The 144,179-nt window shown below is 36.1% G+C and overlaps 8 protein-coding genes, 2 long non-coding RNA genes and 4 pseudogenes across 17 annotated transcripts; 7 read left to right on the top strand and 7 right to left on the bottom strand.

The window, feature by feature from the left end:
• Positions 1 to 9,720: 9,720 nt before the first annotated feature.
• LOC124840544 (uncharacterized) lies at positions 9,721 to 15,756 on the bottom strand. Its single transcript, XM_088099292.1, has 5 exons — positions 15,165 to 15,756; positions 13,771 to 13,920; positions 12,876 to 12,962; positions 11,920 to 12,060; positions 9,721 to 9,848 (listed from the first exon to the last, which is right to left on the bottom strand). Exons 1-5 carry the CDS (start codon positions 15,754 to 15,756, stop codon positions 9,721 to 9,723), a joined length of 1,098 nt encoding a protein of 365 aa, XP_087955418.1.
• A 23,436-nt stretch (positions 15,757 to 39,192) lies between these two features.
• LOC124840545 (uncharacterized) lies at positions 39,193 to 39,908 on the top strand (annotated as a pseudogene).
• A 2,195-nt stretch (positions 39,909 to 42,103) lies between these two features.
• Positions 42,104 to 56,280, bottom strand: LOC148192801 (double-stranded RNA-binding protein 1-like). Its single transcript, XM_088099291.1, has 7 exons — positions 56,070 to 56,280; positions 55,354 to 55,455; positions 44,035 to 44,261; positions 43,287 to 43,423; positions 42,694 to 42,878; positions 42,271 to 42,490; positions 42,104 to 42,209 (listed from the first exon to the last, which is right to left on the bottom strand). The coding sequence occupies exons 1-7, from the start codon at positions 56,278 to 56,280 to the stop codon at positions 42,104 to 42,106; spliced, it is 1,188 nt and encodes a 395-aa protein (XP_087955417.1).
• Positions 56,281 to 59,721: 3,441 nt separating this feature from the next.
• Positions 59,722 to 62,881, top strand: LOC148192800 (uncharacterized). 3 transcript variants are annotated; one of them, XR_015782015.1, is made up of 4 exons: positions 59,722 to 60,261; positions 61,063 to 61,624; positions 62,230 to 62,406; positions 62,490 to 62,881. It is a non-coding gene; the product is annotated as an uncharacterized LOC148192800 (long non-coding RNA). The 3 variants fall into 3 exon arrangements; XR_015782014.1 differs by having other exon boundaries at positions 59,729 to 61,463; positions 61,550 to 61,624; XR_015782013.1 differs by having other exon boundaries at positions 59,735 to 61,624.
• Positions 62,882 to 64,761: 1,880 nt separating this feature from the next.
• On the bottom strand, positions 64,762 to 68,550 carry LOC148192799 (uncharacterized). The gene is made up of 3 exons (XM_088099290.1): positions 68,325 to 68,550; positions 67,400 to 68,221; positions 64,762 to 66,052 (listed from the first exon to the last, which is right to left on the bottom strand). Exons 1-3 carry the CDS (start codon positions 68,548 to 68,550, stop codon positions 64,983 to 64,985), a joined length of 2,118 nt encoding a protein of 705 aa, XP_087955416.1. The 3' UTR covers positions 64,762 to 64,982.
• A 298-nt stretch (positions 68,551 to 68,848) lies between these two features.
• LOC148192798 (uncharacterized) lies at positions 68,849 to 69,750 on the bottom strand (annotated as a pseudogene).
• A 7,353-nt stretch (positions 69,751 to 77,103) lies between these two features.
• Positions 77,104 to 77,975, top strand: LOC148192797 (uncharacterized; annotated as a pseudogene).
• Positions 77,976 to 79,208: 1,233 nt separating this feature from the next.
• Positions 79,209 to 79,515, top strand: LOC148192796 (uncharacterized). The gene is made up of 2 exons (XR_015781825.1): positions 79,209 to 79,323; positions 79,397 to 79,515. It is a non-coding gene; the product is annotated as an uncharacterized LOC148192796 (long non-coding RNA).
• Positions 79,516 to 84,198: 4,683 nt separating this feature from the next.
• On the top strand, positions 84,199 to 87,401 carry LOC148192795 (uncharacterized; annotated as a pseudogene).
• A 1,287-nt stretch (positions 87,402 to 88,688) lies between these two features.
• Positions 88,689 to 89,264, top strand: LOC148192794 (uncharacterized). The gene is made up of 2 exons (XM_088099289.1): positions 88,689 to 88,836; positions 88,900 to 89,264. The coding sequence occupies exons 1-2, from the start codon at positions 88,689 to 88,691 to the stop codon at positions 89,262 to 89,264; spliced, it is 513 nt and encodes a 170-aa protein (XP_087955415.1).
• Positions 89,265 to 103,552: 14,288 nt separating this feature from the next.
• Positions 103,553 to 108,575, bottom strand: LOC148192793 (uncharacterized). Its single transcript, XM_088099288.1, has 6 exons — positions 108,424 to 108,575; positions 107,669 to 107,735; positions 105,267 to 105,399; positions 104,985 to 105,158; positions 104,274 to 104,848; positions 103,553 to 104,163 (listed from the first exon to the last, which is right to left on the bottom strand). Exons 1-6 carry the CDS (start codon positions 108,573 to 108,575, stop codon positions 103,558 to 103,560), a joined length of 1,707 nt encoding a protein of 568 aa, XP_087955414.1. The 3' UTR covers positions 103,553 to 103,557.
• A 2,586-nt stretch (positions 108,576 to 111,161) lies between these two features.
• On the top strand, positions 111,162 to 116,585 carry LOC148192792 (uncharacterized). The gene is made up of 6 exons (XM_088099287.1): positions 111,162 to 111,184; positions 112,259 to 112,654; positions 112,760 to 113,804; positions 114,381 to 114,754; positions 114,941 to 115,910; positions 116,265 to 116,585. The coding sequence occupies exons 1-6, from the start codon at positions 111,162 to 111,164 to the stop codon at positions 116,583 to 116,585; spliced, it is 3,129 nt and encodes a 1,042-aa protein (XP_087955413.1).
• A 5,546-nt stretch (positions 116,586 to 122,131) lies between these two features.
• Positions 122,132 to 132,796, bottom strand: LOC148192791 (uncharacterized). The gene is made up of 5 exons (XM_088099286.1): positions 132,448 to 132,796; positions 126,657 to 127,256; positions 126,098 to 126,247; positions 125,252 to 125,335; positions 122,132 to 122,220 (listed from the first exon to the last, which is right to left on the bottom strand). Exons 1-5 carry the CDS (start codon positions 132,794 to 132,796, stop codon positions 122,132 to 122,134), a joined length of 1,272 nt encoding a protein of 423 aa, XP_087955412.1.
• A 2,051-nt stretch (positions 132,797 to 134,847) lies between these two features.
• Positions 134,848 to 137,507, bottom strand: LOC148192790 (uncharacterized). Of its 6 annotated transcripts, none has more exons than XR_015782342.1 (5): positions 137,093 to 137,507; positions 136,188 to 136,351; positions 135,765 to 136,106; positions 135,555 to 135,668; positions 134,848 to 135,161 (listed from the first exon to the last, which is right to left on the bottom strand). XR_015782342.1 is itself a non-coding variant. In XM_088099636.1 (5 exons), the coding sequence occupies exons 1-4, from the start codon at positions 137,121 to 137,123 to the stop codon at positions 135,586 to 135,588; spliced, it is 438 nt and encodes a 145-aa protein (XP_087955762.1). In that variant the 5' UTR covers positions 137,124 to 137,506; the 3' UTR covers positions 134,848 to 134,940; positions 135,555 to 135,585. The 6 variants fall into 6 exon arrangements, 2 of the variants coding, with proteins under 2 accessions (XP_087955762.1, XP_087955761.1); XR_015782341.1 differs by having other exon boundaries at positions 135,765 to 135,907; positions 137,093 to 137,498; XM_088099636.1 differs by having other exon boundaries at positions 134,848 to 134,940; positions 135,765 to 135,924; positions 137,093 to 137,506.
• Positions 137,508 to 144,179: the final 6,672 nt, after the last annotated feature.

Genomic DNA, 144,179 nt, shown 5'->3' with positions numbered 1-144,179 from the left:
ACTAATCCAACAATACTCAACCCTTTTCTCTACACTCACATCACTTCCCCCTTCTCGCCAAACTGACCACACCATCAACCTCCTTCCCAATACGCCACCTATTTCCGTTCGCCCATACCGTTACCCACACTTCCAAAAGGAAGAAATCGAATCTCAGGTTCAGAAAATGTTGGCATCAGGGTTCATTACACCCAGTACTAATCCCTTTTCATCACCGGTCCTTCTCGTTAAAAAAAAGGATGGCACCTGGCGTTTCTGTGTTGATTACCGGGCTCTCAATGCTGTCACCGTCAAGGACAAATTTCCCATTCCCACAATCGACGAATTACTGGACGAACTGGGACATGCGTCTTGGTTTTCCAAGTTGGATCTCTTCTCTGGGTTTCATCAAATTTTGATGCTTCCATCCGATGCAGCAAAAACAGCATTTAGAACTCACAATGGTCATTTCGAATTCAAGGTCATGCCCTTCGGTTTGTGTAATGCTCCTTCCACCTTCCAAGCTACCATGAACGACCTTTTTCGACCACATCTTCGACGCTTCATCATCGTCTTCTTCGATGATATACTCGTCTACAGCTCCACACTGGATGATCATGTTGCTCATCTCGAGACAGCCTTCAAACTTTTATTGGATCATTGTTTTCGCCTCAAGGGTTCTAAATGTTCAATCGGTCAACAGTCCATCCAATACTTGGGCCATGTGGTGTCCTCTACAGGGGTTTGTCCAGACCCTTCTAAAATAAAGGCAGTTATCGATTGGCCCATCCCATTGAATTTGAAGTCTATCCGTGGATTTCTTGGCCTTACGGGGTTTTATCGACGTTTTGTCAAAGGATATGCCTCTATTGCCTCTGCTCTCACGGATTTGTTGAAAAAGGATAATTTTATATGGTCAGAAGCTGCTACCGAGGCCTTTAACAACCTAAAGCAAGCTCTCACTAATGCTCTGGTGTTGGCTTTGCCTCGTTTCGACTTAGCCTTCGCTATACAAACAGATGCCTCTGGAACTGGAATGGGTGCAGTCCTCTCACAGCAAGGCCACCCTATTGCTTTTTTTAGCAAACAATTATGTCCTAAATTGAGGAATTCTTCTACTTACATCAGGGAATTGTGTGCCATCACCTCCGCAGTACAAAAATGGCGTCAATATTTGTTGGGTCGTCATTTCATCATTTATACTGATCAACAATCCATCAGGGACTTGCTCTCCCAAGCGGTCCTCACTCCAGATCAACAATCATATTTGGCAAAGTTGCTTGGATATGATTTTGAAATTCACTATAAACCGGGCAAAACTAATACCGTTGCTGATGCACTCTCTAGAGTACCTCCAACTCCCTCTACTCATGCCCTTTCCCTGTTTATTATTTCCATCACACAACTGGATTTTTTACAAGATCTCAAGTCTTCTCTTAGTGCAGATAAAGATTTCTTAGATTTCAAAGGAAAGCTTCTGGCATCACCACTATCCTTCCCTGGGTATTCCTTGCACGATGAATTTATACTCTTCAAAGGGAAACTATGGTTGCCTCAATCTTGTAGTATGATTCCCTTGTTGTTACATGAATTTCATTCTACTCCTTTAGCAGGCCATCCAGGGATCACTCGCACACTATCCAAACTTCAAGCAAATTTTCACTGGGAACACATGAGGAAGGATGTGCAGACTTTTGTGAGCCAATGTATCACATGCCAGCAGACTAAGATACCCACACAACGTCCACCAGGGTTGCTACAACCAATTCCTCCACCTTCTCGTTGCTGGGAGGATTTATCCTTGGATTTTATTATTGGTCTGCCACCCTATCAAGGACAGAGTACCATCCTAGTGGTTGTCGATCGCTTCTCTAAAGGAGCGCATTTCGGCACATTACCACGTTCATTCTCCGCTGCCAAAGTTGCTGAATTGTTTGTACACATGGTTGGCAAGTTACACGGTCTTCCTCGTAGCATGATCTCTGATCGCGACACCATTTTTTTGAGCCAATTCTGGAGGGAGTTATTTTGCCTTAGTGGGACCAAACTGAGAATGTCCACCGCTTACCACCCTCAAACTGACGGTCAAACCGAGGTTGCCAACAAAGTGTTGCAGCAGTATTTACGTTGCTTTGTGCACCATCGTCCTTCCTCTTGGGGCAAGTTCCTTCCTTGGGCAGAATGGTGTTTTAACACCACCAAAAACGCTTCAACCGGCTTTACTCCCTTTGAAGTCATGTTCGGTCATCCTCCCCCGAGCATCCCTCATCTATTGAACATTGACACTTCTAACGCAGCAGTTCAGTTTGAGATTTCATCTAGGGATGCCATTATCAAAAAATTGCATTCCAATCTAAAGAGGGCTCAAGAGGCTATGAAACGGTGGGCAGACTTGCATCGTCGGGATCTCCAATTTTCAATTGGGGATTGGGTTTACGTGCGCCTCCGTCCACGTCGACAACACTCAGTTACGGGTCCATACCTTGGTAAACTGCAGAAAAGGTTTTCTGGACCATTCAAAATTTTGGAGAAATAGGTGAAGTGGCCTATAAACTGGACCTCCCTGCTTCAGCACAAATTCACAATGTTTTCCATGTTAGCCTCCTCCGACCACATCATGGGCCAACTCCCTCACCACCGCCCCTGAACCTTCCTCCAGATATCGTGGACAACCAACCCATCCTTATCCCTGCAACTATTTTGGATTGGAAGATGTCCGAGGATCAAGACAACCCCCAACAATTGGTACTCATACACTGGCAGGGTTTACCTCTTGAAGAGGCTAGCTGGGAACTTTGGTCCCAAATCCAGGCTCAATTTCACCTTGAGGACAAGGTGCCTCTTCAAGAGGAAGGAGATGTTAGGCCCATTACTGATGAAGAGCCTCAAGGCCCAACACAGGATCAAGAAAACGTGGACAGAGGAGAATTACCCAAAAGAATCCGAAGGAAACCCACACACCTCAACGACTACGTGACTAATTGATGATTTGGCAGTGTTATGGTTCTAGAAGGATTTAGGATCATAACTAACTTTATTCCTTTTGTCATTTTTACTTTTTCGCGTAGCATGTATGCTGTTATATAGAGGTATACAAATGATTGGAAAGGCAGCGAATATACAAGAAATTCTGTTTCCCTCTAGAATTCTATTATTCTCTCTGTCTGAGCATTATTTTTCTTTCTTTTCTGTGGAGATATCTTACATTAGGTCCCCTAGGATTACGACTTAAAAGCAATAATAAATTAGGTTTAATCAATTAGGTTTTTGGTTTTTCCTTTTCCCCTTTTGATTTATAGAAACCCTATTTAAGTTAAGGATTTCCTTTCTCCATGTACAAAAGAAATATACAAAGCTTTAATCATACAGATCAGTTTTCCTTATCTCTGTTTTTGTCCCTTTTTTGCTTTCTCGTTTTCTTCAAACTCTAGCAACCATGGAAGCCCTTCCGCTGCAGCTCCAAGATTCTCATACCATCTCTACAATGGTATCACAGCAGATTCACTGTCTGTACCTCTTCCTCTACTGTATTTCATATCTGAATCAAATGAGTAGCCTTCTTATTTAGTTCTTGGTGGTGTGATGGAACATAAGGATCATTCAATAAATCCCTCAAGTTCCTTTTATCAATTATCCTAGGAAGAATTCAGGTATTCCTACTTGGCTAGAAAGAAATAAGAATTGCTCTGTCTCACTAACATTATACCTGACTTATGTTTCTCTATCAATGTCCTTAGGTACATTAAGTTTAGCCCTTTAGAAGACATTTTCTTTGCTGGATATTCTCATATTTAGATAAAGGCTTTTAATGTCTCGTATTGTGCCACTTTCCTTAAAACTAGAAGATCCACTACATGTTTTTGCATCTTCTTAAGACCATCCTTCATATTGTGGAAGTCTAAGAAACAAAGTATTGTTTCTAGGTCTTCTACTAAAGCAGAATATCATGCCCTAGCTACAACAATTTATGAGATACATTGGGTTCATTATCTCCTCTACGATCTTAACATCGAGACAATAATCCTTTACTGTGAAAACAAGTCAGCCAAACATATTGCTCACAATCAGAGTTCCCATAAAAGGACAATACACATTGATCTGGACTACCACATTATGCGCAAGAAAATCCAAGCTAATCTCCTATACCTTCTTCCCATTCATTTAGATGAATTGTAGATAAAGATCTTCACCAAGTTCCTCCATCATGTTTGTTTTCGATTCATTGTTCCCAAGCTCGGATTGGTGAACATACCATCGAACTTGAGGGGAAACTAATGAATAAGTTAGGTCACTTGGGTTAATTAGGATTACTACTTAGTAGTTAGTTAGATTTTCAATTTCTTTTTTTTCCTTTTGGTTTACGAAAACCCTATTTAAGTTAAGGATTTCCTTTCTCTATATACACGAGAAATATACAAATCTTTAATCATAAAGATCAGTTTTCCTTATCTCTATTTATGCCCCTTTTTACTTTTTACTTTTATGTTGCAGCTCCAAGGTTCACATATTTTTGATAGTTACAAAAAGAAAGCAAGGAGGAACGCGGGCGTCATCAAGAAATTGAGAAAGCTTGAAACCTCGAAGGGTGGCAAGAACTTGTTCCTTATGGGGGAAAAATTTATCATCTGACAGTATCATGGTGATCTGAGTGGAGCACGTTTGAGGAGTAAAGGAAGAAATTATAGAGGAAGAAACAACATCATTGTTTGTGGATGAAGGCATAGACCCAAAAATTGGTCTGATCCCCATATAAGAGAGAAAAATGAAAAAGAGAGAGAAAGCGACATGTGATAAAAAAGATAAAGATAAAAGCTTCTTATTCAATTAAAGTTGTACAAGGAATATATATTTATAGCATGCAACCCATGCAGACATACAAAGGAAGACGCGTATTAGAGACCGTTTTCAGATTCATGAAGAGTTACAATTATTAATGAAGAGTTACAACCATTCATGAAAAGTTACAATCATTTATGAAGAAATGTAACTAATCAGAATCTAGTATCTCTTGGATTTGAAAGATGTTTGATCAACATCTATATAAAGGGATCCTGTGCTCTATTGATGGATAGATATGAAACTTTTTCTCTACATTCTATCATTCACTTAACACACAAATCAATTCATGAGAATTTTATTCTTGTTTGATGTTAATACTAAGAGTGAGTATTATCGTTGTATTTCTTCTTTCTATCTCAAAAGCGGATTTTGTGATCCTCTTCACTCTTATAAGGGACAAAATATTGCTTTTAAGAAAGTGTGTATTCACGTCTAGAAAGATTATGTCAAATCTACATTGTTGTTCATCTTGTTTCCCTAAGTTATTGGAAAATTGTTCCAACAGTCTAAAAGCAATATCTTCTCTAAGACGACAACAATTCGTGAGATGTTTGCAAACTTTCAAAAATTAGACAAGTTTGAAGGCGTTGGTTTCCGACGATGGCAAAAGAAGATGCATTTCTTTCTCTCGGCTCTAAATGTGGCATATGTTCTAAGTTCTCCCCAACCCAAAGAAAGCGAAATCGGGACATTGAAGGAACAACGAAAAAGAAACAAATGGGAGAATGGTGATTACGTCTGTCGTGGTCACATTCTGAATGGTATGTCTGATCCTTTATTTGACATATATCAATTTGTGGATTCTACAAAAGAACTTTGGTTATAATTACAAAATGATTACAAAATGATTTTAATAATTTTTAATGATTCACGCGTATGCATCAAGCTAGAAACTCCTGGTTAGTAATTTTAATAATTACAAAATGATTGATGCTAGACCAATAATTTTAATAACTCAGACAAGTGTGTGTATAGTAAATTTGATGACAGCGGTAATGGTGTCATAATCTACTTATATGTTGATGATATGCTAATTTTTGGAACAAATTTAGATCAAGTTAATTTGACCAAAACATTTCCATCATCTTGTTTCTCTATGAAGGATATGGGAGAAGCAGATGTTATACTAGGTATAAAGATTAAGAGAGAAAATGAAAAATTAATTTTGTCTCAATCTCATTACATTTAGAAAGTACTCAAGAAAATTCAACAATTGTGAATGCACTCTTGTTTCAACCCCTATGGACCCTAGTTTAAAGATATTACCTAATGGTGGTAAAGCAATTTCACAACTGGAATATGCAAGGGTAATATGATGTTTAATGTATGCAATGACAAGTACAAGGCCAGATATTTCTTCTACGGTAAGCAAATTGAGTAGATATACTAGTAACCCTAGTCTATCACATTGGCAAGCAGTACGTCGAGTACTTAAGTATTTAAAGAAAACTATTAATTATGCATTAACATATAATGGTTATCCTTCAGTTTTTGAAGGATATTCCGATGCAAGTTGGATTAAAAATGCAGAAGATCACTCTTCAACTAGGGGTTGGATTTTCCTCCTTAGGGGAGGTGAAATTTCTTGGTCGTCCAAGAAACAAACTTGCATTACAGATTTCACTATGGCTTCAGAGTTTATAGCTCTAGCCTTGGCAAGAAAGGAAGTCGAAATACCATTGCTACCAAAACCAATATTACCAATAACAATACATTGTGACAATGCTAGCATCATATCACATCATCACTAGCCTAACTACTACATTAAAGTCTTTTAGGAAGCAATAGTTATTGTTGTGGAAGACTTTGCAAATGCAAATAAAGGACCTTTCTACTTTTGCAGTTATTAAAAAACACATAGGACCCATTAAATTTTATCCTACAAAACTCTCCCATAAACTTTAAGGGGTTTTTAGTCTTCCATCCCACATCGAATTTACTCCTTTCATTAATACTCGGATCCTTTAGTTTCTTCATGGCCAACATCTTCGGTGTTTCGGTCGTCTTCATTTTTACCTTGAGCATCTTCTTCTTGACCATGGCTGACTTCTCACTATCCGGATTCAACTCTTCATCTTCATCTTCCCACTTGTTCCGAGCTCTGTATCGAGCTTTCAAATAACTCAACTGAGCTCTTCACCTCCATTGAGCTTTGCACTTCAATTTTCATCGAGTTGCTCATAACTGAGTCTTCTACACGGTCTTCAGAACTCCCCACCATCCTCTTTGCATGCTCCTCCAAGCTATCCGAGCTGACTAGACACCTTTCTAGGTTGTCATGTCTCCTTAGTTTTGCATAACCCAGATGTAACTCGACATTCGGACTCCTCAATTCCACACACTTTGAACACAACTCAGGATTCGGTCTCTAGTTTGATAACGCAGCGTCTAGGCTCCTTCTCAGTAGCATTGTGTCCAGGCTCCTTGCCATCAACAAAAATCCAGCCTCTTTCTCCGCCTCTTTAGGTTCTTCAGTAAGGAGATTTGTCTCCTCCTTTTTCTCAGCCGGACAATATTTTGTTATATGACTAGGCTTACCACAATTATAACATTTGGCCGATCTGCACTCATTTGCATAATGGTCGTGCTTACCATATCTAAACCACTATACACTTAACCGACCTCGTCAACTTTTCTCTTGTCCTCGGCCACGTCAATTCTACTGACTGATTTTCTCTTCATAATAACTTTGGCCTTGACTACTTTGGCCTTGATTACTTCGTCCTTGGCCTCTTCCTTCAAGATCACTTCGGCCTTAAGTGTTTTGAGCTCCTCTCCTCATATCAAACTTTGCCTAAAGTGCCTGATCAAGTCGCTGATAGTTCTTCCTTCTTCACTATTCGTGCACCTCTAGAGATTCGACAAGCTCTTACCGAGAGTTTTGGCAGGTCCTTTGACTCCTCAATGGCACACACGATGCACCCGAAATCATCTGTTAATGATCTCAGAATTTTCTCCACAACGCTGCTGGATTGCAACCCGTCTCCATTTCTACTGAGTTGATTTGCCACCACCTCCACACGAGATATATACTCGACTACTCGTTCTCTCTCCTCCATTCTCAAGCTTTAAAATTCATCTATGAGAGTTTGAAGCCTGACTTGCTTAACAGGATTGTCTCCTTTGTATACTCTCTCTAGAATCTTCCATGCTTCTTTTGAAGATTTAACATTTACTATCTTCTCAAAGCCAGATTCATCCATAGCTCGGTACAAAATGTATAGAGCTGATTTATCTTTCATACGCATTTTTTTCAACATTGCAAGTTGGGAAATTGTCTGTGCTTTGTCCTCTATGGGTTATTCGTACTCACTCTCCACTACCTCTCATATGTCTTGGGATCCAAAAAGAGCTCTCATTTGCACACTCCAGTTATCAAAGTTGACTTTCTTTCTCAACTAAGGTAGAGACACACTGTTTGCAGAATTTGTCATTTCTCACTCTCTTTTTTACTCTTTTTGTCATTCGAACACTCAAGTTCTTATAACTCTCATACCAATTTGTTGATATCTATAAAAAATATGTTTTTATTTAGAATTTACAAATACAGGAGTAAAAACATAACATTCTTTACTCAGAAACTCACAAGTAGGGATGACAACAAGTCGGGTCAAGCACGAATAATGCCTACCCGTAACTCGACCCGCAAATAAAAATTCGACCCGCAACCTACCCGCTACCCGCGTGGGTACACGTTTAGAAAATACACTCGGATATTTTAAAACCGCGGGTATCCGCGTATACCTGCAAAAAACAAATATTTTATACATTTTTAAAATAAAATTTAAACAAAATTACAAGAAATATATATAATATAATATAAATTGAATTAAATATTAATTAAAATTTAATTTTAATTAAATTTAGGCTTAATACCCTCTTTGTTCCCCACTTTCGTTGGACAATGTCAATTCAATCCTCATTTGTAAAAGTGTTTGGAATACGTCTACAGTTAATAAAATTTGCATCTAATTTGATCCTTCCATTAAGTATAACCAAACGGAGTTAGTAGGTTGATGATCTGGCACCAGTTATTGACAAACTGTCAATTATTTTTTGTGTGCTGACGTGTAACTGACTTAGAGAAGATATGATGTTTTATTAGGATAGAGTTTTTTAATTTGGGGAAAATGGGATTTAGGGTCCAAATTTTCTATCAACCACAGTCCATCTTTGTCGAAGCCATAACAACACCCATTGGCTGCACCCATCAGCTCCACCATTGCCGCAAACTTGCATCACCACCGTCAACCAAAACCCAAAAACATGAGAATTAAAAACCCTAAATGCAAGAACCCTAACTCCAAAATGAGAAAGCAATGACAAGAATACCCCATAATCCAAATTGAAAACAAAATTCACAACTCCTTCAATCGCAACATCAAAAAATCAAGAAAATCAAGAACAAAACTTTAAAGGAAAAATTCCCAAATACGGAAACCCTAAAATCAAACCCCCAAATTACAAGATCAAAACCCTCAACCTTAGTCCGTCATCCTGTAGAGAATAATAGAACCAAAAGAACAACCCCAAATCGCAAACTAGAAATGATCGTATGAATCCTTAAAATCGCAATGCATCCCCATGCAAGCCCTATCGCTGTAGAAACACCAGAGAACGGAGACCACCACACCGCAAAATGCATGTCCGCTCTTCACGACGCCGCCATTAAACAAGGACTCTGGCACCGCAAATACGTCAAGAATCAAGCCATTGCAAAGGCGCCGCTGCTGCAAGACTCATTGCGCTGCAAGAAAGGAGTTCGCATCCTAGCCACCCGAACTCACATCCCCAACATGCAAAAACCCCCCACCCAGAACCAAGAAAGAGAAGAGAAATTGAGAACAAAAGAAGATGTAGAAATTGAGTGAAGAGAAGATGAAGGTGGGTGCTCATGCTCCTCTAATCCGCTTCTAGTGAGAGACGAAGAGTCTCAGGATTGACTTTTGTCCGAGAGAAGGAGCGAACAAAGAAAGGAGAAGAACCCAAAACTGGGTTTGGCCGTGAAGGAAGAGAACCCCTAACGAGTCCTAAATCACATTTTTCCCAAAGTCATATACACGTCAGTATGCAAAAAATAATATATTGGCACGTTGTCAATAATTGGTGCCAGATCATCAACTCATTAACTCTGTTTGGTTATACTTAACGGAAGGGACAAATTAGATACAAATTTTACTACCTATGGACATATTCCAAACACTTTTAAACATAGGGACTAAATTGATATTATCCAACAAAAGTGGGGATCAAAGAGGGTATTAATCCTTAAATTTAACTTAATAAAATATAATTTTATTTTATTTTTAATTAAATTTAATTAAAAAATATATAAGTTAATTTTTTTTATTTTTTGCTAGTAACAGATATCTGTAGGTCAGATATTATACTATCTGTATCTGATCCATTTAGAAGCAGGAATTAAAATACTCGTTACTCATTACCGGCGAATAATAAATATTTACAGATAGTAACTACCCGTCGTAGATATGCGGATACTCGTGCCCGCAAATTGTTTTGTCATTCCTACTTACAACATAGCTCACAAACATTTGTGTTGCTCTCTGCACACCCTTATATCTTTTCTCTTCTTCTCGGTACACACCCCTTTCCCTCTTATTTTTCTTCTTTCAAGCTACACACTTTGTAGCTCTCTTTCACATATGTGATTCTCGGTGGTGTGTATAACCCCTTGCTCACAAACATTTGTGTTGCTAGCATAATATCACACCATCACTATAACTACCACATCAAAGCCTTTTAGGTAACAATAGCTGCTGCCGTGGAGGACTTTGCAAAGGCAACCAAAGAACTTTTTTACATTTGAAATTATTAAAAAATACTATGATATGTTAACAACTTTTTTTAACAACTTTTTAACAATAAATTACGTGTTATTATTTTATTGATCCGTATATTTGAAACTATAAGTTACTAGGTAAACAGTTGTAAAAAGGTTCTCTAACAAAATTGTTAAAAAAAGATTTACATTAAAAAATACATGGGACCCTTTAAAGTTTATCCTACATGTTAGTGGTAAGGGTTAACTATGAACCTCAATGAAAATGGTGTCCTAAAAGTGCTAATTGCTCATATAGATACATTTTTCCAGCAAAGGTATCTATATGGTAAACATTCTCATGAAATGGAAATGTAATGCTACATGTTAGATATATTTTATCTTTTATCTTTATCTTTTATCTTTTAGTTAGTTTGTTATTATTTCTCATTTGTATTTTGGGCTTAACCCATATTTCTTCTATTATAAATAGAGAACCCTATGTGTATATTTAACACAAGGGAGATTAATCCCATATATAATTTTCACTATATTTAACATGGTATCAGAGCAGGTTTTCCGGCAGCCCCTAAAAATTTCATAAGATTCATCGTCTACCACTGTCAATATCGGAGTTCCTTTTAAAGTTATGGATTTGCTCCCTTCATCGGAGTTCTTTTTAAAGTTATGGATTTGTTCCCTTTTTCGTTGTGCATTGTGGCATGTTTGGTAGTTGTTTAGAGCATCGATGTTGCTCTTTTTCATTTTTCAGGTGTCTTGATTGAAGAATTTTGGATTTTTTATGGTTTCTCTCTCTTATTCATTCATGGCTCCTTCCACTGTTGTCTCTTCTGACCTCTCTTTTATAAATATTATGTTTGACCCGTCTATATATGCTTTTTCCCATGGAAAAGATGGTTCTTGTTAGTTTATTTATAGCCATGATGGTTCTTCAACAATTACATCTTTATCCACTGGTAGCATTTTTCAACGATGATTTGCAAGAAGAGATTTATTACTTACTTTGCAAGTGTTGTTGGGTAATTTGAACCAATGTCATGAATGGTGAACCCCCAACAATTCCCATGTACGACTCATGAGGTCTCTGCATAAAAATATTCAAGAGCTGACGACCCCATTTGTGTTTCTGCCTTGTCTTCTTTATTGCTTTCAAGTCTTCAAAGTTATGTTCATGCAAGGAGAATATTATCTCAATTTAAACAAAGTGTGAGGTAATGTAATCGTAAAGACATTTAGGAAAGAAAAATGATTAAGAATAATATTATTGATTATAATATAGTTAGAAAGACAGATCTTCATACCTTGTGCACTCAGTCGTGCAAGGCATTTGAATGCAAATCGAACAGCACTCTTTACAAATCGAACAACACTCTTTACAAATCGAACAGCACTCTTTACAAATCGAACAGATGTGGCATACTTTTGTTCCTCGAGAATAGGTACTTGAGTGTTATATAAAAGTTAAAACGCCCAAGTTAATTAAGTTGAAGTTATAAAGACTTGAGTCATCTACCTTATAGTCTCTAAAAGATATTGTAAAGAGTAGCGTTAAAAGGATTTCGATTATTAATTTTCTTCTAACTTGTATATTTAACCAAATATATCGATTTTCTAAAAAAAATACATATTTGAATTAATTTGCAGAAGCCGTCTTTCATATATAGAAGGAAATAATACAGTGAACCAAATAAACAAAATTAAAATTAATATAATATAGTAAAATAGTATCTTAAAACTTGCAATGCATGATAAATGTCTATTTATATGGTTAAATTGATTACCAATATACAATTTTGAATATATAAATTATATTATAATATTTAATTTTCATATAATAGCAAATGATTGATTAATTTTAGAGTGTTAACATAATTGAAATGTGAAAGTTGAATGCGGTGCTTATCGTTACTTTATTTGAAATTTCCTTTACCAATAGATATTTTAATTTTGACATGTTTTAGGTTTGGGTAAACAGTATATATTGTGATCCAAGTTATTTAATTGGTGATAAACTCAAGTTTAATTGGTGATAAACTCAAAAACTTAACAGAGTGAGGAAATTCCTAAAACTGTTATAATGGAAGAATAACTCCTAAAAATATTCAAGATCAATATTTTAATTTGTGCAGAAAGATTGTTAAGTACTTTGTTTAATTCGGTAATAAAATCTATGTAATTTTTAAAAGAAGGTAAAAATTAATCATCAAAAAATAGGAAAGAGTTAATTATGACATTTAAGATGGACTTTCAAGTTTACCTGGTACTTCAATGATGACGTTGTTCTCAATTTTCTTCATATAGGATTTTATTTCTTTGTAGGCGTCTAAAGGTTCTGCATGAATACCTTTGACAAGAAAATATTAGTAGTATGTTAGGAATTTGACTTATATGCTATAATCTAAATTTTATACACATTTCATTTTAAGATAGATTTTCTAGTTAAAAGTCACTATTAGTTTAGGAAAGCCATATATGCATTAAGAAATTGATTTTTTAAAATACTGAAGCTTGGAAAAGTGTAAAAATATAATTGTTAGCTGAAAATTTAGTAAGACAACATAAATTTTAATCATTCATTATTATTATATAGTATATACCCTCACCACATTGATAATAACTGATCATTTTTCAATTCAAAAAAAATATATAGCTACATTTCAATCAATAATATATCAAAATATATAATCTATTAATTTTAAATTTTACATCAGTTTTTTTTTGTGTGGGAATTTTTATGAGTATGTATGTGAAAAATATGCCTATAAGAACTTAGCTGTTTTAGTGAAGTTTATCTCTCTCATTACATCATTAAAAACGTACTTATCACCTTTCAGACAAAAAAATAAATAAGATGTTGATAAAAATAAGAAATTTAAATCAAGAATTTGTAAAAAGTATGGAATGGTTTGTTTTACGTTTTGTAAAATTTGTAACATTAATTAGAGTTGCTTAATTTTCAAAGACCAGTTAGTTAATAGTTTGAAATAAAATATTCAATATTTTTTCCTGTTATAATTTAAAATCCCATCTAGTACTACGCTAGCCATGTTGAAAGGATGTATTTTAATTAGAATGTATAAAAGATATATAAAAGCATAATTATCAGTTAAAAACCTTAATTATGAGCTTAATTACCACACAGCACTTCTTACCATAATATAGAATTTTCTTCCACCATGGGAGATTGCTTCCACTCTTGAAAGCTGAAGGTTTAGAAGCAAGAACTTTGAGAGGTGTGGCTCCATCTTTGTTTGGCGTTTTCGCAAGTTCAGGATAACAATGAATTATTATAATAGCCAAATCTACCAATCACACATACAAATCATTAACAACCATTAGAATCTACATAAAAAGATTATTTTCATACTTTACTTTTAAAATAAAATAAAAATGTCGAAGAATATGATTGCACAATGAAAACTTCAAAAACTATTTAAATAAAACATTGAGAAGTGTTTTTTCAAACATTCCGTTAATTTATAAAATATTATGAATTATTAATGTTTCACTTAGTCTAATTTATATAGGGGTGGCAAAAGGATTGAGTTTGGCGGGTCAGTCTGACAGTAAAAGAAAGGCTTAATATCCTATTTTATCCCCAGTTTCGCTCAAAAATGTCAAATTAGTTCATCCTTTAAAAATTGCGTCAATTACGTCCTCACTTAATAAAATTTGCATCAATGAAATCCCTTCCGTTAAATCCGTACAAACGGCGTTAACTATTTTATTAAGTAGAAGAGAAAAATAGTTAACGTCGTTTGTACGGATTTAACGGAAGGGATTTCATTGATGCAAATTTTATTAAGTGAGGACGTAATTGACGCACTTTTTAAAAGATGGACTAATTTGACATTTTCGAGCGAAACTAGAAATAAAATAAGGTATTAAGTCTAAAAGAAAAACGGATTGAGATGACTTTTTTAACTTTCAGAGTACAACACAACTCATCTTGTTTAATCCTAAGTATCAATTCAACATCATTAAAAAAAAGGTTAAATATATTTTTAGTCTCTAAACTATTGGTCGTTTCTGGTTTTTGTCCCTCTTTCAAAATAAGGTACAATTTAGTCCTCATTCTTTTCAAAAAGTTCGTTTTAGTCCTCGAAACTTTGGTTTTAGTCCTCATTTTGTTGACTAAATGAGGACCAAATTTTTAACGGTGTTAATTTTCGAAGACTAAAACGAACGTTTAGAAAAAAATGAAAACCAAATTATACCTTATTTTAAAAGAGGGATGAAAACCAGAAACGGCCAATAGGGACTAAAAACATATTTAACCCTTAAAAAAAACTAAATATAAACCTAAAGGTAAGAAATTGGATCTCGTTCACTATAACACTCAAGTATTCTTGATCACTCCAACATCAATAATTTATATTCAAATAAGTCATAATTAAATAGTAAAAGTAATTTAAATATATCTTATTTCCTTAAATTTTTTTAAACAATTTTTAAAAACAAAAATATAATAGAATTTAAAGTTTAAAACAACACCTGACGAATATTATTTGAACGGAAGAAAATGGTATTAGAGAAGATTGCTTACCCAAGAATTCTCTCCAAATGGCATGGTGAAGGATGGTGTCTCCATCATAGTTCCTAAGAGGAACATCTAGATCTTTGGAAACATTGTAAAGGTAGACAAAGGTCTTTGTTTGGCATGTGAGAACAGCCCTGAAAACAGGTGTTTCACCCCTGTTGTTCCTAACCCTAATCAAATCCTTCCTTTCACCATTTTCCCCAATGATGCACATGCACATGCCAATGAACCCTCTTGAGGCTGCAAGGTGCAAAGGAGTGTCACCTCTCTCATTCGTTGATCTCAGTGCACTGTCATCCCTCACCACTTCCCTCCCTTCGTGATTCAATATTGCTCCAACCAGAGTTTCAACAAGCTCCACTTTCCCATCATTCACTGCAACATGCAGTGCAGTGCCTCTGCTTTCGTTGATTCTGATTTTGTGAAACTCACTCTCGTTTCTGTATGCACGAATGACGAACCCCCATCTTCCTTCCAATACGCACCCTCGGAACAGTGATATCTCTTCCCAAGATGGAACTTCTTCTGTTCCTTTAATTATAGTTGATGATTCTTGAGAAATCAATCTTGATGATGTAGACTCACTTTTTACATTCATTTTGAAACGAAGAATGCAGAGAAATATGGTGACAGAAGTGAAATCTCAAATAAGCGGAATGCAGGCTACTTTTTGTAGTCACAAAAGAAACAAAAAGAAAAAGAGAAAAAGGAAGAAAACAGAAAAGAGAAGTAAAACAAGAAGACTTCCGTTAAGAAGATCATCAAACTGTTTAAACATGTTTCCGTCAATCTAAATCATTAAGAAAGTCATAGGCCGTCGAACATTTCAAACATATATCGTTCCAAATTGATAAGTAAATAATTTTTCTAGTAATCAAACAAACATATCGTTTTATTACATTACACATTCTATTGAGTATGGAACTACTTTTTTTACTATATTTGTTCTATACTATTACTTTTTCTTTAGTTTCTATCACTAAATTATAAAATAATTAATCAGAGTTGTCTCTTACTGTTTTCTCTCTGGATTAATTTCTAGTCTTGTATTAAATCAAATTTTAAATGTGAAATCTATTATAAACTCTATATAAATGTATTTATATGCATTAAAAATGATAATGTTAGCATTTTATTTGTATCAAAGTTAAGTGTTTGAAATCATCACAGAGTCCAGTGAAGTGGAATCTGAATTTTCTTGGTCGATAATGGCGTCAAGATCCATGGGCTGAGCAAAAGAAATCTTAAATCATAAAGAAAAATGCTTTTCAAGTTATGTTATAATTTTGGCATCAACCCAAGACAAGGATTGGTAACTGGTTGTCTTTATTGCTTTTATTACTCTGAGTCCTTTTATTCTGAAAGCAAGCTACATATTGAAGTAATGTTTTTACTTTTCTTAGATAGAATACTTAAAAGCAAAAGAAAAAGTTACAGTATTGCTTAAATAAGCAAAGAATTGTTCTTCACTTCACAAAGTCCACTCCAGTGTAGATACAGTCAGGTATAAGAGTCCAGCAATGTTATTCCAACAGGTCAGGAATATATGGATTAAAGATTAAAATAAAATTTTCAACTTTTCATTTGATTTTTGAATTTGTTTCTATATTTTTATTATTAATTAAATAGATAAAGTTAATTACTGAACGAATTTAATAGTCTTATTAGCTTGTATAAACAGACACTAGTAAAAAAAACGCTATTTAAACTCGCACAATAGGTATCGGTTTAGGCGAAACCGAAGTCTATCAAAACGCGGTGGCATTTTTGTAGTTTAGTCGAACTTATACGCCTCGGTTCAAAGGGAACTGAAACGTATAAGCTTTATTACCTCGGTTAAAGTATACAACCGATGCCTAACACCCTGCAATCCCACCTACCCCTCTGCACAACAGACTTTTCAGCTTTTCGAGACTGGCCTACTACTTCGGTTTGGGCAGAACCAGTGTGAAAACATGTTTATGCCTCGGTTTAACAGTTAACTGAGACATATAACTATCAACAAATTTTTTATTTTATTTTTTATTAGGTGTATAGGCATCGGTTCCTATGTGAACCGAGGCATATAGTGGTCTACTACTTCGTTTAATTGAAGAATCGAGTTAATATAGCGTCCAGGGGTTCAACCATTTAACCTATTTCTCGCGCAGAACCTTTCTTCCTCCATTCTCGCACTCTTCTTCCTCCAATACTCTCTCTCTGTCGCCTGCACAAGGCTTCTTCCTCCACTCTCACTCTTCCAAACAATACCACTAGTTTGGTCCACGCCTCATCCACTGCTGCCGGGAGCCACCAGTACCTCGTCGTGTGCGACGACTGCGAGTGCGGCTTCCACCTCGCCTGCGAGCGCGTCACCTCTGGAATGAAGATAAAGTGGTGGCCGTTGGGAGTGAAGCTCCTTGGGTTCTAATCCAGATCCCCATCCCCAATTTATAATTTGTTATCCCCTTTCTCAGATCTACAATTCTTCAGCTCTTATCCCCTTTCTCTTCCTTTTTTTTGTTTCTTAGATCATTTGGGTTTTTTTGTGGACCACCTGGTGCGGCCCGTGCCAGTGGTGGAGCCGCTGCGGTGGGACCGTTCGACTCTGCTTCGGAGGCCGAGGACGACAACGTCGACGAGAACGCGCTGCTGCCCCTTTGCGACTTTCAGAGTCTGACCAGCATTCGGTTGGGTGAAGAGATTGATTCGGGTTTTAGCATGATTGAAAAGGTGATTCCTTGTATGGAAAATGGGGGAGAAGGAAGGAGTTGTCTTGTTTGTGGAAGAGGTTTTTAGGCACAGCGACGATGCGGCGAGGGCGTAGTCGGTGGATCTGTTTTTGGTTCTGTTTCTCTGCCTTGGGTGTTTGGTTTTGTTTCTCTGCAGGTGCGGTTTGGATTCGCCTCCTGAATTGGGGGTACTGCTTCTTAATTTTCTCTGTGCCTTCTGATTGCTCGCTGGGAAAGTTCTTAGGGTGGATGGTAATGATTGGGGTTGAAAATATGGAAAGGTCTTTGTTAGTGCAGGTTGGGGTTGAGGTTGAAAATCTGGGAAAGAAATTGTGGTTCAGAACATAGAAAAGAGAAAGGAAAAGAACATAGTAGAACAGAACCAAGAACAGACGAGGAACCAACAAGAGATTTTGATTTTGATTAAAAAAATTAAAAACACTATACTGCCTCGGTTGTCTATGAACTGAAGCAGAATTCGAACACTTTTGACTCGGTTCAGAACCCAAGACATAAAGCCTATCTTTTTTACTTTGCCTGAATATGCTTCGGTTGTAAAACCGGTGCCTATAAACTAAAAGAACCGATGCCATTTCCCTTAATTGTACTGGTGAGACTTGGTTTTGCAATCAATTTATACTTACTTTAAATGAAGTTTGAACTTTATTGAGCAAATATTTGTATGTGTACTTTATTAGTAGAACTTTATTTATATATTTAAGTGTTTGATTTAAAGTAATGAATATTTCTTCGACTTATCAATTTTAATAGTGGCATTTTAAATTTCTTTCAATATTTTTTATTTTCATAATTTTTTCGGTAAAAGTTGTTAAAAATGATTTGTTTTTCCTTTAAGGTTAGATTTGTGCTAACTTCTACCAGAACTTTATACGTATATGAGTCATCATATATAATGCTTAATTATGTAAAATTTACTTCAATATAATAACAATAAAATAATAATATATTCTTTAAATAAAATTTGTAATAATTTATAATAATTAATTTGCAAGAATACTAGTATGTACATCTGGTCCATAACCTATCTAATTAATCTTAAATGATCGATGTAAAAGTAGCTTGTGCAGTAGTGACTACTTATATATATATATAATCATTATCTGTGTATGATACGTAAGGATATCATTCACAATATATGACAGATTATTTATAGATGAGTTTTAACAACCTCTTGAATAAGTTCCTTTTTATAAAACCACCAAATGAGTATAGGTAAAAAAAAAATCCTAGTCCTAAAACCCACTTAAAGTAGGTTAGGAGAGTTAAAATGGATTTGATCCCACTACAATACTTCAATTGATTCATAAATATAACAATTTAAATTTGGGTCAAAGGTCAAGTCAAGTCGTCCCAACGAGTTTGTCTAGATCAAAGTTCTAGCTGAGTCGACATAAATTGTATGTTGAAACAAGTCGATTCAGGCCAAAGTTATGTTAAGGCAAGATCGTCTATAAGACTGAACTGTCTAAATGTCCTTAAATGTTTTAAAAGTTTAACAAATAGTAGTAAACGAAATGAGCATAAGACATAGTGTTATCATTATGGTTTAGGGAATTGTCTAAATGTCCTCATATGTTTTAAAGTTTAACAAACAACAATAAACGAAATGAGCATATGACAGAGTGTCATCATTAGAAAAGAAATATAGCTAAAATATAAGTAGTTTGTGAAGAAGCTTTGTGAAATCTAAATATCTTCATAAAAGCTTTAGTAAACACACCAATACAGGAACATACACATCACTGAATGATTTCCCTATTAAATGCATCAAAGAGAGTCTTGTTGAATGCAACTAGTGTTATACATTGTCAAGCAATGATCAAACAAACTCCCAACATGTCTTGATAGATAAAAGTGTTAAATGATGTTTTTGGAAACCATGCTAAAATTCTTGAACGATGATCTAAGAATTTGTGTTGAAAGACACCTTACTAAACACACTTTTGAATAAAACAGAGAAAACTTAAAGCAGTGTTTACAAAGATTAAACAATACCATGTGCCAAACGATCTCCTTCATCCAACGATGACGTCTTCATCAACTACTTGGTATCTTAGTGAAAGACTTAAACGATCAAATTCTTCCTGAATTGTAGAAAACATGAAAAACACTTTCTTGTTCTGAACAAGCACGAAATTCCATTAAATGCACAACGTTTAAAAACAACAAAAGTCATAAGAAAAAGGACATATCTACCTGCATGCATATCTACTCTACTTTATGCAAATCACCATTGTCAAGTATCCACCTCCATCCTATACAAATCAAAAGTTGACGTTAGAGACAAAGAAGACACTCACAAAATGTTCTTTTTATCAAAAGTTAAGTCAGAAAGATCGTACAACCTACTTTTGATAAATAACTGAAAAAACATGTTTTCTTTGACAAGTTAACTTTAACCAACAGTTGCTACCTACGATAAGGCTAAGAAGATCCAAAGATCAAAGCAAAGTACTATCTAACAAACATTTTCTTGAAACCTATATATTGAAGAATGTCAAAGAAAAGAAGAAGAGAATAAACACACGAATACAAAAGAAAATTTTGTGAAAAAAAGAAAAGCTCAATAGAAAAAGAAAATACTCTCAAGCTTCAACAAATCAAAAGCTTACCGTTGTAAGAAGAGAGAAAATCTTAAAAGTCTATTAGATTGAAATGTATTATATACACATCCTCTCTGCGAGACGGTCTAAGGATTTGTACTCAATTTGTTGATTGTAAATTTTGAAGAGAATTAAAAGACTTTACTCTTAACTTGATAAGGTTAAACAATAACTAGAGGGGTTTGTTTAGTAGAAACCACGAGTGGGTGGAACTCAACTAGATAGTGTATTGGAAAGATACCGAGAGTGTCTAGGAATACCAGGAGTGGTGAAGATTATAGTGGAGCGAATACTCAGTTGTAATCTTATTGAAGATTATAGTGAAATCCTCTAACAAGTCTTAGAGGAGACTATACATAGCTTAGTGAAGCGAACCAGTATAAAATCAATTGTGTGGTTATTGCTTTAATCTTACTAAACACTCCTTTTAAAAATTCTACACTTGTGCATTTTCTTAACCATCATAACAACTCTTGTCATCAAATGTCATTTTTATTACAAGCTGGTTTTATCAAAACACTGTAGCTAATCAGTTTAGACGACTGAAAAATATTTGTTTGAGAACTTATAGTTTGAATAGAACTTTCAAATAAAGCGTTTAACAACTTATATAAAATCTTTCAATCCTTGACAAGTCTGTTAAACTATCTCCTTTGTGAAAAAATTTTCCATAACACTATTCAACTTCCCCTTCTAGTGTTTTTAAGGTACTTGAAATTCAACCACCCAAGTCGGACTAGGACAAAGGTTGAACTGAGTCAACTAGGAGGCCGAAGGCCAATACAAGATTGTTAAGTCAAAGGTTGAGATGAACTTACTTGAGCCAAAGGTCAAGACAGACCGCCTCAGAAAAATTTGAGATTGGCCAAAATTTTCATAAGAAATTTAAAATATTATATATAAGGATTTTAAAATATAATATCATAAAATGACATACCGCCTCAAAAGAATTTGAGATTGACCAAAATTTTCATAAGAAATTTAAAATATTATATATAAGGATTTTAAAATATAATATCATAAAATACATTGTTTAGAAAGAAATTTTCTCAAAAATTAAAGTTTTAGAAAATTATATGAATAATCTTATTATGGACTCATAATTAGATAGTTTCAAATAATTTCTAAAATGGCAAAAATTTAAAATTATACATATTCTTTCAAATATTCTCTCATTACTTTTTTTTTCTTAATTTCGGTGGAATATGTTAGGATAGTTGCACAACAAAATATTTACGTTGGAAAAAACTATAAGGAGGTGGGTTAATTTCTTAATAAAAGTTCATGTCTTTAAGAATTTTTCCTTTTTTTTTATAGGGGAGCATTATGATAACTGAACCCAATCCCTGTGATATTCGTTTTTGATGATGACAACAAATTGTTAATGAAAACTCATATATATGTACTGTGTTATATGTGTTTATGCTTATTGTGAAATATACACATGTTGTGATTGTCACATTTGACATATTGCGTTGACTGATGTATGTTAACAACAATTTTGATCCTTGACAACGACGCCAAAAACTTGTTGATGAATCGACAAGTGTGTCGAATCGCACAAGTAATATAAAATGGTAAGACCAAGTATCATGTCCCAAAGGACTCTCGGCACTAGACAGTCGTGTGATAACTCGATTAATTAAGACTTAAAGAAAACGAGATAATTCGTTTCAGATGCAAAGAAAAAAAATTAAATATGAATGTAGTTTGATCAACGGATGTTGTTTAATGTGAGATGAGTATGTTGTTGAGGTTAGATTTCACCAAGTTTCCTCTCATGTATGTAAGAATTCTTCTTTATGCATTAATGTTAACGTCACTCACTAAATCACTTAAAACCGATCCCTCAGCGAAATTAGTCTGTCCTTAATCACCAGTTCATGCAATTCCTAACATTCCTAGCAATTAAATGTGAAGATCAAGAGCTTTAAACAACCAAGACTCATACCCTCATCCTTGAGAAATATTACTCTTGGGAGAATTCAACAAGAACCTGAATTGTATGGAACCTCCCAACACTCATGCAATACATACATCATGCTATGGATGAGTTAAACAAAGCATGTAATAAGCACATATGAATTACTCTAATAATTAATGAAAAAGCATATGTTATTGAGAATCAATTCAAATACATGAGAGTTCACAGGGTTACATCATCCCCCAACAACAAATAGAGTTTAGTTCACCATAGACATGATGAAACTAGATGAATAATGGAAAAACATGAGATAACAAAACCCTAAAAGTAGAGGATGGAAGCTCCCGCATCCAAATCTGCCTTCAGAGAATGAAAGAGTGTGTTATTGTGTTGCTCCAACCAGAGATACCAAACATAGGACGTATGAGTCCTTTAAATAGAGCGAAGACAGAACAGAAACAGAGCCCAAGTCCGTGTCGTTGGCGCTCAAGCACCCCAAAAGGGGCGCCCAGGCAGTGAGCGGTGGTCTTCCATGCTTAAGCCGTCCAGATGACGCCCAAGCTTCGAGCTTGCAGCGCTGAAGCGCCCCAAAAGGAGCGCCCGAACGGTGAGCAATGGTTTCCTATGCTCAAGCCTCCAAAAAGGGTGCCTAAGCTTCGAGCACTCCTGTCTTTTGGTGCTTTTCCAGGCCTTTCTGAGCTTCATCTCCATGGCACTTCATCCCTAGTTTCCATATTATCTCATTTTCTACCAAACAAGGAGAATTAGTCATAAAATCATTAAATTCAACCTCAACTCTCTTATTCACAAAACTTAACAGAAAAACATGATTCCAAGTAAGTTTCTAAGCAGAAAAGGGCACATTTAGTATCAAAATTGCATCACAAATAACGGTATTTTCAACCGTTATCACATCCTCAAACTTAGAAATTTGCTTGTCCTCAAGCAAAACAGATTGTAACTCAGCTTTTCAGAACAATCACTACAATGACTCAACATTTTTCAAAAACTTTTTCTTCCAACACAAGAGATCACTTTTATCAGCTCAGCATACAGATGTCAATCAAGATGTACAGATGCCTTAATTCAATCAAAATCAATGTGATGCTCATATACTTCAACAGATGTTATCCTTAAGAATGATCAATCAACCAAGCAAAGATGCAATCAGAAATTCAAAGAACTACTCCTCACCAAGGAAAGTGTTTCACCCAAGCACTCAAAAGTGTATCACTCAAGCACTCAAAAGTGTATCACTCAACTAAGAAGTGTATCACTCAACTAAGAAGTGTATAATGAGGTGTTGGTGTCTTTTTCACTCTGCTATATCAATTTCACACAAATTAACTTTGCCTTTCATTTAACCACAATCAAACATACTCACAAGCAAGTTGTCATCAAAAGGGCTTTTCATGGCTTGTAACTTGGCTGGGCAAAGAAGGAAATTGGTTTTTCTGGTCAGAAAAATACTTGAGTTAAGAGATACATTTATGATTTCATCATTCCAGCACAATCTTTTTCCCAGCTTTCCCTTGCATTGATCTTTTCTTTTCTTTTCATCTTTCTTTTTCTTTTGCTTTTGCTTTTCATGTACTCACTACTTAGCTCAATGCTTTTTCTTTTCAATTTTTCCATCAACCCCAAACTTGAACCTTTATCAATGTCTCATCAAATGTTCTCAACTTAACTCAGGAAAAGATTTTCACAAAAGGTTTTCAAAAATTGCATAAGGCTGTTAACCCTCGACAAGTGTAACCGAATCGTATCAAGTAATAAAATTGATAAGATCAAGTATCGTTCTCCCAAAGGACTCACGACCTAGACAGTTATGTGATTTGTTGATTATCTAAGACTTGTGACCAAATTCTTGTAGGTTTAAATGCAAAATACTGAAAAGTAAATATGAATGCATGTATTGATCAATGGGCAAGAAGAAACAAAACACATGGTTTGAAATATATGGATGAATGTTGGGGTTTATCAATTTCATCCTATCCACTCTCATGTATTCAAGAATTCATCTTTCTTCATTAATGTTAATGTCACTTTCTAAATTACCTTAAACCCGATATCTCAACGAAGAAAGCCTAATCATAATCACTAGTTTACAATGTCTTGTCTCCCTAGCAATTACTCATGCATTATAAAGCACAGAAGCTTAAAGGAAACCAACCATCATACTCTTATGTCTAGGTTTATACTACTATTGGGAGAGATTCCCCAGATCTAGATTTCCCCGTATGTGTCCATATCGACAAAATCAATAATCATGACATCGAATGAGTTAAACAATGCATGCTTAGAGCAAAGAGGAAAAACCCTAACAATTAATGAAAGAAAACATATATCTTAAAGATCTTAAAGAACAAATTCAATACATGAGAGTTTCAAAGGATTACATTGGTTCCCCAACAACAATAAAGATTGAGTTCACCATATTCATGGTGAAACTATATGAAATACAATGAAGGAATGAAAGATAAACCCCTAGAAAGGTGAGAAAGGAGCTGTAGCATCCAAAATCCTCCTCCAAGGGGTGAAAGAATGTGTTTCCGCTTCGTTCTAGCCAAAGATGACTGACCTAGGTCGACTAAAACCTTATATAGTATTCTAAAAATTACAAAAAAGTAAGCCCAAGCCCATAAGAATGTCGCTCAGTGGTAAATACCGCTCAACGGTAAGTGCATGACTTCTATTCTACCCCTCAGCTATAGTTTTGCCCCTCAGCGGTGACTGCGGGTCTTCAAAGTGCTGCTCAGCGGTAAATGGCGCTGAGCGATACTTGCGGCTTCTTCCTTTTATGCACTTTTTCTTCCTTTTCTGAATCCAACTCCTAGCTCCTTCACTTCTTTCACTCAATTCATCTTAAAACCTGCAAAAAACAAGGAAATCAAGCATAAAACCTGTCCAACTCTCTTATTTCCAAAAATTCAACAAAAACATGATTCCAAGCTAGTTTCTAAGTCATAAAGGTTGTCTTTAAGGTCAAAGTTAAGTATAAAAATAATAGTTTTTCAACTGTTATCACTCATTGATTCAACCATTGCTTTCAAGAGCTCAAGATCCTTTTTTAATTAACGCACAAAGGAATAAATTTTACTTCAGACATCCCGTAGAACACAACCAGGAGTCTCCGATGACCTTTTCCGAGATGACAACGGCGTATGGGTCACACCAAGAAAAAAAGGAGCAGAACTTAAAAGCTCAGATATACTCAACAGGAACAGACTCAGGAGGCTTCGCCGACTCTGCCTATGGCGGTGGTAGCGAGTGTGTCACATCAAGAAAGGAGCAAAACTTAAAACTCAGATCTACTCAAATATAGGCCAAATAGGTCGTCACCGACCCCAAGAACAAACTCAAGAGGCTCCGGCGTCCCTGTCTGTGGCGGCGGCGAGTGGGTCTCGCTGGAGATGGACGCGTCGGCGACGGTGGAGGCGCGTGACGCCTCCTCTCACGGAGCGACTTTCGGCGTTGTGATCGCTAGTGTTGGGCGCACCTTTCTGCCCTATCAACGACCCCAACCGACGATGGTCAGACAACGGCGATAATCGAACAGCGGCGACAACTCGATTGTGCAGCAGAACGGAGCCCCAAGAACGGGAGCTCTGACACCAAGTTGAAAATAGGACTGATTTTATTATTCAGAATCATAAAAAATACATTCACGTGTCCTCTATTTGTAATAATATAATTCTCCTAAAAAAGGAAATAGGGAAACTAGGTAAACAAAATAAAATAGAAGATTATATATCTATTTTCTCTAATTAGGAAGATTCTAAAGATATCTTCTCTAATTACAACAATAATCAATACCTTCTTCTTGACAATAGCCTTTAATGTCTAATCTTGCTTTTTTCTTTGTAATATGACCATCCTCATCCAACTTGTTTCTGAAGACTCATTTTGGAAATCGATTGTCACAAGTGATAATGGATTATTTCAAGCCGTTATGGGTTTTGGAAAACGTGATAATCGATTATCCTAAGTGATAATCAATTATTCCTGAACCCTGGATAATATCAAAACTTGCGGTGATAATCGATTATCCCCTAAGATAATCGATTATTGCCGAGACGAACCATTTTCCACTTTTGCTTGTGATAATCGATTATCAATTGTGATAATCGATTATTTCCGCAAGAAATCACTATGTTATGAAACTTCTAAGTGTTTACAATTGAAAAATAAATGTAGAAATAAGTAGGCTAAGTGTCTCAACCAAGAGGGGGATGAATCGGTTTCTCTTTAAAAAAATATATTCTTTTAAAAGATTTTCAAATTCTTTTGAAATTTCTTGGAATGTATCAACAAAGAATGAAAGACAAAGTAAAAGTGTAGGGAGAGAAAGATTCACACAGCAGTTTATACTGGTTCAACCACTGCCTACATCCAGTCCTCTTTCAATCAACCTTAGATTGAAAGGATTCCACTATATTGATTGAGTTGTTTCAAGCAAGACATACAGAGACAACCCTCTCAATCTATTCTCCTCTCTAACTCCAAATCCAATATAGAAACCTAGAAAGAACAACCTCTTTCTGTTAACCCTTAGAGATACCCCACTTTAAGTCACTAGAACTTCTCTAAGTCTTCTTCCTGACCGCAGTAACAGGGAACACAAACAACCTTGATTGTAGATAACTCTGATATGATATCATACACCTTGACGTGGAGAAAGTGATCAGCAATGTTGAAGCTGAAAGTTCTTCAAAGAATCTTTATGAATTTCCAAATATGTCAATCTTGGTTCTGAAGCAATCAAGACGCCCTTGCAATAATATCTCAACAAACAAATCAAATATGAAAGTTATGAATCATTAAAGTTGTTCAATACAGAGAGCAATGCGTCTATTTATAGATTTTCTCATGTCTGACACAATTTAATCGATTACTCAAATAAGGTAATCGGTTAAGCAATTCCTTTTGCATTAACAGATTTACATTTCACGCATTTAACAGATTAACAAAAGCATGTATTCAATAACTCAAATCATGTAAGCCATTGTATTTAAAAATATAATTGTTATATGACAGTTATGACTATTCTTGAAAAAGGTTTTCATTCAAAACACAATTTAACCGATTAAGAAATTAATGTAATCGGTTAAGTTCCAAACATAAGAACTTTTGAAAACTTTTTTCATTCAAAACACATCAATGCACTCAATAAACATGTGCAGGCATAACTATGAGTTTTAATTGATTATACCCATAATCTAATCGGTTAAAACTTGATGTTTTGCCACTGTTAAGCATGTATTGATATATGATGAATTGAAACAGATTATGCAAACTATGTAATTGATTAATTCATACAAATATGGAATGTGCAAAGTGTTTTAGGAAAATATTCATTTATAAAACAATGAATACACATCACAAATAGTTCAGACACAATTACAAATATAATCAAGCAACAATTTTGCCATGTGCAATAAACTATAAAACATTTTTGTTGTCATCATAAAACACTCAAATGTGAGATATGGGTTCAGGTTTTCATAGCTCTCCTTATCAACAGTCTCCCCCTTTTTTTTGCGATGCACAACACGAAATTGTTTTCCAGTTACTTTTCCCCCTTTGAGCATTAACAAAAAATGTCAATACTAGTAACATGGAAATAAAGTACATAAAGAAGATTTATAACAAATACATCAAGAAGTTCTTACAGACCATCATTTTAAGAATGTGATGCCCCCTATCATAATGCAGTATATCACTTTCAACAGCATGAGCAATAATGAGATTTATAATAGATTTAAATCAGAGCTCATAATATCATATGAACACAGTATGACAGTATAAAGTATCACTATACTGAGTTCACAGAATGTATCATGATGCATCATATTCCATTTGCAAAATACTAAAAATGTTTATGCAGCAGATATGAAACACAGAGTATAATTGTCATAGCAATGCATATCATTTTATACAATAGTAGAATGAATACTATATAAAGAAAGACTAACTAAACCTAACAACTCAACTAACAACTAATTTTGTAATCTATTTCCACCTATCATACACATTATATCCTATATTGTTTTGAGCAAGAACTTAAATGTTGTCGTATGATGTCTGTAACACCCCTAGCGGAGTGCCACTTATCAATAATACAATCCAAAATTTATGCCAAACTTTTTTTTTATTTAAACACCATTGCTTATAAACGTTTGTATAAAATCTTGGAAATAAAGAAAAAAAAAACGTCCGAACGTATTACAATATAAAATTCAAACCTTACAATTTTCAAATCCAATATTCAAAACATAGAATAACTTTAAAATATAAAACATAATAAAATTCCCCACAGAAAAACCCCTTTTCTCTCACTGCATTGCTCATGTTCTGCCTTATTTGCATTGCCATCTACTCTTGTACAAGTACGATCATTGTAGGTGGAACCACAACCACAAAAGGAAAAGGTGAGTAACTAAGAATATAACATAACATACAATTCAATAATCATATTCTTAAAACACAGACTATACTATTCGTTACATCACATCATCTCCCAATACTCAACTCATAACTCCGACATCACATTATGTCTCAATGCTCAACCCATAACACAAACTATCACCACCTAGACTATCGTAGTCATTAATTTACAATACATCAGAGTATTCAACTCATAACTTAATGAATATATACAAGCTTATGTTGTTTCCTTGAATTTTGTCATACCAATCCTGTTTACCAAAACAAGGCGATTCAAACCTGTTTACCAAAATAGGGCGATTCGAGCCGTCTTCCATCGCAACTTTAAACCTATCTCCCCGACTTCTCAAGAAATTACGAATAAAAACTTCGGTTAGGCGCACCCACCGAACACTAGACTCACACAAGCCGAAGTCATTGGGCGAGACATCCAACCCTCTCCAACCCTCGCGCACGAGAAAAGGTTGACAATCAAATATCTGTCTCTGCAAAGACCAAATATCATATTATATTACAATACGAACATCAAACGCTCCACAAAATTCCAAGAAAATAACAAATGCTTGCTCTCATAACCACACCATCACAACCATACATATTTCACAATAACATGTATAAAGTAAACCACAACCATTGACCAACAATTAATCAAAAAATTACAATAATTAAATTAATTAATTTTCACTAACACATCCTATGAAATTACTAATTTCACATTTCCATGAACAGTATTTTCAGTGCATCCTATTTTTACTAAGTTCAAATCACACATTTTTAATGTATCCTTTATTCTCTTAAACAGACTCCTTTTTATATTTATCAACACAAATGGACCCAGGGCCATTAAAATATAATTTCCTCTAACTTCCATGGTAGGTCCCACATGATTGTAGCCAATTCTCACCAAACCCCCCTTTTTCTCTCTTCCTTTTTCATTTTTTTTACGTAACACTCTCTTCCTCTTCCCTCCTTCTCTTTTATTTTCATTCATTTACAAAAAAACTATACTTCATCCATCTTTTCTCACAATTACCGTGTACCCACTCCCTGTATCTACCACTTTCACCTTCTTTCCTAGTGTTAAAAGCTACGCACTTCATTCCATGGACCTACACCATTTACGTAACCACCGCTCCTCAAACTTCCACTTTTTTCTTTTCTTCTCTCTCCTTCATTTATTACACACGGCCCCACCTCACACACATGTCCTTTCATTTTGTCTTCTCTTCACTCTCTCCACCAAACTTACTTTGCAACATAGACTCGTCTACAGTACTTCATTCCTTCTCTTTTGACTTTTCAACCACACCCTTCTTCCATCTTTCTTTTTAGGTTTAATAGGTTCGGAGGTCCTTATATTTGTGGGTTCGTTTCAATTGGGTCCTCCAATTTTGAAAGTGATCAATTTGGTCCCTAATTTAACAAAATTGAGTCAATAATACCCTTTCCGTTAAATGTAATGGACGACATTAACTTTTTAAACATGTAGCATGTTGAGGCATCCTTTTATTTGCAGGTTGCACAGTTTTATTTGAAGGATGCTTCAACATACCACATGTTTAAAACGTTAATGCCGTCCATTGCATTTAACGGAAAGGGTATTATTGACTCAATTTTGTTAAATTAGGGACCAAATTGTTCACTTTCAAAATTGGAGGACCCAATTGAAACGAACCCACAAATATAGGGACCTCCGAACCTATTAAACCTTCTTTTTACATTGCATTTCATTCTTTTCTCTCTTTCCTTCCATGCTCACGGCCCACCACTCTTTGCATGCTACACTTTTTTTTTCCTTCTCTTGTGTCCAGACGCATGCAATTACCCATTCTCCCTTTTTTTCCTTTTCAACACCAAATTAAACACCACTCTTTCTTTTCTTCTCCAATTCTCTACGTCACACACCACCTACACACCTACATTCTTCTTTCTTTCTTTATTTGAATTTTCAACTTACTCACATTTCTCACACACATGTTTACGTCAAACACCTCCTCACTCTTTCTTCTAATTTTTCTTCTCTTTTCCTTTCAAAGACCCTTCAAAGCTTTTTGGGTAACTGATAACACTTGATTTCACTGTTATCTGTGATGCAATTTTGATAGTAAATTATCCCTTTTTGACTTTGAAATTTGCTTAAACTCTTGTTTTTAGTTAAATTGGGTGAATAAGAGAATTGAGGTTATACTTAATGATTTTGTAGGATATTGATATGTTTTAGAAGAAGAGTAAAAGTATCAAGGATGTGAAACTCGAGAGGGACAACAAAAGCACCAGAAAAGAAGGATGAAGAAGGTGTAGGGCGCCTGGTTGCCTTTTTTTGGGCCCTCAGCGCAAGTAGGCTCGCATGGACACCTGGTTGCGCTCTTCAAGGGCCCTCAGTGTTGAGGTTCGCGCATCATCTCCTGCTTTCCATCCTGGGGGCGCTGAGCGCCAATCTGTTGCACCACAGGATGTTTGGTTGCCCTCAACCAGGGCCTTCAGTGCTAGTCTTCTCGCAGTTGCGCCTGCTTGCCCTTAGTTGGGGCACCGAGCGCTGGCGACGCTGGCCCATGAAGAATTTTCGATCTATTTAACGCCTTCTACAGATTAGGGTTCGTATCTTTTGACGGTTGAAGAACAAAGACACAATTTTCGACCCTTTGGAGGAAGATTGGGATGCGGGAGCTTTCCTTCTCACTTTCTAGGGTTTCCATTCATTCATTCTTCCATTGTACACCAAGGTTCTCCATAACAATGGAGAACTAAACTCATTTGTTGTTGGGGATGATGTAACCTCTAAACTTTCATGTATTTGAACATGTTTCAAATAATTTATGCTTCTTTCAATGAATGTTAGTGATTTTCTCCTATTCGTAATGCTTGTCTTGTTTTGGCCCTTCATGACTTGATGTTTGATTTGTTTGAGTATTGGGAATATCTTATGAATCATGATCTGGAGGATTTCACCCAAAGGGAATATTGCCTAGGGATAGGACGTTTGGTTGTCTTAAGCTTCTTTTATTAATGCGGAATTTGTTATTAGGGATTCAAGGGATTGTTGTCTAATAATCAAGACTAGGCTTTTTACGCCAAGGGATCAGATTCTAAGTAATTTCGTAAGTGACATTAACATTCCAATAAAGAAGATGAGTTCTAATATGCATGAAAGTGATGTAGGTGAAATCTAACCCCAACAACATCATCATCTCATATCATCTCAATAACATTCATTCATTCTTGTTTTAGCCTCAATAGATCAATTTTACATTCAAGTTATTATGTTTATTTTTATCACAATTAAATCTCATTCAAATAAATTGTTCTCCAGTCTTAATTAGTTAAGTGATTATACAATTGTTTAGTAACACAAGTCTCTTGGGAAACAATACTTGATCCTACCATTTATTATTACTTCATACGATTCAGTACACTTGCCGATTCATTAACAATAATCTTCCCTTTCCATTATGCTTTCCTCATGTTCTTCTTCCACCTATGACAACAAGCTTCATCTTTCTTCACTATTTTTCATTAAACCCATGTACCCCAACTCATCAAAACCTCACGTACACTTCACTCATTCTTATAACTCATTCCTTTCTCTTCCAACAATGAAAGAGAACTCTCAGTTCTCTCCTACCCACACTCTTGGTCAAAGAGTGTAGATAAATGTTCCTCAATATATATAATTCATGCAAGGTAAAATTAAACAAGATACACACCATAGAAACATTATTTTAAGTGTAACCATAACATTTTTTCGTACACAAACAACATCCCAATTCACTCAACATGTACACCCATTCCAACAACAACACTTTTTCATAAAATATAAACATGTATAGTCCATTATATACCACATATAATAGCAAAACAAAAATGAACATGTGAATACTCATTTTCCATGCAGCAACACATAAAACTTAAACATAAAAGAAGAGTGCATGCATCAACATCTTATTTTTAATCTCAACAGAAAAGAAAGAGAGCATGCAACATGTTATCTTCTACCCATCATACACCATGTTATATCCCAAGTTAAAACCCCTTACCTCTAGTTCCAAGCTAGCTTCCAAGGTTCTTAGGTTTCTTTCCTTCACTAGACTAGCCCTTCCCTTCTCCAATTTCCTCTTCAAGTTACCTCCCAAGCTCCAAATTAGGGTGGCTCTAAACCCTTTTCTCTCACCAACTTGGTTTCTCTCCAAGGATGCCTCTCAAACTCACGGTTCTCTCTCTCTTTTCCACTCTCCAAGTGTTTGTAATGCAACCTAACTAACTTAAAATTACACACTTAAGTATAACTAATCCTTAACCACCCCTTCAAGGTCACTCCCAAGGGCACCCTACACAACCCATTTCAGATTCTCCCATTCCTAATTCCATATTAACTCCAATAAAACATTACTGGAATGTATGTAATTGGTAGATTTAAAGTGTGTTTAAATGTCTCTATAATACTCATTTATGTAGCACTAGTGCAAAAATAGCGTATAACGTCATGCGTTCAACGTCCAACCACTGAATAACCAACGTTAAAAATGATTGGTAGCATTTTTGTAAATAAATGCAATTATTAGACGTCGTTTAAAATTGTAATTCGACATCAATTTGCTATATTGGGTAAATTTTGCGAAAATGTTTGGCACGAAGGTGAAAATGTATTTACGTATGACACTGAATTCCCTACAATTAGATGTCAAAAGGATAAAAAACGTTGAATGCCCTAGCGTTAAATGTTAAAAGGTTAGTGAATTCAATAAAAAATTGAGCGGGAGATTGAAAATTCATTCACTTTATCTTAGCGCGCGATACCCTATTCTCTGCTCAAACTTTTCTGGAACGAAGTTTGACGACCATCACATGTAATCTTTCTTCATTTGTTACAAATGCATGTTAATTAACTACTTTAGGTATGATTTTGTTTGTTTTGACCGATTATTTTTGTGTTCTTGTCCTTCATAGGCGCATTTTGCTTTCTCTCTCACTGGTGGAAATACTTTATTTCGACGAACCCACTTTTGAAGGTTAGTTTTCCTTTTGAAGAACTTATTTGTTCAACTTGTTTGTTTTTTTTAACTTGTTTGTTGTTTTTGTTTGGTTGAACTTGTTTGTTGTTGTTGTTTGATGGAACTTGTTTGTTGTTTGTTATTGTTTGTTATTATTGTTTGTTGTTGATACTACATTACACGTTATAGTTCATATGCTTTATAAAATATCAAAAACTTAAATTTGTGATTTTCTTACTTTTCAGGTCTCGTAGAGTTATAAAAAAGGATCACAGTTAATTAAAAAAAACAAAAAAAAATTGATTAAAGTCGAATATTGACAAAATTCGACATTAATTTGATTAGCGTCGAATTGTTCTTTGTTTAACGTCAATTTAACGTCTTTCGATATGACGTCAATCTCGAATTCGACGTGAAAGGCCGAAAAACAACGACGTTATACGATGTTTTTGTACTAATGTAGTCTATAATTTCTAATGGAATGGTAACCTCCTAAGGGATTCAAAGGCCACCTACAAAATTCCTAAAAGTCTAAGAAATCATGTGCCCACAACCATGCAAAGGTGGAAAAATAAATACATGAGCCAAGCATAGGAACGTCCGTGACAAAAATAATAAAGGAACCACAGCCCCTTGGATTCACGGGTACACCAAAAGAACCAACCCATTTCCTTAACTTTTCTCTCTCCTACCATGCAAGGCAAAAAGAAATGAAAGCACGCAATGAGTTACATATGCTGCAGCCCACAGCCCTTACACATGGAGAGCACACTTTCCATTTCTCTTTCCTCACAAATATACAATATAATACTATACCCCTTTTTACCTTTCTCTTTCCTCTTAATGGTGAGAAAAACAACCAAATGAAAGGCTTTTAAAGCCACCTCACAGATGCATAGCACATTTGACGCTGCAGCAATTTAGTTCACACTAGTGCAGAATTGGCTTTTAATGTCCCCCCATAGACGTCCGTCCACAAAAGCCCCAACGTATATAATTGACTGGTGGCATATTCGTAAATAAGTAAAACTCGAGATGTCCGTCCTTGGTCGAGCCGGACGTTTATAATATTATAGACGTCCGTGGGAGGGGGACGGACTGTCTACTAGGCTCCCATGTCAGCCCTTAGAACTGTCCGTCCTGGGGCCAGACGGACATTTATAATATTATGAACGTCCGTCTAGGGGGGACGGACGTCTAGTAGGCTGAACAAGTGAACGTTTCAGTCCCCCTGGTCAGCCCTTAGAACGTCCGTCCTGAGGCAAGACGGACGTTTATAATATTATTAACGTCCGTCTGGGGGGGACGGACGTCTAGTAGGCTGAACAAGTGAACGTTTCAATCCCCATGGTCAGCCGTTAGAACGTCCGTCCTGAGGCAAGACGGACGTTTATAATATTATGAACGTCCGTCTGGGGGGAACTGACGTCTAGTAGGCTGAACAAGTGAACGTTTTAGTCCCCATGGTCAGCCCTTAGAACGTCCGTCATAAAGGTAAGACGGACGTTTATAATATTATGAACGTCCGTCTGGGGAGACGGACGTCTAGTAGGCTGAACAAGTGAACGTTTCAGTCCCCATGGTCAGTCGTTAGAACGTCCGTCCTGGGACGAGACGGACGTTTATAATATTATAGACGTCCGTCCTGGGAGGGCGCGGACGTTCACTAGGCTGCACACTGAACATTTCAACTCCCCATGTGTCAGCCACTTGAACGTTCGTCTTGGGAGGGCGCGGACGTTTATAATATTATAGACATCCGTCCTCCCAAGACGGACGTTCACTAGGCTGAACACTGAACGTTTCAATTGCCAATGTGTCAGCCACTTGAACGTCCGTCCTAGGAGGGCGCGGACGTTTATAATATTATAGACGTCCGTCCTGGGAAGGCGCGGACGTTCACTAGGCTGAACACTGAACGTTTCAACTCCCCATGTGTCAGCCACTTGAACGTCCGTCCTGGGAGGGCGCGGACGTTTATAATATTATAGACGTCCGTCCTGGGAGGGGGCGAACGTCTATAACAGTATTAATATTGTAAACGCGAACCTGCGAGCAGTTACGCTCAGTCTTCTCCCCGCGAACGCTGTCTGCTCCATTGATTTTCCAGGTGCGTTTTCTCTTTTTTGGACCGTTTAAATTAACTTTCAATCCGATTACATTGCTCTGTGATGAAATACCTTTGATTTGAACCGATTAAAAATCGTTTTCGGTACATTTTTTGCAGTCTCTTGCGTGTTCTTGGGCGGATTCTTTGACTATTTTTGGGCTACGTTTTATGCCGTTCCCTCCTCGATTTCCCTCCCTTTGACTGTTTCTGGGCTACATTCTTAGGCCGTTCCAGCAGTGCACAAACGGACGTCCAACCCCCCAGCCCCTACCACTAACAATACAGCCCAGTAGACATCAATGGTCGAGGTGCCGGACGTCTATATGGACGTCTATATAGACGTCCGGCCTGACACAACGGACGTCTATATAAACGTCCGGCCTGACATAGCGGACGTTTATATAGACGTCCGGCCTGACACAACGGACGTTTGTATAAACGTCCAGCCTGGCACAACGGACGTCTACATAGACGTCACCCTCATAGACGTCCGTTGGAGGTTGGACGTCAAAAGGCCCACAGAACGGACGTCTATAGCCCGTTCTGCACTAGTGTCACGTCCAAGGGAGCTCAATTTTTCTATTTCTCTTACCAAAACACATGCATAAAGTAATAAAATATTACTAATACACTTACATCTTCTCTTTCCTCATGCAACACACCAAATAAAGGAGCAAAGAACTCATTCACGGCAATCACAAGCAATTTGACGTTGCACCCTCGTTTCACGCTCTAAAGAAAATTGTATTCCTATTTCTTATTTCATGTGGAACCCACAGCTAAGAGTCTTTTTTATTTTGGAAAAGTTTAAACTTGAGACCAAGCACACATGTCTCCCATGCACACACAACAATAACTAGATTAGGCTCCATTCTATCATTGAGCAAACATTTATATTTAAGTACTCTTTCAACTTTTTTTCAAAAATTAAAATAAAAACAATTACTAATTTAATTTTATTTGTTTCTTTAAATATTTCTCAACACAATTTCACAAAATTACTATTATTTAATATCCCAAAACAAAATAATTTAATTAAAACATTATTTTATTTATACGAGTCTTACAATGTCACATTGCTCAAAAGCTTTTCAAATTTCCTGTTTTCAGTTCTCACACTCTTTTTTGGATTCAAAGAATTCGACTTAAACAAAGTGAAGGTGTTAGGAACCAAAAATTGGAAAGAGACAAAAGAGTAATATTCTTTCTTGTATAGACTATATAGAACACAAAGAATAGGAGAACACTCTCTCCTTCAAGGGTTTTCCCTTCGCAAAGAGCCAAAACTCAATCTACAAAACTATCCAGTTACAAACTAACCAACTAACCTACCTTCTTATAAAGGCACCCCCAACCAACTAACCAACTAACAATTAATTTCTAATTTATTTCCTTTTATTCTACATACAATATATCCTATCATTACACCCTGGTGAAAAACAACATTGTCCTCAAGGTTGGAACCGTGAAACTTGATCTCATGGGTCATCTTCATCAACGTGTTATCATATGAAAGGAACCCACTGGTTAAAGCTTGTAAGTTCAGGTCTAGAGGCTTGGGTTGTGGTCCTCCAATGACTTCCACTCTTCCTGCATTCTTTTAGCCCAAATTTGTGAAATCCTCAAAATCTTATCTCGGGCTTCATCTACTATTGTAGCAACAACACTTTTGGCAATTACTTCATCTACTTGCAAACTCTCATGTAAACTTTCCACACTCCCAATCTGTGTTACTGCTGCCCAACTTTTACATAGCATGCTTCTCCTGTTCCCTTCAACTATCTTTAGTAGAGTTGTTGCTAGATTTTTCAAAGAAAGGTTCTTGGATTTTTTATGCTAGGTTTTGAACCCTTGGACTACATTTTCTTAGTTGTTTGGGTGTACTTTTGTTGATCTTTTGGTGTTTTGAACTTCAGAAGCATTTGTTGCTCCTATTGTTTGACCTTGGGTGTCACTCCCTTCATAAGTGGTTAACTCTTCTCTTTTCACCCACGGAAAAACTAGTTTTCCCTCACCCTTCCTAGTTCCATTATTTTCAAGGGCATCCTCTTCTCCTTTTTTATCCCAATTGATTGAATTTTCTCCTCCACCTGAGTGTTTCTTTGCTTTCTTGATGTCTTGCAGAAGTTCCTCTCTTCTTTTCTCTCTTGCTCTGTAAACATACTCAATTGGGTTGCTCCCTGAAACCATTGTTTTAACCCCAAGCTCAACAATTCTTCCCCTTCTTCACTGTTTTGACATACATACCACAATACCACACTATCTTCACTAAAAACAACAACTTTTGCAACATTCTTTGCAGCAACACCCACAATGTCTCCATCACAGTTTTTGTTTTTGCCTTCCCCTTCAAATTTATTTACTTATCTTCTATCTTTCCATCTAATTCTTGTAAAACCATCAACACTCAAAACAATAGCTTCTGTTTCTCTTTTCTTCTCCCTATTGGTTGAATTTTCTCCTCCATATGAGGGTTTCATGATGTCTAGCACACTATCTTGCACAACATCCCTACCTGTTTCTCCTTCTTTCTTTCCTTTCTTAGCAGATTTCTTACTTCTTTCTGAGCCCTTTCCGTGATTCTTGGATTTTTGCAGCATTTCTTTTATTTCTTGTATATTTCTTCTACATTTTTCTAGCACCCTTTTCTATTCGTTGGCCCACCTCTCCATGGTATCAAACCTTCCTTCCAGCGCATTCATTCTTGCTTCCATCTTGCTCCTCTCCCAAGGATTCAGCAGATCGAACCAAATTGTTAAGAACCCAGAATTGAAAAAAGACAAAGTAATATTCTTTATTGTACAAACTATATAGAACAAAAAGAATAGGAGAGCACTCTCTCCTCCAAGGGTTTTCCCTTCACAAAGAACCAAAGCTTAATCTACAAAATTATCCAAAAAAGTACCCTAACACAAGACTTCCCTGCCTTCTTATAAAGGTGTCCCAACCAACTAACCAACTAACAACTAGTTCCTAATATATTTCCTTTTATTCTACACACATTATATCCTATCATAAGGTTTTGTTGTTTCGGAAGTCACAAAATCTTATTCGAATATCAATAGTAAAAGCTTCCCTCTGATCAAGTGCAAGCCATGTTCTAAAGAGAAGAAACAAGCACAAAATTTGTAAGTTCAAAGGTTTTTTCAGTAGGGTTATTTCTTATCCATTGAGATTGGTGTAACTCTTCTTTCTGTGTTTTTAGGTTCTTGCTGATTTTCATCTATAGTATGGAGCCATCACGGGACACTATTATCGAAGCAAAAGAAGAACTCATGATTTCACCATTATCTGATGAAAACCCAATTCGCAGAACTGCTTACTTTATCAATCCCTACATGAAAGGCTCAACAAGTCTTCCTCGTTACATGTTCTCTTTTAGAAAAACAGCCATTATTGATTCCAACCACGCAAAACTACCATTGGAAGTGATATATAGCGGATGGCATCGTCCAAATCGAGAATGGAATACATGGGTTCAACAGATGCAACAAAAGTATGAATATATGTGGATAAAGGCTAGGATAGACCAGGCTATCAAAGCTTCTACTTTTCTTATCCATAAAAATGATGAGTTGATTCTTGAGCTTGCACAAAGGTGGTGTTCAAAGACTAACACGTTTGTGTTTCCACGGGGAGAAGTAACTATTACCCTGGAGGACCTGAATGTTTGTTGGGGTTACTCTATCATGGGAGTGCCTTTCTCTAGATGTCTTGTGGGTGATGATGAAAAGGAAGTAGAACAAGAGTTGATTACTGTGTTTAGGATGTTTGTCAAAACGAAGGCCAAAAGGGGAGATCATAATCCATGGATGAAGTATTTCATATAAGTCATGAGAGCCATGTGGAAAATGAGGCATTCTTGTCTTTGTGGTTGTCGAGGCTTGTTTTCCCTAGTAGATCAATTAATACAAATTTGAAAAGTGTTTTTCTTATTGCTATATAGTTAGCAAGAGGGACTCTAGATCTTGCACTTGCTGAATAACAAAATCAGAATTGTCACAACAGTGGAGTTAGAAGTCACATTGTGGGCTCCTTTTTAGTTGGTCCAAATTTGGGCATTGGAGAGATTTCCAGCCATGCAGCCATGTCCTCAAGTCGTTTAGCAAGGCCAGCTCTTGATGGCTAAATGGCACATAGTGAAAATGGTTAAAAATGACAACTTGAAATTGATTTTGGAGTCTTTAAGGCTTTGCTCACTTGAATGAATTTGGGGAAGAATGATTGAATGAATTTTAGAGGATTTGAAGGTAAAATTTTTGTTGTTTATTTGAGTGGATTTGGAGGTAAGTGAGAGTGGATTTGGAAGTAAAGTTTGTGAGAATTAGCGTAGGATTTGATTGATGTGACAAATTAAAAAAATTTACTTATAAATCCACTCTCACTTACCTCCAAATCCACTCAAATAAACAACACAAAATTTACCTTCAAATCCATTCAATCACTCTCTCCCAAATCCATTCAAGTGAGCAAATTGTCAGAGTTGGAAATGACTTTATGTTGTAATTAGAGGAATTATTTATAGAATCTTTTTAATTCGAGAAAATATCTATAGAATCTTTCTAATTAGAGAAAATATCTATAGAATCTTTCTAATTAGAAAAAATAGGTGTATGATCTTCTAGATTATTTTTTAGTACATTGTTTCCTTATTTCCCTCTTTTAAGAGTCATTGATAAGGCAGAAAGGTGTGTCGAACTTCGGTGATCACAACACCAGAAATCAGTCCGAGAAAGAAGTAGCTATGAGCTGCCACTATCACCAGCACTTGTAACCCACGGGCCTTATTCCGACAAGACCTACTCGTCACCGCCGTCACAAAAGGGGTTGCCAAAGCCTCCTAAGTCCGTTCCACGGGTCGATGGCGTCTTGTTTGGCCTAGATTTGAGTATATATGAGTTTTAAGTTCTGCTTTTTTTCCTAGTGTAACCCACATCTCGTTGTCGCCTCGGATAAGGTTACCAAAGACACTTGATTGTGTTCTACTTGATGTTTGAAGTAAAAATTATTCCTTTAGGTCTAAATGATCTACCAAATATGGTAAGTGCCTATCGGTTGGATGGTCGAAATTTGTTACAATGGAGCCAATACATTCAAAGGATTCTCAAGGGACGTTCAAGACTAGATCACATAGATGGAGGAGGACTAGAACCAGACGACACTCATTTTCTAATTTGGGACAATGAAGATTCACTAATTATGAGTTGGATGTGGCAGTCCATGATTCCTGAGATAAGTCAAAATTATATGTTTCATTCTACTGCTAAATAAATATGAGATGATTTACAGAGTACATTTTCATTAAAAAAGAATTTTTGCTGCATGCTATCACATTGAAAGCATGAAATTTAATACCAAAAAGGACTCCTTTTCCATATCAGAATATCATATAATCCTGAATAGACTTTGGTACATCAGTAGTTCATTTAAGTTTTTTTCCTTCTTATTTTTCTCACCTTAAAGTTTCTTATGTCACTTGGGAATTCCCGTCTCACACAACCTACTTATTGTCACTGATAGGTAGTATTGCAAAGACTAAAAAAATTACAGGCATACATCAACATCAATATGTGAAATGGAGTTGATTTTGAGAAGAACTAGATGCTGGTTCATAGATGATGAGCTCCTGTTGTTCATCTATTCAAGTTACACTAGTGCAATGAAGGGAAATGACACCGGTTAGTTTCACTTATACGCAACGGTTCTGCAACCGAGGCATATACAGACGAGGTAAAAAATGATAAGCTTTATGCCTCGGTTGGTTTTGAACCGAGTCAAAAAGATGTCTGCTTATGCCTCAGTTCAGTCCACCCGAGGTAGTATAGGGGTGGGTGCTTATGCCTCGGTTCAAATCTAACCGAGGCAGTAAAGTGACTTTTTCTTTTTCTTCATCATCAGCTGATATTGCAAGCTCCAAGAAAACATCAAAGGAATAACTCTTCAATTAATTCCTTTCTGGCGACCTCACTTCAAAAATTGAAATCGAAATATGCAATAAAAGAAATGTATAAGTAGCAATTATACAAAAGTTACAGCAGAGAATTGAAATTCATGTATGAACATATATACATCTTGAAATCCATCAACCTTTCCACCCAAAGCCTTGTTTTGTCTATAATCGAAATCAGAGAACCCAGAGAATCAGAGAATCGAACCCAGAGAACCCAAAGCCTTGTTTTCTCTACAATTGATGGAACCCTGAACTTCTAACTCCACCAAGGCATAGCCACAATCGAAATCAGAGAACCTAGAGAATCAATCAAACAAAAAACACAATCGAAATCAGAGAACCGCAATCCGCCACGAACGCTTTCGTCTCCTCGTCGGCCTCGGCCACGGTGTCAATCGCCGCTGCGGGGGAGGAAGAGGAGGAAGGGAAGTTGACGTCGCTTTCCCATGGAGCTCGCGTCTTCGGTGTTAAGTCCTCCGGCAGCCACGCCGTTTCCCAAGCCTCGTTCCCGATGAAGCCTCCCTCTCGGTAACACAGATCCAACGCGGCAACACGAAGGAGAAAATAAATCTCGCTGCCTAGCGCAACGCAGATCCAACACGGTGTCGAACAGAGAAGAGGAAGAGGAAGAAAGCTCGTGGAGGAAGAGGCGGTCCGACGACTGGCTCGGCTCCAACGTTGCGGGTGAGCTTCTGGATCTTGTTGTAGACGTTGGGGATGGAGGATAGGTCTTTAGGGGTGGAAGCCGGGCCTTCAGATTAGTAGATCTGAGATTTTTCACCGCCAACAGCCACCGCAAACAGCCACCGCTTGCTCTTTACTCCAGACATGCACTGACAGGTGAGGTGGAAGCTGTGCTCGAGCCGTCGCCCAGGACGAGATGGTGGTGGCTCCCGGCAGCGGTGAGGCAGCGACGAGGCAGTGGCGGGACAGCGGCGGGACAGCGGCGGGGTAGCGGCAGCGGCACTTACAACAGGCAGAAGCGAAGCATAGAGACGAGAGAGAAGCGAGAAAAATAAAAGGGAAATGGGAGCTGTTAGGTTTTCTTGGCTTAAGAGATTTTCACGGTGCAAAGCCCAAGACTATATGCCTCGGTCCATCTGGTAACCGAGACAGTAGTTTCTTCACTAAGCTATATACCTCGGTCCATTCTGCCAACCGAGGCATATAATGATTTCAAAATTACAATTCTGCCACCACGTCTGATATGCTTCGGTTGCGAAAAAACCGAAGCATAATGTACGAGTTAAAAATGCAATTTTGTACTAGTGTTAACTCATTCAAAATACACAAAAGCAGAGGTTAAGGTTTTGGTGATATATCAAATTTTCCTCAGTGTTTCTTATGCATGGAAGCAAAATTGGGGTTGTGCACCAATGAAGAGGGACAATGGTAGAGAAGAAAGTTGGCATGTAGGGACATCCAGCCTGCATAGTCTTATATGTTGGTTTGTGAAAGCCTTCTTTCTCAGTTAATTTCATTATTGAAGTCTTGAATGAATCAGAGTCACCCTGAATAAGAGGATACAACTCCATATTCAATGGTATCAATTTTTAATGAAGACAGAACACACAAACATACAGGTGAACACACCAAAACATTTGACCTTTGAATGAAGTTGATCTACTGTTGTTAATAAATCATGCTATCATCTATTTAAAATCTAAATGTCTTCCACAGATAAAGTATTCTTCACACCGAATGATAAGTAAACATTCAAATATTACATATAATATAGAGATCCAGCGACTATTCTTAACACCGATTTATATATATATATATATATATATATATATATATATATACATATATATATATATATATATATATATATATATATATATATATAAAGACATTCTACAAAAGATAAGAAAAAAGAAACTTACCAAGACATTCTATATTTTACCAGAAAAACATCAGTATAAAATAACAGGAATTAAGATGGCGGTTTAACATCAGTATAAAGTATTTCTTGGTCATAGTAAGTTTTAAAACTGTATCTTCACAAAAAATACTTAAACAGAGTTCACTTTTGGTAATTGAACTATATAGGTCATCAAAAATTTTTTCTCCAACATTCTTCTTAGTTAGTAACTATGTAAGAAATTATAAGGATAGTTGCCTTCTCAAAGATGTCAGGTGATAATGACATTAAATCAGAAGCCCGCTCTGTCTCTTTTATAGTGTTGGCAACTGAAGGACTTTCAATAGAATGCCCATCAACTAGCAATGTGGCCTTAAAGTCATTGGCAGAAGGCAGCTCCTCAGTTTTACATGCAAACACAGGTGAATCAAGATTGTTCATTCGAGCATTGTTCTGCAACTGAATTTTGTGAATACAGTCCATATCTAGAGAATTGAGTTGAGTGATATTGTTAGAAGAAGAAATGGAAACAGAAGATGGTAACAATCATAGTATAACTATCACTCACAGATATGCTAATAAGTAGTGAATAAAATGAAAGGAAGTCAACAAACAACTTCTAAAGATTCCACCGGAACACAATGAACTTGAGTTTACCGTTAGAATAAGTTCATCAGTAGTTTCTTTGAATATATGTAGAAACTATTGTTGTAGTTATCTTAAATAATGAGAATCATCATTCAAAACAAGTATTGAGATTACAATACAGAGGAAGAAAAACAGAGAAGCAAAAATAGTTTGTGTATTATATGGATTCTACATAATGCAGATACAGATATTTATATATCAAGATTATAACAAAATTAGTTATAATTTTATCTAATCTATCAGATATAAACAGAATAATAACAAACAAAAATAATAACAAGCAAGATTTTAAATCCTAACAAGATATTAAATCATAACAGATATTAAATCCTAACAGCCTCCCTCAAGCTGGAGAATGAATGTCAATCATTCTCAGCTTGGAAACCAGAAATTTGAAAGCTGTGGGAGGAAGTCCTTTTGTGTAGATATCAGCTAACTGGCATGCAGAAGGAATCGGCAGTAGTTTAAGTAAGCTAGAAGAAATTTTTTCCCTTACAATATGGCAATCTATTTCAATGTGCTTCGTGCGTTCATGGAAAACTGGATTTGCAGCAATATGAAGGGCAGATTTGTTATCACAGAACAAGACTGCTGGTTGTTGAAAAGTTACGTGAAGATCTTGTAGAAGAAAAGTTAACCATTGAATTTCGCAAGTAGCTGTGGCAAGAACTCTGTATTCAGCTTCTGATTAACTTTTGGATACAGTGGCTTGTTTCTTCGATTTCCATGAAATAAGTGAGGAGCCAAGATAGATAGAGTAACCAATGATACTTCGTCTAGTATCAATGCAGCCTGCCCAATCATAATCGCTGAAGCCTTTCAACTGTATGATGTTATTGTTGGGAAAGAAAATCCCTTTTCCAGGAGCACCTTTAAGGTATCTAAGAATCCTGGAAGCTGTTGTTGGGATTTGAGAGAAATTGACTTAGTTGTTGTACTGCAAATGAAATATCTAGTCTAGTGTTGGTGAGATATAATAATCTACCAATCAATCGTCTATAAGAAGATGAAGCTGCATCATTTAGAGGTTGGCCAGAATTTATGCTGAGCTTTGTACGATAGTCACAAGGAGTGGAAACGGGCTTAGAGTTTAAGTAACCTTCATCTTTGAGAATGTTCAGAGTATATTGTCTTTGGGAAATGGAAATACCTTCTTTGTTTCCAGCCACTTCAAGACCAAGAAAGAATTTAAGATTGCCAAGGTCTTTAATCTTAAATGTTGCGTCAAGAAGATGAGTAATATGAGTTATTTCTGTGAGATCATTTCCTGTGAGTACTATATCATCAACACAAACCACTAAAATAGTGAGATTGGAATCAGAATGTTTGGTGAACAAGGAATGATCAGATGTAGTTTGGAGGAAGCCATTAGATAAGAGGAAATCAGATAAACAAGCATACCACTGTCTGCCTACTTGTTTAAGACCATAAAGTGATTTTTGTAACTTACGTACTTGATTGGGTTTGATACAATTGAGCCCTGGAGGAGGTATCATATAAAATTCTTCATTTAATGTACCATGAAGAAAAGCATTATTAACATGTAGTTGCTTAAGATGCAATTATCTGCTGTCGCAAGAGTTATAACCAGTCTAACCGTTGTGATTTTAACCATTGGAGAAAAGGTATCTAGGTAGTCTTGACCTTCAATTTGAGTGTAACCCTTGGCTACCAATCTGGCTTTATATTTCAATGCTTCCATCAGCCTTGTGCTTGATTTTGAAAACCCATTTACAGCCTACAGCAGTTTTGTCAACAGGTAAATTTGTGATTTCCTAAGTGTCATTTCTGGCCAAAGCAGCAAGCTCATCATCCATGGCTCTAACCCAGATATTAGGAGGCCTCAGAATAAGATCTAGGCTCAATGTTAGTAGAGATATGCATAATAAATCGATAATAAGGTGCTGCAAGTTTCTTATATGAAATGACATAAGCAAGAGGATGTTTGATACCTGAGGAATGAGAGGTAATAGTTGATGCATAAGGAGTTTCAAATTCAGATAGTCTTGAAGGTCTGTTTTTAGGTCGGGTGGATCTTCTAATGTTAGGAGCAGGTAAAGTGGAAGGTGAACTGAGTGGAGAAGGTGCGAAGGATCTGTATGAGGTGAGGGCATACATTGGTCAATATAGAGCAAAGGTGGGTGGGTGATAAGGTGGGAATTAAAAGTGGTGTATGATTCATTGTAGGAAGGAAAACAACTTTCATGGAAGATAACGTTTCTAGAAATCTCAATGGCCCTGGTCTTGAGGTTGAAGGTGATGAAGCCTTTTTTGTGTGGTTTATAGCCAAGAAAAATAGCGGGTAAAGCTCTTGGATCAAGTTTATGTCTATTGTTTGACAAGGTGTTGACAAAGCAAAGATAGCCAAAGACTTTAAGGGTGGTGATATCAAAAGAAGAACTGTATAATTGTTGGTGTGGAGAATGGTTATTTAGGAGAGGAGTGGGAAAGCAATTAATGAGGGTAGAGGCATGAATAAGAGTATAAGACCAAAAAATGTTTGGTAAGTGTGCTTGAAAAAGAAGAGAGCGGGTAACATTTAATAAGTGCTGGTGTTTTCTCTCAACTAAGCCATTTTGTTGGGGGGTTTCAACACAAGTTGTTTGGTGAAGAATTCCAGTATTTTTATAAAATTCGGCCATAATAAACTCAGTTTCATTGTTAGATCTAATGGTTATGACATTGGTTTTAAATTGTCTTTCAGCATAGGTAATGAAAGATTGTAAATGTGACTGAGTTTCAGCTTTTGAGATTAAAGGAAACACCCATACATATCTAGAAAATCATCAACAATGGTTAAAATATATTTATGACCATGAATGGAAGTAGCAGCACAAGGACCCCAAATATCAACATGTAATAAGGAAAAAATAGAAGAAACATGAGAAGTACTATGAGGAAAAGAAGGTTTTCTTTGTTTAGCCATATGACAAGGAGTACATATAAAAGAGTGATCAAAATTAATCACAAGATATAACTGTTGCATTACATGTAATCTATCATGGGATGGGTGGCCTAATCTGTAATGCCAAATATCAATGGCTTCCTTATTACAATTTGTGGTGTTGATGGAGCTAAAAGAAGTCTTGAGTATATACAATCCATCTTGTGCATCAACTATACCAATCATCCTCTTGTTGTGTCTGTTCTGTATAAAACATTGATTGATAAGAAATATTAGTTGACAATTATGGGTTGTGGTAAGCTTGGAAACAAATATAAGATTGAAATTAAATTGTGGAAGATACAGGACATTAGAAATAGACAAAGAATCATTAATCTTTACTGTTCCAGAATATGAGGCTATAGTTTGTTGTCCATTTGGTAGTTTTACTGTGATGGGATCAATAGCCTTATAGGATGAGTATAGATTCAGGGAAGAAGATACATGATCACTGGCTCCTGAATCTATAATCCATATGACATGGTCTGTAGCATGAGAACTTGGTAGGACATTACCTATAAAAGAAGTACTTGGAGAGAAAGTTGTACCAATTTGATTTATGTGGGAAGTAGTAGTAGAGGATCCCAATTATGTTTGCTGTTGCAGCAAGGCTATCAAATGTTGATATTGTTGAGGAATGATTTTTAACTCATTCGAGTCAGATACTTGAGTGTGATCAATGGGTCCTTCAGTGTTACTTGTGGCAGCATTGTTCACCATAACAGGTCTCTGCAATTTATGCCCAGGAGGGTAACCATGCTTCTTAAAGCATTGATCAACAGTGTGTCCAGTGATATTACAAAAAGTGCAAACCTTTGAGTTGTATGAACCTGAATTTGATCTTCTGCCAAAGCTTCCTCTATTTGATGAATAGCCTCGACCTCCTCTTATCCCTTTGTTGTATGAGGATCCTGAAGATCTTGATTGATAGCCATTCGTTTTGTAACAATTTTCAGTCGTGTGGTAATGTGCAAGATACCTTGTTACTGGCATTTGTTGTGGCTGCATTTAGCATACTCATATTACTCATGGTAAGATTAGTACATTGCCTTTCTTGCTGAACAACATAAGAAAAAACCTTAGAAATAGGAGGAAGAGGATCCATCATCAAAATGTTCGTTCTTACAGCACTATATTGATCATTTAATCCACCTAGGAACTGCATAATTTGATCCTGCTGCTTTCTTTCTGTTGAATATAGTGAAAAACTATATTTGAATTAATCTCCCTTGTGTTGAATACACACATAGGGTTCTCTATTTATAATAGAAGAAATATGGGCTAAGCCCAAAATACAAATGAGAAATAATAACAAACTAACTAAAAGATAAAAGATATAATATATCTAACACTCCCCCTCAAGCTGGAGCATATAAATTGTATGTACTAAGCTTGGAATAGATGAACTCAGTGTTGAACTAGATGATTTGTCTTCAAGAGTGTGAGGTGTTAGGGGATTTCGGCAAGCGTACCGAATCGTTCAAGTAATAAACCGTGGTAAGACCAGGTATCGTTTTCCCAAGAGACTCGTAATACTAGAGAATTGTGCGATTAATAACTCATCTAGACTCAAGAACAACTCAACATTTAAGAATATATGCAAAAAGATAAATTCATAAGTAATTACAAGTTTGGACTTTGGTATTGAAGGCACTTGAAAATGGAAAAGACTAGAAATGGTATGAAATGACATTGTTAAGGTTAGTTTTCACCAATGCACTCTTGTGTAAAATCAATTTCATCTCCTCTCTATCAATTTACTAAAGTCAATCCACTAAAACACTCTAGCCCTAATCCCTTAGGTGAAAGAGCCTAGGTTTTCCTTATCAAACTCCAATCCCTTGGACAATCTAACAAGCAAACCCGCATTAAAGAGCTAGGATCTTAAGACAACATGTGAATCATCTTCCATCCCTAGAATCAATGAACCACAAGGACTCCTATTTCAGTTCTGGGTTCCATCTTACGTCCCCATAACCCTTGAAACCCCAAAATCAAGTCATGAACGTCCCCATTACATGCAAGCCTTAAGATCGGAAACAAGAATACTAGCAATTGATAGAAAAGGCATATATATAATCAAATCATTCAACAATTACACAAGAATTCAAAGGCTACATCTATCCCCAACAAGATGGGTTTGGCTCTCTATTTCCATGGAGAGCCTGTAAGCTTACAAAATGGCCATGGAAGAAGATGAAGAACCCAAGAGGAAGAAGGGAGTGTTCCCACGAACCCTAGCAGCCCTCCAAGCTCTCCTCTGAGTGAAATCGCGCCTCCAAAGAACCAAAGACCCTTTCCCCTTCGCGTTTTAGGGTTAAATAAGCTGGATCTGACACATCAGCAAAAGTCGCGCCCAGCGCCCTCTCAGTCGCGCCCGGGCGCGAAACTCTCTGGAAAGTCACGCCCGGGCGCCCCATTTCTCACGCCCGGGCGCGACCAGCACGCAGAAACTGGCTTCTGTGCAGGTGGCGCTAGGCGCCCCTGACCCAGGGGGGCCCGAGCCTGACTTTTCAGCACTGCATCATTTTCACTTTTTCCGCAGATCTGCTTGCTTCTAGTGGTTGGTTCAGCTTTAGACATTATTGGAGACCCTTCCAAGCACATTATTAGCTACAAAATAGGGGATTATAGATGAAATTACATCAAAGTAGCCCAAAACACAATTATTCATAAAACTAAGATAAATTAGAGGATTAAGCAAGTTATAAGCTAAAAAGGAGTTGATTTTGCTACTAAATTGATGCTTAAATAATGGTAAAAATTAGCATTATCAAATACCCCCAAACTTACAACTTTACTTCTCGTCAAGCAAAAGTACTTCACCTAGCAAACAATTCAATCACAATGGTCCAATAACTTTAAGCACACTTTCAATCAAATAAACAAAATCAATCATGCTTGCTCAACTTAGAAATCACATTCAAGAGACAATATAGTCTTAGCAAGCTAAACTTCAATCATGGTGCTAACAGTTCAAAATCACAAGATAGATGCAAATGATAGATCAACAAACATGGCAAGTTGTTTTCAATGAGTGCATGGAACCAACCTCACTAGAGAAAGTGTTTCACTCAAGCACAATGGTGTATAAGGATGTGTGTCTAACTCTCAACTATCACAATGTTACACAAATCAACTTTGCCTTTCGTTTCAACAATATCAAACACATTAACAAGCAAGTTACATCACAAGGACTTTTTGAAGCTTGTATTGTGGCTGGGCTAAGAAGAAAAATTGGTTTTTCTGGACAACAAAGCACCTTGAGATAAGAGACCAAACAATTTAATTCATGATATAACATAGTATCTCTTTTTCTCCAAAATTGAATAAACCACTCTCAACTTATTTCCCAACTCTTTTTCATTGAATTCATGTTTTTGTTTTTCTTCTTCTTTCTTCTTTTTCTTTCTTTTTAACTCAACTTATTGTTTTCTCAATGCTCCCCTTTTGACAAGAACTCCCCCAAACTTAAACCATTCTCCTCATCCTAACATATATGTTCATCTCAACTCAAGGTAAGGAGGTTAAGGATTTTTCAATAAGCTTAAGGTTTTAGGAATGAGAAAGTTTTCTTTAAGGTTCAAAGGTTATATATTGGCTTTTAGGTTCAAAATGTAGAAGAGGTAGAAGAACAAGATGGCCTTGATCATTTGTAACATGCAAGTAACTAGTTCAAATAGAGAAACTTAGGCAAAATCAATTGTGATTCCAAAGTAATAACATTCAGCAATAAACTCGGAGGCACAACATCTCACAGGTTAACTCAGGGTTCCAAAATTTGATAAACATCATGCCAAGAATATTGATCACAATTAAAACCAAGCATCTATCTAAACAGATACAAGCAACCACAATCTATGTTCAACAAGATCAACCACATAATCTCAATCAGATTTTCAAAACAATTCTCATGGATAAAGAGCAAGCACAAGCGATTTGCACTCAATTCAAGCATAACAAATGATTCACTCAAACCACCAGAGCAATTGCACAAGAATTATCCACTAGGCAAGTCAAAAAGAAATCCAAATTCAAAAACTGAAAGCAAATAAGAACTGGAAATTAAAACTGAAAAACCGAATTAGATGGACTCTTTGCAACTCTAGCAGTGTAGGACACTAGCTTCACTTTCATCTGAACATCTTCCTCCAACAGTAGCTTATACTCCGCAACTGCTCCACCTCCCCCATCAGTAGGGGCCTGGCCCCCAGGCCATGCTACACGAGCAGCAAAATCTTCAAGTCATATGGTTGCTCAACTCACGCATGCCTCAAAGGATGACCACTGGTGGTTTTGACACCTTTAAAGTTCTAAGGAAGATCTTATCCTGTAACAAGAAAGCTCAAAGAAAAATTAGTATCCCATAGTCAACAACTGAAGAGAAGAATCCATAAAACATACTAAAAGAAATATGCAAAAGAAGGCAAAGAAACAAGACAATGAAAGCCAAAACAAACAAAGACAAAAGTACAAGAACACGGAGGGAAGTCTTAGAATTAAACTTCCCAAAAGTACAAAAACACTAAAAGATTTAAAAACACAACAAAAGGAGTGTGTGAAAGAGTGCAAAAGAATGGGAAACTCATCATAAATCAAGAAAAACAAAAGTGCAGAACCAGAATTTTTGGGGCTGGGCGACCCTGGTGCAGGTCGCGCCCGGGCGCCCCTGACCCAGGGGGGCCCGAGCCTGACTTTTCAGCACTGCATCATTTTCACTTTTTCCGCAGATCTGCTTGCTTCTAGTGGTTGGTTCAGCTTTAGACATTATTGGAGACCCTTCCAAGCACATTATTAGCTACAAAATAGGGGATTATAGATGAAATTACATCAAAGTAGCTCAAAACACAATTATTCATAAAACTAAGATAAATTAGAGGATTAAGCAAGTTATAAGCTAAAAAGGAGTTGATTTTGCTACTAAATTGATGCTTAAATAATGGTAAAAATTAGCATTATCATGAGGTAAACATGGACTAACAGTAGCTTGTGAAACTTCAACTTCAAAAGTGGATGAAGGAGAGCAGTGGTGGACAATGAAAAACTGCAAGGACTGATTCCCAATCAATGATGGATGAGTGACGGGATCAACAGTAGTAGCTGAAAGCTAAGAGCTAAAAAATTGCAGGGACTACATTAAATCCTCATCAATGATGGATGGGTGACGGGATCAACAATAGTAGCTGAAATCTACAAAACTGCAGGGACTACACCCATATTTATGAGACTTGTAGTGTCTTGGAAACATACTCCCCCTTAGTGTGAAGGGCAAAAATGTGAAATATCACAGTTGCTAGACCACTAAAACAAAATATTAAGCTACAATGCTGAAACAAAGGCATCAAATATGCAAAGACATGTTGGAGGTCCAAAATTCTTTGTTGGACAACTCCCAAGTGGTGATACTTAGCAGTGTATCACAAGAAGATCGGGCTAAACTCTAGCCCAAGAAGAACTGATGCAGTTGCTTCTGTTTGAGACGGTAGCAACTACAGCGGCGGTTGACAGCTATAAAACTGTAGGGACTAAATTGCCATCACTGACTGATGGGGCCTGTAGTAGCTGGAAGCGACAAAAATACAGGGACTGCCATCACTAACTAACGAGGTGATGCGGCCTACAGTGGTTGGAAGCATACGGCGCGGGACAGCGGCAAACGGCGCGGGACAGCGGCAAAGGGGCCGCTAGACAGCGGCAAACGGCGCGGACAACGGAAACGGCGCGGACAGCGGCAAACGGTGCTTGGACCATCAACGACGGAGACGAAGACAGATGAAGATGGCAGCACTGCTCTGGAAGGTTTGAACAAAGAGAGGGAGGTCCGGCGAGAGCTGTGGAGGTGTCGCAGTGAAACTCCGACACCGGGAAGGCGGCGCGTGCAGAACACGCGCCCGAGATCTGACGAGAAGAAGGCGGCGCGTGGAGGCGCGTTGAGCAGAGTCTGTGCTTGTCTCCGGCGGGGTTGGACGTCGCTCGAGGAGACGCTTCAGATCTGCTGGTCATCGGTCGAAACTGTGATGGCGACCGGCGGCCGGCGACGGACTGGCCGGAAAGAAGCACTGCGTGGCGGCGCGTGACTGAGAACTAGCTCTTGAAACCGGCGTGGTTGGTCGTTGCTCGAAGAGACGGTCCAGATCCGCAGGTCACCCATCGAAACTGTGACGGTGGCCGGCGGTGGCGGCGACGGTGGCCAGAGTTAGCAGTGACGGTGGCCGGAGTTAGCAGCGACAGCAACGGAAAGTGACGACGGCAGCAGTGGCACACTGGGTCTGGACTGGTGTTGACTGTGGTAGAGATTTAAGAAGAAAAAATGGACTGCCCACTGAGATTTTAGGGGCCGCCGGCGACCATGGCGGACGGCCGCCGACAGACAGCAGAGGCCACAAGAAGATATCAAAGAACCTGCTATGATACCATGTTGAATATAGTGAAAAACTATATTTGAATTAATCTCCCTTGTGTTGAATACACACATAGGGTTCTCTATTTATAATAGAAGAAATATGGGCTAAGCCCAAAATACAAATGAGAAATAATAACAAACTAACTAAAAGATAAAAGATATAATATATCTAACACTTTCAGTACTTTCAGTGAGTGCTTTACACGAACATGCCGGTATGCATGTTCAAGGCAAATCTGGTCTATGACATTCCAATTCATCCCAAATTACACGTAGCTTAGAAAAATACTCTGAAATAGATGTATCACCTTGTTTTATTGATGCAGCTTCTTGTTGGAGTTCTGCTATTCTTAGTAAATCACCTTGAGAGTACCTTGACTTCAAATCCTTCCAAATATCATCAGCTTGGTTCATCCATAATATGCTTTGACGAATTGAAGGCGAAACTGAATGCACCAGCCATGAGACTACCATGTTATTGCATCTTTTCCATGCAGGATATAGGGCATCATTCGTGGATGGTTTAGGCAGAGTTTGATCCATGAATTCTAATTTATTCTTTGCACTCAAAGCAGTGAGCATACTTCAGCTCCATGAATTATAATTGGTTGGATCCGAAAGAGGAGAAACCAACGCTGTCGAGGGGTTCTCTCCAGGATGTAAATAGTAAGGGCTATTCTGATCAATGGCAGGCATGAGTTGGTCTGGTAAATAAAAAAAACGCAAAGAAATCAAGAAGGGACAAGAATTGAATGAAGATCAGAGGCACAACAGAACTCTTCAATTGAAGAGCTCTGATACCATCTTAAATAATGAGAATCATCATTCAAACCAAGTATTGAGATTGCAATGCAAAGGAAGAAAAACAAAGAAGCAAAAATAGTTTGTGTATTATATCGATTCTGCATAATGCAGATACAAATATTTATACATCAAGAATATAACAAAATTAGTTATAGTTCTATCTAATCTACCAGATATAAACAGAATAATAACAAACAAAAATAATAACAAGCAAGATTTTAAATCCTAACAAGATATTAAATCATAACAGATATTAAATCCTAACAAGTTATGACTCTGAAAGTCAATGAAAGTGTTTGATCATTGAGATAAAGATAACAATAACATTGAAATAAAGATAAAAATAACCTTTGAAATACCAGACATTAGGATTGACATAAATAATTTGCAGCAGACAAGAATGCATTGGATTCATTTGACCTATGTTAAATGAAGAAGATCTAGTAACAACTCTACTCTGAGTGTTTGACATGGAAATATGAGATTTAAGTTATGAAGTACAAAAGGGAAAGGTGTAGGATACAATTTCTAAAATTAATCTAGTATGTGTTTTACACCTTATAGCTTATAGCTTTCCTAATTCACAAAGCTAGAATGATTGCATAAAAGAGAATCCAACCAGGTTTTGAGGGGCTGATGTTAATATATTGTTCATTAAAATGGAACTAGAAGGAAAGTAAAAGTAAAGTACTGTTTTTCTTTATTAAATCGTTAGAATCCATATACAGCAGAGCTTACAAACTAAGCTAAAAAAGTAAGAAGGGAAGTCATCATTCACCATCTATAATGACTGAAGATTGTGCTGGAATTGAACTGCCCTGAGGTTTCACTGCTCTAATTTGCTCTTTTGTATCCTGTTCAGAAGTTTGTGTTGAAGATCCTAACGGTCATAATAAAGAACAAAATTAATTGGTGCACTATTGTATAAAATTAGGTCAACAAATTCTACCCTATAATATGAACTTGATGTAACATTACTAGTTTCTACCATCGTATTATTTTCTGCATCATTTTGTTATTACAAGGCATGATATTAAGAATGAGAACTAAACAGAAGTTTTTTGACAGCATTCATTTAAATAGTTATAGAATATAAGATAGGATGCCAAATTTCATACTTAAATTCTATTTGTTTATTATGAAATCAATTAAGGTTAGAAAAAAAAAAATCATTGCCAGTGCTAACTTCAACTCAAGTGCAACTTATAGTCTACTTCTGATCAAACAGTTTTATAGTTTCTCAAACCATTTCACATAACAAAGTGATAGTTTCCAACCCAAAATCTCAAATAACTCCTGAAAATTATTATAATAATAAGCTATGATTGTATATGAACACAAACACAGAGCAATCTAAGGAATAGAGCATACAACTCCCTTCACATAACAGGAATTCCCTACTTCAAGACCTTCATCTTCATCAAGAAAAAACAGTAAAGAAACCAACTTTCCAAGGAAACCAACAAAAGCAAGAAAGGAAAAGAGATGGGGTACCAGAACAGAAGCTGAGGAAAGCAACCATGGCAGCTTTGTTTTTAGCTTCTTTAAGGGAACTAGAGGCACTGGAAGAAGTGAAGATGACACCATTGACATGAACAGAAGCCTTAAAGCTTGGTATATGATCTGGACCATCTTTCAGGGCAGAGTACCTTGGCAAACCCCATTTTCTCTTGTGGCAAAGCTCTTGTAGCTTTGTCTTGTACATTTTCACTTTCACACACAAGAAAAGAAAAATTCTCATCGAATAATACATACATGAGAGGAAGAACTAATGTTGATGATTGGATTAGTTTCAAATAAAGGACTTTTAAACTATTAGGAATACCTTTTAAGAAATCAATTAAAAGAAATCATATTAGGAATACCTTTTAAGAAAATTATTGTAAAAGACAATGAAGTTTGCTGGGCATGTGAAATCTAAGGATCAATATATGTTAACATGTGCATTAACACTTTAGTCACTTATCATACATGATCGATTTTAAATAAATTTAATCTCAAGCTTTAAAGGATGATTATACGATAAGATTGTTTTTTCTTATCCTAATATTTTGTGTTTGATTAGATTCTCTGAGAATAAATGCATCCTGCATGAAGGAGACCGATTATTGGTTGGTTGTTTATTTTTTGCTGTTTGCTTAGAAAATCACGTGGAATGTATGGTCTCCTTTTTACTTTGAATTAGAAGAAAATTTGAAAACATGTTTTTATCAAAAGGGATTGTTACTGTTGCTTAACTAAAACATATACACTAAACAAAGCCTATATTTAGAAATTTGGCCTTTTAGTTGTTAAAAAGAGTTAGAAAGTTGATTTCACTTATCTATTGTAAAATACATACTTCTAATTAATTAATTGAACAGATATGAAATAACTGTAAAACGTTATTCAATCCCCTGTAATAAAAAACATAATAGTTTTATTCTTTTCTATATATAAAAAAGCACACGCACATTTATATATATATATATATATATATATATATATATATATATATATATATATATATATATATATATATATATATATATATAGATCAATTAATGATATGTGCACTTAATTCTCTCTGATAAACACCACTTGTGTTAAATGTGTCATTATTTCAATTCTTTCTGTCTTTTTTGTTTATAGACATTGTAAAATCTTAGAAAAGTGTATTTTAAGAGTTACTATTTTAAAATTACTCTATTATATTTTAATGATAAAATACTTTTATATAAATAGAAAACTCATAGAAGAGTCTCATTAATTAAAATACTCTATTTCTTTAGAAACTCTTCTACGATATCTCTCTCCCTTTTGTCTAAGATTTCTTAAAATCTATTCATATTTTTAAAGATCAAAGATAGTATGATTTCTCCTTGTGGCAAGCTTGTCAAGATCAATTGATCAATTATTTTTTTAAGATAAGTTAGTTTTCAACCCCTTTTCACCATCTTTATTTTATATGGTTACATGCGGGGTTTTCCTGCTTGCATGTGTCCTTGTATTTTGTGTTTATTAAATCTTTATTGATCAATGTCTTCATTGACATGTCAGATCGTTTTGATGTTGTATTTATGTGTAGAAAGGGTACCTGCAAGTTAAGATGCATTTGGTTTTTTGAGTTGTTGATCTTATTGTTAAATTGATGAATGCATGTTGGTGATTGATTTCATGTTGAAAATGAACTTTAACTATTTTGACAAATTGGATTCGTCGTGAGCATGATTGATTTGACTTGTATATGAAATTGAGAAAATCGGTATGAGTTTTCATGTTTAAAACTATTTTAAATCAAATGCATTGAGAAAAAATTACCAATTTGAACAATTGATCAGGTCAAAATTCACTCAGAATCACAAAATACAATTGTTGTAAACTGATACAAAAATGAGTGATATCAAAGTGTGGTTGAGTGTCAGTTTGTGCTATAGGTTGAGCACCACTTTTTGCCAAATACTTTGGCATTTGAGTGTTAGTAGGACACGCCATATTTACACTATAGATATGGAGCAATTTAGTTTCAGGATGTTAAGCTTTAGAAATGTCGTTGAACCCAACGTTTTGAAAAAAGAATAACGCTAAGTGCCAGAATTATTGTTGAGCGCCACTTTTTGTGAAAGGTTTAGCGTTAAGTGTCATCTTTGAGCGCTAGTTTGTATATTGGATCAATTTTTTTCTTTGGATGTTTGAGATAGATTAATAATAAACTTTAGGTATTCAATAAGAGGATTAGTTGAAGTTAACAAAGTTAGATGAACCCAACTCTTGGGTTTTTCCACGAATTCCTAGTTCGTATGTTGTTAAATATAAATGTTGCTAAAATTATTATAAACAAAGATACACTTTTGTTGTTGGATTTCTATTGTTTCAACAAAGTTTGAGTTTGTCATCATAATTAAAGAATGGAAGAACCTAAAAATATTACTTGTTCCCCTTGAAGAAGCACCAAATTTCAACCCTTAGAAGTTACAAACACAACAAAACATAAAGAACTTAAAATGAAAACCAACCTCCGACTAAGGAAGCAAAGTAACCTGTGTATAAAACTTATATACTTGGACTTAGACTCACACTTGGATTTCCAACAATAATTGTTAGTATTATGGAGCTTAATTTAGTCCCACATAGCTTAATACTGTGAGATGTTGTTCTCTATTATAGCTATATAAGCAACTCTATGTAAAGCTTGAAAGATACACCAAAATATAAATATACTATAGTGTAGTCGTGGACGTAGACACGTGGACGTAGACATTTATTTGCCAAACCACTATGTCTAGATGCATAGTCAATTAGTTATTCTATCATAATCTAGAATAATAAGATACTTCACAAATATGCAATTAATAAATTATCATGCAATTAAGAATAATAATAGAATACAAAAGTAATGAGAAAATATATATATTGAATAACAGAAATTACAAAGAATTAAGATACATTACCTCCAACCCTTATGAATAAGGGAGTTAGTTAATCCTATACTAGAAAAAGAATAATGATGAGAATGAGTTTCTACCCCAAAATGAATTTCAACAATGTAAGGCCTTCTATTTATAGATTTTCATAAATACACAACTTGTTTGGTTGAGCCTGAAATTTGTATTTGATTTTATACTTAAAATAAACAACTTTATTGATAACTAATTTTGTTGATATATCTACAAAATATAAACCAAATATTTTTATTTTCCAAATTTATTTAATAAACTCGTAATTATCTAATAAAGGATAAGATACTCAAATTTTCCAAATTATTAAATAAAACCCTTATTAATCTAAATAAATACTAATCAAAATACAAATAAAAGTTAAAAGTTAAAGTATTTATCTTTTCTAAATTTATCTATAAAATCCTAATTACCTAAACAGATAATAATTAAAATACTCGTAAGATATAAAAGTAAACAAAATAAAAAAAAAACATGATAATGTGAATTATCATATCAAAACATAGATTTAATATCAACTTGAGAAGGAGGTTATATGTAATAATTGTTGTAGAATATGGATATAACGAGGATATATGTAACTTACAAACCAATGATGTAATTTACAAAAGCAATGATGTCTCGTGTCTCTAGCTCTTTCGTCTTCACCTTTATAAGTGCCATTTTTCGGTCTCGATTGTTAATCTTGAGTGGTAGGAATACCAATAAAAGTAGGGCTGGTCAAAATTTATTGATCTGTAGTGTAGTGTACTGTAATTAATTATATTATATTATATTAAAAATAACTGAACCATTTTTACTAAAACTTAAATATATTATTTTATGGTTCAGTTTTTAAAAACTCAACTTATAAGATTTTCAGTTAACTGCTAGAACTGTTATCCATCCTCTTTCATTTTCAATTTTTCAATTAATTCCTCTTTCGTTTTCAATTTTTCAATTACTCCTAAAACGTGCCCTAAGCGTTGTCCACGTGAGCGTGAGAGAGAGTTCCACTGCGACCTAGCTTGCGTTTCAACGTTGCCGCCGAAAGAGAGCTCCAAAGATTACGCGCGGCCGCTGCCACCGTGACCCTGTCGACAAAGGAGAGTTCCACTGCGACCTCTACCTCTCTGTGTTGTGTCTCTGCCTGTGCTGCCTGTGCTGCCTGTGCTGCCTGTGCTGCCTGTGCTGCTGTAATTCCCTTCCAAAGTCTCTACTTCCTCCCCTTCCCAATTCTCATATCCTCGTCCTTACTCATGTTCTGTAAAGTAATCCCCTTTCCTTTCTCTCTTTAATTTATACAATTTTTATCTCTTACTTGCAAAAGATTAGAGCTTGAGCATCGTGGGTTAATGGGGTGCCTCATTTGCCTCTTTCTTCAATGCTATATGTATCTCTGAATGTGGGAGTACTTTTTTTTTGTTCAATTATTCAGTGTTTATTGTTTTCTTAATTATTCTCCATTACTTGGGCTCTATAGGGAAGACTTATTATGAATGTTAGTTAGGTCGTGGAGGCTATGGCAGTTGATTATTGGACTTCTTGTGAGGCTTTAGGTTTTATCTTTATGGCAGTTGTTTATTGTTTCTTTGCAGCAGGGTTTGATTTAGTTTCCTGTCATGACTTGTATCTCGTAGAGTTTGTTATGAGTGATTATGTTGTCTCTATTGTTTTTGAAGTCTATAATTTATTATTCATCATTGGATGTGGAAACTTTGGCAGCAGATCTTCAGAACTTTTTATGTGATGATGGACATCTATTTGAATTTAAATGTAGGTTCTGTGTTTGATTACGTCTAGGTGTTGAACTGGTTTGTTTTCATCGTAAACTAATTTCTTTTAAGTTTCCTCTCTATTTGGTTTCTCGGGATTTGATGACTAAGCATAAGGATTCAATTGCCATTTGTTTCTTTGCAGTGGTGTTTTTGTGACTCTTTCACATAAATTTGATGTGATTCTTAGTACACTGAATTAGGACTGTCAAATTTAGGAGTTGTTTGAAATATTTTCATTCATTCCTTTTCAAGACACGCTGCCTAGTCTCTCTGAGATTTCTTTTGTTGATTCAGTATTAAAAATAACTAGAGTGCGGACATGTGATTAAAATAGTTGAAGAGTAGTTGGACTGGCTCAGAACAAGCTAACCTAAGCATCATCAATAAACACAAGGTTTGAATCGTGATTTGTTTCTATGTGATTTGTTTCTTTAAATTGGTGTTTGGATTAATTTATGTAACTCTTGCATCTAGAGAAGCCTGTTAGGAGAGTTTTTTCACTGGGTTATGTAGTTTTAAATTTATGAATATTTCTTATCCTCTGTGTAAAGGAGGAAGAGTGGTTAGTCCTTATCGTAGTTGCCTAACGCCTAAAATAGTGGAAGTGCTTGTTTGTACACAAGATTGGTTAAAAGGAACACCTTTCTCTATACTTTTTGATGAGGATCCTAAAGAACTTGATAAATTTGAGCAAGGTGAGATTATATGACAAACTTATATACTTTTTAATTTATATTTTAAGTGTTCAAAAATTATGAAATATTTTATTTTATTTTTGTAGAGATAACCTCTCAAGATGAAGTGGGACCTTCAAGTGCTGCTATTAATTTGGATGATTGAAGCTTTGCCACAATTTGTTAGTTATCTATTTTTATTTACAAATGCTGTTATTTAATTTACAAGTAAATATATTTGTATGTCCAGTAATAAGCTTTAATCATTTCCAGAATTCACTAGCAATACGCATGCGTCATATTTACTTGTAAATGCGAATTTTTCAATTTCTTAATCTGGACATTGCTGGCTATAACTTTTTTATCCTTGGTTCTTCACATCATCTTTACTTAGCAAATTGGGAATTCGAATATCTTGTGCATATGAATATATCAGATACGATTGCTATTGATGTTAAAGGTTTTTGTTTTGTGCAGTTTTTGCTTTTGAGCTTTAATTCTTCCTTTCTTGTTTTTGGATTTATAACCCTCAACGTTTAGAACCTAGTTTTCTCATGTTCCAATCATTTTGAATATATCAGACTTACTTGAACTTGTTTAAAGGGAAATAAATGGGAGATATTAACATTTGGAGTGTCTTGTGTTCTTTTATTGAGGTTAATCAGGTTATATTAATATGTTACAGTCTGTTAATTCCATATTTTAGTGTCTTTTTTGAGTTATGGTAATTCCAGGCTAAGTTAAGGTGTTATAATTCAAAGACCAAAATGATGGTTTTCTTTTTCAGTTGTATGGAGATGTCTGTTGTGTGACAGCATATCAACTCTGCTTGATTCTTTAGACAATGTGATGATTATTTACATCAAGTCTATGGTTGAAGATGATGACAAGGAAGTGGTTGCTCAAACATGCACTAGTCTGGCTGATATCATCATAGATTATGGTTTTGCAACTCTTGAGCCTTGTAAGCATATAATTATTTTACCAATTTGTAAGAGTCATTTTGCTGGTGAACTGATGGTAATGTTGAGATTTCTATACTTGCAGACTTGACACAGCTTGTTGATGCAACTTCATTGTTGCCTCGGGAGCATTCTGCTTGGCAATAGAGTCAGACACTGAAATCTCGCACTGCTTTGTCTTTTGAGAAAGATGATCTGCGTTAGAAGAATGTCTCTTATGCCATCATCATCATACCATATCTTCTGAATACTAGTTTTGAAACTGATTGCCTATTACAGATATATCTTTCTTGTTTTGACACGTTATCTTTCCAAACATTTTTAACGTCTCTAGTTTTCTAAAGGCTAGGAATTGGCATAGCTTACTAGAATACTAGTTTAAAGTGAATGCATATATAGATTGATGTTAGTAATCACATATCAAACTTACTATTTATTTGTGCAGGGATTTAATGTTATGTTAGTATTGTTTGTCTTGATCTTAGTATTGATTGATACTCGTGTGTAGGTTTCTTGTTTTTGAAGCAGATTAGAAAATTAGCCAAGGCCCTACTTATTGCAGCAGGGAATTTTGCTCTAATTTCCTGTTTATTGGACTTGAGCAATTGAATCTGTTGTCCACTTCCCAATTGAAAGGTCCATATATAGTTAGTAGTTCAGTTCAGTTTAAAATTAGTATAGTTAGTAGTTCAGTTCAGTTTAAAATTAGTATAGTTAGTAGTTCAGTTCAGTTTATATTGTAGTTTAGTACAATTTAGTACAGTACAGTTCAGTACAGTTTGATAAAACAAAAAACAGTTCAGTTTGTTTGAACTGTTTTACAGTTCAGTTTAGACAAATTAGTTTTTAGTTCAGTACAGTTTTTAGTAGTGCAATGCAGTTCAGTTCCATTTGCCCAGCCCTAAATAAAAGGTATTTTAATAATTAAGTCAGCGCTTAGTCAAGAGATAAATTCAATTAAAAAAAATGCACTTTTTACCTGGTGTACACCTATTTATACTATTTGTATCATAGAGTATTAAGACGTGTGTCATACGGTCTGTCTTGGGACCAAGCATCACCCAGGCCGAACAACAGGCCATCCACCCAGGACGTTATCCCAAGTTGTCCAGTCAGGTTGTTGTTTCAGGCTATCTTCTCAAGTCATCTTCTGAGACCGTCCACCTAGGTCGTTCTCACAAGCCGTCTAACTAGGTCGTGTCCAGTATAACCTAATAATATGGTCAGATTATCAGTGGTAATGACTCATTAAACTTCTAATGCAGATTAAGGTGTAATTGAGCCGTTATTAAGCAAGCGAAAGGTAAAGACCCCTCGCAACTAGTAAAAATAAAGGTTTCAGGTATGACTTTTAGGATCATTGTGCACAATATATGCATCACTTGTTGTACTAACCATTTGATTACATTACTGACTTGAGCTTTAGATTACCTTTGACAGGTACTTACCCACACAGCCTGGACAAGAAGGAGGGAGAGCGAACAACGTGACTTGGATCATAAAGAACCACTAAGTCCATTCGGTCTTCAAGACAACTTGGAGTACTTTTAGTAAGGACTTGAACCCCATTCCATACCCAAAACACTATTTTTTTATTGTTCCTTTAATATGTTTGAGAAGAGGCACAAGTTTAACTTAATCATGATTTAGGGTGTGCTTTGGGTTTAATCCTTGTTTAGCCATGCTCAGGTGCTAATTCTGCATTAGTTGGGTTGTCGGCTCATGAGGATGACCTTATGTCAAAAAACTTTCAACAGAAATTATCAATGAAGAGAAGTCGAGTAATGCCTTTAACCCTAGACTTAGGTAAGCTCACTCTTCTTAATTTTCACTTAAAATATAATATAATTCTTTAGTTTGTTTGAAATATATTTTCATTATTGAAGTAAAAGTATATCTAATAAACTAGCATATGAACTATTTAAAATGTATTTGTAAATAGTTGAATGTGTGCTCAATCTGTCATCATAGCTTTTAAATGCAGACAAACTTTCTTGTTGAATGAGAAAAAAAAGTTGATGAACTGCTCAATAGACTAAAGAATATATATATATATATATATATATATATATATATATATATATATATATATATATATATATATATATATATAATGCAATCTATTCCTTCCACTTTTGTGCAAACTAAAAATTAAAAAAATGGTGAAATGTTATCCACATTTACTCAAACATGATAAAACCCAATCAGTTGTCTATCTATTTATATGGCAATTAAGAAAAGAAAAAAAAAATATGCTAACATCTCCCTGGAAAATTTCACTGCTAAATCTTTGTGATGAACTTCCATTCATTGACAGAAGTGGGGATTAAAACTCAACACATCATCTAAAGAATCCATTTTTTTATAAATACTTGTTTTTATTAGCAAAATAAGTAATTCCCATGTTGCCTTATTACGCATCTCATGTCAAGAGATGAGTGTCATTGGCAAATAATCAAACCCAACCACACATTACAAGAAACTTATCAAATGTGAAATATGCAGACTGTGTATTAGAAGACAAGACATGATTAGGTTACAAATCTGGCAAGTGAGGTTCATTTGGTTAGAACATTTATCAAGAGAAGTGAGTAGGATGTACAAATGAGTGTGGATTCCTGTATGGGCGTGGCACCTTGTTGAAAATAGTTCTCACAAGCTCAACATAAAATGGAAATTGCATCAGTGCATAGATAGTGATCGGAAACCAAGTGGCAACATAAACAGGGAGGAGTATCGTATTGTACTTTTCATTGAGCACAAAGAAATGTGCAGCCCAAAAGGAAACGAGCATTGAAGCAACGGATGCAAAAAGAGAACCTAAGCCAAAAATAAGCTTCAAGGGCAAGCTGAGGCGGAAATGTTGAACCTGTTTTGGAGAAGTGAGTATGGCGAGGAACATTACCAGTGCGGTGATGGAGAAGCCAAGTCCTATAAGGGAAGCAATGGAAAATACATCAAACTCAGGTTTGCCACCTAAGATAGGTTTTCCCTTCTCGGTGCTGCCGGGGACCGTGGTCGATGTTGCGAAGGAGATGCCGGCGATGAGAGCTGCCACAACTGAGCCAGAATTGGATAAGTCCTTTAGGGCCTCTGAGCAATCTTTCACTTTCTGAATGTGTTCCAGCTCATAGATTTCCCATGCAGTTTTATCATCTTTGTTGCGTCTGTAAATGAATTCTTTCGGCACTAGACCACTGATGTACTGCTCCATGCATAATACAATTATTGTGTATACGGTGAAAGATATCGAAAGATATAATTTATAAATACATACATATATATACATACATACCTGATACCACTTGATATCCCATATCATTTGCATGGTAGTACCAGCTCTTTGGTTGCTTGATGTACCAGCTGCTAAGTGTAACACGGTGTTCTCTCTGTTATCCCTTTCTAAAATTAAGCTATCAAAAGTTTCCTTTTCCAAAATGTTACGTAACATCTCAACAACAGTTACTTGCTTATTCTTCACTGCCACAAGCAATACATTTTCACTTTTAGGGCTAGTTTCATATACGACACTTGATATTTTAGTTCTAAGTTCAGACACAATTTCCGTAATGCCGTTTCTTGCTGCTGTCAAATATGCAGACAACCTTTCCTCCTTTGTTTTTGCAGATTCCAGCGTCCGATTGAGAACTGACAAGGATACACTCAACTGTTTAGGATTTGTTATATAAAACAGATAAAAGTACTTGTCCAAATTACTATTTTTTTAATTTTGTTTTTTACAGATAAATGTCTATAAATAGTCTTATATTAACAGAAATTACCCTTGATCAATTTAATTTCTGTATCAAAACCCAGCCTATAAAAGTTGTGTCAATTGTAAGTAATAAAGCTAAGATGGTTTAATTTTAAAACATTTTTATCTAGTATTATATTGACAAATAGTTAAAAAATGACATCATATTTTCCTTCTTTTTGTAAATTTTAAAAAATGTGCAAATATTTGTAATTTATTTTTCGAGTATCTTAAATAAAACTTTCAAAAAATAGGCAGAGGGTTCTTGTTGTGTTTTCTGCCGCTGCCGCCATCGAAAAAGGTTGTCGTAGTTGTTGTTTACTGTTCTTTTGAGAGGTCCTCCGAGTTAGCTGCCACTATGATCATCAAGATAAGTTTTGATATATCTGATGCTCGTGTTTGTAGGATCTTTTTGTTTGGTTTTGGTTGTTAAATACGATTGTTTAAAGAGTTGGTAATTGGTTGTAAACTTTAGAAGGTCCGTAATTGAGTAGAACCTTGTGCTTGTCCTCCTCATGTTTTGGGTGAGTGATCCATAGATGAGTACATGGTTTGTCTCATGGAAGTCATAATCACCATGAATCTGTTGGAACAGAGCAAGAACACAAACAACACCGAACGACCAAGCCCTTTGCACCGAACGATCAAGGAGATGAGTAGAGAAAGAAAGAGTAAAACTCAAATGCACAAAAATTTTCGTATATTCACACTGATCTCAAAATCAACTATTTACAAGTACAGAGGTCCAATATTTATAAAATGAAAAGCAACTATCAAGGACAGTTAATCAACCGCTGTTCTGGCCAACTAACTAACTAACACTCGGCTTAACTCTAACACTCCCCTCTAAGCCGCGCACTTAGAGGTAGCACCCATCCTTGCCAGCCTATCTCGCGCACCACGTTGAGACCGAACGATGTTTTTGGGACTCATAGAACTCACACTTGCCAGTCCATTGAGCAACTCTTCCTGTCAATCACGTGACGAAGGCAGATGCCAACTTACGCGAGCTGTGCGACCAAGACCGAACAGTTCGAAAGAGCGACTGAGTGACATGACCAAACGGTTTGAGTGCAGTTGCTAGTTTGACGCTCTTGAGTGACGCCTCGCTCAGTTGAATGAATGTTGTGGTCGGGTGTGGTTGAATGACGTGACCGAACGATATTCGCCATGTCTCAGTTCTCTTGTGACTCCTAGACTGAATGACGTGACCGAACGGTGTTCGCCATGTCTCGGTTCACCAGTGACTCCCCATGCTTCTTTGGCAGCATTCCCTTCAACGCTTTTCTTCTTCTTCCTAATTGGAATGCCAACTAGCTTCCAGATTCCATTCTTCCTAACTGAATCAACTTCTTCTCTCATTGCATCATTCCACACGGATTTCTTCAAGGCCTCGGTTTGACCAATCGGTTTTGCGCCTGCTATATTCAAGGCTTCTGCTTGACCAAACGGTTCTACACCTACAAACATAGCTACGTGCACCGGATCTTCCTCATTACCAGTCTGTGTATCAGTATTCATCTTGCCAGGTTCTTCAGACATTGCAAACTTCACTAGGTTGATCTGAAATGTTTTATCCTTCGAGATCTTGCTCCTCAAGATCAGGTTTTTCTTTTTATCAATCACTTCAATCTTATTGAAGCCTCTCATTACTACCGTAAAACCCTTTTGAATTAAGTGGCCAATACTCAGAAGATTGTACCTTATTGCAGGCACAAACAACACACCAGTTAGAATGGAACGCGAGCCATTCTTCCTTCTGATAACAACATCACCAACTCCTTGTACCTTTGAAGTGTTGTCATCAACAAATTTCACCATACTCTTCTTGGTTTTATCAAAATTTACCAACCATTCTCTATGGCAAGTCATGTGATTCGAACATCCCGAATCCAAATACCACAGTTTATCTTGAGAATGTGAACTTACTTTAGATGTAGTCGTCATCAATATGATGGGTTCTTCTGAATCAGACTCCACTTGAGCTGCGTAGGCCTCCTTTCTGATAGGCGACACTCCGAGGAGAAGACGAAACTTGAGAGATTTGGACTCCTCGAGGCATCCTTACATCGATGCGCAGCGAAAAGAAGCAGAGGAAGCAAATGAAGCAGCGGAAACAACAGAAGAACTAAGAACCCTAGGTTTGGAGGATTAATCGGTGAAAACCTAGGGTTTGAGGCGGAAGCGGCTTTGAACGGTGGAGAAGTGATTTAATCGGCGAGAAAGGTGAGGTTCTACGATGACAGTGTGGTTCATGGTGGAAGAGCTCTCTCTCGAGAGTGAAGTAGATGAAGATTCGCGAAATGAAGATGTAGTGTTGTGCTGATGGAAACTCGCGAGGAATAAGCTCGCGTGGCAGCGATGGAGTAGTCAATCCACGCGGCTGGTGCATAGTGGAGAAACCAATGATTACGTGGAGGTAAGAGAGTTCGGAGTGTAAATGGAAAATGAAAGATGAAGTGTGAATGGAAGGTGGCTAGAGGAGATCCTTTGGGATTCTCTAGCTTTGACTTTCAAGGAAATTAATTTCTAGAGTTCTCTCTACAGAAAGTTTAATTCATTATTCTCAAAAGTATCTTACAAGAGGTGGTGACATGTCTATATATAGGACTAAAAGTCCCTCCTATCTAGCACATGCCTAGCACCTTTTACACATGTTTTAATAAAAGTAAAAGAAATCCTACACTGAACTAATTGGGCTTGGGCCCCGTCTATCACTTTCCTTGACTCTTCTTCTGTTCTTCCTTTTCAACATAGCACTCACTAGCATAATGCCCATACCTATGACAATTAAAACACTCAATATTCCTCTTGTCCTTCTTGTGGAAATTCTTCTCATATTTGGCTTCCTCCTCTGTTGAAGACTCATTCTGGTCATCTTTGTTCCTATCTTTTCTCCGCTTCCCTTTACCATGTTTCCCTTTCCATTTCTTGGTTGTCTTCTTCTCTTCATTTTTGACGTGTTGAATTTTCAATGCCTACTCATCGATTTTTATAGGATTTCTTTCCCACATCCTCATTTCATACGCCTCCAGAGAGCTTTGCAGTTCCTTTATCTTGAGTTTTTCAAGATCTCTAGACTCCTCTATTGCCACCACAATATGATCAAAGTTGGAGGCAATGACCGCATGATTTTCTCAATTACCATGAGATCAGTAACAGTGTCACCACAACTTTTCATCTGGTTAGCAATTGAGAGTATTTTATTGAAAAACTCACTCACCTTATCACCATCCTCCATCAGTAGGTGCTCGTACTGTCTCCTCAACACCTGAAGCTTTACCTTCTTCACTTTTTCCCCTCTGGCATGGCAGCCCACCAAGATGTTCCATGTTTCTCTTGCTGAAGCCGCATTTTGTATCTTCTCAAAATGCATATCGTCCACACACTAATGGATAATCAACAAGGCTCTATCATCTTTCCTCTTAAACTCCTCTTTCTCTGTGCCGCGCAAATCAGACGCAACAATCACTCCCTTCATCACGCTGCTGACATCTTGAACACGAAACAAGACTCGCGTTTGTGTGCTTCACCTACTCCAGTTCTTGTCTGTGAGAACAGGTAGATTAACGGACATATCTCTGCTGGTCATTCTTTACACCCTTGATCTTTCACCAAGAAACACAGTCTTGATCTTCTTCTCGCTTCAATCACCTTTCCGCCAAGCCTCCGCCAAGCCCTTGATATTTTTGAAGCTCCCAAGTCACGAACTTGAAGCTTTGGATACCACTGTTGGAACAGAAGAAGAACACTGCAACATAGACGACTGAGAACGACCCAACAAGAACACGAACAACACCGAACGACCAAGCCCTTTGCACCGAACAGTCAAGGAGATAAGCAGAGAAAGAAAGAGTAAAACTCAAATGCACAAAAATTTTCGTATATTCACACTGATATCAAAATCAACTATTTACAAGTACAGAGGTCCAATATTTATAAAATGAAAAGCAACTGCCAAGGACAGTTAATCAACAGTTGTCCTGGCCAACTAACTAACACTCGGCTTAACTCTAACATAATCTTGCTTCCTATTGTGTTGTCACACTCTTCAAAACAATTGGACAACAATGTCTTCCTCTTTATGATATTTCATATAAAATATATTTTATGTTTTTTTTTGGCTTCAAGTACTAACGGATCAAATGTGATTTTGGTGCTTTAGATTAGGTAATTTGTAAAGAAAAGAAAAGAAAGGAAACGTACCACATAAATAAAATTGGCTTCTTGTTTACTAATTTCTTTCCAGCTAATATAAATAATTTTATTTTCTATTTTAAAATTCCCTTAATTTCTCTTTTTACTTCTTCATCGCCAATTTAAAAAAAAAACATACCAATAGAAAAAGCCCGTTTAATTCCAATCTACAACACCAATAGAGTGAAAATTGACATTATTGAAAATTGAAAGCGTATAATCATATTTTTAATTCATGTTAGCAATGATATTTTCGAGTCCACTAAAATCATTACTTTACCTTTTTTCTTTATACTCACAAAAACATATTTCTTGTAATAAATATATTACTTTAAAAATAGATTGTCCTATACTTAATTGGAGGTCAAAAATAATTTCTTCAACTGGTAAAATTCAGATTCACTCCTTTTTCACATCTTCAAAAAATACCAATCAAAAGAATTAACAAACAAATAGAGTTCATTAATTGTCAAAGATTTACTGTAATTTCAATTTTGTAATTTCATGATCACGGCCAGGCATAGTCATATACTTTTGGAATTTAGAAAACCAATCATGATATGTATGAAAAGCTTAAAATAAATATTACTTACTTTCAGCCGGAGATTTCCCGTAATTACGGTTCAAAGCTTCGATAAAAGAAGCGGTTCTCTGGTCTTGCATCACTTCAATGAAGAAAAACATCTTTATTAATTGAACTTAACAATCAATAAAATTACAATAACTCTATTTTAATATAGAAAAATATGAACTGACATTGATCAAATAATGCATATCTATAATTTGGGACTGAGCCAGTGTTGTATAAAATCCAAATGGAACCAACCTACCATAAATGAAGGGTCAATGTTTTCAACTACACCAAAATTAGGCACCTACAATATTAGGCAAAGTTAGGCACCTACAAAGTTAGGCAGCCACCAAAGTTTGGTTCATGTCTTATGACTTTGCATTAGAAAATGTGTGAAACCCATCTATAAAAGGGATGGAGAGGAGAAGAGCTAGGACACATCAAAGACATACCAAAAATACACCAAAGAGAGGTGAATCCACTTCTAAGTGAAGAAATCAAGAGAGAGTTAGAGTTTTTTGTATTCCTCTTTGAGAGAAAGAGAGAGTTCTATACAAAGAGATTTGTATACCATCCGAGAGGGTGAGATTCATAGAGAGATCCTCAGAAATTGAGAGAAACATTTTGTAATCCTACTTTTATAGTTGAGATCATTTTTCTGGACAAGGTTCCGTGGTTTTACCGAGAGGGTTTCCACGTAAAAATCTTGGTGTCATATTCTTCTCTACTCTTGTAAATCTACGCTTCTGCATAGTGCCTATTTTGGGTTAGCAGAGGAGGGAACAAGTACCGCTGTTTCCCAACAGCCAGCCAATAACAACTGGACCGCTTCTGCATCCCTTGTCATCGATATTGCTGCAAATGATTTTAGATTTTGTGTCATGCAGAATACTGGCAAGCTGCAACTTGCACCAGACAAATAAATATACATGTCGTATGAAAAAAATTGCCTCTAACGTGGAATGGAGCACCCCGAAAGCTTTGAACAATATGCCCTTTATACAAAGTCATTATGAATGCACCAATCAAAGATATTGCGTTTCTAAACACTTTAGCCAGTCAACGAGGCTTCTTAACATCAACAACCTCTAATCTATTTACAAGAATAATGAAAGCAAAGAAGGAAGTTAGATAAGAATGATAGGTAACAATTGAAGATGAAAATGTGAAATCCGACGTACGTTCTTTCAATCAACATACAATGTCATATGTCTAGCATGTTTACTGCTACAAGTGTGCTTCAACAGAATTTTTGTTATAAATGTAGTTTAAACTTTGAACTAACATTATTCTTCCAAACTTTTTGTTAGTATTTTGAGGTCATGAAAAGAATAGTTGATGTGGTAAAAGAAATGTGGAGATAGTAAAATGTGAAAGTAAATCGAGTCAAATTTGTTTAGTTGTCTCTTCATCTCAAATGAAGTGATATTTAATGACTATATATGTTTTGTTCTTTGATGATAGACTAAATGTTTTGCTATTGCTATTGTCGATTTGTTGTCTCAATAGATATTAGTTGGTTTATCTCTTGGTTCTCCCATTTCTTCAAGTATTCTTCATAACGATATTGCTTGACTCGTGGTTTCAACAACTACTACATACTCTCCTTCTACTGTTGATTGTGTCATGGTTGCTTGCTTCTTTGATGTCCAAGATAAAATACCCGATCCTAGTGAGCAAGCATATCGTGACGTACTCTTTATGTCATCCATTGATCCTGCCCAATCACTATCTGTGTAGTCAATCATCCTTGAGTTAGTCATGGTTTTGTACCATATACCAAACCTTTGTGCCTTGTAGATATCTTAAAATTCTTTTTCCTACTCCATAATGAATTTGACTTCGTTTTTGCATGGATCTTGATAAAAGACTTGTAACATACATAATGTTTGGTCACATGGCTATGAGATATAAAAGAATTCTAATCAAACTCTTGTAGCGTAATGCATCTGCCTCTTGTGCTCCATCATCTTTTTGTAGCTTTTCGTTTACCACCAACAAAGTATCGACAAGTTTACAATCATTCATCTTGAACCTCTTTAGTAGAGCTTTAATATATTTCATTTGAGAGATAAATATACCTTCTTTCTGTTGTTTCATCTTTATACCGAGGAAATAGTTCATCAAGCCAAGGTCGGTCATTTCAAATGTCTTCATCATGTCTTCTTTAAATTCTTTAATCATCTCCATATTGCTTCTTTTATAGATAAGATCATCGACATATAAAGAGACAATATGATGGTACTAACCTTGTGCCTTAATATATATAGTGTTACTTCACTTTTGTTGCTCCTGAATCCTTGACCTCAGACAATTCAAGCTTCTAGTATCCAAAGGTTGTAAGTCATTTATAGTTCTAATTCATTTTCTATGTTATTGAATGATCTAAATTGTTGACTATTTAGTTTGTCATTTTAGTGTAACAAGCAGGTAGATTCATGGGAATGTGACTTCTATGTCATGTCTTGGATTAAGACCATCATTCGAGCTACCATTATAGATGACTAAAATGAGGTAATGATGCATACCTTCAATACATTACAAATCAAATTCATCTTTGAACATATATGAAACCATATTGAATCTTTCTTCATTTTGCAACGCTTCAAGAGTACATCTCCTATACCAGAGGACACAATTAGGCAGATAAGGCAAGAGTGGACAACGTATCTTCTGCAAAAATGGAGCTAGGAACACTTATATTTGCTGTTGAACATTACTTAGGTTTAGTTTAAGTTTATATTTTGATAGTTTTGGTATTGGATTGTTTTTAGATTAATTACAACTTTCTTTAGTTGAAACGCATATATATATATATATATATATATATATATATATATATATATATATTATAGTATATTGTTATGGGAAAATTATCAACTGCATTATTACCGATTTATTTCCACTATTCGAAAATTCATAAAAAAAATTTCGTTGCTGATGGATTTTGGTTGTCGGTAATACTTGTTTTTCTTATAGTGTTGGATTGGGGAACATATAAGGAACTCCTTGCTAAAGGAATAGAGCTTTAGAAAAGGGCGATATTTATATATAGGTGATTTCATTACCACTCATGAGCATGTCATTTGTACCGTACACACATTCATTCTCTTTCTATCTATTATGATATAAGTTATTTATTTTTAAATTGATGTGTATATATTTTATTTTAGGCACAAGAGTTGAGACGAGTTGTTGAGTTGAGACGAGTTGTTCGCGTGAATGAGGTATTTCAACAAATTAATCGTTAAAAGGGATCTGGTCAATTTGTGGATGAGAGGTTTGGAAAACACATGTAAGCGAACACAAAGTATTTTCAACTAGACTCTCTTAGGTTATATCGGAGCAAGGATAATGTCCTATACTTGAATCTGTCACTCAATTTATCGATAAACTTTACCGATAAATTTACTTGTAGGTAATGTTCTCTATTGGATCACATCAATATCGATATATATTAATAGTTGATAATTATTGACAAACATCGATTATCGATAATTACTGACTACCATTATCGATGATAAAAATCTATCGGTAAATATTTCTAATGATACTATTATCAATGAATTTTTTTTTTGTTGAAAATCTCTCAGAAAACAAACATTATCGAAAGATTTTTGTTGTTACAAAGATGTCTTCCATCAATAAATTCAATTTGTTGTAGTTAAAAGATATTTAGATTAGGATATTAATACAATAACAATCATGGGATATGCATGTTGATGCTTGTAAAGTTTCGGAAAAAGGTTGTTTGACATCATTGAACAATCAATTGATACTTGCAAAGGTAGGGATGGCAAGATAGGGTAGTGCCTATTCCCTATCCAATCCACAATTTAGAGTATTTATTGTTTGGTTTGGGATTGTTGTTTAATAGTGGTTTTAAAATACACGGTTGACAATACTCTAATGTTAATATTTTAAAATATATTCAAAAGATTTTTAGAATATGATAATCTATTTTTAATGCTTAATAGATGACAAGAAAAGAATAAAGTGTGTTGTTTTATGTCAATGTTATGGAATATTATGACATCCCTCTTCTGCCTCTCATATTGCTTGAAAAATTATGTTAAATAGAGTGCATATTGGAAAAAAAGTGCGAAGTATAAACTTAATATAATGAAGTGATTGTGGCTTACTTTGAAATTGTTGCTGGGTAAACAAGGGTTGACTGTCTCCGCCGTCAAATTCGGTTGATGGTTGACCCCCCTTTAGTCCCGACCACTCATCAGACTTTTCCTTAATAATATTCAACAGCTGCAGACCCCATTTGTGCTTCTGCTTTATCTTCTTTACTGCTTTCAAGTCTTCAAAGTTACGTGCATCCACCCATAAGACCAATCATTTGTAGTAAGAGAATTTTTACATGCAACAAGTACTCATTATTGATACATTTGCAGCAAATTCACAAACACGTTGTTTTTTCGCAGAAATATCTTTGTGGAAAAAAAATCACACTTTTCTAAGCAACCATATTAAGAAAAAACAAATTGGGTCAATCTCAATTTAAATAACATTCTCACATCACAATATGCATTAAGAATGGTGATATCATCATAAAGACATTTTGAACAGAGAAGAAAAAAGATTTAGTGAGAATAAATTAAAAGTTAATTAGAAGAAGAGAACTACATACGTTCCGTAATGACACTCAATATTCTTGAAAGGCTAAGGCATTTGAATGCAGATCGAACAACACTCTTTACAAACCGAACAAAAGGATCATGCTTCTCGTAGACCTGTGATTTCTTGGCTTCATTTTCTGACCGTATTTTCACTGAAATGATACAACTCGTATAATGACTGAATATGAGGTTATAAAAAAATTCAAAGCTAAAACATGATTCAGTACATGTCAACGTATCTCTTTTTTGTACAATAAAAATAATTATAATATAAATCTTTTACTTTTTTCATTTTTTATAATTATCATGTGTTTATAATAATAATTAAGTTTAAACCCTAATATGGTCCTCATATTTGTTGGGGAATCTTAAGTGGGTTCTCGTTTTTTCAACTCTCTCAATTGGATCATATATTTGAAAAATTGTCTCAATTAAGTTCAAATATTTGAAAATTTGAGTCACTTATAACCATGTCCGTTAAGTTTTCACAGATGGCATTAAAATTTTTGACAGTTGAGAAAACGAGAACCCACTTAAGATTCTTTAACAAATATGAGGACGATCCAAGCGTTTAAACCTAATAATTATCATGTATTTATTGTACTATAAAATTATAACAATCAGACAAATAAACAAATGAAATTAAATAGATAAATCTTTATTTAAGTGAGTATGTGGCTTATTCGGTGGGCGAGTGAAAGCTCTCTAGAGCGGGAAGAATACTTTTGGAAAAATCAGCGACTACACATGGAGCAGGTTAGTCTATACATCATTTATTATTTTTAAGAAAAAAAATTTTAATAATTTCTTTTGACAACTTTTTTATAACAGCTTATGTGGTAATTTGTGATTGCTCTGTTTCAAATATACAGATTAATAAAATAGTGACACATAATTTATTGTCAAAAAATTATTGAAAAAGTTGTTAATATATCGAGGTGTTTTTTTGTATATATCTCTCATCTTTTATTCAAAAATAATAAGACAAATTTTTCCTTTTTCCTTCCTTTTACATGGTATCAGGAGCAGGAATGATCCTCTGCTCAATTTTTTTCTATCCTTATTCCAATGGCCAACTATAGAAATGAATCAAATTCCAATAGTTCTTATTCTCTCCATCATTATGACCATCCTGGAATGGTTCTTGTTTCCAAACCTCTAGATGGAGACAATTATTCAACTTGGCGCAAAACCATGATCATCTCTTTGAATGCAAAATCCAAATTGGGTTGTGTTGATGGAACTCTCACAACATATTCTGTTGAGGCCAGACCAGAAGAATATATAGCATGGAAAACATGCAATGACATGGTGTTATCTTGGATCTTTAATTCTTTGACACCTGATATTGTCGATAACATTATTTTCTATGACACTGCTCATGAAGTTTGGATAGATCTTCAAAATTGTTTCTCTCATTGCTTGCTTGGCTCAAGATCAAATGACAGTTACAGCCTATTACACGAAGTTAAAAAAGTTATGGGATGAGTTAGGCTCCTATAGTAATGCAACCTGCACTTGTGGAGCTGACAGTAAAAGGCGCAAATTGATGCAATTTCTTATGGGGTTGAATAACTCTTATAGTGTTATTCGTGGCCAACTCCTTTTAATGAATTCATTGCCTGATGTTACACAAGCTTATTCTTCCATCATTCAAGAAGAAAAACAACAACATTTGAGCACTGCACGTGACACAATAGAAGCTTCAGCCATGGCTGTTCAAAAAAATGAACCAGTAGCCCTTGATGTTTGACGCAAACAAGGCTCTTCTTCTCGTCTTAATTCATCTAATGGAAAGTCGCTGCATTGTTCTCATTGTGATAGAGATCATCATACAAAAGACACATGCTGGAAGTTACATGGTTATCCTCCCGAACACCCAAAGCATGGAGCAACCAAGAATGCTTACTCTAAGCACAATGGGAGTAGTGAGTCTTTAGCAAATATTGTAACAGCAACTCCAATGATGCAACAAATGCAGTTTGTAATGCATGGATTAACTGAATTGCAACTCCAACAAATGTTGTCTATTATACAAGGTAATGAATAATCTCAATCAGCAAATTCTAAGGCCAACAACGCCAATGTTTCTTTAGGTTCGTCACCACCCAAACTTATAATTGATAGTGAGGCTACCGATCACATTATTTCTTCACCAACCTTGCTTGTTAACAGTAAAGAAAACACTTCTTTACCACCAATTGTTATGCCAAATGGTGACCAGGCCCCAATTCTCTCTACTGGCACTCTACCTTTGAGCCCAATTGTTTATTTAAAAAATGTGCTTGGGGTGCCATCTTGCAAAGTACATTTGATGTCGGTAAGTCGAGTCACACGAGATTTAAACTGTTCAGTAACATTTTTTCCTTCTGGGTGTATTTTGCAGGATTTGATGACGAGGATGACAATTGGTTTGGGTAAACAACAAGGCGGACTCTATTACTTGGTTGCAATGACATCCAACAAGTCACAAACTCCCATTCAATCCATAGCAGCCCATGTCACCAAGTCATATCCTCCTTCAAACACTTCTACTACCTTATGGCATCGACGACTAGGACATCCATCTCCATCTAGATTAGACTTCATGGCTAAAACTTTGTTAAATCTCTCTTTAGAGTCAAATAAAACTTGTGATGTTTGTACTCTTGCAAAACAGACACGACTTCCTTTTCCAACTAGTTCCATTTCTTCAATTAAACCTTTTCAATTACTTCATTGTGATATTTGGGGACCATATAAAATTCCTTCTCTTTCTGGTGCTAGGTATTTTTTGACCATTGTGGATGATTTTTCTCGCTTTACTTTGGGTTTTTTTCATGCACCATAAAAGTGAAACCCAACATCTTCTTACCAATTTTGTTTTCTTTTGTCAAAACTCAATTTAATATCAATATAGCCAATATTCGAGTTGACAATGGAAAGGAATTTTTTTCTCTGCGAGATTTTTTTTACACAACAAGGTACCACTTACCAACATTCTTGCACTTACACACCACAACAAAACGGGGTTGTCGAGCGCAAACATAGACATATCCTTGAGTCAACAAGAGCTCTTCGTTTTCAAGCTCATCTTCCTTTACAATTTTGGGCAGAATGTGTTTCCACTGCTGTTCATATAATCAACCGGTTACCCACACCTCTTCTTTCACGCTAGACACATTTTGAGCGCCTATATAGTAAAATCCCTTCTTATTCACACACTACTACAAATTTATTCATTACCGAAGGATTATTACCGAAGGCCTCTTACCCCTCGGTAAAAATGACAATACCGAAGGATTTCCCGATGGTCATTAAAGTTGGTCATTACCGAAGGCTTTTGCCCTTGGGTAATACACACACGATTTACCGAAGGCTTTTGGCCCTCGGTATATGCATTCACTTGATAAAATCTGAATTTGGGATTTCCCTCGTCCATTTTCCAAATGCTTTTTGGGAAAGCTTCTCCCAAATTTTCACTCCCGTCCCCGCGCCACCGCCACTCTTCCTGGGATTTCCCTCTTCCATTCACCGGAACCGGACGTCCATGCACCACCGCCACCAGCGCCCACCGGAGATTTGTAACCTCGCTCGCCTTAACCGCGCGTTTCGCGGCGCCGCCTCCTCGGACTCAGTTTGGGAGGCCAAGCTGCCGCGCAACTGCCAGGATCTGTTGGATCTGTTCCCGCCGGAGCGCCACCGGAATCTCTCGAAGAAGGACATTTTCGCGCTCCTCTCACGGCCCCTGCCCTTCGACGATGGCCACAAGGTGGGTGGTGCTCTCCAGGTCAGTTTTCTTTTGGTTAGTTAGGGGCTGCTGAAACTTTTAGGGATTTTAGTGATTGTTTAGGGTTTTGCAGGAAGTGTGGCTGGACAGAGTCACGGGAAGGGTTTGCATGTCGATTTCGGCGAGGGCGATGGCGATTACTGGAATTGATGACCGGAGATATTGGAATTGGATTCCTACTGAAGAATCTAGGTTAGATTTACTTGTCTTTAAAGCTGTATCACGAGAAAGAAGAAGGATACACTGATGATAATGTGTTTCTTGTTTGATTCTAAAGAAATGGAAAGAAAATATGAATGTTGACGTGTGGTCTGATATTTCAAGTCAAAATGTTTGTGCGTGTATCTTAAATTAAGCCGAGTAATGTAGTAAAACATAATTGTTTGATGTGAATTAATTATGAAGGTGATAACCCTCAGACCGTGAAGACAAGTATGAGGCAGTGGGCTCAGGTTGTTGGATGTGCAGTGCGTCAAAGAAGCTGCGTGTGATTGATATAAATAGGCCTTCGGTAATTACCGAAGGCTTTAGGCCCTCGGTAATTACCGAAGGTCAAAAGCCTTCGGTAATTGTTAGCGACAAGGGATTTACCGAGGGCTGATTGGCCGTCGATAAGCCGTCTGTAAATGGCATTTTCCGAGGGCTTTTGCCATTTTCCGAGGGCTTTTGGCCTTCGGTAATACCCTTTTTTTTTGTAGTGACATATTAGAGTTTTTGGATGTCTTGCTTATGCTACTAATGTTCATGTTTCTCATAAGTTTGCTCCCTGTGCCCAAAGATGTGTTTTTCTTGGTTATCCTCTTGGCTAAAAAGCTTACAAGTTATATGATTAAAACTCAAGTCTTCAATAGTCGTGATGTTGTCTTCCATGAGGCTAGTTTTTCGTATGAATCCATTGACACTCCTTCAACCACCCTAGACCCCGTCATACCTAATGTTATCCCAGACAATCCTCCGTCTGAGAGTCCTTCATACACTCAACCAGCACCTACAGAAAACAGAATTGTGCCTCCCATTACTTCCCCACCTATGGTTCCCTTGCATCGTTCTCAACGATCTCATGGTCCTCCTACAGCTTTGCGAGATTATATTTGCAATCAGGTAGTGTCTTCCAACCCATTGTCATCCCCATCATCTTTTCCAAATAAAGGTACATGATATCCTCTTTGCAATTTTATCTCTTATGATCGTTACACACCTCAACATCGTTCTTTTATTGTCGTTATTACTAATGATATTGAACCTACATGTTATGATCAAGCTGTTTCTCACACTCATTGGCAAGAGGCAATGAAATCTGAGTTGGCTTCTTTAGAGGCCAATAATAATTAGTCTATCACCACTCTTCCTCCTAGAAAGCAGGTTATTGATTGTCGTTGGGTGTACAAAATCAAGCGCAAATTTGATGGTTCTCTTGAACGGTATAAGGCGCGTCTAGTTGCAAAGGGATATACCTAACTAGAAGGTATCGATTATAATGACACTTTTTCACCTACTGCTAAAATGGTTATAGTACGTTGTTTATTAGCTTTGGCTGCTACTCAACATTGGTCTCTTCATCAGCTTGATGTCCATAATGTTTTTCTTCATGGTGATCTTTTTGAAGAAATCTATATGTCCGTTCCTCCTGGTTTTCAACGATAGGGGGAGAATCTTGTGTGTCGCCTCAACAAGTCCTTATATGGATTAAAACAAGCCTCTCGTCAATGGTTTGCTAAATTCTCTACAGCTATTCAAAGTGTTGGTTTTATTTAAGCAAAAGCAGATTACTCATTGTTTACATGTACAAAAGGCAAGTGTTTTATAGCTTTGTTGATCTATGTTGATGATATTCCCATAACTAGTAATGACCCTATTGCAATATCCAATCTTAAACAATTTCTACACAATCATTTTCGGATAAAAGATTTGGGTGATCTTATATTTTTTCTGGGTATTGAGGTCTCTCGTTCTAAGAAAGGTATTTTCATATCACAAAGGAAATATGCTTTAGAAATTGTTAAAGATGGTGGGTATCTTGGAGCTAAGCCCGTGGATTTTCCCATGGAGCAAAATATAACGCTTTCTGATGAAGGGGAATTATTAAAGGACCCGTCAATATACAGCCGATTTGTTGGTCGCTTAATTTATTTGACAATTACCCGTCCGAATATCACCTATGTGGTACACATACTGAGCAAATTCATGCACCCTCCATGCAAGCCTCATATGAAAGCTGCAATGTGTGTGCTACAATATTTAAAAACTAACCTAGGTCAAGGTCTGTTTTTCCCTTCACAAAATGATTTATCTTTGCGTGCTTTCTGTGATTCAGATTGGGGACGTTGCCCAGTATCCAGAAAATCAACTACAGGTTATTGTGTTTTTTTGGGATCTTCCCTTATCTCTTGGCGAACAAAGAGGCAGAAGACAGTTTCTCTATCCTCAACAGAAGCTGAATATAGAGCATTGGTACTTGTTGTGAGTTGACTTGGTTACGATCATTGTTGAAAGATTTACGGATATTGCATCCTAAACCGGCATTGTTGTATTGTGACAATAAAGCAGCCTTACACATTGCAGCTAACCGAGTTTTCCATGAAAGAACTAGACACATAGAGATGGATTGCCACTTCATTCGTGATAAGATTCAAGATGGCTCAGTCGCAACTAAATATGTACCTTCAGCTCAACAACTTGCCGATGTGTTCACCAAACCACTGGGAAAAGAAGTGTTCTCTATCATGAAGAACAAGTTGGGAGTTCTTGATATTCACTCTCCAAGTTAAGGGAGAGTGTTAGAAAATAAATCATATTCCGAGATTATTAAGAGAATATATTGTTATTATTATCCAAAATAGTTGATTTACAAGAATAATGTTACATTATTATAGTAACAGATTAAAGTAATTATAGGGATAAAATAGCATAATTATAGATTCTCTCTTGTATATATCTTTCATCTTTTATTCAAAAATAATAAGACAGATCTTTCCCTTTTCCCTTCCTTTAACATTCGTAGATTTGTTTCTAACTTGTATATTTAACCAACATATCGATTTTTACAATTATTGAAAAAATATTTGAATTAATTTGTAAAACCCGTATGTTGCATATGGAAGGAAATAATATATATAGTTAACCAAATAAAAAGTAAAATTATGATAATATGGTAAAGTAGTTTATTACACTAGTAAAAAAAGTAGATTTAAACTCGCACATTACGCCTCGGTTTTGTCAAAACCGAAGCGTATCAAAACACGGTGGCATTTCTGTAATTCTGAACATCTTATATGCCTCGGTTCTAAATCAACCGAAGCCTAACAACTATACTGCCTCGGTTCGTAGACAAAACCGAAGCATATACGTTTTAAAATATTACAAACTCTGACGCTTCAGTTGAAAACTTTTTTAAGACAAAGATACTGACTCGGTTAGCACTTAGAACCGAGGCAGTATACCCTGCTCTTCCTGCCACGTCGTCCTGCTGCCACTGACAACTTTTTCGAAACAGGGATATGGCCTCGGTTAATACGCAGAACCGAGGCAGTAGAGCCTGCTCCCTCTGAACATTCTGAACTGCTCCTTCTGAACATTCTAAACTGCCCCCTCAAGTACATTGGGATACTGCCTCGGTTGCTTTAAACCGAAGCCGTAGAGGCTTTTCCGCTTCGGGTTGGCGGAGAACCGAGGCATATAGCCAAATTTAATTTGAAAAATTTGAATTTACTGAAATGCTTATGCTTCGGTCTAGGAGATAGTCGAGGTAGTAGCCGCTTTCTGACTCGGTTATTTGGTTAATCGAGGTAAATTCCTGTTTATATTTCCAGAACGCAACGCTTCTTCTCCTTCACGCGACATTTCTCTTCTCCACTGTTCCTCCGCCACTGCGCTTTTCGTCGCCGCCACTCCCCCTCCGCGCTCGTGCTTCCATCGTTGGTGTTCTGTTTCTTCTCCTTCTCCGTCCTCAACCATCTGCGTCTCCTCTCGCTGTGCGCTGCCTTCGACGACGCTGCTACCTCCGCCGGTCACACTCCGTCACTACAGTCGCCACCGTGCCTCATGTCACGGTTAGTTGATTATATTCTACTTTGATTGGTAATAAATTTACTGTTTGATTGATAAAATTTTGATAATAAAATTTGATATATGTTTGATAATAATTGTTGTGAGATGATATATTGGTGATAAATAGAATTAGAAATAGAATTGTATAATTATTTGATCATAAAATTTTGATATTTGTTTGATAATTGCTGTTGTGAGATTGATATATCTATTAGATTGTTATTTGATGATTACATTGGTATAATGGTTATTGTATTAAATTGGTTGATTCGCTGATTAGATAAAGTTTAAGGTTGGAAATCATGAGTTGTTTGCTTCAATATATTGTTTGTTGTTGTGAATTAGCCTTAGTTTCCCGTTTGAGATTCAATAACAAAAATTATTTACTATCTCTAGATTTTTTTCAACAAATGTACTTTTTACAAATGAATAGAAGGAGATGGTAATAATAATTTATAAGTATTGAATCTTGAATTGTCCGGTTGGACAGTTTAAGAAGAGTAATAACTTTTTCATAGTTTATTATAACATATCAATTTTAATATACATGTCTTAAATTTCATGAAAATTTGCCGTTGTGTTTTGTATTGATCTTCGGGTGAATATTTGATTGTTATTTATAATCACTTTCATTTCGTGTAACCTGAAGACCAATGCGAAATGCTGGCAAAATTTCGTGAAATTTAAGATATGTTGTTTAAAATTGATATGTTTAATAAACTAAAAAAAGTGAATCTTCTTGAATGGGATAGGGTCACACCTTGAATACAAACACGATCAAAGTGATCATTCAAGATTATTGAAATTGTGTAAACAATTTCAGTAAACATGCGTACGGATAGAGGGTGGATTAATTTACCACGCATCAGCACTGAGTACGAGAGAGGGGTAGAAGACTTTATAGAGTTTGCACAACGTAATGCGAGTAGAAGTGGTGATGATGAAGTCAAGTTCAGATGTCCCTGTGTGAACTGTTTGAATGGGAGGAAGTTGAACGCAACTGATATTAGGGAACATCTTATCTGTGATGGTTTCATACGAAGTTATACAACATGGATATGGCACGGCGAATTAACAGGCTTTCCAACTGTCTCTCCAACTGGAAATGTTTATGATTCCACAATGGATATGGAAGATCAAGCAGAAGAAGACAACTTAGAGGACATGATCCGCGATGTTCGCGTAGAAGCTTTTGCCCAAGCGCATGTGTATGAAACGATGTCCACTGATGCGGAGACTCCTCTGTATGCGGGTTCAACTAAGTTCACACGGTTGTCAGCGGTGTTAAGGCTCATGAATTTAAAGGCGAGCAATGGATGGAGTGATAAGAGTTTTACAGAATTGTTGTCGTTGTTGAATGAAATGCTGTCAGATGGAAATACGTTACCCAATCGTAATTATGATGCAAAAAAAATTCTTTGTCCGATGGGTATGGAATATAAACGGATACATGCATGTCCGAATGATTGCATATTATATAGGAATGAGAATGAAGTTTTGATAAAGTGTCCAAAATGTGGGTTATCACGATACAAGTCAATAAACAACGGTGAAGATGGTGGTCACACAGAAAAGAATGGTTCTGCTTTGAAAGTAGTTTGGTACCTTCCACTAGTTGCCAGACTTAAGCGTTTGTTCGCGAATCCCAAAGACGCTAAAAACCTAAGATGGCATGCAGATGAGAGAACAACTGATGGGCTGCTTCGTCATCCAACTGATTCAAAGCAATGGAAAATTATTGATCAAGAATTCCCCCAATTTGGTGAAGAATGTAGAAATCTAAGGTTTGGCTTAGCTACTGATGGAATGAATCCATTTGGTAATTTAAGTACCAATCACAGTTGTTGGCCCGTTATACTGATAGTTTACAACTTATCTCCTGGATTGTGCATGAAAAGAAAGTACATGATGTTGTCAATGTTGATATCTGGTCCAAAGCAGCCTGGAAATGACATCGATGTTTATCTAAGGCCACTAGTTGAAGACTTGAAGTTGTTGTGGGTTGATGGGGTTGAAATATTTGATTCCTTTGCTTCAGAAACTTTCATGATGCATGCCATGTTATTTTGCACCATTAATGACTTCCCAGCTTACGGTAATTTGTCGGGGTACAATGTGAAAGGTCATAAAGCATGTCCTATATGTGAAGAAAACACTGCAGCTCAACAATTAAAACACGGAAGAAAGACAGTATATATGCGTCATCGGCGATTTTTACAATCTAATCATCCATATCGAAGGTTAAAGAAAGCATTCAATGGAGAACAAGAGAAAGACAATGCACCCATTCCACTTACTGGACTTGAAGTTGCTGAGAAAGTTAATAGAGTACATCATATATTTGGGAAAACGTCGAAGAAGTCTTCTGTAACGACCCCTTGGAAGAAGAAATCAATATTCTTTGATCTTCCATATTGGTCAAAGTTAGATGTTAGACATTGCATAGATGTCATGCATGTTGAGAAAAATGTGTGTGATAGCTTGATTGGTACACTACTAAACATCCAGGGAAAAACAAAAGATGGAGTGAATGCGCGTTTGGATTTGGTTGACATGAAGATCCGAGAAGAGTTGGCACCAAGAGAGATTGGTAAACGTACTTATTTGCCCCCTACATGTTACACAATGTCCAAACAAAAGAAAATAAGTTTTTGCCTTTGTTTAAAGAGAATGAAGGTACCACATGGATACTCTTCTAATATCAAGAGCTTAGTGTCAATGCAGGACTTAAAGCTTGTTGGACTGAAGTCTCACGATTGCCACGTCTTAATGCAACAGTTGTTACCAGTGGCAATTCGTGGAATTTTGCCCAAAAAAGTGAGGCTGACCATAACTCGATTGTGCTCATTTTTCTCGTCAATTTGTAGTAAAGTCATCGATCCTACAAAGTTAGATGAACTTCAAAGCGAAATTATCATCATCTTATGTCAACTAGAAATGTTTTTCCCTCCATCCTTTTTTGACATCATGGTGCATTTACTTGTTCATTTGGTCAGAGAAATAAAGTTGTGTGGACCAGTATACTTAAGATGGATGTACCCTATTGAGCGTTATATGAAGATTTTGAAAGGGTACGTCAAAAATCAATATCGTCCAGAAGGTTCCATAATTGAAAGATATATTGCTGAAGAAAGTATTGAGTTTTGCTCTGAGTATATGACTAAAGCAAATCCGATAGGAGTCCCTCGGACATCATGGTTGAGTAGATATTCTACAAGTAAAAGCATCCGAGGTGTGAATGTGGTAACGAAAAGTCGTGAAGAATTGATGCAAGCACATCTGTACATATTAAACAACACAGATGAAGTGATCCCATTTTTGGAAGCACACAAAGCCGTTGTAAAGGACAACTATCCACGACAATCAGAGAAATGGCAGTTGATGGAGCATAACAGAACATTCTTGTCCTATCTGAAGTTTTGAAAGAATCACGGTCCTCTGAGACTTTGTTGTGGTTAGCAAATGGCTTGAAGTTTGATGTTGTATGTTGTACAGGCTACGAAATTAATAATTGCACATTCTATACAAAGACTTTGGATGATAAAAGCACAGTACAAAATAGTGGTGTTAGTCTAGAAGCTGAGTCGCTACAGTTTTCCACATCCAAAGATCAAAATCCTATAGTTGGATCCATGAGATACTATGGTAGAATTGAAGAGATATTTGAAGTTGATTACACTAAGTTTTCCGTTGCACTCTTCAAATGTAAGTGGGTAGACAATAAGAGTGGTGTCAAAATAGATGAATCTGGTATGACACTTGTTGATTTTCGAAAGGTTGGTTATAGAGACGAACCGTTCATCATGGCATATCAAGCAAGTCAGGTTTTTTATGTCAAAGATCCTGCGTCTGACCATTGGTATGTTGCTCTCCAAGGAAAAAGGCAAATTGAAGATAAAGAAGAGAATATAAGTAATCTTCATATCGCTGACAGCCATCCATTTAAAACGACAATAAATTTGGATGACGACCCTCTAATTGATGATATACAAGCAATACGAGAAGATCACAATGAAGGAATATATATATGACCAATCCATATGATTATGTATGAATTTCATGTTTGTGTAAATATTTATGGCTTTTGTTTTATAATATATGTTATTTTATAAGTGCTTTATTTATATTTCATCTTATTTATTGTGACAGATATATGACTGAGTCACCTCATTCGTCAGGCGATGAAGTCCCCACCACTTCTACACAGACCAGAGGAGCAACGAGGTTACGACAGCTTATACTTAGAAGAAATGCAGGTGAGATGACACCTGTCATTATTGACGTGGTCACTGGAGTTGCATCTGGCCCAAATGCAGATGTATTTAGGTCTTACCTTGGAGTACTAGCACGTGATCGTATCTCTATACTTACTCCATCCTTTGACCATGTTTCTGAGGCTGATCGGAATCTCATTTGGCAAGATCTATTAGTAAGTTAAGCAATATTGCTCCAAATTCTATATTCATTATATTGATAAATCTGTATTGATATAAGGTTATTACTTTCTTTGTTGCAGATAACATTTGATATGCCAAACGTCGAGAGCTTAAGGAATAAGTGTTTATCTGCAATTGCAGAAAGATTTCGAGGGTTTAAGACAAAATTGACGTCTAGATATATATTTGGACCAAAAAGTCATGAAAATCCATGTTCCAAATATTCAGCAATTGACGAAGATACATGGCGTCAGTTTGTAGAGCTTCGTTCATCCGAGGCGTGGCAAGTAAGTGCAGTAAAATCATTCAATTCATCATTCATAATTCTCTACCATGACAATTGTTTCATTTTGTCACAGGAAAAAAGGTCCAAAGCACAGGGAATAAGCGCTCAGAATAAAAATCCACACCTACTGTCTCGTGGTGGATATAGGAAGCTTGAAGAAAAAATAATGAAGCAGAAGTCAGATAGTAGACTTCCACTTTCTGATGGTGGTGACCCTCCTCCTCCTCCTTCACCACCATCTCGGCACGAGAAGTGGAAGTTAGCCCGTATAAGACCATCGGGCTCCTACACTTCCGAGTTTGCCTGAGAAATATCTGAAAGAATTGTATGTCATTTCTTATATTTTACATTAATTTTGTTATATATATTACATAGATCTTTCAAATGATTTTGAACTTTTGTTATGTGACAGGACTCCTTGGTTGAGCAGAGCTCCCAAGGTCAATTCACACAATAAGGTCGTCAAGATATTCTTGCCACAACTATTGGACGACCTGAGCACCCAGGACGGGTGCGTGGTGCTGATACGACAGTTTTTTGGGTCTTCCTCGCGTCCATATTCATACGAAAAGATGAAGGAGGAAATAAGAAAAGAGATGACGCAGGAGATCACAAAGAAGGTTCGAGCAGAGTTGTATGATGAAGTTGCTGAAATGGTTGCGCGCCAGTTCCAGCAGCGATATGAGGATTATGGCAATCGTCCTCCGCCATCTCCTGTAGCGGAACATGTTGTGCCCCCTACAGGTAAACTTATTCATTTTTGGTTACTAATTTACTTTTTGCATAACCTAACATTTAATTTGACAGTTAGAAGCAGTAAAGGAAGTTGTACAGCTGCCGGTGCCCCAGGGGACGACATGGATGAAACTCGTCCATGTCAGTTATATATTCTTTCTGATACTGGGACCATGCTTGTGGCTCGTGGTACAGTTTATGAGACAGCCACTGTAGTGCATGGTGTACAACTTTCAGAAGATGAGTTCAAGGTCACGGTGGATGAAGTTGTCATAGCGGATGCTGTTCTTCCTGTGCCTACAGATGAGTTCTTCACTGTGGAAGAAGCATTTAAGTCCTTTGTCGCCTGGCCTAGACATTTGGTTGGTGATGTATCTAATCCCCCGGTAAACACTCGAACTATATACTTCTCAATTTTAATATTTACTTCTAATTGACGTTATAACATAACCATTTTTGCATTTAACAGGAGATAGGTCAAGAGGGAAGTCCTACACCGAAGAAGACTCATTTATCTGAGGATGACCCTCTTGGTGCGTTAGACGAGCTTGCTAAAATCATTTCAGATGTGCCGATGAATGTACATTGGGATTCTACTACATTTGGAAGAGAAGCTCATATCCCATTGTACTTGCATCATCAAGATGTTAGGGAGCTTGCGTCGGGTAGAGAAGAAATTAATATTACACTCATTCAATTGTGGATGATGTAAGTTTATGAAAAAAAATTTATATAATTCTATTTTATCAACTTACTTATATAAGATTATTTCTTCATTTTAGGTATATGTTTGATGTTAGTAACAAGAAGGGGTTCAACGATGTATATGGGTTCATTGACCCCTCTATGATTCATGTTCGAAATAAATTTGATGATATCCAAACATACATCACCACCTGCTTTGGAATGGGGAAGGAGATATATTTTCTCCCTTATATACATGGGTAAGTGAAGTTTGTTAACTTTAAAGTTTCATTTATTAATTTCAGTATATGACAATGAAGTTATTACCAATTTCAGGTGTCATTGACAGCTACTTGTGATCTCCATACCGGAGAACACTGCTGTCTGGTTTTGTTCATTGCACAAGTCTCCGCCCAGCCCTCTTAGACATATAATAGATTGGTAAGAACCTCAAGGTTTCAACTTTCTTTGTTGTATAAATGTATGCTAAAGCCATTTTTTTTAATAGTTCGCTTGCAACACACATGATGTTATCTGGGAGATCTACTGCTACAGCTAAAAAGCTTGCATGGGTTGCCCTTAAGGTTTGGTATTTTAGTCCATACTTTGTTACATTTGGTTCCATTCAAATGATGTTATTTAACATTTTATAATTATGATGATATATTGTAGTGTAATAGACAAACGGGGTCATATGAATGTGGTTACTACGTCATGTTTTGGATGATGACCATTATTCGTGCACATTACACTAGTGGATTGGAAACGGTAATATTTAGGTTTGAATTTTATTTTCTGTAGAGTTTAGATTTCAAATATATTGTTTGAAATCATTGTGTTTTATGCAGAGATTCAATAGGACTGGTCCAATTCCAGAGAAGTCACTTCAACTTGTGAGGAAAACACTGGCTAAATATGTAATTCATTTATACAATAGTATGTAGTAGATATTTAGGTTTGAATGAGTTCTAAGTTTATGTTTCTAAGTTCATTTATGTTTTTCTACATTATTATTAGTTTAACTTTGTACATTACATTCATTTATGCTTCAAACTTGATTTCTGATTACATTGGATTGATTTATGATTCTAAGAAGTTGATTTATGATTATGTTTAATGTATTTATGTTTTATTATAATTTTCATTCAAAATATATGTTTATGAATTTTTCTGGACTGTTCTGGCTGTAAATATATGCAGGTCTGTTTCTGTAGTGGGGAATGTAGCAGAAACAAACCTCATTTTAAAAAAAAAACAAGGGAATATGCCTCGGTTAGGGTCATACCCGAGGTAGAATATCCCCATTTAGCCTCAGTTAACGTCAAAACCCGATGCAGAAAGAAGTGTCTACAGGGGGCTTTATGCCTCGGTTCAGAAGGAACCGAGGCAGTATGTGCTGCGAAAAAAAACAAAAAAAAAACAAAAACTTTACTGCTTCGGGTACGAAACAAAAAAAAACAAAAATCGAGTCTACTGCTTCGGTTATGGCTAGAACCGAGGCAGTAGAGGGTGGCTTTATGCCTCGGTTCAGAAGGAACCGAGGCAGTATGTGCTGCGAAAAAAAATAAAAAAAAAAAAAAAACTTTACTGCTTCGGGTACGAAACAACCGAGGCAGTATCTCAATTAAATATGTCTCGGTTCGGACCCGAGGTCAACAGGGGCAGACTTATTGCCTCGCCTGCATATGCCTCGGTTGGAGAACCGGTGTCTATAGGAAAAACGAACCGGTGCCATTTCCCTTCATTGCACTAGTGTTAGAATGTGCGATGCATGATAAATGTCTATTCATATAACTAAAATTTATAAATAATATATAATTTTGAATATATAAATTATACTATGATCAAAGTTCAATAAAAATAAATATTTTTGAACATATAAAACACTTTATATTGTGATCCGAGATTATTTAATTGATGTTTTAACTTTTAAAATATTTCATTTAATTTTAAAAATACAGATAAAAAATAAATAATCATAATAATAAAAGAGTAAATATTAAAAGCAACAAGGAAAGAGTTGTGGTATATGTGAGATGGACTTTGAAGTTTACCTTCTAATGTATAATCCCAATGTTTTCCAATTTTCTTCATAAAGGATTGTATTTCTTTCTCAACATCTAGAGGTTCTGGCATCATACCTTTGACATGAAAAATAACATTGGAAGTATGTTAGGAATTTGACATGAGTACTATTATCTAATATTTTTGTCAACCATTTTTTTTATTACTAAAAAAAATTCTATAAACATTGTATTTTGAAGGTTAGGTTCTTTCGTTATGTTAGTATTTTGAGGATGTTAAAAGAATAGTTGATGGGATAGAGAAATTTAGAGATAGTTGAATGTAGAGAAAATATGGAGATAGTGGAATGTGTAAGGTACTTGGAAAGAAGTGTTGTAGTCGTCTTTAGTTGTAGTAGATGTTAGCTTACATGCTGTTAAATGTTGACTTCATACATCAAATGGTAGAGTACATGGGTATTTACAGACCCATAGATTATTCTAGAACATGCTAGCTACAACTTATGTGGAATGTCCTAGATTTTACCTATGTAGAATATTCTTGATTTTTTTCTTCCTATCTTAGACTTTTCTACAATATTCTAGAACTTTTATTACATTTTAGTACTTATATCTTAGGACTTTCTACATTCTTCTAGAATTTGCATTATACTTTAATACTCCTTCTTAATGCAAATTCGGTAACTCCAAGCATAGTGCGTAGTAGTTCAAATCTTGGTCGTGGTAATGCCTTCGTAAAAATATCTGCAATTTGATCTTCTGTTGGGTAGTACTCGAGTCGAATTTGTTTTGTTGTCTCTTCATCTCGAATGAAGTGATATTTAATGGCTCCGTGTTTTGTTCTTTGGTGATGGACTGGATTTTTTGCTATTGTTATTATCGATTTGTTGTCGCAATAGATAATAGTATGTCCATGTTGTGGTTCACCCATTTTTTCAAGTATTTTTCGTAGCCATATTGCTTGACTAGTGGTTTCAATAGTTGTTACATACTCTGCTTCTGTTGTTGATTATGCCACGATTGCTTGCTTCTTTGATGCCCAAGATAAAACACCTGATCTTAGTGAGAAAGCATATTTGGACGTACTCTTCATGTCGTCCATTGATCATGCCCAATCATTATCTGTGTAGCCAATCATCCTTGAGTTAGTCATGGTTTTGTACCATATACCAAACTCCTTTGTGCCTTGTATAGATATCTTAAAATTGGTAGTGTGACTATGAGATACAAGAGACTTCCAGTTAAACTTCTTTAGTGTGATGCATCTACCTCTTTGCTCCATCATCTTTTTGTAGCTTCTCGTCTACCACAACGGAGTAGTGACAGGTTTACAACCATTCATCTTGAACTTCTTGAGTAGAACTTCAATATATTTCTTTTGAGAGATAAATATACCTTCTTTTTGTTATTTCACCGCTATACTGAGGAAATAGTTCATCAAGCCAAGGTCAGTCATTTCAAATGTCTTCATCATGTCTTCTTTAAATTCTTTCATCATTGCTATATTGTTTCCTGTATAGATAATATCATCGACATATAAAGAGACAATGACATGGTACTGACCTTGTGCCTTAATATATAGTGTTTGCTCACTTTTGCTCCTCTTGAATCCTTGATCGATGAAGTATTATCTAGCTACACCATGCTCTGGGAGCTTGCTTCAAGCCATATAATGCTTTTTTAAGTGTTAGTACTTTGCCTTCATTGCCTTTGTTGATGAAGCCTTGTGGTTGTTCAACATAAATCTCTTCTTCCATAGCTTTGACCCATACTTCTTGCTTTGATGCTTCTTTATAACAGTTAGGTTCAATCATGGCCATATTGCAAGTTTCATATATGTCTACCAAAGATCTTACTCTTCTTGGACTAGACTAAGGTGAAGAATCTTGTTGTTGTGGAGGTGGAGAAAGCGTACCTGAATTTTCTGCCTCTTCTTGAGTTTCTTGTTGAGATTGTTGAACTGGAAGTACAATGTTGCTTTTAACAATTTCTTCTTCCCAATTCCAAGAAGCATTTTCATCAACTTCAACATCTTCACTAATGATGAGCTTTTTTGCTTGTAGGTTGTAGACTCGATATATAGTCTTTTAACTATGTGCTATATCCTAAGAATATTCCTTATATAGTATTGTCTTCAACTTGTGCCTCCTTTGATCAAGAACATGTATGTAGTAGATAAACCCAAATACTCGTAGGTGTTTAGCTTATGTCTTTCTTCCATTCAAAGTTTAAATAGGAGTCTTGTCTTGGACTGTCTTAGTTGAACATCTGTTTAGAATGTAAACTGCAGTATAGACTACTTCAGCCTAAAAAAGTGTTAGGCATACTTTTCTCTTTTAGCAATGATCTTGTCATCTCCATAACTATGTGATTCTTTCTCTCTGACATGCTATTTTGTTGTGGAGTATATGCAATTGTAAGTTGTCGCTCTATGCCTTCATCTTCACAGAATTTGTCAAAACTCTTGAGATGTGTACTCCTTGCCACGATCACTTCTAAGTACTTTTATCAGTTTTCCACTTTGCTTCTCAACACGGGCCTTGAATTTCTTGAATCCTCCGAAAACTTCTAACTTTACCTTTAAGAAATAGACCCTTTTCATTCTAGAGAAGTCATCAATGAAGAGGATGAAATACCTATATTTGTGATGTGAAGGCGTTCTTATCGGTCCGCAAACATCGGTATGTATCAACTCCAATACGTCTTTTGCTCTCCATGCTTTTTCTGCCGAGAATGGAAATCGGTGTTGTTTTTCGAGGAGACATCCTTCACATGATTCATTATTCTCCTTCAAGCATGGAAGATCTCTCATCATGTTTTTCTGATATAGAAGCTTTAAGACATGTGTGTTGAAGTGGCCAAATCTCCTATGCCAAAGCCATGAGTCATCAACTTCTACCTTCATAGCAATATTAGTTCCAAGTTTGAAGCTTATAGGAAAGCTTATATTTCTCTTCTCTATTTTTACTTGGCCAATTTTTATCATGTTACTATCATGAATTTTGCATGTATCTTTCTCAAAATGAAGAGAATATCCATTATCCATCATTTGACCAATACTTAAAAGATTCTCTTTAAGATTAGGAACTAGTAAAACATCCTTGATGAATTTCGTACCTTTCTTTGTCTCCACCATGACAGTTCCTTTGCCTTGAGACTCCATTGTGGTGTCATTTCCTAACCGAACTTTGACATTGACAGATTTATCAATGTCTTTGAAGATGCTTTGATCTTTTGCCATGTGATTATTACATCTACTATCCAAGTACCAACTCCCTTGTCTACTAGGAGATTCTTCATTGACATAGAATAAGAGTTTCTCCATATTATCTTCTTCTGCAAAGTTTGCTTGATGTTGTTTTTTATTACGACAATACTTGTCTGTGTGACCAAATTTCTTGCAATACTGACATTGAGGTTTTCCAAGATGCCAATAATCTTTTTCCAAGTAACTTGTCTTTTTACATATGCCACATGAAGGATATTTTTCTTGACAAGTCATAGAGAAGTTTTAAAAATTTTCTTTATTTCTAGAAATTTCTCCTCTACTTTTGTTTACTTCATATTCTATATTTTGAGACCGTAATGTTAGTTTTGATTGAAAGACATTTTCATTGGAGTCTTGTTCATGCCTTTTCCATCTTTGTTGACAATGTAGTCAAATCTTTTGTTTGTTCAATCGCAGTTGCGATTGCATCATAGTATTTGGGAGTAGAAATTAAAATTTTCTCAATAATTTTTTTGTCAATAATATTTCTTATATTCTAGAATAATAGTCTTTAATGGTCTGAGATTCTTTCCTTCTTAATAATTCTAACTCTTATCTTAGAGCATGAAGTTTAACATTGCATACCTCGTTACTTCCTTGAAACTCCTCTTATATTATGTTTCAAGCTTGCTTTGCACTTGTGGCACCAATTATCCTTGGAAAAATTGTGTCATCAACTGCTTATTGAAGAACAAATAAAGCCCTTGAATCCTTCTGCTTGTTTTCCTTCAACTCTTTCTTTTGAGCTATAGTAAGAGTGGAGGTGTCTTCTGGAATAGTGAATCTCTCCTCTATGATGTCCCATAAATCTTGAGAGCGGAAAAATGTCTTCATTTTGACACTCCAAAAATCATAATTTTCTCTTGTGAAAATAGGTACTAAAATTGATGATGTATGATTGGTAGAAGCCATGAGTTGAGAAAATATTTTAAGTATATAATGGAGTTGAACGTAGCTCTAATTAGTATTTTGAGGTTGTGAAAGGAATAGTTGATGGGATAGAAAAATATAGAGATAGTTGAATGTAGAGAAAACGTGGAGATAGCGGAATGTGGAAGTGATAGTTGGAAGAAGTGTTGTAGTCGTCTTTAGTTGAAGTAGATGTTAGCTTACAAGTTATTAGATGTTGGTTTCATACATCAAATGGTAGAGTACATGGGTATTTATAGACACATAGATTATTCTAGAACATGCTAGTCACAACTTACGTGGAATGTCCTAGATTTTAACTATGTAGAATATTTTTTATTTTTTCTTCCTATATCTTAGCCTTTTCTATAATATTTTAGAACTTTTATTATATTTTAATACTTCTATCTTACGACTTTTTATACTTTTAGAATTTGCATTATACTTTAAGAAGTTAAAAACCACTTACAATGAGCATGCAACACTTACAATGATATAGAATATTCTGAGTCCATGAGAAATCAGTTCCACTCTTGAAGGAGGAAGGCCTACTGGCAAGAACTTTGAGAGGAGTATTTCCGTCCTTGTTTCGCGCGCTGACAAGTTGAGGATAACAATGAGTTATCATAATCGCCAAATCTGCAAAATCATCACGCATACTATCAAAATCATTAAAAAAGAAAATATAATAATTAGGCAAAGTGAAATGGTAATTAATTACCCAAGAATTCTCCCCAGATGGCTCGGTGAAGGATGGTGTCTCCATGATAGTCCCTGTGTTCATCATCTAAATCTTTGGAAACATTGTGAAGGTACACAAAGGCCTCTGTTTGACATGTGTGCACGGCCCTGAAAAGAGGTGTTTCACCCTCGTAGTTCCTAACCCTAATCAAATCCTTCCTTTCACCATTTTCCCCAATGATGCACATGCACATGTCAATGAACCCTCTTGAGGCTGCAAGGTGCAAAGGAGTGTCACCTCTCTCATTCGTTGATCTCAGTGCACTGTCATCCCTCACCACCACTTCCCTCCCTTCGTGATTCAATATTGCTCCAACAAGAATGTTAACAGGCTCCAGTTCCCCATCATTCACTGCAAAATGCAGTGCAGTGCCTCTGCTTTCGTTGATTCTGATTTTGTGGAACTCACTCTCGTTTCTGTATGCAGGAATCACCAACTCCCATTTTCCTTCCAACACCCACCCTCGGAACAGTGATATCTCATCCTCTTCGCCTGTTCACTCAACATATCATCAACTTACGGAAACTATATAAATACTATTTATGCACTGAATCATGATCTTTTTTCATGTAAAATGAGATTTGTATATACAAAAATTGATTTTATATTTATTTGATGTCAGATTTTCAAGATATATTAAATATAAAAATAAATATTAATTTCATTTTAAAATATATACATCTTAAATATAGAAATAAACTGATACAATAAATAATAAATTTTATTAAAATAAATTCTAAATCATAAATTATATAAATTTTAAATTTAATTCAAATTACAAAATCTGACTTGTAAGTTGGGTTTGCTCCAGTTATATAAATAATAATACATCAATACATTTAATACCAATTGTATACAAAACCTACAGGAGAATTTTAAAATGTTAGAAAACTAGTTTGTAAAAGTTGTCATCGCATAGACTCACCTTTCATATCCATTTTGAAACGAAGAATGCAGAGGAATAGGGCGAAGTGAAATCTCAAATAAGACGAATGGAGGCTTACTTTTTATAGTCACAAAGCTCTCCTAATTCAATATCACAAAACAAAGAAAAAGAGAAAAGGAAGATAGAAATCATAATAAGGGAAGTATCTTATTATTTTCTCATTGTATTAATTTCTTCCTATTAAATTAATTTTAACTGTGAAAACTTTTTCCTGATTATGTTTTGTCTTTTGTAAACGAACATATACTTCCATTATAAAGCCTGTATAAATATATTTATGCATTAAAATTGAGAATATTAGCATTTTATTATTTGTATCAAAATGAAGGGTGGCCAGTGGGAATTTTTGGTCGATAATCACATGCAGATCCACGGGCAAGAAAATCATAAAGTAAAATGCTTTTTCACTTGTTATATAATTTTGGCATCAACCAAAGACAAGATTGGCATCTGGTTGTCTTTATATATGAGGAAAGAATTGTTCACTTCAGAAATTCCATTCCAATGTTATTTGAGATTAGAATAAAACTATTTATATTTTTATTACATATTTTAATTTGTTTCCACTTTTATTATTACAGAATTTTATGATTACTTTTTTTTATTAATTGATTAGATAATTTACTGGATAAACTTAATTTGCAGATGAATTTAATAGTCTTATATTAATTTTTGCTATCCATAGTTATATTATGCATTAAGAATAATTAACAATAATAAATAAACATAAATAAACAGTTGAACCTTTCAATTAGAACAATCTCCGGTATTCTAAATGAAAGCGTATTTCAATTCATCATTAGAAATAAAATAGATAAAAACTATTTAATTTTCTAATTGTAAAACACTTTAAGTTTCCTCTTAAAGAGATAAAGAAAAAATAAACAAAAATAATATGTATATGCTCACATATGACCATAAACCCTTTATATAATTTTTTTTGTCGATTACTTATTCTAAAAAATCAATATTCCTACATCAAATTAAAATAATAGATATAGCATTTACACAGTGAATATTTTATAATATTACTCTCTATATATAATTAATTAATTAGATCACTTTAATACTTTAACTAATAATAAAATTATCCTAACACATTTAATTATTATTAATAATATATATATTATTTCATGTGTTAGATTTTATGAGCTTATTTCATGTCTTGAATATATTTAAAAGCTTTGTTCTTTGATTATATATATAGAACCAAAACAATCTTTAATTGCATTAATCGCAACTAAATATAACAATGATCACTAATGTTGACATAACCAAATGGCATAAACGCGTCAAGAAATATGTACTATGAAAGTTAAATGAAAGTGACCTGTACACATTTATTTTCAACTCATCTTTACTTTATCACAATGAGATCAATATAATAGTATTAATATACAAAGTGTAATTTATGAATAATAAACTACATATTCATAAAACCAAATATGTCCAAAAGACAATGTATACATACATAAAAATAAAACATAGAATACAAAAAACATAAAAATTACTAACTCCCATTAAACCAAACATTTCTCAAACAGAAAAAACACCCATATGAGCACATGCTCATGAAAGACTTCGGATGGAAGTCCGTTAGTAAGATGATCAACTATCATGGAGTTTCTCCTTTGTTTTATGAAAAGTTGTCCATTTTATATTTCTTTAACAATTAGGAACTTGATGTCAATTTGTTTTGATTTGCTCGAACTCCTATTGTTTTTATAATACAATCTAGTTGATTTGCTCTTATAGTATAACTTAAGTGGTCTTTCAATTCCTTCCACAATGTGCAGCCTTGTGACAAAGTTCTTCATCCATATTTTTTGATTTGATATGTCTCATAGCACTAGTAAATAATCGCATTTTTAACTCACACATTACGCTTCGGTTCTAGAAAAACAGAAGCATATCAAAACGCAGTGGCAGTTTCGTAATTTTTAGAACACTATGTGCCTCAGTTGTCAAGCAGCTGATGTCTAAAAGGAATACTGCCTCGGTTGGCAGGGTGAACCGAGGCATAAACCCCACAGATATTACACTAATAAGACCTTTCACATGTACCTTTCTGGTGGCAAAGATACTGCCTCGGTCGACAAGATGGATTGAGGCATATAAGCCTTCCTAACAAGCGAAAGAGGAAATATTTTCCCAAATGCCTCATTCAAGCCAGGAAAACCTAGCGCCTCTCCTCCTCTCCTTTTTCTTGACGATGCTACGATGGCAAAGAGATTATCCGCGGAGTCGAAGAGAACATTGTCGGGCTTGATGTCATAGTGGGCCACGCCCATGCGATGGCAATGGGCCAGGCTTTCAAGAAGGCTCTTGATGAGAACGATCGCCTTGATCTCGAAGATGGGGTCGTTAACGATGTGGTCGAAGAGCGTGTGGGGCTGGCAGAGGTCCATGACGATGGAGAGAGAATCGTCGTCCTCGAAGACATTGAAGATTTGAAGAATGTTAGGATGAGGAGAGAGAAGGGTCATGAATTTTGGTTCGTTCTGGAGACACTCACGGTCGGTGGAATCGGCGAGAAGAGACTTGTCGATGACCTTGCAAGCGTAGGGTTTGTTGGAGAGAGGGTGGAAACAACGGAAGATGGTCGTGAAGCGTCCACGACCGATCTCCTCGTTTACCTGGTACTGCGTCTTCAGTGCTTCGCACATTCTTCATTCGACATGCTTGATATGCTTGACATGGGCCAAATTATTAAATCATCCATCACCATGTAAGTTACTACTTCTTTCACAAAACCACTACTGTCGGCAGAAATTTCATTTGCAACCTTTTCACCAACAAAAATCATTTGTGAGTTCATAGAATTGCCACAATAGTAATCAGGACAACGAGTGGTGTTATCAGATGTGACGTGACCATAGTGACTTGGGCAGTGGTAGAACACATTCGTGGAGTTGTTGGAAGAACTGTCATTAACTGAAGGAAGAAGACCAGAGATTCGTGAAAAAACGGAGGCACTTGGTTTCAACAGTAGATCCTTATGTAGGTCTGGTTGCATGTAAGTTTTATTCAGATTCTCAACACTTTGTTAGAGATTTGCTAAGCAATCGACCATTTGATTCTTGTTGAAAATCCTTATGACAGTATCGATGGGCAAGCAGAGCAAGTTAAAGAAAAAGCAGAGCAACCTGGTACTGCGTCTTCAGCGCTTCACACATTCTTTGTTCGACGAGCAGTGACAATGGTCTTGGGGTGGATGGTGATGATTGGGGTTGAAAATCTAGGTTGAAAATATGGGTTGTTAGCGCAGGTTGGAGTTTGCCTGGAAAGAAATTGTGGTTGAGTGAGAACAAGCATTATTGTTATTCACGGCTTCTGGAGCTTCTTGTGAATGTGTGGGCATACCACAGTGCAAGGAGAATGATGTATGTAGACCCCGAGACTGGTGTAATGCAGGAACAACACAAGTTCAAGAGCCGCAGGGGTCAGATGTGGATCAAGGCACAAAGAGAAGGAAAAGAGAAACCAAAAGAGCATAGAAAAATAGAACAAAATAGTAAAAATTAAAAACACTCTACTGCCTCGGTTGTTTGTGAACCAAGGCAGAATCTGAACCCTTTTGACTCGGTTCAGAACCGAGGCAAAAAGCCTATCCCTTTTTACCTCACCTATATATGCCTCGGTTGTGGAACCGCTTCCTATAAGCGAAAATAACCGCTGTCGTTTCCCTTTATTGCACTAGTGTAGCATACTATAAATTCTGCAACCATAATGGTGAAATCGTAAGGGTTTTCTTGGATATCTTGAATCTGAAGGAGAGAATCAAGGATTTAAAAGAAACCAATATCAGTAGGATTATGTTGTTGAAGAAGAAGGGGTCGAAGAAGAAGGGGTTGAAGAAGAAGGGAATGAAGATGAAGAAGAGAGTTTGGATTTACACTTTTTAATGATGTTAGCACCGATTTCATGAAATGAACTACATTGTCTCTATTAGAAAAAATATATAGAGACTTAATTAAGTAAAAAAAAATATAGGGACCACATTGACTCATAAACCTAAATATAGGAATCAAATTACTAATTGAACCTTTTATTGGACTAGTATGTAGTCTCCTTCCAAACGAAATTAACTCTAATTTAATGGAAGAAACTGATAACGTCCAATTTTACCTACTTTTATGTGTTTATTGTCATGAATAAATCAACTTTCTCCTAGCTTTAATCTTGTTTCATACTCAAGTTTAGTGTATTTGATATAGTTTTGTATTTTAGTTGTTATATGGTTGTTTTACCTCTAACCTCTTTGTTTATAAATATAAAATAAATGAATAGGGAGCAATTTTGGTGGAGAAAAACAAATTGAAACTCACGGAAGCATGATTGGACAAGGTTCTTTAAAGAACAAAAAATATACGAGTATAGACTTAAGTTATTTTAGAACCAAACCTTATAGTTGTGTAAAAAATTTTAAAAATGTCACCGCATTTTGAAAAACTTCGTTTTTCATAAAATCGAAGCATATTGGACGATTTTGAAAGCCTTTTTCGCACTAGTGATTGAAAAAGCCTATATGACCAAACTAGTCACAAAAATTCCATAAGGTTTCTTTAAACATGAAAGAATATTAATTTTTTAAATATCTTATTGGACCCTCGGCCCAATCCTTCCCATCACCACCTTTTTCCTAGGAAAACATGTCTAGAACTTTGGGTGTGGGTGTCTCAACCATCAGTCTGGGTCAACATTCTCGACATTTGTCTTTTGCTGACCAATCTCGACTTATAGTCTAGACCACCCGTTTCCACTTTGACTCAAGCCGACCCGTCATCACCTTTGGCCTAATTCTCCATGTCTACACCTTTGGTTTATCTCTACCTTCACCCTAAGATGACATGTCTCCACCTTTGACCTGGGTTGGTTTGTTTGGTCTATCTTAACCTTCAAATAGGCTTGCCTACCTCGACCTTCGAAAACCTGTCTTTACCTCCTTCCTGTGCTAATTCGTTTCAACTTTTGATCTGGGTTAACCCATCACGAGCTTTAGCCTGGGTCAATCCATTTTAACCTTCGCCTTAGACTGGTCTATAACAACATTTAGCTCAAGCTGGCCGATCTCAACCTTTGATCTGTGACTGTGTATTTCGATCTTCAGGACGGGTCAGTCTGTGTTAACTTTCGACACGACCGGCCTACCTCGACCTTCGGTCTCAACTGACTAATCTCGATCTTTGACTCAGGTTAGCCAGTTTGCGACCTTCAGTACAAGTCAGTTCATCTCAGCCTTCGACTTACAGTGACCAGTCTCAACCTTTAGCTTCGACCTCTTTTGGCCCATCATGACCTTCGTCTTAGACCAACTTCTTTTGACCTTCGGCTCAAACTAGTCTGTGTTGACGTTCAATCCAGTTTGGTTTGTCTCGACCTTATGTTTATGTTTTCCCGTCTCGACATTTGTCCTAACTAACCCATCTCATCCTTCGTGTCGTGCCAACATCTCTCAATGTTTGAGTTGGGTTTGTCCGTTTAGACCTATAATCCTGGTTAATCAGTATCGACCTTCGGCTTAATCCGATCAATCTTGACTTTCAGCTCCTCTCAATCATCTCGACCTTTGGTTTAGGATTGTCCATCTCAACCTTCGGTCTAGATCAGGTTATTTCGACTTTTGGTTCATACTATTTGTTTTGACTTTTAATATGAATCGATGTGTCTTGATCTTTACCATGAACCATTTCATCTCGACCTTCTATTCGAGTTCATCCGTTTTCAAAGTGTTTTGATTCCATCACACGTAAATAAGAAGAAAAGAAAATAGAGAAAGCACATCACTAAGAAACCAAAAATCTGACTATAAATATGTTGAAAGTGTACAGAAGTAAAAGCGCAATCGACGAGCATACATATAAAAAGGGAGGAAGAGAAAAAAAAACAGAGAAATAGAAGCAAGACCGTAAGATTGTTTAAACTAAGCATGAAGATCGTTTAATGATCAAGCGTGCAGACCGTCTGATGATCATAAGAAGTGTTAAAAGAAAAACAAATTTTAGTTATTGATGAGTTTTTGTATGTTGTTTATATTTTCTGCCTTCAAAATATATTTTAAATATATTAAAAGAAGTTATTATATCAAAATCACTTTATTATAAAAGCATAACAGAGGATACACCAAATGGAAAATCCGGAGTGAAGAAAAAGTCCTCTAAAATTGGCTGCTGGTAATACTTGGTTGTGGGACCTTCTTGAAAATGGCTTTAAGCAGATCAGCATAGAGAGGAAACTGCACCACTGCATAGAAAGTGACAGGCAAACAAGTGGCAATGTAGACAGGGAACAAGATGTTCTTGTACTTGTCCTTCAGCACGAAGAAATGCGCAGCGCAGAAGGAAACCAGCATGGAAGCAATGGAGACAAAGAGAGAGCTCAGGCCGAACAGGAGCTTCAATGGCAAGCTCTTCCGGAAGTCCTGCGCCTGTTTCCGGGAGGTCAGGATCGCCAGGAACATGATCAGGGCGGTCACTGAGAAGCAGAGCCCGATCAGGGACGCGATGGCGAACGCGTCGAAAGCCGGCTGCCCTTCCAGCTCCGGCTTTCCCTTGTCGGTGCCGCCAGGCACGGAGCTCGAGGTGGCAAAAGAGACGCCAGCGATTAGGGCAGCCACCACCGAGCAGGAGTTGGAGGTTTCCTTCAGCCACTCCGAGCTCTCCTTCACCAGGTCTTTGTGCTTCTGCTTGAAGATCTCCCCACCGGTTTTGTCGTCCTTGTTCGTTCTGAATGTGAAATGTTCTGGCACCAGGGCTCTCACGTACTGCATCAATGCATGCATGCATGATCATGCAATGTATGTATACATAGGTGTGTGCTGAATGTGCAAGGATTGGCCTGGATAATATTATGAAGATCAAAACATGCGCATACCTGATACCACTTGATATCCCACATCATTTGCATGGCGGCACCAGCAATCTGCCAAGTTCTTTCAGTGTTGGAAATGGTGCCTGCAGCCAAATGCAAGACAGTGTTGTCCCTGTTATCCACTTCCAAAATTAAGCTATCGAACAGTTCCTTATCCAAAAACTTCCTCAACACCTCAACAACATTGGTCTGTCTGTTCTTCACTGCCACAAGCAACACGTTTTCGTTGTTGGAGTTGGTTTCATGCACAGCACTGGGTATTTTGGATTGAAGTTCAAACACAATTTCCACAATGCCGTTTTTTGCAGCAGTCAAAAAGGCAGTCTCCTTCTTGTCAACGTGGTGTTCTCCAAGTTTGTTTTTGTAGTTCTTCATTGCCACAACCAGCAGGTTGTCCTTCTCAGGGGTGGTACGGTCACGTGCGGCACTTGGTACTTTGTTTCGAAGCTCGTTCACAAGGTCGACTATGTCAGCTTTCGCCACCGACACAAATGTTGTTTCCTTTTCCTCATTTTTTGCTGCAGATTCTGTTCTAGTATTCTCTTGTTGATTCTGCCCTGAGCTAGCTGCACCCACCACTGCATGTATACAGAGAAAGAGAGAGATGGACCAAATATTTAAATAACGAACATGGATAAGCAAAATTAACTTTTGACTAATATTAAATAGCTCTATTTTCTTGTGACTTATCACAGTGAAGTGATTATTACTTACTTTGCAACTGTTGTTGGGTAATTTGAACCGAATTCCTGTCTCCTCTGTCAAATGTGATGAATGGTGGACCCCCACCAATTCCCATGTACGACTCATGAGGTCTCTGCATAAAAATATTCAAGAGCTGACGACCCCATTTGTGTTTCTGCCTCGTCTTCTTTATTGCTTTCAAGTCTTCAAAGTTATGTTCATGCAAGGAGAATATTATCTCAATTTAAACAAAGTGAGGTAATATGATCATAAAGACATAAAGACACAGAAAAATGATTGAGAATAATGTACCTTGTGCAGTGACACCCAATCCTGAAAGACTGAGAATTTTGAAGGCAAATCGAACAGCACTCTTTACAAATCGAACAGATGTGGCATACTTTCGTTCCATGAAAATCTGTGCTTTCTTGGCTTCATTTTCCGACTGTATTCTCACTGAAATACCTGAATCTTATACTAAAATTAAATACATGTAATTTAAGTTGAAGTGATTATGTATGTTGAGTGTTATATAAAAATTAAAACGCCCAAGTTAATTAAGTTGAAGTTATAAAGACTTGATAAAGAGTAGCGTTAAAAGGATTTCGATTATTAATTTTCTTCTAACTTAGAAAGTTATTATGAGAATAATCTTATCATAGTAATAACTAGATAATTCCAAATAATATCTAAAATGACTAAGACTTTGAAATTATCCATAGTTTTTTTCTTTTCTCTCCTGTGCATGCTCTTTTATAATTACCTTCTTCTGGATTTAGATTTTGAAGGCTGGCAAGAATTATGGAGGTCACTGGAGCAGGAAATAAAGGGAACTCGGGAAAAGAGGCAAATAAAAGTGTTTTAACTAATCATTGTAACATCCCAATAAATAGTAATTACCATTAATTAGAATTAATTACAATTAACAGTAAACAGTCAACAGTCTTTATAGCTAAACAAGAACACAAGCCAAACGGCTAGGAGTTTCAGTGCTACAAAGTCGAGCCCCAAAAATTTAAAACGAACGCTAATAACGAACGGTTTTACAACAAGTAACCGAACGTCCTAAAACAAAACTAAAACCACTAACAACTACTAAAAGCGAGCGGTCTACTGCTCGGCCTTAATCTCCACTTCGACTAGGTTGGCGTCCTCCAAATTTTCTTCTTCCAGCATAGCCTCAAGTGGCGCCTCTCCATCTGCTCACATCCACAACGGATGATCATTGCATTGACAAGACGGACGTACATAACAGTAGACAACACAAGGAAAAGTTGCAAGGGTAAGCTTAGGTAATTTAATTCAATAAAATCAACATAATTTAACTTATAAAATAAGTCATGCAGTTCATACAATATTAAACACATATCCCAGCATACAGTAACTCATTCAAATTCTCATAATTAAAGACTGTCCGGACTGTATGATGCCATGTATCTACAGGCGTTCTTGCACCCGGGTGGTGTAGTAACTGGAACATCCATCAGCTGCCACCCGAGGTTAACCCTATCAGTCCAAAGTACTCAATAGGACTAGGGCCTCCTGCCATTCCCACACATGACCTACTCCCCTCTACATGAGGATGAGCACTCACGGAATATCAGGATGAACAGCCATCAGCAGCTTTACCATGGTCATACTTTACAACTCATCAAAATCAAATCATAGAGACGTTCCTCCTTGGAACGCTCGTTCAAATTCCAAAATCATAATCTCATCTCATATATGGTTCGCACACTTCATAATTCCCTCAACATCACATTTTCATTCTTAGTTACACTTCTTTAAAAAGACGAACGTTAATTAACTGTATAGACGAACGCTATTTGAGATCGGGACGAACGCTATTTAGAATTCAGAACGAACGCTATTCGTGATCGGGACGAACGCTATTTAGAATCAAGACGAACGCTTTCAAAAATCAATAATTATTCAATTTGCACGAGCGCTGGATAGGAGACCTTGCGCGATTTAGAACTGACGCTCGTTATAAGGCCGAGCGTTATTTCGGACGAACGCTTGGTAGAATACCATGCGCCGTTTAAGACGAACGCTCGACATAAGATCGAACGCTATCAGAGACGGACGCTCGACATAAGGTCGAACGCTATCGAAGACGGACGCTCGACATAAGGTCGAACGCTATCGAAGACTGACGCTCGACATAAGGTCGAACGCTACCAACCATTTACCTTTTTGAACGAGCGTTCGGTCTAAGACCGAACGCCACTTAGGACGAACGCTCAATTAGCATTTCAAATGGGGACGCTCGTTCTAAGACAGAATCCTTTCCAAATGAAAGAATTTCACTTTAATTCAAATTTAGAGAAAACGAACGGTATATGACCGTACAAGGACGAGCGTAATTGATCAATCAGAGAAATGATATTTTTCCAGACTTTTCAGTTTAAAATGACTTTACAGATTTCATACGATTCATAACTTATGATTTTCCTCCACCATAAATCTCATACAGTACAGAATTCATATTATCATTTCATCTCATATAGAATTTAATCATATTCAAGATCATACGTTTCATTCTCAGCATACAGTGCAACCAATCTTACAAATATACATCCAGTACAACAACAGAGTTCGTTCACGCATGCTTAAACCATCAAACATTTCATACATTTCAGACATCCAGTATACTTCAGGCATTTCATAAACATCAAACAAGTATTAAATTAAATTACTAAAGCTTCCCTTACCTGGTCTAGCAGTGAACTTCCAAAGGCTAGGGTTCCACTCTCGCTCTCACAGCTTTCTATCCAGAAGCTTACTCAACAACTTCCACTTAATCTAATACACCAAAATCGTAGACAGATCAGACCCCTAACCCACGCATGCAACCAGAATTTGGTTCGCAGAAACAGAAAAGAAGAACGTTCAGGGACGAGAACTTACCAGTCACAGAATTCTAACTTGTTCGGTTCAAATGAAAGCTTACAGCACCGAGAATGATCCTACGGTTTCTGAAATGGAAGCAAAGATGCTAGTGGTGAGTGATCTTAGAGAGAAGATGGAAAGGGTTTAGAGAGAAGCTGGAGAAAGAAATGGTCAGGGTTTAGCGAGGAAGAAGATGAATGCGTGAAACGGAGTGAAATGTTTCAGAGAAATCATTTTCTCTTCCTCGTCAACCAGCCATGCATTCACGCACTGCCACCTGGTTTTCCACTACCGCTTTAGAAGCTTCTGACGTGACAGAATGGCGTCAGCGCACGCAGAGGGTAAATTTCCCTTCCCACACAGAACGATCGTCCAATCCACTGCATGCCACTTGTTTTCCACCAACTTTTCTGGAACGCTCCCTCAGTGACACATGGCAGGCGCATGCAGATTGGGTTTGACGTGTCAAAATGCTTTTAATGGTGATTAAAGAGTGTGATTTGGTGCGTTAATTATTTAGGGTTTCACAATCCCCCTAACTACAAAAATTTTCGTCCTCGAAAATTCTAAGACTTACCAGTTAAACAATTGAGGGTATAGCTCCTTCATGGCCTCTTCAACCTCCCATGTTGAGTCTCCAGTCCTTGCATCCCACACCACTTTTACCAGAGTAACTTGTTTTCCCTTGTAGAGCTGGATACGACTATCTTCCACTCGGACTGGTTGCATCTCCAGAGTTTGGTCTGGGCGAAGCTGGACGTCTTCCAACTCCAGTACGTGTGATGGATCAGCTATATATTTCCGGAGTTGGGAAACGTGGAAAAATGGGTGAAGGTTGGACAGTTGAGGAGGCAAGGCAATGTCGTACGCAACTGGCCCTATTCTCCTTAAGGGTGTGTTCGGTTGAAGGGAATTCACTGCTTACAGTAACTTGTGAGCGACGATGGAAATAGCGAACGTGTTCGTTTGTAGCGATTGTTGATGACGGAAAAGAATGGATTTGTGGGATGGCACAGCTTGATCGATAGCCGCACTACTGAAATGCCTTGAGCAGATTGATACCACATTTACACAATCGCCATGAGCCATTTCCATAATACCCAGGAAGATGCACGATCAAATGCCATGCGAGCACATTATTAACTATTGACTGGCAGACGCGTAATCGATTTCAACCACACCGATCGGTTATATTTGAGTAAGGCTGAATGATTATGGGAAGAAAATGAACTACAGAAGAACGCTGACGTAAAGAACTGGTTGACAACATTTCATTAAAGAGATAATAGCTTTGAAAGGTCGACCAACTCATGACATAAATACAGAATGGGAAAATTACTAGTAGGAAATCACGAGTCTTTCCAAAGAAAATGGTGAAATGGGAAAGTTTATCACTGTTTGATTCGAGTGTGAACAGAGAAACAGAAGGAATCAGAGAAATAGTGTGAAGCCCTAAATAATTAACGCACCAAAATCCACTCTTTAATCACCATTAAACACGTTTTGACACGTCAAAACCAATCTGCATGCGCCTGCCATGTGTCACTGAGGGAGCGTTCCGGAAAGCTTGGTGGGAAACAAGTGGCATGCAGTGGATTGGACGTTGGTTCTGCGTAGAGGAAGGAAATTTTTACCCTCTGCATGCGCTGTCACTCTACTGTCACGACAGAAGCTTCTAAAACGTTAGTGGAAAACCATGTGGCAGTGCGTGAATGCATGGCTGGCTGGCGAGGAAGAGAAAATAATTTCTCTGATACGCTTCACTTCAATTCAAGCTTTCATCTTCTTCCTCACGAAACCCTAACCATTTTTTTCTCCAACTTCTCTCTAAACCCTTTCCATCTTCTCTCTACGATCACTCACCACCAGCACCTCTGTTTCCATTTCAGAAACCGTAGGATCATTCTCGGAGCTGTAAGCTTTCAGTTGAACCGATCAAGTTTGCATTCTGTGACTGGTGAGTTCTCTTCCCTGGAACGTTCTTCTCTTCTGTTCCTGCAAACCAAAATTCTGGTTGCATGCGTGGGTTAGGGGTCTGATCTGTCTATGGTTTCGTGATATTAGGTTAAGTGGATTTGGTTGTGTAAGTTGCTGGATAGAAATCTGTGAGAGCAAGAGCGAAACCTTAGCATTTGGAAGTCACTGCTGAACCAGGTAAGGGAAGCTTGAGTAATTTGATTTAATACTTGGTTGATGTTTATGACAGTAAGGAAGTGTGTTGGATGTGAATTGTATGAAATATATGAATTTTGAAGTATGCATGTACGTGTATGTTGTACTGGTTGTATATGATGGTAAATGCTTTGAACTGTATGTTTATGATGTTATTGGTTGAACTGTACGCAGAGAAGTAGAAGCATGATTTAGGATATGATTAAATTTTCTGTATGATTTGGAATGTTAATGTTTTGAACTGGATGTTGATGATGATATGTTAGAACTGGAAAATTTTATATTGATGAGATGATAATATGAATTCTGGAATGTATGAGAATTATGGTGGAGAGAAATCGTAAGTTATGAAAATCTGTAAAGTCATTGTAAAACGAGAAGTCTGGAAAAATATTCTGTCTCTGATTGATCAATTACGCTCGTCCTTGTGCGGTCATTTACCGTTCGTCTTCTCTAAATTTGAATTAGAGTTAAATTCTTTCGTTTTGGAAAGGATGCTGTCTTAGAACGAGCGTCCCCATTTGAAATCCTAAATTTAGTGTCAGTACTAAGTGGCGTTCGGTCTTAGACCGAACGTTCGTTCACAAGAATAAATGATTTGCTAGCGTTCGACCTTATGTCGAGCGTGCGTCTTTGCTAGCGTTCGACCTTATGTCGAGCGTACGTCTTTGCTAGCGTTCGACCTTTTGTCGAGCGTTCGTTGTTGATAGCGTTCGACTTTATAATGAGCGTACGTTCTAAATCACGCAAGGTCTCCTATTCAGCACGCGTATAAATAGCGTTCGTCCTGCTTTCTAAATAGCTTTCGTCCTGCTTTCTAAATAGCGTTCGTCCTGCTTTCTAAATAGCTTTCATCCTGCTTTCTAAATAGCGTTCGTCCTGCTTTCTAAATAGCTTTCGTCCTACTTTCGAAATAGCGTTCGTCCTGTTATCCAAATAGCGTCCGTCTATACAGTGAATTAACGTTCGTATTTTAAAGAAGTGTAACTAAGAATGAAAGTATGATGTTGAGGGAATTGTGAAGTATGCGAACCATATTTGAGATGAAGTTGTGAAATTGGAATTTGAACGAGCGTTCCAAGGAGGAACGTCTCTATGAATGATTATGTTGAATGGTAAAGTGTGACCAAGGAAAAATCGCTGATGGCTGATCATCCTGATATTCCGTGAGTGCTCTCCTCATGTAGAGGGAGTAGGTCATGCGTGGGAATGGCAGGAGGCCATTAGGGTTAACCTCGGTTGGCAGCTGATGGGAATGCCAGTTACTACACCAACCGGGTGCATGAACGCCTGCGGTTACTTGGATTCACACAGTCCGGACGGTCTGTCTTAGGGTAGTTGGATGATTTATATTTTGCTTATACGTATTGGTGCATGTCTTGTGTGTTAAATGCTTGTGTTAAAAATTGTATGTGATATGTATGAATTAAATTACCTAAGCTTACCCTTGCACTCTCCTTGTGTTGTCTACTGTTGATGTATGTCCGTCTTGTCAATGCAATGATCATCCGTTGTGGATGTGAGCAGATGGGGAGGCGCCACTTGATGCTATGTTGGAAGAAGAAAATTTGGAGGACGCCAACCTGGTCGAAGTGGAAGTTAAAGCCGAGCAGTAGCTCGCTCGTTCTTAGTAGCTGTTAGTAGTTTTATTAGCGTTTTGGACGTTCGGTTATTGTATTGTAAAACCGTTCGTTTTTAGCTTTCGTTGTTTACTTTGGGGCTCGACTTTGTAATCGCTGGAACTTATAGCCGTTCGGTTTCTGTCTCTTGTTTAGTTGTAAAGACTGATGACTGATTACTGTTAATTGTAATTAATTCTAATTAATGGTAGTTACTATTTATTGGGATGTTACATTTATTGGTATCAGAGCAGTTTTGTTCTATCAAAGGACATGTAGGGTTATGAGCATACTTTGCTTTCGTTGTGTGCTTGTTATGTACTGGATGAGTTATTGCTCATTTAACTTTTGAACAATTCTGACGCTAGTTTTCTGATGAATCAGAGGACGAATGGCGCCTAGACTCCCTCCACCTCCCCAACCGAGTGAGTCCGATACGTCCAGCAGCACTAGGTTGTTGGAAACCGTAGTTGAACGGCTGCATCAACAGAACACCACGTTGCTGGAACAGAACGCCACCCTGATGCAGCAAAACCAAGCTGCTATGCAAGGTTTGGAGGCCTCGCGTGTCAACTCTGAAAACACGCAAAGGCAGTTGATGGAGATCTTGGCTGCAACTAGAGGTGCGCCTGGAGCATCCTCTTCAAACGTTGCCCAACCGAATGCTGAATGGAGTTTGGAGAGTTTCCTTCAGCATCACCCTGCCAAGTTTAGTGGAAAGTGTCTTCCGGACGAAGCTGACCAGTGGCTGAGGGATATGGAAAGGATATTCAATGCCAAGAGGTGTCCAGATGAGAACCGCTTGGCCTACACTGAATACTTGTTAACTGGAGAGGCGAGCCATTGGTGGGCGAGTGCCAGAGCCATTCTGATGGACGCTCAACAGCAGATTACTTGGGAAGTATTTAGAAACAAGTTCTATGAGGAATATTTCCCTGACAGTGTCCGTTTTGCCAAGGAGGTTGAGTTTCTACAGCTCGTCCAAGGAGGAATGTCAGTTTCGGAATATACGAACAAGTTTAAACACTTGATTCGCTTCAATACAATGGCCACTAGTGAGGAGTGGCAGTGCAGAAAATTTGAGAACGGTCTACGCAGTGACCTGAAGGTGGTAATTTCCAGTTTGTGTATCCGAACATTCCCTGCCATGGTTGAGAGGGCTAAGGTGTTGGAGAAGAATTTGGCAGAGGCGGAACGTTTGAAGAAACAACAAACAGTAAGGGGGCCGATTGTCTCGAAGGGGAATGTAAATCAGAGAGGATCCCCTTACGCTCGTCCAGCAGGCAACGCGAGTGGATCCCAAGCCTTGACTACTGTCGGACAGTCTGGACAGTCAAGGAATGTAGCATGTTTTCAGTGTGGAGGACCACATCTTCGGTGGGCTTGTCCTCAACTGAATGGGGGAAAATACTGTACTAAGTGCAGAAGGAATGGGCACTTGGAGAACGAGTGCAGTGTGGGAGGACGTGCGGCAATGAGACCGCCGAACGCTGGGAGAGCTCAACAAGGCAGAGGTGGACGTGCACAAGCTACGGGGAGAGTGTATGCGATTACTGGTGCTGAGGCCGCTCGTTCAGGTACGCTCATCACCAGCACTTGCTTGTTGTTTGGAAAGCCTTGTGGTGTGTTGTATGATTCGGGTGCAACTCATTCCTTCATCTCGAAGGCATGTGTTGAGAAGCTTGGGTTAGTGGAGAGTGAATTACAGTTCGACCTGGTGGTGTCAACCCCAGCGGCTGGTGGGATTAAGACGTCCACAGTTTGTGTGAGATGTCCAATAGAAGTTGAGGGGCGTAGATATAAGGTCAACCTCATTTGCTTACCCCTTCAAGACTTAGAAGTAATTCTGGGGATGGATTGGTTGGCCACCAATCGGATCATCATTGATTGTGGAAATAAGGAGTTGGTCTTTCCAGGAGAGGAGGAGGAAGAATTATCTGTTGATCGTGGTCAGTTGAAGGAGGACATCATGGAAGGAGCGAGCTGTTTTCTGATCCTGACGTATGAAGACAGCGAAATTGAGCGTTCGTCCAATAACGAGAGCAGTGGAGGACGAACGGTAGTAGATGAATTCCCGGATGTCTTTCCGGATGAAGTTCCTGGTCTACCTCCTATCCGTGAGGTCGAGTTCACGATCGACTTGGTGACCACTGCTGCACCCATCTCGGTTCAACCTTATAGGATGGCACCAGCAGAATTGGCTGAGTTAAAAATGCAGATTGAAGAATTGATGGATAAGAAGTTCATCAGGCCAAGTGCTTCACCATGGGGAGCGCCTGTGTTGTTAGTTAAGAAGAAGGATGGCAGCTCTCGACTCTGCATTGATTATAGGCAACTGAATAAGCTGACCATCAAGAACAAGTATCCCCTTCCAAGGATAGACGACCTGCTGGATCAGTTGCAAGGTGCGTGCATATTTTCGAAGATTGATCTACGTTCGGGCTACCACCAGATTAGAGTGAAGGAGGGAGATATTCATAAGACAGCGTTTCGGTCTCGTTATGGTCATTATGAATATGTGGTGATGCCCTTTGGAGTGACGAACGCACCTGCAATCTTCATGGACTACATGAACAGGATTTTCAGACCGTATCTGGACAAATTTGTAGTGGTGTTTATTGATGACATCCTGATCTATTCTAAGAACGTTGAGGAGCATGAAGACCACTTGAGAATTGTCTTGGGCGTGTTGAGGGAGAAAGAATTGTATGCCAAGCGTTCAAAGTGTGAATTCTGGATGAAGGAAATCCAGTTCTTGGGGCACGTCGTTTCTGCAGGAGGGATTGCAGTGGATCCAGCCAAGGTGAAAGCAGTGCTGGATTGGGAGCGCCCACGTTCGGTCACAGAGGTTAGAAGCTTCGTGGGGCTCGCGGGCTACTATAGACGGTTCATTGAGGGATTTTCTAAGATAGCAGCCCCTCTGACTTATCTCACCAGGAAAGATCAGCCGTTTGCATGGACTGATCGTTGTGAGGAGAGTTTCCAGGAATTGAAGAGGAGATTAACGAGCGCCCCAGTGTTGGTCATTCCAGACACGACCAAACCTTTTGAAGTATATTGTGATGCGTCGTTTCAAGGTTTGGGCTGTGTACTGATGCAGGAAAGGAAGGTAGTAGCGTACGCTTCTAGGCAGTTGAAGATCCACGAGAAGAATTACCCCACCCACGACTTGGAGCTGGCAGCAGTCGTGTTTGCATTGAAAATATGGAGACATCATCTGTATGGAGCAACGTTTCAAGTATTTAGTGATCACAAGAGTCTCAAGTATCTCTTTGATCAAAAGGAATTGAATATGAGGCAAAGGAGGTGGCTGGAGTTCTTGAAAGATTATGAGTTCGAGCTGTTATATCATCCTGGAAAAGCAAACGTGGTGGCTGATGCCTTGAGTAGGAAGGCTGTGAGAGTCTCGGCAATGATGGTGAAGGAGCTGAGTTTGGTAGAAAGTTTTAGAGATCTAAGGTTACGGTTCGATTTGGGAGCGAACGTGATTAGATGCTGTAACCTGGTACTTTCCAGTGATGTGTTTGAGCAGATCAGAGTGAAGCAGCGTGAAGATGAGGAATTGACTAAGATATTGAGTGCGCTCGGCACAGATCAGGCTAAAGAATTCAATATTGGTACGGATGGCTTACTGCGCTATATGGATAGAACTTGCGTTCCAAACGATGGTGAGCTGAAGAGGATTATAATGGAGGAAGGACATCATAGCCGTCTTAGCATGCATCCAGGCATGACTAAGATGTATCAGGATCTCCGTTCATCATTCTGGTGGCCTGGAATGAAAAGTGACATTGCACGTTTTGTAGCTTCTTGTTTAACCTGTCAACGTGCAAAGGCGGAACACCAAAGACCAGGTGGATTGCTGCAGCCATTGGAGATTCCAGAATGGAAGTGGGACAGTATTTCTATGGATTTTGTGACCCATCTACCGCGCACAGTCAGAAACCATGACTCGATTTGGGTGATCATAGATAGGTTAACTAAGAGCGCTCACTTCCTAGCAGTTAACTTGAAAATGTCAATGACGAATCTGGCAAAGTTGTACGTGAAGGAGATCGTTCGCTTGCATGGAGTTCCTTCGAGTATCATTTCAGACCGAGACACGAGATTCACGTCTCGTTTTTGGCAATCGTTGCAAGGCGAGTTGGGAAGTCAACTACGAATGAGTTCTGCATATCACCCACAGACGGATGGCCAATCTGAGCGAACCATCCAGACACTTGAGGATTTATTGAGGACGTGCGTCCTAGATCATGTGGGAGTTTGGGATGAAGTTCTGCCGCTCGTTGAATTCACGTACAACAACAGCTTTCAAGCAAGCATAGGGATGGCTCCGTTTGAAGCTCTTTATGGAAGGAAGTGTCGAACACCTTTGTGTTGGTTCCAAGAAGGCGAGAACGTTTTCACTGGACCAGAGTTAATTCAGCAAACAACCGAGAAGGTGAAACTAATTCAAGAACGACTGAAGACGTCTCAAAGCAGGCAGAAATCCTATGCTGATAAGAGGAGAAGACCCTTGGAGTTCGCTGCTGGAGATCACGTGTTTCTCAGATTAAATCCAATCACTGGAGTGGGAAGAGTTCTCCGTCCAAAGAAGCTTTCACCCAAGTTCGTAGGGCCTTATCAGATTCTGAAGAAGATTGGATCAGTTGCGTATGAACTAGCCCTACCACCTCAACTGTCCAACCTGCATCCAGTCTTTCACGTTTCTCAGCTCCGCAGATACATATCTGATCCATCACACGTACTGGAGTTGGAAGACGTTCAGCTTCGTCCAAACCGAACCCTGGAAATGCAACCAGTCCGAGTGGAAGATAGTCGTATCCAGCTCTACAAGGGAAAACAAGTTAATCTGGTGAAGGTGGTGTGGGATGCGAGGACTGGAGACTCAACATGGGAGGTTGAAGAGGCCATGAAGGAGCTGTACCCTCAATTGTTTAACTGGTAAGTTTTAGAATTTTCGAGGACGAAAATTTTTGTAGTTAGGGAGATTGTGAAGCCCTAAATAATTAACGCACCAAAATCCACTCTTTAATCACCATTAAACACGTTTTGACACGTCAAAACCAATCTGCATGCGCCTGCCATGTGTCACTGAGGGAGCGTTCCGGAAAGCTTGGTGGGAAACAAGTGGCATGCAGTGGATTGGACGTTGGTTCTGCGTAGAGGAAGGAAATTTTTACCCTCTGCATGCGCTGTCACTCTACTGTCACGACAGAAGCTTCTAAAACGTTAGTGGAAAACCATGTGGCAGTGCGTGAATGCATGGCTGGCTGGCGAGGAAGAGAAAATAATTTCTCTGATACGCTTCACTTCAATTCAAGCTTTCATCTTCTTCCTCACGAAACCCTAACCATTTTTTTCTCCAACTTCTCTCTAAACCCTTTCCATCTTCTCTCTACGATCACTCACCACCAGCACCTCTGTTTCCATTTCAGAAACCGTAGGATCATTCTCGGAGCTGTAAGCTTTCAGTTGAACCGATCAAGTTTGCATTCTGTGACTGGTGAGTTCTCTTCCCTGGAACGTTCTTCTCTTCTGTTCCTGCAAACCAAAATTCTGGTTGCATGCGTGGGTTAGGGGTCTGATCTGTCTATGGTTTCGTGATATTAGGTTAAGTGGATTTGGTTGTGTAAGTTGCTGGATAGAAATCTGTGAGAGCAAGAGCGAAACCTTAGCATTTGGAAGTCACTGCTGAACCAGGTAAGGGAAGCTTGAGTAATTTGATTTAATACTTGGTTGATGTTTATGACAGTAAGGAAGTGTGTTGGATGTGAATTGTATGAAATATATGAATTTTGAAGTATGCATGTACGTGTATGTTGTACTGGTTGTATATGATGGTAAATGCTTTGAACTGTATGTTTATGATGTTATTGGTTGAACTGTACGCAGAGAAGTAGAAGCATGATTTAGGATATGATTAAATTTTCTGTATGATTTGGAATGTTAATGTTTTGAACTGGATGTTGATGATGATATGTTAGAACTGGAAAATTTTATATTGATGAGATGATAATATGAATTCTGGAATGTATGAGAATTATGGTGGAGAGAAATCGTAAGTTATGAAAATCTGTAAAGTCATTGTAAAACGAGAAGTCTGGAAAAATATTCTGTCTCTGATTGATCAATTACGCTCGTCCTTGTGCGGTCATTTACCGTTCGTCTTCTCTAAATTTGAATTAGAGTTAAATTCTTTCGTTTTGGAAAGGATGCTGTCTTAGAACGAGCGTCCCCATTTGAAATCCTAAATTTAGTGTCAGTACTAAGTGGCGTTCGGTCTTAGACCGAACGTTCGTTCACAAGAATAAATGATTTGCTAGCGTTCGACCTTATGTCGAGCGTGCGTCTTTGCTAGCGTTCGACCTTATGTCGAGCGTACGTCTTTGCTAGCGTTCGACCTTTTGTCGAGCGTTCGTTGTTGATAGCGTTCGACTTTATAATGAGCGTACGTTCTAAATCACGCAAGGTCTCCTATTCAGCACGCGTATAAATAGCGTTCGTCCTGCTTTCTAAATAGCTTTCGTCCTGCTTTCTAAATAGCGTTCGTCCTGCTTTCTAAATAGCTTTCATCCTGCTTTCTAAATAGCGTTCGTCCTGCTTTCTAAATAGCTTTCGTCCTACTTTCGAAATAGCGTTCGTCCTGTTATCCAAATAGCGTCCGTCTATACAGTGAATTAACGTTCGTATTTTAAAGAAGTGTAACTAAGAATGAAAGTATGATGTTGAGGGAATTGTGAAGTATGCGAACCATATTTGAGATGAAGTTGTGAAATTGGAATTTGAACGAGCGTTCCAAGGAGGAACGTCTCTATGAATGATTATGTTGAATGGTAAAGTGTGACCAAGGAAAAATCGCTGATGGCTGATCATCCTGATATTCCGTGAGTGCTCTCCTCATGTAGAGGGAGTAGGTCATGCGTGGGAATGGCAGGAGGCCATTAGGGTTAACCTCGGTTGGCAGCTGATGGGAATGCCAGTTACTACACCAACCGGGTGCATGAACGCCTGCGGTTACTTGGATTCACACAGTCCGGACGGTCTGTCTTAGGGTAGTTGGATGATTTATATTTTGCTTATACGTATTGGTGCATGTCTTGTGTGTTAAATGCTTGTGTTAAAAATTGTATGTGATATGTATGAATTAAATTACCTAAGCTTACCCTTGCACTCTCCTTGTGTTGTCTACTGTTGATGTATGTCCGTCTTGTCAATGCAATGATCATCCGTTGTGGATGTGAGCAGATGGGGAGGCGCCACTTGATGCTATGTTGGAAGAAGAAAATTTGGAGGACGCCAACCTGGTCGAAGTGGAAGTTAAAGCCGAGCAGTAGCTCGCTCGTTCTTAGTAGCTGTTAGTAGTTTTATTAGCGTTTTGGACGTTCGGTTATTGTATTGTAAAACCGTTCGTTTTTAGCTTTCGTTGTTTACTTTGGGGCTCGACTTTGTAATCGCTGGAACTTATAGCCGTTCGGTTTCTGTCTCTTGTTTAGTTGTAAAGACTGATGACTGATTACTGTTAATTGTAATTAATTCTAATTAATGGTAGTTACTATTTATTGGGATGTTACAAATAGAGGAGAGAAAACACATACACAAGTAATCTGATCATCACGGGGAAAAATTATTATTAATTGAAATTCAAGACATATACATATATATATATATATATATATATATATATATATGTATATATATATATATATAGCTAATCCAAGTAAAGAATGGAGATAACGAATGTCCAAGAAGAGAAAAATAGAACGTTCGTTTATAACTCACGTGCAGAAAGAAGAGAATAGAAAGTTTCACTACAAACGTTTAAACGAAAACCGAACGACTAATCAGCAAGAAAACCCACTAAATGAATTAAAAGTTGGTCTATCTGACAGTTACTGTTTAAGAAGGAGAGCATAGAAACTTTTCCAATTGATTGGTGGAGAGTATCAAATTTCTTCAGTTTATGCAAGGACTGAACTGCTTGGTTCTTGGAGAAAATGAGACTTCATCTCTAACCCATAATCGACTCAAAACATGCGTATGCCCAGGTCTTCCTGTTTTGGGATTTTTTTTTTTTCCTATCCGTCTGGCCGTTCGCTTGGAGTAATAAGTTGAACGAATCATCAATTGGTTTCCCCAACTTACTCTTCAATGATTGTATGGAACCTAGAGATGAACTGAAAATGTCTACCAGAATTGCTACCAGTTTGGATTCTAAGAAATCAATCTACTTACCTACTGTGGAGTTAAACCCATCATTATGGTTAGTTCTCAAACCGATGATCATAAAGCAAAATTTCTTGGTCAGCCTATCCTCAGTAATTCTAATAGTACCTCTACCTTATGACCGATCTATAAAGGTAATTGACTTAAGTTCTAGGTAACCCTATCCTGTTGTCGTGTGATCTCCAAAGTTCCACCTTTACATTTTGACATGTTACTTTATAACACGTAAACCTAGCTACTCCTGTTCATAAACCCATCTACTAAGTTGATCGTGATGACCTTGCAAAAATCCATCTCCAAATTCACTATAAAGGACCAAATTCCTTAGCTGAATTTCCAATACACCGCCCATTCGTAACTTTAAAAATCTGCTCATTACTTACTTTCGATTGGTTCTACCGAGCGCTTCACTTCCTACTTCCAATTAAGGCCCCTAATAACGTTCGTATCATCCCTGAAAATGTTAAGTGCCTGAATCTCTCAACTAACCCAACTCTCGATTTGTCACTGCTTACACACGCCCTAGTATTTGTACTTTGCTCATCCAATAATCCACACTTTGAACTATTCTACTCACAATTCTTCTTATCCTTAACACTCCTAGCAATGCTCTCAAATGTTTCACTCTTATTCATCCTTCTTATACGCTAGTAAAAAGTGCGTACTACATAACGAAAAGTCCAACTTACTTAACTAATTCTTGGTTCCCATCCACTCGGTAAAGGCTATTTTGAAAAAAATTTTACTGATGTTAATCTAGCATCTAGCATAAGTGTGAAAGAGACTCAATTCTTACTCTAAGTATGTATCCTTGGCATCGCTCCAGGAAGACTCACCAGTCCAAGTATTTGTTATTACCGTTCTGTTACTTTTTGCTACCGAACGGTCTAATCTTAAAAGAAGCCGAACGTCAACACCCCGTTCTCGGGAAGTAGTCTCCTAGGTTAGTCAATTCTAGAAATTTACACCCTCACTAATATCTTAATAAGCGTCTATCTCACTGTCGGATATTAAAACTAATCCAATTGTTGGTGTATACACTATCAGACCAAACGGCTTCCTTATCACAATAATTAAAACAGCGTACAGCAAGACATTTCATACCGCAAGAAAGTACAGGTGATAAGCGTACCTGGACTTGTTGCTTCAGTGTACGTTAAGACATAGACTCATCCCTCTTATGCTCGGCCACCTCTTCCTGGTTGATCTCTTCCAGCATTTGGTGGCCCAAACTCTGCTCGTCCTCCCTTGCTGCACTCGTTCTTGACATGTCCGCTTCCCCCACATTGAAGGCAACATTTTGCTTCCACCAGTTGGGGACACGACGATCGGAAATGTGGTCCTCCACACTTAAAACACTTCACTGCCCTTTGCTGTCCAGACCGATTGACAGCAACTAACGATTGTGCTCGAGACCCATTAGGAGTAGATGGTAATCCAGTACGAGCGTAAGGCGTCCTCCTTGTCCTCCTTGAATTAGTAATATTCCTTGAAGATTTGGGTCCTCTCATTACCTGCTGTTGTTGCTTCATATGTTGTTCCACTTCTGTCACGTTCTTCTCTAATATATTAACTTTCTCCACCTCCCCAGGGAGACACTCCTCATTGAACTTAGATGGATGATGTTGAAGGAAACTCTCCAAGCTCCACTCGGTCCTTTTATTCCCAGAGGAAATGGATGCTCCTGAAATATTCTCAGTGATTTCTAGGATCTCCACCAGCTGTTCTTGGGTCGCTTCAGAATTGGCACGCACGGCTTCCAAACTTTGTAAAACGTTGGTAATCTGCTGCATACTCCTATTACTGATTTCAATAGCCTATTGTGGGCAGATGCTTCACGTTCGGTTGGTTGAGGTTGGGAAGGAGGTATTGGTGCCATTAGTTCTCTAAGAAGCAGAGAAAACAATTATTAGCAAATTTTAAGAAGTTTGAATCATTCATCAAACGGACGTTGAGCACACAGCAAAAACATAGTATGCTCATAACCTACAGTGTTCCTTTAAGGAACAAAACTGCTCTGATACCAATTAATGTAACATCCCAATAAATAGTAATTACCATTAATTAGAATTAATTACAATTAACAGTAAACAGTCAACAGTCTTTATAGCTAAACAAGAACACAAGCCAAACGGCTAGGAGTTTCAGTGCTACAAAGTCGAGCCCCAAAAATTTAAAACGAACGCTAATAACGAACGGTTTTACAACAAGTAACCGAACGTCCTAAAACAAAACTAAAACCACTAACAACTACTAAAAGCGAGCGGTCTACTGCTCGGCCTTAATCTCCACTTCGACTAGGTTGGCGTCCTCCAAATTTTCTTCTTCCAGCATAGCCTCAAGTGGCGCCTCTCCATCTGCTCACATCCACAACGGATGATCATTGCATTGACAAGACGGACGTACATAACAGTAGACAACACAAGGAAAAGTTGCAAGGGTAAGCTTAGGTAATTTAATTCAATAAAATCAACATAATTTAACTTATAAAATAAGTCATGCAGTTCATACAATATTAAACACATATCCCAGCATACAGTAACTCATTCAAATTCTCATAATTAAAGACTGTCCGGACTGTATGATGCCATGTATCTACAGGCGTTCTTGCACCCGGGTGGTGTAGTAACTGGAACATCCATCAGCTGCCACCCGAGGTTAACCCTATCAGTCCAAAGTACTCAATAGGACTAGGGCCTCCTGCCATTCCCACACATGACCTACTCCCCTCTACATGAGGATGAGCACTCACGGAATATCAGGATGAACAGCCATCAGCAGCTTTACCATGGTCATACTTTACAACTCATCAAAATCAAATCATAGAGACGTTCCTCCTTGGAACGCTCGTTCAAATTCCAAAATCATAATCTCATCTCATATATGGTTCGCACACTTCATAATTCCCTCAACATCACATTTTCATTCTTAGTTACACTTCTTTAAAAAGACGAACGTTAATTAACTGTATAGACGAACGCTATTTGAGATCGGGACGAACGCTATTTAGAATTCAGAACGAACGCTATTCGTGATCGGGACGAACGCTATTTAGAATCAAGACGAACGCTTTCAAAAATCAATAATTATTCAATTTGCACGAGCGCTGGATAGGAGACCTTGCGCGATTTAGAACTGACGCTCGTTATAAGGCCGAGCGTTATTTCGGACGAACGCTTGGTAGAATACCATGCGCCGTTTAAGACGAACGCTCGACATAAGATCGAACGCTATCAGAGACGGACGCTCGACATAAGGTCGAACGCTATCGAAGACGGACGCTCGACATAAGGTCGAACGCTATCGAAGACTGACGCTCGACATAAGGTCGAACGCTACCAACCATTTACCTTTTTGAACGAGCGTTCGGTCTAAGACCGAACGCCACTTAGGACGAACGCTCAATTAGCATTTCAAATGGGGACGCTCGTTCTAAGACAGAATCCTTTCCAAATGAAAGAATTTCACTTTAATTCAAATTTAGAGAAAACGAACGGTATATGACCGTACAAGGACGAGCGTAATTGATCAATCAGAGAAATGATATTTTTCCAGACTTTTCAGTTTAAAATGACTTTACAGATTTCATACGATTCATAACTTATGATTTTCCTCCACCATAAATCTCATACAGTACAGAATTCATATTATCATTTCATCTCATATAGAATTTAATCATATTCAAGATCATACGTTTCATTCTCAGCATACAGTGCAACCAATCTTACAAATATACATCCAGTACAACAACAGAGTTCGTTCACGCATGCTTAAACCATCAAACATTTCATACATTTCAGACATCCAGTATACTTCAGGCATTTCATAAACATCAAACAAGTATTAAATTAAATTACTAAAGCTTCCCTTACCTGGTCTAGCAGTGAACTTCCAAAGGCTAGGGTTCCACTCTCGCTCTCACAGCTTTCTATCCAGAAGCTTACTCAACAACTTCCACTTAATCTAATACACCAAAATCGTAGACAGATCAGACCCCTAACCCACGCATGCAACCAGAATTTGGTTCGCAGAAACAGAAAAGAAGAACGTTCAGGGACGAGAACTTACCAGTCACAGAATTCTAACTTGTTCGGTTCAAATGAAAGCTTACAGCACCGAGAATGATCCTACGGTTTCTGAAATGGAAGCAAAGATGCTAGTGGTGAGTGATCTTAGAGAGAAGATGGAAAGGGTTTAGAGAGAAGCTGGAGAAAGAAATGGTCAGGGTTTAGCGAGGAAGAAGATGAATGCGTGAAACGGAGTGAAATGTTTCAGAGAAATCATTTTCTCTTCCTCGTCAACCAGCCATGCATTCACGCACTGCCACCTGGTTTTCCACTACCGCTTTAGAAGCTTCTGACGTGACAGAATGGCGTCAGCGCACGCAGAGGGTAAATTTCCCTTCCCACACAGAACGATCGTCCAATCCACTGCATGCCACTTGTTTTCCACCAACTTTTCTGGAACGCTCCCTCAGTGACACATGGCAGGCGCATGCAGATTGGGTTTGACGTGTCAAAATGCTTTTAATGGTGATTAAAGAGTGTGATTTGGTGCGTTAATTATTTAGGGTTTCACAATCATATTCTATACTTTTGACTAGAACAAATACAAATAAATATTATTTTCAAATTAGATTGTTTTCTGTCAATATGAATTACAAAATATATGTCAAGAGAAAATAACTGGATGAATATTTTTTCCGGCAGTGTTGAGGTATAGAAGATAACCAAAATAATGTTGAAAGAGGTGACTGAAAAAATGAAGGTGAAAGAGATTGATCTCTCAGAGACAGAAAGATTTAGTTAGAGGGTCTTATAAGAGATTTGATCCCTATCAGAGGCTGCTTCTGTGTAATATGGTTCACTGAATAAGAGAACTACGATACTAAGATTTGTATATATATAATATACTTCTATATGATAAAAAAAAAGTTATTTCTTAGTCAACGTTAATTACCAGACAGTAATAGGAATATAATTATCTCTCTTCATTACATATAATCTACAGTGATGCTAATTTTTTATTCTAACTTGTATGTGGAACTTATCGTGTATTACAATAATTTAAAAATTATAATTGAATTGATTTTCAGAACCTGTTCATACAGAAGAAAATAATATAGTTAACCAAATGCATAAATAAAAATTAAAAGTACAATAACAGAGAAAATTAAATACCGATAAAATGGGAAATTAAGGAACTGATTAATTATTTTTATTATTCATGTATGAATATATGTAGTTTAAAATAAAGAGGTAACTAATACTCGTAAGATCATAAAAGTGGGGAAAATTGAAAATAACGTTTAATTTCACTTCCATGCGTTAATTAGTGAGAGTTAATTAAAGAGAGTATTATAACATTTAGATATTAATCCGAAGTTACCTTTGTGTTCATGGTCCTTAACTTCAACTTTCTCCATGTAGAATTTTATAGCTTTCTCAACATCTAGAGGTTCTACAAGAATACCTTTGACATGAAACATAATAGAAAAAGTATTATAAGTGTGTCTTGATGTGGGTTTAACATAAATAACAAATCAATTAAATGTTATTTCAGTCTTCCAAAATATAAGTTTTATAGGGTTTTTGTTTTTTATGCTTAATTAAATCTTTGATTTGTTATGGTTTACATTAAGATGCATATGTTTTCTACTATCTAAGTTTTTTTTTACATAATTAAGTATATTTACTTTCAAAATAATTGCAAATTTAGTTTTCATAAGCCTTTATATATAAATCATTTAAAAAAAATCAAAATCGCTATTTAAGTTAATTAATGATGAAATTGATATATGAAATCATTTTAAAATTTTATAAATATGAAATTGAATAAAAAACACAATAAAAAGTGTAATAATTACAAGATGAAGATTAGAAAAGAGGATAAATTTTAGGACTGATTTTTAGAATTTGAAATTGAATTCAATGATTTTATTACATTAAGAAAAATTAAATTTCAAAAAAAAAGTGATAGATATAAAAAATTGAGGATAAAAATTTGTAACATTAATTAACATATAGAGTTGCTTAATTTTCAAAAATAGAACAGATTAATTAATAGTTTGAAATAAAATATGCAACATTTTTTTCTGTTATAATTTAAAATCCCAACTACGCTAGCCATGTTGAAAGGATGTATTTTAATTAGAATGTATAAAAGATATATAAAAGTATAATTATTAGTTAAAAACCTTAATTATGAGCTTAATCACCACACAGCACTTCTTACCATAATATAGAATTTTCTTCCACCATGGGAGATTGCTTCCACTCTTGAAAGCTGAAGGTTTAGAAGCAAGAACTTTGAGAGGTGTGGCTCCATCTTTGTTTCGCGTTTTCGCAAGTTCAGGATAACAATGAATTATTATAATAGCCAAATCTACCAATCACACGAACAAATCATTAACAACCATTAGAATCTACATAATAAAATTATTTTCATATTTTACTTTTAAAATAAAATAAAAAGGTCGAAGAATATGATTGCACAATGAAAACTTCAAAAACTGTTTAAATAAAACATTGAGAAGTGTTTTTTCAAACATACCGATAATTTATATTCAAATTATCGGTATAACACTCAAGTATGCTTGATCACTCCAACATCAATAATATTATATTCAAACAAGTCATAAATAAATAGTAAAAGTAATTTAAATATATCTTATTTCCTTAAATTTTTTTAAACAATTTTTAAAAACAAAACTATAATAGAATTTAAAGTTTAAAACAACACCTGACGAATATCATTTGAACGGAAGAAAATGGTATTAGAGAAGATTGCTTACCCAAGAATTCTCTCCAAATGGCATGGTGAAGGATGGTGTCTCCATCAGAGTTCCTAAGAGGAACATCTAGATCTTTGGAAACATTGTAAAGGTAGACAAAGGTCTTTGTTTGGCATGTGAGAACAGCCCTGAAAAGAGGTGTTTCACCCCTGTTGTTCCTAACCCTAATCAAATCCTTCCTTTCACCATTTTCACCAATGATGCACATGCACATGCCAATGAACCCTCTTGAGGCTGCAAGGTGCAAAGGAGTGTCACCTCTCTCATTCGTTGATCTCAGTGCACTGTCATCCCTCACCACTTCCCTCCCTTCGTGATTCAATATTGCTCCAACCAGAATTTTAACAAGCTCCACTTTCCCATCATTCACTGCAACATGCAGTGCAGTGCCTCTGCTTTCGTTGATTCTGATTTTGTGAAACTCACTCTCGTTTCTGTATGCAGGAATGACGAACTCCCATCTTCCTTCCAATACGCACCCTCGGAACAGTGATATCTCATCCCCAGTTGTAACTTCTTCTGTTCCTTCAATTATAGTTGATGATTCTTGAGAAATCAATCTTGACGCTGATTCTTGAGAAACTAGTCTCGGTGGTGATTCTAGATATACAGAGAGTGTAGATCTTGGTGAGAGTGGAATCAGAATCACATCAATGTTTACATTACAGATTTATATCAGGAAAATAGACTGAGTATGAATATTTAGAAAATATGTGAGTTGATCAAATATAGAGGAAAAATAGAAAAATTATAATGTGGAGATTTCTCTCATGTTGAATTATCATAAACAAAATTTAGTATCAAACATAATAACCTATAATAATATCATGTAGAATTTGGAAACATTAGAACTATATAGTTTGTGAATGTTTTCATCTACATTCTATAAATTGGACTCACCAATTGTACTCATTCTGCTGGATGATGATAGACTTGAAATGGGAGCTAACTAGGTGTAAGATACTATAAGAGGAACTCAAACCTTCTTTTATAACACCAAATCCCCCACTTCTATTCACGTGTGCTTTCTAGTGAATTTTCTATTCGTTCTGGAGAAATTATTCCATTCAAACTATTTTTTTTTAATTTATCATACTATTTATTAAATTATATATTGAGTTAGTTATCTGTTATATATACCATTACCACTTTCCAGCTTATAAAATTTTCTATAGTGTGCCTTTATGATATATAATTTTCTATTTTCCTATTCAACATATATAATCCTATTAAAATTCTGCTTATATAATGTAACTTATTTATTCGTTAAAAGTTAAGAATATTATAGTTCTATTCATACATAAAACCCAAAAAATTTACCACTCCTTGTAGAAAGCGATGACTTGGTATTGAAGAAAATTTCTAGCATGGCAACCACGATGCATATATTAAAGCACAAGTTTGAGCAAAAACAAAACCAAAAAGATACTAATGGCTTTTTCGTTTTCGTTTTGGCTTTAACCAAATATAAGGCTTGGTATCGATCTTTTCACCTTTATTGTGGTATTTGTCATATGATCAGTCCTTTTCTTTATAGTAGGCTATATTGAAGTGATGCTCTGATTTTGCCCAGTAGTTTTAAGATGAAGACTTTTTGTTAAGAAAAGTTATGTACACGCAGTACTACTCAAATGAGAGGAAAGTATTATGCTTAACTTCACCAACAAGACTCAAGTATATAGGAATCATAAAAGTGTACTATGAACATATGGGTATGTATAAAAATGTTCACAAATAGATAAAGTAAAATATATTTGTTTATGTGAAGATAGACCTGAGATAGATATATCAACCTAAATTTAATGGGTGTAGATGTGAATAAATGTATTGATAAGATGAAGATATTTGATGGGTTTAGCTGTAGCTTTTTACTAAATATTGAATACACATATATCTTATTTTAGTTTTTTATTTACAAATATTTTTATTTAGATATTTTTATTTAGCTCCTTATGTGTAGGAATAAAATATTATAGTAACATGGTATTTTTACATGTAACATCCCAATTTAGTGGTATAAAATCATTGAAATAAGGGTTACAAAGATGATAACTTACTAAAGAAACTTGAGATTTCTTATAGAAGAATTATCTACACACTACTGCAACAAAGAAAAACGACAGCGGTTGTTTTTGATAATACGCTTCGGTTTTCGAACCGAGGCATATACTGGTGAGGTAAAAAGGTGGGAACTTTTGGCCTCGGTTTCTGTTTCGGTTCTTCTGCACCTGAGGTAATAACATGGGTCTATGACAGCAATTTAGGCTAGAACCGATGCCAAAGCCCTTTAATTGTTTATTTTTAAATCACGTGCTCTTATATGAAATTTAAAAAAAAAAAACCCTACTCAAACAGAAATTCCCAAAACTAGAACAATTAAAACCCTAATTACAAGAAAATTTTGCAAGCATAGAAACCCCAAATTTCCAAATCGTAATCCAAAACCCTAGCCTCAAAACGCAGGAATCAAATTAAAAAAAAAATCCCAAATCAGTACGAGGTCAGAAACCCTAAACTTCGTGCTGAATTCCCTTTGCCACGAAAACACCAGAACATGAACCTAGCGGAGGCGCCGCTGCTACCACATCGCGAGAAAGAAAGATGCACCTAATCTGTTGAAGTCGAGCCAACACCGAGAAGCGAAAGGGAGTCTTCCCCGCAAAACACGAACCAAAGTTAGAGAAGAGGAAAAGGAATTTCACACCTCCCTCACTACGAGGCGAAACAAAACAAGAAAAGAAAAAGATGAAGATGGGTGTTTCCCCCTTCTTGTGAAGTCGCGATAAAGGAGTGAAGAAGAGAACAAAACATTGGCGGAGAGAACCCCAAGGGCAAGAGAGAGCAACGACACAATTTAAACCGAAACAAAGGCCTTTTGTTTAAAAATACCTCTATTCACGAAATTTAAACCTAAACGCTTGTTATTACCTCGATTATTTTTTCAACTGCGGCAGTAAGCCTCTACTGCCTCGGTTCTATACAGAACCAAGGCCTAAAGTGCCTAGAAAAAAATTTAAAAGTTATATTAAATTGTATTTTTTGTAATTTTAATTAACCTTTTTTACCTTAGTTCCAAGGAGAACCAAGGCCAAAGCCCCCTTTCAAGAGTGAAAATGTCAGTGGAGCAAGGGGGTTTGGCCTCGGTTCTGAGGATAACCGAGGCCAAAAACCTTGCACAGAGACATTTGTCAACTGAAAAGTCTTTTCTTGGCAACTTTCGTGAGCTTTATGGCCTCGGTTGCCCTTGTAACCGAGGTTGTTGGTGCTTTATGGCTTCGGTTAAGATAGAACTGAGGCATATACTTCCCCAATAATTTCAAAAATGCCACCGCCCCATTTTATGCTTCGATTTCTGACCAACCGAAGCATAATGGGCGCATTAGTATCCCCATTTTTTACTAGTGACACCTGAATAATTTCAAAAGCTATCTATGTTGTTGTTTCTCCTTCACTCTCACACTGATACAACTAGAGAGATGTCTCCCTAAACTCACACCATTAAGATGATCATCGCAAAAGAGAAACATACCCAAAGACAAACAACACAAAAGCAAAGGTAAGTTAGATAAAAAAACAAATAATAAAATATATTAACATATCACGCATCACACATAATTCATATGTGTAATAATTAAATCAAAACATCCTAAACCTAACCTGACTTAGACTTGACTATCAACACATTATGAATGTCGAACTACGGTGGTTCATGCACTTGTTGTGGCTTCCAACAATACTTATTCAAAATCAATTATCAATACCAATCCATGTCCTCCACAAGGTTAGTTTTTCAACACCTATGACCCTAACTAGTGACCATAGACTAGGTGATGGCAACTCCTTTAAGGACTTCCATCCAAAGAAATATCAACTTATACTAAGACTAAGAAAGGGAAGATGAATAAAGAATTTTAATAAAAAACTCTTTCCTTATCTAAATCTTAAGAAGATTTACTTTACTAAATTAATTTACATTGTTTTGTAGGCCTTAAATAAATCCAAGAAAATAATTTATTGAACAATAACCTTTAGATAATAAATGATGAATCCTGTTTCGGGTTGGGGATTGAGGTTCCTTACTCAAAGCACTTCAAGCTGTCCTAAAGGCTGGATGGGCTTCCTAATGGTCCTCCATCATCCAAGTTACGTTATTCACTCTCTCTCCTCCTTGTCCAAATTGTGTGGGTGGACCTATCAAAGACACTATGATGCTTAAATTAGTAATTTTACTCAATAATTATATGGTAACGATGAGTAGTCAAAAGTTATTAACTCACTTCCATTGTCAAACATATATTTATAAATCTTATATTGGGCTTCCAATTAAGTCTGACTCATTAATTACCATTAAATGACTTTCATTATTTCTATTAATTTCCTAATAATGATTATTATTCTTATTAATTATTCATATTAATTGTGTAATTAATTGACAATTAATATGAACAATTAATAAGAATAGTAATCATTAATTCGAAATTAATTGTAATAATGAAAGGTAATTAATCGATCAGACCCAATTGAAAGCCCATTATAAGATTTATAAATATATGTTTGACAAAAGTTAGGTAATAACCTTTCACTACTCATCCTTACCATATAATTATTGAGTAAAATTACAGACTTGAGCGTCAAAGTGTCTTTGAACGTCGAAGTGTCTTTGATAGGTACCCACCCACACAGCTTGGACAAGAAGGAGAGAGAGTGAATAACATAACTCGGATGATGGAGGACCATTAGGGAGCCCATCCGATCTTCAGGACAGCTTGAAATGCTTTGAGTAAAGAACCTCAACCCCCGACCCGAAACAAATCCTATTTCGAAAAAACAATGAAATCAACCTATTTTATTTATCATTGTTTTTATCTTTTTAAATCTTTTTATAAATTTATTTCTTTCTATCTTTTGTTATTTTGTTCTTTACTGTTTTTGTTTTACTAACCTTTTTGTATAGTTTTTATAAGAACTAATTTGTTAAGAATTAATTTCGTGTTCATTGGAAGACGACTTAGGATTGAATTTACCATTTATATTTTGTTGATTACTATCTTAACAATACTGAAATTGTTATAATTTAGTGGTATTAATTTGATCGCGTCAACGATAACATCGTCAGTTGCTCAAAAGAAAAGCATGAAATGAAGGTGATGGATAAAAAAAATTGGTCACATTCAAGAAGAAGATGGAAATCAAGAACCCTCTGTTAGACTCTGTAAAGTAGATTCCAAAGTGTGCTAAATTTTTTTAAGAACTGTGCACACATAAAAGGCGTATGAGACAGATAATGAGGAAATTAATTTGAGAAGGATGCGGTGACCATTTCTGATAAATGTAAACATCTAGTTATATTTTTAATTATTTTATATTCTCTGCATAATAGATATACTATTAGATCGATGGTAAGAAAAAATGAAGTTAACAATTTGGATCTCTTCAACATAACCATCTTATTTTATTTTATGAACAAGTAGTCTGCATATGGCAAAAAACATGGTAAAACAGACTCAAAGTTTAACTACTTAAGTTCCATTATGAGTCATTAAAAGAAATATTTATTAGTTCTTTTATTATTGTCTTTTGCAAACAATATTAGTTTTATTACATAGCCACACAAGTACCCTTAGTTAAGATGCGTAAATAAATAAATAAATAAAAAGTCATGCCTTTATATTATAATGATGTGATCTTCAACAATAGTCATTGCAAATAGTTATTTGCTTTATTACAAGCATCAACACTTATCCATTCAATTATGAATGAATGGTTTCACCAGTTGAATAACTGTTTTAACCTTTTATACACGTTTCCATAGAAAATGAAAGCTTAATCTTACAGTCTTGAGGAAGTTGTACCAATTTGTGACGATAAAACCCTAAGTTAGATATAGTGGCAAATAGACAAGTACAAAGCTTTTGTATGGCTGGAGGAACTTTGGCATTTCCAAACATATGAACAGCTTCAACACAACATCTTGGAGTTAGAGGCCCAAAGTCTGGATTAGCCAAATAAGGCACGCACGAGACGAACATTGGTTTATAGTCATAACACATGTCAGGAAGTTGACCTTCACTCAATCTTGTTATGGCTAAAACATAAGCCATAACAAATATCACCAAACAAAAAACCTTCTTCTGAGTCATCTTTGCTCTTAATTATTTATGCTTCTTTGCTTTCACTCTTTTTAAGTTTTGGGACCATCTTTCTTAACATCTCATTACTTATATAGACTTAATATTACGAAAATTATATTTTGATATCCAATTTTTTTTTCTTATTTTCCATTTAATCCTTCTTTTAATAATTAAATGTTATATTTAATAAATAAAAATAAATATAAACAAAATTTAAATGGAGAGTATAAACAAAACTCAGTATATAAGTATCAGGGTCCTCGATATTAATTCAAATATATATTTTATCATAATTTATCTCTCTTTTTGTTTTCGTCAGCATGATAATTTTTTTCTTGTTCTAGGTCACTTTTGAACTTTAAATATTAATCTAGGTAGAGACCATCAACAAATTTATTTCTGAATCTAGATCCTTTATTACGAAACTATATTAAATTACGAAACTTAATCGATAGTAAGACAATCGTAAAACATTTTTACAGCGTATTTAAATAAAAGTTTGTGATGAAAAAAATTATATGTTAACGTATATTTTAATTAATATTTTTATTAAAATTTAAATAAAGTATTACCCTTTAAAAACGTTTAACTAAGTCAATATTGAATTTAAAAATTTACTAAATTAGTAGCTGCTTCATTTAGTATTTGAATTTGGCTAACTGATATTTGAATTAAGGTATAGAAAATAATTGAATAAATTAACATAAAAAGAAGAATTGACTAAATAAGTAGTGCTGTCACGTCCCAAATTAGGAGTCACATGTGAAAAACAACATTCACTTTTATTAAAACAAAATTGTGACATCTTCGAAACTTATTATTATAAAAAAAATAATAATAAGTCGTGCAAACAAATAACGAAATCCAATTATGAAATATTATAAGGTTTTAACAAAATTTATTTTAAGAAAATAACGTTTCAAAACCTTAAATATGATCATCATAGATGGAAATCACAACACTGTATCAACACCATCCGTATCAATGTCTGTATCATTATCTGTTTTCGTATAAATAAGATCATCACAGATGGAAACTACAATCACAAAAAGATGAGCTAACAGAATAAGAATCACAACAACATATAAAAATATCAATTAATATTCGAGCTCGTTACACCCTCACTTAAATCAAAATCACCTCATAATAAAACAATTTCAATTTCTATAGAAACGGCTATAACCACTAATGACTATATTGTGTCTGTACTCTGATCCCTCAACCTGTTTATCAAAATAGGACCCACTTATCAAAGGAGGACTTCCACTCTCCTGTTTATCAAAATAGGACCTACTTACCAAAATAGGATTTTTACATCTTATTTACCAAAACAAAGCCTAGTTACCAAAGTAGGACTTTTAACATCCTATTAACAATATGTTTATTAAATTGATCACCAAAACCCTTTCTCCTAACCATGGTAAAGAACATGCAGATACACTATTGAAAGTCCTCCACATTTATATGTACATTACAATTTAAATCACTACAGTATAGGTTTCAATCATCACTTTATAAAACATTGTCTAGACACTACATCACATATAGAACTGTCAAGTCAGCCCCATTAACAAGATTTGGCCCTAGTCCATGTGGGTTGGGGCCAAAAAAGCCCACAGGGGCAAAAAAAATCTTTTATTGAAAAAGCCCCCAAAGTCCTATGGGTCAAGGCCAGCCCATGGGCCTTTTTTTTTACAAAAATTTATGTACAAAAATATAAAATCATCATATCAAATTATACCAAACAGATCACTCACACAAGGCATTATGCAGGCACCAAAGAATAACAAATCTAGTCAAATCAATCATGCATCCTTTCTTGGTACATGGATATCAGGGAGCAGTCAGTTAGTACCAAGAGAAAAACATCACCATGTTTCATCCATCAATTACTACTAAGATAAAAATAAACAATGTTCCATTTGTCAGATTCAGTACAAGACAACACCATAGTCATTGCTCATTGACATCTAGAGATGTTTCTTCTCCACAAGCTTTATCAACACAACATAAGTATACCAGTATACCATGCAATAATCATGAACAGAGTAGAGTTCCAGTTCAAATCCCAAATTGAGAAACCGAAAATTCATCCAATAAGTTTGCTCTTCTACCCATGCGAGAATGTGTTGGTATATTTTGAAACATACTGTCTGTTATAATAGAGCAATATTAAAAATTAACAGATGAATTGTAGTTTAGTGAAAACAACTAATAGAAACTCAATCAATAAAGTCCCATTAAGAAGTATGTGCCCTGTAACACCACATAATATTCACATCCATGCAAGTAAATGGTAAACCAACAAGCAACAGAACTTGATGTTTGAAGTTTTTGAGGCTTCTTCAAACTCTCCTTTAAAAGCCATCTCCAGCTTCAGAATAATGCAATATTAAATCAAGATTAGCTTAAAATGAACTTCCAGCAGTCATAAAATATAAATATTTGCATTAACCATAGAAGTTGAATCCTACACCAAATGCGAGGATATCTTAGAGCATTTAATCTCTTCCCCTATACCAACTTTCAATTTTATTCTTTTTCATTTTCAACTTCTTTGGATATTTTATGAGGGCATCATAAAATATAAATATTTACATAGATAAATCATTACAACAAGAGAATTTCAGGAGGAACCAAAACCCTCCCAAACCATTCTCCCTTCAAAAATAATCAAACGCAGTTAATCATAGAGTGACTCATTGATTTTTGGAAAGCCCAAATCAGTGACAACATGGAGAAAAGGAAATGAGTGAAAGGGAAGTACCTGAGACAAAGTCAAATGAAACATCCTTTATTCAATGTTGAAGACTTTCAACATCTTCTAGAAGGTTAGACTCATCAATTCTCTCATGACCAAAAATATCTTCAACAATTTCATCTATCACAAGCAATTGAAATACAATCAAACAACTAGTCTATATAATTAATCATTTTAATATAAAGTAATTTTAAAAATAATAAAATATACACTCACTGCTAGGATTTTCAGAAAATCCATATAGCCAATTTTGAGTACAAATCAACATTTGCACATGCTCAGGAAGAATGAAGCTTCTATGTTTTGAAAGTACACGCCCACCTTTGCTAAAAGCTGACTCTGATGCCACTCTGATGCCACTGTAGTAATAGGAATACTAAATACATCTCGAGCCATTATAGACAATATGGCAATTTTTTTCTCATTAGTCTTCTAATATTTGAGCACATCAAAAGCTTCACTGTCTTCATCATCATCTATTGTTGGTTCATCTAAATAAACATCTATCTCATTCTTTCCAACAATAGATTTTGATTCATTTTGATACATTTTAAAATCCTACAATGCCTTACATATTAATTATCAAAACGAAACTAGAAAAACTGGAAAAAAAATGAACACTAGACATAAAATGCTTACCGAAATAATCCTTGATCTCTTAAACTTTTTCCCTTCAGTATTGGATTGAGACATCAATATGGATTCAGTAGGTGATTGAGAAAGAGAAACACCAGGGATAGAAAAATTCTTTACATATTCTTTAAATAACCTCTTCAACTTCTCTAACACTTTCTTTGTTTTCTCTGCATATGTTAGAGGATCCAATTTTTAATAACAATATGTTATAAAATCAACTTTTAGTCGTGGGTCAAGAATAGCTCCAAAAGCTAACCCAATACTATACTCCTTCCAATACTTTTGAAACTTTTCTTTCATATTCCAAGCCATATCCTTTAAGGTGAGATCTTCATTCAACAAATTTTATGATCCACTACATTGAATTCCTGTCTGTCAAAGAAGGGAGCTGAGAAGAAATTTTTTTTCACCAAAATCCTAAAGGGGCAACTGAGATAATGGTGGGTCCATTTTGTATGACACTTGGTTTCCTAATATCCATGCACCAAAGTTGCAAATGAAGAATGCTACGCATACAAACAAATTTTTACATACTTTCCTTCAACAAAAAAAAAAATAAACCCTTGACCTTTGTCTTAGCATTTTCTGTTATCAAACAAAATTAATATCCAAGAAAACTTTATGGAACCAGTGAACAATTTTTATTTAAAAGCCACAATTTCTGACACCATTTGTTTGAAAATTCTCAAAACATAATCAACAATTAGCACTTTGATGGGAGAGACTATATATTTATATATCTATACATACAATTTTGTTACTTGCTTAGATAAAAAAAGGGAAAATGAAATTCTCAGAAAAGGAATCTGTAAGGGTCTCCAAAAGTGATTTGGTAGCTTATGAATCATTGATGAAATGGGACACAACAATCTTTAGAAAAAACACGAAAGTATTTGAAAAAAGCTAACCTTGATTCTTCTTCGTTGACTGTACCACCATTATCGTCAAGAGCTGTTGTTGACTCTACTTTGTGTTGTCGTCCACCATGCGTCGCTGTCTTCCGTCGACTTTGTACTCTCGTCTACCTATGTTGCGGTTGCTAGCTCTTAAGCAAGAGTTTGAACAGAGAATAATTCAGGGTTAAAAGAAAAAATACGTTGTTGGGGGCTACGGGGCTAACCCGACCCTAATTTAATCATAACCTCATTTTATGGGGCTTTTGGGGTCAGGGGCTTTGGAAAAGCCCCTAATACATGGGTAAAAAAATGGACTAAATGATAGGAAAGGCCAGGACTGGCTTTGGGACTAAAAAATATATTGACAGCTCTAACTAGCTCTTAAGCCAATGTTTGAACAAAGAATAATTCGTCAAAAAAAATACGTTATTGGGGGCTACGGGACTAACCCGACCCTAATTTAATCATAACCCCATTTTATAGGGCTTTTGGGGTCAGGGAATACATTGATAAAGGAGAAAAAAATATATTGACAGCTGTAATCAGATATCAAGCATAAACATAGATAACAACCACAATATACCAAAAAATACTAATAAACCTGTGGCACCCTATTGCCCTCTGAACAATTACTAACCTATTACCAAGGTTATGAATAGCTGACCTTTTGAACCCAAACACGGAATTGAGTCACCCTCACATAAGGTTATAGATCATTTACTATGAATTTCCATACATTCACCTCTTTCCAATAAACAAAGCCAAATAATATCATAAAACATATTCTCTTGCCAAAACCAATCACGCTGAACCTTTTGAAATTTATCTCAAATATTAATGAACTCCTGCATGTTTTATATATATATATATATATATATATATATATATATATATATATATATATATATATATATATATATATATATATTTCATTCCCTATCTTTAAAATCAAAACTGTTTTATATAGAGATATCTATATTATTTCGTATGGTTTTCTCCCTGTAGCCTCTACCATGCAGTGTGATCCACTTTCATAAAAAGAGAAATTAATCTACGCAACCCACTTATCCATTTGAGTGTTTCATCCTACACCTCCAACATCTCATCTGCATCTCCAAAAATTACATTTTTAACCTTTTGACATCTTTACCTCCATTTTTTCTAAAAATTTTATTTTTTAATAAAGATATTTTTATTTTCTTCTATCTTATTAAAAACACTCTAATAAATACCTTTTTTTATTTTTTTTCTCTTTCTTATTAAAGTCCCCCATCTTAATAATAATAATCTAATTTAATTTAAAATTTAAATATTATTTAACATAATTTAATACTTTAATAATTATTAAAATATGATTTATATCTTAATAATAATTATATTAAATAAATAAAAATCAAATAACTAAAATAAAAGTAATAATGATAAAAATAAAAAATAAAATAATAATAAAAATAATGTAAATTTGATTTAATATATTCAAATATATTAAATTATATTAAAATATTACAATAAATTAAACAGTTATTAAATTTAAAATAAAAACAAAAAATTTAAATATGCTAACAGTTTTTTTATTTAAAATTTAATAAATATTTAATTTAATTGAAAATTATAATATTATTTATTATATTTTAATAATTATTAAAATATAATGTATATTTTTATAATAGTTTTATTAAAATTATTAAAAATAATAATAATAATATTAATAAAAATAAAAGTAATATTTAAAACAGCATTAAATATATATAAATAAGTTAAATTATATTAAATTAAATTAAATAATTATTAAAATTAAATAAAAAATTAATCTTAATTCTTAATCAGATACCCATATCCGATTCATGTATCATCGAATTTCTATATCCGATTAACAAATTTTAAATTTATTTTTTATTTAAATTTTAATAATTATTTAATTAAATTAATATTTTAATATAATATAATATATTTAAATATTTTTAATGTGATTTTAAATACTATTTTTATTTTCATTATCATTATTTTTATTTTAGTTATTTTATTTTATTTTTTTAATAAATTATTATAAAATATAAATAATATTTTAATAATTATTAAATTAGAAAATATAATAAATAATGTTATTATTTTTAATTAAATTAAATATTTATTAAATTTTAAATTAAAAAACTATTAACATATTTTACGGTATTCAATAAATAAAATTTTAAAAATTTTGTTTTATTTAAAATTTAATAACTGAATATTAAATTAAATATTTTGAATATATGAAATCAAATTTTATATTCTTTTTATTATTATGTTATTTTTTATTTTTATCATTATTACTTTTATTTTAATTATTTAATTTTTATGTATTTAATATAACTATTATTAAGATATAAATCATATTTTAATAATTATTAAACTATAAAATTATATTAAATAATATTTAAATTTTAAATTAAATTAGATTATTATTATTAAGATGATGTAGAGGTACTTTAATGAGAAAGAAAAATAAGTAAAAAGATATTTATTAAAGTGTTTTTAATAAGAGAGAAGAAAATAAAAATATATTTATTAAAAAATAAATTTTTTAAAAAAGTAAAAAGTATAGTTGTCAATGTAATTTTTGAAAGTGTAGGATGAGATGTTGAGGTGTAGGATGAAACATTCTATCCATTTTAATTCCCATGTGGGCCCCCACCCGGTCCTAATCTAAGAAAACAAAAACAACCTACTCTTTAGCACAACAGGGTTCAACAACGTTCAAATGAAGAGCATCAATGCCACTACATTCTCCAACCACTCAACCATCCAAACTCATTAATAAATATTCACACAAGCAGATATATAAAATCTACAAAATATTTTAATTTAATTTATCCCTAAAACAAAAACCCAAACTATATTATTTCAGACATCTATTTCGGATCTCACAAGTGCTGTTTCATTTAAAATTTTAATAAATATTTAACAGAATTGATATTTAAATTAATATATTTGACAATTTGAAATTTCCATTTTTAAACACGTTTTATAAAGTAACTTTTTAAATAATAGCAAAAACTTATTATATCCTGGAAGGGATTAAAAAGACAACAGAAAGGTAAAACGTTAACTTCAAACAATACAAAAAATATTGTTTAATAAAAACACGCAAGGGAAATGATTGATGGAATTTAATGCTAACCTAATTGATACTTTTGTCAAAGTTCATAATCACATTACTTTATTTGGAAATTTTCATTTAAAATTAATGGAAACGTTTGTGTATCCTTATAGGAATTAAATATATAATAATAAGTTGCTATTTTGTAATAATGTTATTTAATAGTTTTATAGAAATAAATAGTAAAAGTGTATATATAAAAGCAATGGTATGGTAGGAATGAGAATAAAATTGAAAAGAAAGTGAAGAGAAGATGGCAGAGAAGAAAGTATTGGTTTATGGTTTGGCAATAATAAGGTTGGGTTATTCTCAAATTCCTGGAACATGCAATGGGATGAAAAATTACTGAGCTTTTGTGAAGAGTATTTGGTTAATAACAAACATAATCCATATTCTGATTGTTGTAATTCAGCATCAGATGCATTCAAAAGAGCCATTATTGTTTCCCATCGTCAAGATATAATAAGAGATATTTGTAATTGTCTTAGGCTTGAAGGACCAGGTTGTAACAGTTGCGTCACACCCAAAACTTCAATAACTTGGAATCGCAATATTCCCAGTCAGAAATGGTATAACAGAAAGTTAGTAGGAAACTAGAGAAAGTTTCTAGAAGAAGAGAAAGACCTCACGTCTCTACGGAAAATATATTTTTTATAGTTATTTTTATACTTACTAAAATTCAATAGTTATAGAAAGTGGTACAATGTCAATTTTGTAAATATAAGAAATCTATTTACACTAATTACAATAAAAAGTTTTCTTATAGTTGTTAATATTAGAGGAGGTATAAATTATTGATTTACATCGATTAAATATTATATTAGGTATAGATTATTTTACATTTTCAGTTTGTTTTTCCTACAATACTTTTTTTTCTGTGTAAAACTTTATTTCGATTACTGTTGTTGTCTGTTCAATCATGTTAAAGTGATTGGGTGAAGTTTTTATTTCTGATTGAAGTTGTTCGTGTTTCTCATTCACTGTACGTTTTTTATCTTCTTTTTCGTGTTTGAAATTGTTCATATTTTAGTAAAACAGCATTTCTTAGCATCATTTTTTTTTCTTTCCCACATAAAAAACATTTTTAAGCGTCGTCTTCCTCACTTTCAGTTACTCGAAAACTTATCTTTTACCATCATAGAGCATCTTCTTTACTTTTAGATTAGAGTTTCTCCCGCACTTCCTCATCTTCTATCGATTATAATTTCATTCTATAAGTTATAATCTCTTTCCACCGTTTAAAACTTCTTTTCCACCTATCAATCAGAAATGGTATAACAGAATGGTACTACGAAAGCAGAGAAAGTTTCTAGAAGAAGAGAAAGAGCTCACGTTTTTCCCCCTCTCTGTCCCATACTAGTGCTACTTATTTTAATTTTTGGACCACACGAAATCAGCCGACTTGGAGTTTGTTATTTTGGACCGAGTGCTACGCCTTATTTTGTCAATTGCCACGTGTTTTGCCTTGGTCCCACTGTTTCCTTCTCTGATTTCCTCTGCAGCTATACTCGTTACTCAGGCCTAAACTTTCATGATAAACTTGTAAGCCTTCTTTATGTATGTCACCTTAAACGTTCATTTAGTATGCAATTATGTGTATATGGTTCTTGATATATTATATTTTTGTAACTAACATTTAGTTAAGTCAATAAAATAAAAATTCCCCTTTATTTTATCATTTTATTTTTTCTTTATATTTCTTTTTCCCATTTTCTTGCATCTTTAAATCATCTATTCCCAGGTTTAAATGCTCTAGAGAAAAATAATATCCATTCATATTTTAAATGCTGATTTTAATTTCTCATTTTCATTTAGTTACCAATTAATAAAAATATGTTGCCAAAATAAAATATATAATATAAATAATAATTAATGTTGCACTAATATGATAAGATGACATTCAAAATAAACTATTTTTTTTCTTTTTAAAAAACATTAAAAAAATGGGAAAGAAAAGTACTAAGGATTTCTTTTAAAGCAACTAAATGTTTTTTATGTAGTCATTTTTCAATGTCTTATATAGGCTTTCCCTCCTCTCCCTTTTAAGTTTTTGCAATGAGGAGACATAGTTACTGTAACATCCCAAAATTTCACCCTTTAAAAAATTTTCAAAACTTAAATATAATAATAATACATTTACGGTAACATCCCGTAACCTCATACTTAAATTTATACATCAGTTTTAAGCTCAAACGTAACTGCAAAGATAACATTGAATCCTTCTAATTCGTTCTTCCATCTCTTCCTTCATTTGCACAGGATCACGCGACAATCCTTTAACTGCTCCCGTATAACAAAAACGTTATACGATCATCGCCAAAAATATGGTTTTTCCGATACATGCACAAAACAAAGTAAGGGTGAGCTAACCTGCAACACATCATTTATAAAACGTGCATAATTGTTTCAATACAAATGTCATATAATAATTAAGTCGAACATCCTCATACCATCGTACCACAATTCCTATTGGACACTCATCCCACAGTACCCAATAATCAACACAGTACACAATAGACTCTCATCCGGATGATACATTGATGAGTAACTCAACGGAAGGTTCTCCACTTGTGATATCATCCTTAGTCCCCTCACTATGTCCAAAATCGGCACATAGACCAGGACATCCTACTACAGTACCCTCAACATCAATATATACACAGATACCATATCATTACTGAATCGAACGCTAAAACAACAAACTTATATTATATCGAATACTGTTTACACGAACGTTAAGATTGATCACTTAGGCTCGACACTAAACACCAAACACTATTATACCGGATACCATTAGGTCGAATACCAAAAGATCAAACGCTAAGTAAGATCAAGTACTTAGACTTCACGTTAAGACAGTGCACTCTACTAGAACAATTACTATTATTTCGAACACTATTCGAACGAAAGTTCAAAGATCAAATCTCGCCGAACACTGCCTCTAACGAACACTATCTGAGGGCAACATCATCGAGGCTGGACGTTCCCTACGAACGACCACTAACTATTAACGATCCTTACCTGAGACAAGCATCATCCGACCCGAGCACTACCTATGAATGATCACTTCCTAAATCATGCATCATCACGACTGATCACTACTTATTAATCGACCGCTACCTCAGCAAATATTAAGGTCGGTCACTCCCCATAAACGATTGCTACCTCAGAGCAACATCACCAATAAAGATCATTCCTTATAAACGATCACTATGAGACAGAGTCTTGGTTAAACGCCTAGAGCACTTTGCCGAACACCTAAAGTACTAATCGAACGTATTCAAACTAAACCTCAGGGTACCAATTTAAGACCGGACACTAGCTACCTGAGAACAACTATATCAAGATCGAACGTCACCAATATAAACACTCGCTACTACCTATAGACCCAACAAGTTTTATTTCCCGTCTCTCTCGAAGAACAATTCCAATCCAGCTTTATCTGCGTTACCATCTCTCCCGTACAAGTACGATCATCGCAGGTGGAAACCACAACCACAACATGCAAGCGTGAGTAACCAGAAGTATCACATCATATACTCATTACATAAAAACTATAACAATTTCCATGATTTAATATAAATCGACGCACATGACATTGCAGACTAGTCTTTCATAAACTAATATCATTTTCTTGTAATTCGTCGTCATAACCTACTCTCAATAACAGACGACTCGAGTCGTCTTCCATCACGACTTCAGACCTAACTCCCTGACTCCTCAAGGACTAACGAGTAAAAACATCGATACTACGCGTAACGATGCACTATACTCAACACGAGCCGAAGTCATTGGGCGAGACATTCACCTCCTCACGCAGAAGAAGGTGACACTCGAATCTCCCTCTCACGCGAGACTTGCATTAGTATTAAAATGCTCATAAGACAGACGAAGTTACAAGCAAATAACATAATTTATGTACCATCATCAAACAAAATAAACGTTCTCAATCACGGATTCATA

The sequence above is a fragment of the Vigna umbellata genome, chromosome 9 (genome assembly GCF_029865625.1).
Source record: "Vigna umbellata cultivar VRB3 chromosome 9, Vumbellata_1.0, whole genome shotgun sequence".
NCBI lineage: Eukaryota > Viridiplantae > Streptophyta > Magnoliopsida > Fabales > Fabaceae > Vigna > Vigna umbellata.
Note: the sequence above shows the minus strand (reverse complement) of the source record. Positions and strands in the feature narration are given on the sequence as shown.

Bases quoted from the DNA above. Each gene is read 5' to 3' on its own strand.
- LOC148192799 (XM_088099290.1), bottom strand. From the start codon at position 68,550: ATGCACCAGCCGCGTGGATTGACTACTCCATCGCTGCCACGCGAGCTT. The intron at 68,222-68,324 runs GTTTTCACCGAT...CATCGATGTAAG, and splicing joins GCTTCCGCCTCAAACCCTAG to GATGCCTCGAGGAGTCCAAA. The intron at 66,053-67,399 runs GTGAACCGAGAC...TATCCTTGTCAG, and splicing joins AGAAGCATGGGGAGTCACTG to TTCTCAATCGGACGCTGGAA.
- LOC148192794 (XM_088099289.1), top strand. From the start codon at position 88,689: ATGACGCAGGAGATCACAAAGAAGGTTCGAGCAGAGTTGTATGATGAA. The intron at 88,837-88,899 runs GTAAACTTATTC...TTAATTTGACAG, and splicing joins ACATGTTGTGCCCCCTACAG to TTAGAAGCAGTAAAGGAAGT.
- LOC148192791 (XM_088099286.1), bottom strand. From the start codon at position 132,796: ATGACTCAGAAGAAGGTTTTTTGTTTGGTGATATTTGTTATGGCTTAT. The intron at 126,248-126,656 runs GTAAGCAATCTT...TGTGATTGGTAG, and splicing joins CATTTGGAGAGAATTCTTGG to ATTTGGCTATTATAATAATT. The intron at 125,336-126,097 runs GTAAGAAGTGCT...TTCATGTCAAAG, and splicing joins GAAGAAAATTCTATATTATG to GTATTCTTGTAGAACCTCTA.
- LOC124840544 (XM_088099292.1), bottom strand. From the start codon at position 15,756: ATGAATGTAAAAAGTGAGTCTACATCATCAAGATTGATTTCTCAAGAA. The intron at 12,963-13,770 runs GTAAGAAGTGCT...TTCTTGTCAAAG, and splicing joins GAAGAAAATTCTATATTATG to GTATTCATGCAGAACCTTTA. The intron at 12,061-12,875 runs GTAAACTTGAAA...ATAACACTCAAG, and splicing joins CGTCATCATTGAAGTACCAG to TACCTATTCTCGAGGAACAA.
- LOC148192792 (XM_088099287.1), top strand. From the start codon at position 111,162: ATGGCTGATCATCCTGATATTCC. The intron at 111,185-112,258 runs GTGAGTGCTCTC...GGCTGCAACTAG, and splicing joins GCTGATCATCCTGATATTCC to AGGTGCGCCTGGAGCATCCT. The intron at 113,805-114,380 runs GTTCAACCTTAT...TTCTGGATGAAG, and splicing joins CCACTGCTGCACCCATCTCG to GAAATCCAGTTCTTGGGGCA.
- LOC148192790 (XM_088099636.1), bottom strand. From the start codon at position 137,123: ATGGTGGTACAGTCAACGAAGAAGAATCAAG. The intron at 135,925-136,187 runs GTAAGCATTTTA...AGATGTATTTAG, and splicing joins AGAGATCAAGGATTATTTCG to TATTCCTATTACTACAGTGG. The intron at 135,669-135,764 runs GTGAGTGTATAT...TGCTTGTGATAG, and splicing joins ATTTTCTGAAAATCCTAGCA to ATGAAATTGTTGAAGATATT.
- LOC148192793 (XM_088099288.1), bottom strand. From the start codon at position 108,575: ATGCAACCAGTCCGAGTGGAAGATAGTCGTATCCAGCTCTACAAGGGA. The intron at 105,159-105,266 runs GTACATTATTCT...ATAACTTTGAAG, and splicing joins ATTGGGTGTCACTGCACAAG to ACTTGAAAGCAATAAAGAAG. The intron at 104,849-104,984 runs GTAAGTAATAAT...GTATACATGCAG, and splicing joins TACCCAACAACAGTTGCAAA to TGGTGGGTGCAGCTAGCTCA.
- LOC148192801 (XM_088099291.1), bottom strand. From the start codon at position 56,280: ATGTACAAGACAAAGCTACAAGAGCTTTGCCACAAGAGAAAATGGGGT. The intron at 55,456-56,069 runs GTACCCCATCTC...TATGACCGTTAG, and splicing joins TTTCCTCAGCTTCTGTTCTG to GATCTTCAACACAAACTTCT. The intron at 42,491-42,693 runs GTGAAAAATCTC...GCGTTGCGCTAG, and splicing joins GTTTGCGGTGGCTGTTGGCG to GCAGCGAGATTTATTTTCTC.